This window comes from Myxocyprinus asiaticus, chromosome 49 (assembly GCF_019703515.2).
Source record: "Myxocyprinus asiaticus isolate MX2 ecotype Aquarium Trade chromosome 49, UBuf_Myxa_2, whole genome shotgun sequence".
Lineage (NCBI taxonomy): Eukaryota > Metazoa > Chordata > Actinopteri > Cypriniformes > Catostomidae > Myxocyprinus > Myxocyprinus asiaticus.
The window spans coordinates 3,497,616-3,619,511 of NC_059392.1; the positions used below are offsets into that span (position 1 = coordinate 3,497,616).

Below are 121,896 nucleotides of genomic sequence, written 5' to 3' on the forward strand. Positions count from 1 at the left end.
ATTGCTTTTTGGCATATACTTCGGAAAAAAGTATGCCATTCCTAATGAATCCTAGTGACCCTTTATGTCCATACAATGCAAGTGAATGTGTACCAAAATGTTTAAACTCCAAAAAGTACATAGAGACAGCATAAAAGTAATCCATATGACTCCAGTTGTGAAATCATTATCTTCAAAAGTGATATGATAGGTGTGGATGAGAAACAGATCAATATTTAATTCCTTCTTTACTATCAATCTCCACTTTTACTTTCACTTTCACAATCTTATTCTATTGTTTTTGGCGATTCGCATTCTTCATGTATACTGCCATCTACTGGGCAGGGAGGAGAATTTATAGTAAAAAAGTACATACATATTGTTCTGTTTTTTCACCCACACCTATCATATCGCTTCTTAAGACATGGATTAAACCACTGGAGTCATATGGATTACTTTTATGCTGCCTTTGTGTGCATTTTCCAGCTTCAAAGTTCTGGTCACTTTTCACTTGCATTGTATGGACCTACAGAGCTGAAATATTCTTCTAAAAATCTTCATTTATTTTCTGCAGAAGAAAGAAAGTCATACACATCTGGGATGGCATGATAGTCAATAAATGATAAGAGAATTACATTTTTGGGTGAACTATTCCTTTAAGGTAAAGACTACGAGTCAGTATCAAAGATTGTATAATTTACTGTGAAGAATTATGATTTAGATATGCAGGAATGATATGAGAGCATGGAGCCAGTAACTCTTTAAAATTTTCTTTGATGTAATACCTGATATTATAAACATTAGTAATGACATGAGAATTATTTCTTTCCATGAAACAGGATCGGAACAACATAGTTTATATATATATATATATATATATATATATATATATATATATATATATATATATATATTATTGAATCAAAAAAGTTCTCCAACACCTATATCACCCATGTGAAAAACTAACTGACCCCTTAAACTTAATAGCTGGTTGTGTCACCTTTAGCAGCAACAACTGCAAGCAAACACTTCTGATAACTGGAGATCAGTCTTTCACAACGCTGTGCTGGAATTTTGGTCCACTCTTCTTTGCAGAACTGCTTCAGTTCAGCCACATTGGAGGGTTTTTGAGCATGAACTGCCTGTTTAAGGTCCAGCCACAGCATCTCAATCAGGTTCAAGTCAGGACTTTGCCTAGGCCACTCCAAAACTTTAATTTAGCTTCTTTTGAGCATTCAGAGGTGGACTTACTCCTATGCTTTGGATCATTGTCTTGATGCATAATCCAGTTGGGCTTGAGCTTCAACTCACGGACTGATGACCGGACATTCTCCTTTAGGATTTTCTGGTAGTGAGCAGAATTCATGTTTCCCTCAATTATTGCAAGTTGCCCTGAAGCAGCAAAGCATCCCCACACCATCACACTACCACCACCATGCTTGACCGTAGGCATGATGTTCTTTTTGTGGAATTCTGTGTTTGATTTACGCCAGATGTAACGGGACCCCTGTCCTCAAAACAGTTCCTTTTTCAACTCATCAGTCCACAGAACATTCTCCCAAAGCTTTGAGGATCATCAAGGTGTGTTTTGGCAAATTTCAGACGAGCCTCAGTGTTCTTCAGGGTTAGCAGTCGTTTTCGCCTCACCACTCTTCCATGGATGGCATTTTTGGCCAGTGTCTTTCTGATAGTGGAGTCATGAACAGTGACCTTTTTTGATGCTGTTCATAACAGTTGTCAGTTGATGGCGCTATTTTGCTGCTGTTGTTTTTAACAACCATATCTGCATAATGTCAGTCTCAATAAAGCTCATTTGGTATCTTTGGAGTGTGAGGTTTAGGGAAGAGGGGGCGTGGCTATTCCAGAAATTCTAGAACACATAAAATCTTACAGCACCTTTAATGTTTTTACATTTTAAAGAATTTCAGACCGTTTTGTAGTCTGAAAACTTTAATTGTTATTGTTAAAACAGTCCCAACTCATGAGGAAGAGTTACTTTACGCCAATACACAAAAACGCAGTATTTGGAGCACGGAAAGCTATTACTGTATACTTATAAAAGTCTTAAAGTGTTTCAGAAGGCAAAAGTATAGACTTTGAAGAGTGGTGGAATGATTGAATTTCATATTTACTAGAAAATCTGACATTTAAAAAAAAATGTTATCAATTGTTTTGCTTTAGCTTTTTTTTTTTTTTTTTTTTTTTTGTATACATGCCACTTGGTTTGATAGTTAAGGGATAGTTCAACCCAAAAATGAAAGCTCATTTACTCAACCTAATGTTATTCCAAACCCATATAACTTCATATATTCTGTGGAAATGTTAGGTAGTATTTTAGCCTCAGTCACCTTTCACTTTTATTGCACGGCAAAGATACAAAGTCAGTAAACCAAACACTATTAACACCCTATTATAATACTGTATATTGTATATTTTTAGCACCGTCCAACCAAATCACATGCATCTACAGTTTCCATTCCATTCCAAAGAACAGTTTTAGCAGTTTCTGTAGGAACTCAACATTGTTTATTTCTCTCATTAAATTCCTGTAATTTGATTCTTACAGAAAGCTGATGAAGAAGACCACACAGTCTACTCAAGTGCCATCTTCAGATGACATGATCAGTGTTAACAATGCAGCCCAATTTAAAGAAAGTACGAATACATTTTATTGCTTTCATACATTTAAACTTTCTAAACATTGTCTGGGACTTGGAATGAACAATTCATTTTGTTACTGTAAGATGAGTCAAACTGATCAATGGAAATTTCCACAATCATGCACCACGTGAGTTATACCAGCAAACAAAATGTAAAAGACTCTTCTGGAGTTAGTTTGAGGATTCTTTTTATTGCTGCTACTGCCAAGACCTGAGAAATGTAAGGATGTTTTGTAAAATGTTGCCTTGATGTTTCTGTGCTATCTGTATTTGCACTACTTCAGTTGGATTTTTCTAGTATGCAAATAATGACATCCATGTCACTAATGAGTACATTATAATGCACTCTGTATTCCTTTCTTTTTTGCACTGGCTTATATAGCCAGTATTGTGCACATGATTTTAAACATATGTTTTGTTAAACTTTCTGAAGAGAAAAAATCCTGAGTGTTCCTTTAATATCATTTATTCATATTGAATAGTTAAGCCTGGGGAAAGAAATCACGTACAGCATTTTTCCCTCTTAATAAGCCACATCTGACACTGTTGTTATTTCCCCCATACACCAGCTAATAAGTGATTATAGATACATAGATCAATTGATCAAGTGATTTTGTTTAGTGCTTATTTTAATCCCACCATCAGCTTCTAACCAGCTTGTCTACAGTTAGTTGTCAGACAAGACATGTTACCACATGCTAAAGAAATCTCTCCACCCACATTTAGTAGAACTGCATGCTGTATGCACCTGACAATTTAATTTGGATCTAACTAAAACATTACCATCTTGTCTTGCCTACTCTTTTAATCATCTCATTCAGCAGAGCCATAAGGAGACAAATTGTAAGTACAGAGACCGAAACTGTTCGGTGTAGAGAAGAAATTGCACGTTCAGTTCCCTCTAGTGTGTAGAGACCTTCATTGCATTATATGCCTGTAGGTGTCACTTTAAATGTTTTAATGTTTCAGTTTAGTATAAGATGATGTTTCAACTAAATTCATATTAACAAAGTAACAAATTACAATCTCTATAATCAGACACAAAGTCTTAATTTGACTGATCCTTTCTTTCCCCAGTCTCTGTACATGTATCTACTTACCCGATGATCTTCTGTAATTTCACCTGATCATACAGTCCCTGATAGCACATGTACATCACCCAGACGCAGGCCTGGCTCCAGCTCTAAGATGTAAGGTGGGCCATAGGACCCGCCGGGTGGGCCGAACAGTTGGAGGGGTGGGTGCAGGTGTAGTTCTCAAGGTGGGCCAAGTTCATGATTGGGTGGGCCAGGCCCACCCAGGCCCCCCTGTGAAGCCGGGCCTGCCCAGACATCTATATGATGTGTGCGTTTACATCTGGAAGACATATTTTATACATTGTTTGCTCATCTACAAAACGTCTATAGCAGTGGTTCTCAACCTTTTTGACTCCAAGGCCCCCCATTGTCGGAGAAAATATTCGAAGGCCCCCCATGTAAGCTATTATATTATCAGATATTTATATTAAAAGATATTTCCTTAAAACTTGTGATTCCAGAAATGTCTAGAACTGTATATTCTTCATAAAAAGCAAGCTGTTGAAGGGAGTTATTACATTTTTAGCATTTTCAGTAAGTTTAATTATAATAATTATAATATTTTAAATAATATTAAGAGATCTTGAGGGCCCTCTGGAAGTGTGCTGAGGACCCCTAGTGGGTCCCGACCCCAAAGTTGAGAACCACTGGTTTATAGGGCGCATGTCAATAAGTATGTCTCGAATGTCAATAAGACATTCAGACAAGGGCGTAGATTCCAGGGTGGATGGGGAGGAGGTAACCCCCCTGATAATCAAAACAAGTTCCCCCGTCTGACGATACGAACACACAGGAGACTTAACATGTGCACACCCAAATCCCACTGAGCCTTTTTCCAGTTCTCATTAAAAATCCAGACAGAATAAACATCACAGACCAAATGTTTAACAATAGGTTATTCAATTGGAATTTGGAAATGAATGGAATCCAGTGGCTCAGGAAGTCATACCTTCCCGACTCCTGATGGTAATTTACAATGAAGACCTCAGGAAGACGCACTCAATAAGCAGAAATAATTTCTCTAAATTCTCAAAATCTTTGTTAGGATTCAGTCTACTGCTGCGGGAATGAGATCAATGTAGCAGTCACACTGAGACCTTTTAAATGATACTAAACATGTACAGTTAAATTCTTTGTTTACATATATGGGGTGCCGTTTGTAAAATAAATCATGCTACAAAAACGGATTCAGTTTTATCAGGTTTAACAACAATATCTGCTCAATTTGGCCAGATTTATGTAATTAAGCATTTCATATTTTTTCTCAATTTCTTTACCCACTTATTGCGCAACAAATAGTTAAAAATACATATCAAATCAAAATATTAAAAATTAAATCTAAATCTTTAAATGTAAATGTTAAAATGTTGTATGTGTATTGAGAAATGTGTGTGTGTGTGTGTGTGTGTAAAAAACAACAGCAGCATTTTGTAAACAAACTGGCATTTAAAGGGTTAAAATCCTGAAAATGAATGAATATTTGGTAGTTATGATCAGGACTGATGTTGGTTAAACAATGAAAGTGGAAAATAATATTAATATATAATATTTTTATGGCAGTTTTTTGACGCTGACATTTTTGTCCTCTAAGGACCTCTGAGGAACTTTTTTTTATTGACGCACAAGGGTTATTAGTAAGTGTTACTAAAACAGTAACAAATACATAATTACGTTTAAATGTAAATCCAACTAATTACTTATATAATTTATTTATCACAATCAGAATCAGAATGAGCTTTATTGCCAAGTATGCTTACACATACAAGGAATTTGTCTTGGTGACAGAAGTTTCCAGTGTACAACAATACAAAAACAGCAGCAAGACATAGATAATAATAATACAAAAATTAAATAAAAATAATTATACACATATGTACAGACACACATATACATACATACACACATACACATGGGTAGTGCAAATCTAATACAGTCTGTTATGTACAGATTTACTATGAATTAATGCCTTGTTCATGTTTAAAAACATTATCAAACTGCCTATAAATGAACTTATTGAATAATAATAAATCATTTGCTACAGTGAATATAAACAAATAACAAACTATTTGTATGTAGCTTATTAATGTAGGAACAATAGTTTATAAATGATCAATTGACCATAAACTAATGCTTTACAAATACTTTATACTGTGTAGTTATTATAGTGTTACCAACATTTCAAGTGTTATTTATTTTACAAAGTCAAAATTGCAATTCATTTTTCAAAGGCAGTTAATGACAGATTTCAGGATGTAAAAAAAAGTTGAAACACTTCTGTATTTCCATATCTCCCAGTGAATCCTGTCCTGCCCAGACTTGAGAACGAGCTGATCCATCTTTTAAAAATCTTTACAATAACATCATAAGAACTGCCTACAACGCTGAGTTAAGATAATATTATAATATGTTTTATCATATTTCAGAATCAATTATTTTTCTGAACTTTTCACAGAATCAGCTTCATAATAACACCAAAAGAACTCCCCACTGTACAAAGCCGAGCTTGTCTAGACTTGTAATTCTTGATTCAAGAACAGTATTTGAACTTGAAGAATAGCTGCAAGCAGCGTTTCTGTATCCTTGGTATTAAATCAGTTCAGTATCAGTTATTTCCTGTCTATTGCAATGACTCTGAGTTATTGCTTTAACGTGTCAGTAAATAAACATTTTCAATACGTGCAGTACAACTCTTTTTATTCTTAAAAAGTAATTTTCATACTATTTCCTCTAATCAAAGCAATGCTGTCTCAAAGTTTTCAACCAAACAAACCTGTTAACACAAAGTTGGATTTTTCCATTGAGCTACACACATTAGAAGCATCTGGTGCTCGTTTCAGTCCAACTATCACTTTCTCAGTAGCAGGTAAGTTATTTTCACATGTTTGGTTCCAAAGGCGGGAATACTGGAACGTTTCAGCCCTCATTCTCGTTCTCTACTGATGACATTTGCTATTCATGCTATATTATTTTTATGAAACTTGAATTATATTGGATTATAATATCAACCAAGCTTGGTTTCAAAACCCAAATCAGTCAACAACTAGCATAAATACACAAATACTCCAGAAATAAAGCTAAAATAGACCAAATATACATAATAATATGCAAAACATAGAAATGATAAGACAATAAGACATAAGCCTACATAAAATTGCTGAAGTCAAATGAAAACTAAAAAACATTATTACACTGTAAAAAATGTCTGTAATTTTAACGGTAAAAGACTGTAAAAATGCTACAGAAAAAAAACATTAATTGATTATCAAGTATTAACTGTAAAATATACAGTAAATGTTTTTAAAAGACAATACAGTAGTTTTTACAATACAATGTTGTACAAATTATTATTATTATTTTTTAGATGTAAAAAGTAGGATTTTCCTGTATAATTAATGGTAAAAATTTGCATTATTTTTAACAAGAGAGCACATGTACTTTTTACAGTAAATTATTGTTAAAATTACAGTAAAAACAGTAACCGGGCATTCCCAGAATTCCCTGCATGACCCATCAAATTTCATTACATTTTATGAGAATAGTTATGTTTCTTCTTATTTTTAATATCAGTTACGTACATTGGCATGTTCTGTGTTATATTTAATGTAGTTTAGTTAATATTTACTGCATGATTTTAATTTCACATGCGTCACACTGATGGTGTTTAGTGTTTGTGTGAGTGACGCTGAACGCCGTCTCTACATGTTTATTGATCATTGTTCCTGGAAGAGCCACTATTGGTGAACTTCACGTCATCATGTGCTCTTCTGTAATTACAACGGTGATTAACAATACATTATAAAGTGAAAAGCAGATTCTTACAGTTTCAGAAGGTTAATATCAAGTTTATGATGTTTTTTTACTGTAAATTTACAGTGCCAGCATGGTCATGTAAATTACAACAGTTTAAAACTGTAACATGTACAGGTTGTTCTGTAAAGTTTTGTAAAAACAACACAACAGTGTAGAATGTTGGTAACACTTTACAGTAAGGTTCCATTTGTTAGCATTAGGTTTCAATCATGATCAAACAATTAACAACATATTGGTTACAGCATCTATTTATCTTTGTTAATGTTAGTTAATAAAAATGCAATTGTTTATTATTAGTTCATCGTGTTAGTTCATAGTGCATTTACTAATGTTAACACACAACTTTTGATTTGAAAAGTGATTTAATGTATGTTGACATTAACATGAATGAACATAATATTAACTCGTGTTCATTAAATGGTCACTGAGAAATTTATGATGCCAAGCTGTAGTTAGATGTTGGACCTGTGTAAGTGCTGCAACCACAGTGTTTGCTTCTTTCTTCTTCTTTTTATTTCTGAAATAAGTGAGAGATGAGTTTAAAATGTTTTTGTGGGAATCAGCATTATGCCACAGATGCTGTCAACTGATCTTAACTTGTACTGAACCCGGAATATTCCTTAAACAAAGGCTGTCAAAATCATGTGTGGTTTGAACTGGTGGGTGGATACAGTATGTGTACACTCACACACATGCACATGCACATGCACATGCACACAGAAAGCAAAAGTACATATCTGACATTTTTTCCTCCTTCATTGTGATTTAATACTTAATAGGGTCAAGATAGATCATTTTGAGAGATTGGGCTTGAATAGATTTATCTGTGTATTCCCAATTATTTGGACCTAAACCGTTTATCTCAGACTCAGCATGCTCTTTAGGGAGATGGGTAAGTTGCTTCTTTTGCTTGGTCTATTCTTGGAGCTTTTAGATGGTAAGTTTTGTTTTATATATTACAGTATAGAAGAACAAAGACCCTATTACTCTATTTGCAAAATATGCCTTGTCCCACCAAACTGATCAAGTTTGCACCTTTTTTTCTGTTCCCTCTTATGCATCTATTGTCTTTTTGTTCTAACAGTCCTCTAATCGAATGATGTAGTTTTGATCTGTAAAACATTTTTTGGGTTTCAGATGTGTTTGATGATACAGTATCTGTGATGGAGGGAAACACTGTCACTCTAAACACTAGTGTTACTGAAGTACAGAGAGACTATTCGATCATGTGGATGTTTAATACCGGTAATACTGAAATTCAGATAGCTAGAGTCTCTTGGCAGACTGCAGATTATGAGAGTAATGAGAGATTCAGAGGCAGACTGCAGCTGGACAGACAGACTGGATCTCTCAGCATCAGCAACATCAGAACCACAGATGCTGGACTTTATATGTTAGAGATCAACAAAAACCCGCAGATCTCATATAAACGCTTCAATGTTATTGTCAGTGGTGAGTAAATTATCAATGGTCTGATTTAAATTTCATATTAGAATTCTCATATACTGTAAATTATTGTGATTATTGTTCAGAGATGGTCTCATCATATGTCTGCTGACTTGAAAAGTTCCACCTTGCTTTGGTTGTTTGTATTCGGTTGTCTTTATTTTCTATTTTTTGATCAAATTATTAAAATTGTACATTTTTGGCAGAGAAAAAAACTGAATCACAGCATGCAGCAAAAGCATCCACAAACGGTAAATGCATATACAAATATTATCATTTAAATTGTACTACTTTGATTTAAATGACGTTTTTTATTGGAGTTTCTTTCTTTCTTTGAATATTTATTTTCTGTTTTGTATTGCAGAAGGGAATAAATGTTCTGTAGCTGATACCAATATAATCCCTAATTAATTCCCTTTTTTTCTTCTCCTTTGCAGGTTCATCCCTCCTATCTCCAGTCCTTTCAGGCTGTATAGTAGCTCTAATTCTGGCCATATGTGCACTATGATGTGTTGTTTCCACAAAAGACACAAAGGTGCAGGCTGAAATATATTTCTTTATCATGACAGAAAAAAATATTTACATTACAGATAACACATACATATTAGAAGAAGAAATTTCTCAATCTGTATCATCATAACAGGCTAAAGAGCTAAACCCCTTGTCGAACCTGTACCATTAGATCATGTAAGCTGACGCTCATAAATAATAGTTTAACAAATATATTTTGTGATTTATTCCTTATATAAATGAGGTCACTCAGGAAATGCCAGTTGAAGAAAAAGGAAGTGGTTTTATTACCCCTTAGTTTTTATATGTGACATATTTACAAATCTCTTTACAGCTTTAATTAAATGTCTTTAGGAGATCTATGATGTTAAAGCAAGTGTCATTGTGGAATAATAGTTCAAGTTAAATACTGTATATCAACACTTCTCGACTACTACTAAAACATCTGAAAAAGTTTCAAAGACTTGACCATAATTTATAGCTACAACAACTGAAACACATTTTTCAAAGACAGAAAAGGTAATGAATATCTTACCATCTAAACAGATGACAAAAAAGATGTAACTCCACATGTTGGTGGAAATGTTCCAACTAGGGACCCTTATATTGTTATGGTGACTTGAGTCTTTTAGTGGCTTCAGTAGACTGAAGTGAAGTTCAGTCGATGTTTCCTGACCTCGATTACAAGAGCATTTCAGCCAGAGATGATCGGATGATTGCGAGCTATGTGGGCCAGAGAAGTTATATTTGAACAATACATTTCAGTTTGATTTAAACATGGGAAACTGCAAACTTGTGAACAAGTAAAACCAGTATGTTTGGTTTCCACACTTGGTGCTGATGGTCCTTTTTCAACTAGTCTGAATATTCCAGATTTTTATTAGTAGATGACAGTGCAGATTATTTTCTGTAAACTGTTAATTGTAAACTGGTACTTTTTACATAACTAAAATTGTAATCAGTAACACATTGTCTCGTGGATTATTTTTGGTTCCCTATCTGTCACTCACTTGACGATGTAGTGACACAAGGGGTCACTCTTGGGAGCCCCAAACACCTCTGCTTTTTTGAAAAAAGGCCAATGAGAATTGTATGCCACTCCCCTGGACATACGGGTATAAAAGGAGCTGGTGTGCAACCACTCATTCAGATTTTCTCTTCGGAGCCGAGCGGTTCTATTCATTGAAGCTGAATTCATCCGCGAAGTTCATTCAACTCATCTGCTGGATTCTACGGCGCATTTCAGCGGCTTCTCCCCCTCTGCACCAGTGGAGTGCAGAGAACGCCCCTGGGCGCTTCGGCAGAAACAACTAAAAGAGTATATTCTAAAAAGAGTATATTTTCTTTCTAAAAGAGCGGCACACACAGAACGTATTTTTAAAGATGCCTTTCCGTTTGTGTGTTATTCCTGGTTGTGGTCATTATCTCTCCACTTCTGACGGCCACGATCGCTGTCTTACGTGTCTGGGCGCTGCCCACGCGGAGACATCGTTCGTGGATGGGTCTTGTCCTCATTGCGAGAACATCACCATGGAAACGTTGCGGTCATGGCTTGCATTCGTAAGAAAGCAAGCCACCCCAGCGGCTCCCTACCTCGGTCCTTCTACCTACGGGTATGAGGCCGTGCCGGTTAGCACTGGGGGCAATTTGGGGACCTCAATGGGACCACCTCCACCAGGTATCCCCCCACGGACCTCCCATTCCCCAGCATGCTCACTTGCCCAGGTCGGGCGCCACCCACGGTCACACCCCACCTCCATTCCTTACTTCCTGGAAGTGCATGAGGAGCTGACAAGATCATGGGAGGCACCTTTTACTGCCCGGTCCCAGACTTTCAGCTCCCCCGCTCTCGCTACCCTCGATGGTGGAGCGGCCAGGGGGTATTCGGTGATCCCCCAGGTGGATAAAGCGCTCGCGGTGCACTTGTGTCCGCAGAGTACCGTCCAGGGCCTCTAGGTTTACGTCGTCCCTGACAGCTAAGGCCTACGGTGCCACTGGACAAGCCGCCTCTGCCCTGCATGCCATGGCTCTCCTGCAAGTACACCAAGCCAAGGTGCTAAAAGAACTGCACGAGGGTAGTTGATCCAGGGCAAGCACATGTTGGTCCTTCTTTCTCAGGGATGGGGCACCATCTGGCACCCGTGACCATACCTCTGGAATCTCCACGTCTGGCCCCTGGACGGGATGCAGAAGACCTAAGTGGCCTACCACCCGTGGTGGTAGACACAATCACTCAGGCTAGGGCTCCCTCTACGAGGTGCCTGTATGCCTAAGTGGTGTTCTTCCCGACGCGAAGACCCCCAGAGATGCGCAGTCAGATCAGTGCTTTCCTTCCTGCAGGAGAGGCTGGAGGGGCGGCTGTGTAGGTAGGTGCTCCACATGTGCTGGTTCCCCAAAGGCGACCCCATGTGATATCTTCCGCAAAATTGCTTCCCTGACGGCAAACTGCGTCTTCCTTGGGCAAGGGCCTCTCTGCCCCCAGTCGCCATGCTCTGTAGAAACTCCTCCCCCTTCGGGTAGGACCTACCATGGGACCTCTCCACATGACATACTTCCGACAAGACTCGGTAAGACCCATGTGATGTATTCCACTCAGAATACCCCCCCCCCCCTTTTTGGGTGGGGTGTGGTCTCCGCGGTGTCTTCCCCTTGGGAGGGACACCCCCCGACCCAGACACTTATGGCTCCCAGTCAGTTAACAAATTCCACTCTTTTTGGGGAGAAAAGAGAGGGAAAAGAGGCCTTGGTTGGGCTAGCCTGTCCCTATAGTTGGGCAGCCGACTTGATCATAATGGACTGTTCGACGCTCATAAGAGCGTTGGGGGAGGTTACGTGACAGCCTGGTGCGCTGGCTACGAGGTACACAGCAGTCTGCCCGTCACACACCGCCAGTTCACGTAACACAGTTCAGCTAGTTGTGGCGTTTTGTATAGTGACCCCTAGTGTCACTACATCAACACAATGTCAAGTGAGTGACAGATAGGAAATGTCCTGGTTACTTTCGTAACCTCCGTTCCCTGATGGAGGGAATGAGATGTTGTGTCCCTCTTGCCACAACGCTGAACTACCTGCTGAAATGGCCTCCTCAGCACAAAACCTGAATGAGTGGTTGCATACCAGCTCCTTTCATACCCGTATGTCCGGGGGAGTGGCATAAAAATTCCACTCGCCAATTCTCATTGGCCTTTTTTCAAAAAAGCAGAGGTGTTTGGGGCTCCCAAGAGTGACCCCTAATGTCACTACATCGACACAACGTCTCGTTCCCTCCATCAGGGAACGGAGGTTATGAAAATAACCAGGACGATTTCTTCTGACCTCATTCTTGTTTATTTGATGTCACATGCATTTGAATAGGATAAACTTCTACCATTTTGACAATCTTGTTTAAATGTAAAGTTAAAAAAGTCTTAAAGGGGTAATGAAGTGCTATTTTTTATAATTTTATTATCTTCTCTGAGATAAATCCCAAATAGTCCAGATGGGTTCCCTTTGGTGTTATGCTTGGAATAGTTAGCCACACAAGGTTTGCTCTCTTGACCTGCACGCCAGTAGGTGGGGCCAAGGGTTCGATGACGCTTGTTGTGAGATGTGTAATTACAAATGAGCAATGATTTGTGACGTCAAGAACAGACAGATTTTGTATTGACACTGACTACCACCCCTGCAGTCGCGAGTTCGAATCCAGGGCGTGCTGAGTGACTCCAGCCAGGTCTCCTAAGCAACCAAATTGTCCTGGTTGCTAGGGAGGGTAGAGTCACATGGGGTAACCTCCTTGTGGTCGCTATAATGTGGTTCTCGCTCTTGGTGGGGTGCGTGGTGAGTTGTGCGAAATTTGGAAAATTTGATTCTCCATTTCATGACCCCTTTAATGGATCAAATATGAGAACTGATATGATTTTATGTTTGTGTGATTAATATGTAATCATGTAATCCATAAAAAAGTAACTATGATTACAAGTATTTTAAAATGTAATTTAATCTAATCACAAGTACTTGATTTTTGTAATCTGATTACGTAATCCAGGTTACATGTAAAGCGTTACTACCCAGCACTGGTATCTGAACAGAACAAAAAAATATGAAATAAAGATGGAACTTTTTCTTTGACCTTAAATGTAATGTAAACAATATTTTGTGGTCTGAGTTGTGTGAGTGGTGTTTATGTGCATAAGAAACAGCACTGTGGTTTAATCTCTCTCAACTGCCTTCTGTGTATGTGTGACCACAGACACACTTTCCACTTAATGTTTTTTTTTTTTTTTTTTTTTTTTGACATATTTGAAGGGTGAATACAAATCCTTTACTTTGTATTCAAAGTTTTACCACTGTTTTTCAAAATGCTCACCATAAGCTTATTCTAAAAAGTCAAAGAAGCAAAGCTTGGGTTTGGGAGACTGAAATTTGAATGGTTTAGCTGAAGAAAGATGTTGTCATATGAAAATAACCTTATAAACAAGATGACATTTTTTAATGAATTTGTGATGTTTTCCTTATTAGCATATGAAGTGGTTAAAAAAACAAAGTTTAAAAGTGGCAATATAAACACACACAAAAAGTGTTAGTCCATTCGGACCAAACGCATTCTTGCACTAAAAAATGTCTAGACGCAGGTGTCTCGAGACGTGTTTTTTTAAAGTTAATGGTCTTTTTAACTTAAAATGGCGTCTAAAATAACTTTTGCATAGAAAACAACTGAAACAAAATGCAGACAGACGCTAAAACGGGTTTGGTGTGAACGGCCCCAAAAGGCGCGCCCACGCTCATACATGCATGGACAGGTGCAGGAGGGAGCGTTCCATTACAACCAGGACTTGTGTCAAAAGTATAAGGGCTTTTTTGTCATTCACTGTTCCTCAGAATCGACTCATTCTCAATTTTACTTCCGTGTAGACCATTACAAATAGTAGAACCAAATGGAGTAATTGTTTCTGAACTCTTAAAGAATGGATCTCTCATTTCTTTTATTCTGTTTGTTATGGCTCTGCGGTAAATTATACATTTCTGTGCATTATTTGTTCTGTTAATTTCATTCTTAAAATGTTTTCGTTCTGCCAAATTCATTAACCTTTACTCTTTGTAATTCTTCTTTGCCTCCATCAAATGCCGCTTTGTTTAAATAGCCCTAAAATCACACGCATCAAACATCATTTAATGTTTGTTAATAAGAGTTTGTCTCTGTAAACAATTCCTGTGTTCCAGGTGTGTTGGGTGCTGCTACAAAAGAAATGGTCACAGTGATGGAGGGAGAGACTGTTACTCTAACCACTGGTGTTACTCAAATACAGAGAGATGAGCACATAATATGGTGGTTTGAAAACCAAAACACTCTACTGGCTGAAATACATTTTGCTGTTGATGTTAATCATGTTAATAATCATGATGAGCAATTTCGAGACAGATTGTGGTTGTATTACAAGTCTGGATCTCTCATAATCAAGAATATCAGAATCAAAAACTCTGGAGTTTATCTGTTACAGGACGTCAGTTCCTCTTCCGACAGCAAAGTAGAGCAAAGGAGATTTAATGTCACTGTCTATGGTGAGTATTCTAGTATGTCTTACACTTTCTAATTTGAAGATGAGTTTTTAATTATTTTATTAATGTTTATTCATTTCCATTTTTAATATTCTTTAGATGTTCTAAGGCAAACTTCCAAACCAATGTCATGAAAAGTCGTTAGAATTACTAGTAGTACTTTTAGACCAATGAAACTTGCCCGTCTCAGGGGTGCTTCGAAGCCTTCCTTGGGTTCTTGAGACGGGTGGCATCTGCTTCCTGCATTTGGGCTTCACGGGGGTGAGCTGCAGCGGAGCCGGTGTTGTTGCTGCAGGAGGACACCCTTGGGGGGTCACCGAATACCCCCTGGCCACTCCACCATCGAGGGTAGTGAGAGCGGGGGAGCTGAAAGACCAGGACCAGGCAGTAAAAGGTGCCTCCCACGATCTTGTCAGCTCCTCATGCACTTCTGGAAACAAAGGAACTGGAGCCCAGGAACCAATCGTCGAGCCGCAAGGGTTCAAGGGAGAGTGGAGGGTTCCACTCTAGACCGAAGCTCGCGGCAGCCCGGGAAAGCATGTCTGTCATTTCCGCTTCGGCCTGAGACTGGGTGACCATTCCTGAAGGAGGAAGCCCATCCGAAGCCTCTGCGTCCGACTGGATGAGCTCGCTCTCCGATGCTGCGCTCGATAACTCATCGTCTTCCCGGGCTCCGAACAAGAGGTCGAACTCGCCCTGAGACAAGCCGGCAGTCTCGTCTGAGCGCCCGACCGGGGCAAGCGAGTGTACTGGGGAATGGGAGGTCCATGGGGGGATAACCAGCGGAGGTGGTCCCATTGATGTCCCCAAATCGCCCCCAGTGCCAACCGATGCAGCCTCAAACCCATAGGTAGAAGGACCGGTACGGGGAGCCGCTGGGGTGGCTTGGACCACCTGGGGGTGGAGTCTCCACTCTCCCCTGAGCATAACCTTTCATGACAGCATGTCCACTGCGGTGTTGAGGTCGCCCGGGATTTTAGTGGCTCGTAGCGACTTGAGGCGCTGCTGACTCCAGAGGAGGAGACAGTGGGTGAGTTGTGATATGCAACGGGAGCGTAGACTTCTTGACAGTTGATGTACGCTACCGTCGCTGTGTTGTCAACAGCCGGAACCTCCGCAGGGCGAGCAGTACTGCCAACAACTCTAAGCAGTTGATGTGCCAACGTAGCCACGGGCCAGTCCAGGAGCCGGCGGCTGTGTGCCCATTGCACACTTTCTTACGAAAGCCAGCTGCGACCACAACGTTGCCATGGTCATGTTCTCACAATGAGGACATGACCCATCCACGAACGATGTCTCCACGTGGGCAGCGCCCAGACACGTAAGACAGCGATCGTGGCCGCCAGAAGTGGAGAGATAACGACCGCAACCAGGAATAACACACAAACGGTAAGGCATCTTTAAAAAGACGTTCCATGTGTGCCGCACTTTTTGTGAATGAAAATATACTCTTTTAGAATATACTCTCTTTTTTTGCTCTGCCGAAGCACCCAGGGGCGTTCTCTGCACTCCACAGGTGCAGAGGGGGAGAAGCTGCTGAAATGTGCCGTGAATCCAACAGTTTGTTTCAGTTTTGAGGTGCGTCTTTGGAGGGAATTGAATTCAGTTCACTGAATACAACCGCTCGGCTCCGAAGAGAAAATCTGAATGAGTGGTTGCATACCAGCTTCTTTTATACCCGTATGTCCGGTGGAGTGGCATGCAAATTCCACTTGCCAATTCCAATTGGCCTTTTTTAAAAAAAGCAGAGGTGTTAGGGGCTCCCAAGAGTGACCCCTAGTGTCACTACATTGACACAACGTTGAATGAGTGACAGATAGGGAATGTAAATTTAGGGACCCAACACTGAAGTTGTTTACCGTTCAGAATAGCTTAATCTATGAGCTAGTAAACAGTTATGCTTAGGAATGTACTGGAGTATGATTTAGACTTCAAAATATATTATTTATTCAACTTTTTGTTTTAATTTAACATGTTAAAACTCTAATGTAATATCTTGTCTAAACTAAGCAATTTTTTTGTAAAGTTTATTTTGTTTAAAGTTTAAAAAACTATTTTTGTATGTAGTTTTAACACTTTCCCTACATTCCTTGAAGGAATGCTAGATTATAGAGATGCAAATATTCCACTTGGTGGCAGCAAAATCCAAATTAAGTGGTGTCTATCTTGATTTCTATATATATATATTTTAAGGGGTATATTTTGATTGTATGGTTGAATGTTTTATATACTATACTAACTATTATACAAGGTACTTTTTTATCATTTTTATTTTGTAGTTTTATAAAGGTGTCACTCTGAAGAAATAACAATATCCACAAGGTGGCAGTAATGTTTTAAAATATTATAACTTTTAAGAGTAGAAGATTCTTACAGCCTTCAGCATCAAAACCATATGATTCTCTGTAAGAATGTCATATGAGCCCATTATAGTTATCTAAATAACTTTAATACAAAAGAAAAATTAATTGTTTTCATGACAGGGGCAGAGCCAGGAGTTTTTCACAGGAGGGCTGGGCAGGGGCCAGCGTTCAGTCTGTGGTGGCACAGAAATTTTCGGGCAGCATTTTCGGATTGTCGGATCATCGGTATGTAGAAAGCGGAGGCGTGAGGATACAAAAATGGAGGGGAGTGGATACAGTGACACGGTTGTACAGAGACGGTTCCACCTCTAAAAAAACCTATTGTGTAAAAAATTGTGCCCAACACAAAAAATGGCAATTGCGAATAGGGTGGCCAATGGGGTGGCTATGCTTCGGTCCATGGTGGCCCCACCCCTGGCCACCCCTAGCTCCGCCACTGTTTTGTGAACTCAACTGAAACTAAGTTACATGAATGGCAGACTCCGAAATGGCGAACCCAAGAGGACATGGGAAATATAACAGCAGAATATTAAGCAGAATACCGTTTTTCATTTAATGAATTTGAATAGACAAAGGCTGTCAGTCCCTAACATTTTGCATCCACTTTGAGTTCAGTTGAAGAAACAACATTATCCTTTGGAGATATGATAACTAAATAAAGACAGAATTTTCCTTTTTGAGTGAAGACATAATTATTTTATCATAGGAATTTTTTTTTTTTTTTTTTTTGAATTAATAAATTGACCAAAAGAAATACAAAACAAAGTTTCACAACTAATGTGAAATATTTATGATATATTTTCTCAATTCACCCAGCATGTTAGTCCAGTGCTTTTCAACCTGTGGGGCAGATTACAGTTTATTATAGTGGTGGGGGTTGTCATTCATCCCAGTGGCTCTGGTCTTTTGAATTCGCATGGCAAAAAGGTTTGTTTAGTCACGATGTCTGCACATCATTTTATTACTATTTATGCACATCTTTACGCCAGTATATGGCAACAAATGCATCTGAATTGATTCGTTCAAAACCACAGTCATTCACATTCGAAACAATGGAAATGAACGACAGTGATTCGTTCATTTAGAAAGTTTGTTCAAAAACTATTCACGAACGAACCCCTGGTGCTTTGGTGCGATAGGAGAAATGTGCCTCTGGCAGTTCCTTGCAGGGCACTCAGCCTTACAGGCTCCATATAGGGTGAGGGTGGGGTTAGGACATCTGTTGCCTTCTAGGAACAAACTGAGACCCCTTTGTACAATGGGCGTATTTTGGGTAAGTTGCACATGAATGACCCCTCAAGTCGTAATTACGACTGGGAAACCTGGAGATAATTTTGATACCCCAGTTTCCGAGATGGGAGGAGTTCTAAACTTTCAACACGGCGGAGGAGAGTACAGTTTCTACTTTGCATGACAGGTCTTGTTAGTTTTTCTAAATACAGACTAATATGTATTATAGTGTCAAAATAAAAGCTCCTCGAGAAATACGTATGAATGAACCTGGTGTCGTCCAAGTTTCCTGTTCTTTCCGACAACTTGAACGCTACGTACTCGCAATTACCACTTCAGAAGTGGAAAGTAGGATAATTCCGATAGCACATGAAGGCAGCATGATGCTAACGAACCATGTCCAGTGTGTTGTATGTTCTGAGGTGTTTGGAAATGACAGTTTAAAACATGTGAAACTAATAAGGCACTTATAAACCAACACTCGACGTTCAAACATAAGCAATTGTTGGTGCCAGGTGGGCTGGTTTGAGTATTTCTGTAACTGCTGATCTCCTGGGATTTTCACACACAACAGTCTCTAAAATTTACTCCGAATGGTGCCAAAAACAAAATACATCCAGTGAGCGGCAGTTCTGCAGATGGAAATGCTGAGAGAGGTCAACGGAGAATGGCCAGACAGGTTCGAGCTGACAGAAGGGCTATGGTAACTCAGATAACCGCTCTGTTCAATTGTAGTGAGCAGAATAGCATCTCAGAATGCACAACATGTCGAACCTTGAAGCGGATGGGATACAAAAGCAGATGACCACGTCGGGCACTTTATTAGGACCATAGTGTTTCCTATTATAGTGCACAGTTAATGCATATATATATATATATATATATATATAGTATATGTATATTAGATGTGTATATGAAGTAATAAAAATAAACAACACATCCTTGCTATGTGACAGTGGGTATCGTTGTGCTATTGACAGCCTGTTGTGTGTCTGTTCTGAGCTTGAGGTTTTATGTACGTCACAGGCTCGAGTGATGTTTACTGTAATTCAATATATGGCAGCTGGCTCTTTTCCATGAAAAACCCCCATCTTCCCTTCCCTTGTATTTAGAACATAAACACTGCATGCATGAAAGACTGAGGGAGGGGAGTTTCTGATATTTAAAAACTAATCCTGGTACTTGTAGTATATTTGATTTTTGTAGAAAATTTGTATTTTGTATTGTACAGTATTGTTCCCTGAGTTGCAGCAGTACAGTATGTCTGAATGTGATGTTTAAGTGAATGCACCATTTCTTTGAAGAGAGATCTGAAGTAATACAGTCAATATTTGTAGAGGAAAGGACACACACTGTAGACTGCTCTTCATTGTCAGAGGAAGGTGAGTCTTTTTTAAGAGCACATGGTCTGCTAAAGACCTCTGACACAGGATGCGGTTTGGTAAGTTAAACAGTGACAGACCAAGAATCAGATGTGAAACTGCTATTGATGAGTTTGATGAGTAAATACAGAGATGCAGATTCACCTGTACCTCTAACATTTTCTTCATTTTTCATTTCACAACATGAGCTGACATGAATAGCCTGTTATAAAATGAGGAACTCATTTGAAAGGAAACAAAGAGGTCTTAAAATGAAGAACTAGCACATAATTTAAAAGCAAAAAAACCCAACACTAAACCCCTCCTCCAAAACATATCAAACTATGTTGCTTGCTTTTAGTAAACATTGGAAAGGCTGAAAATTATTCAAAAATCTACCTCCAAACCACCCATACCAAACAGAACTCTACAAATGTATGTACTTATGAAGATGTTAATCAGTCCACACTTAATAAAGCAGCTAAGAATTCCAAGCGAAGACTTAAAAGTTAACAGAATAAACAGTCATGTCCTTCCTTGAACTGCCGTTATCAACAAACATCCATTGGGTTTAATGGATGTTCTGGATACAGTCTCCCTGGGGAAGCTGATAATTAGAAACTGCTCAAACAGGAAATGTGTCTGTGTCACAGGCAGGGTCTGTTGTCCGCAATATGGATGATACTTAAAGTGGTAGTTCACCCAAAAAGAAATATCCTGTCATTTACTGAATGTCAAGTTTTTCTGAACCCATTTGACTCTCTTCGGCAAAACACAAAAGGAGCTGTTAGGTGAACTATCCCTTTAATAAAGGATGCAAAATTATCTGATCATGTGATGTGATGCTGTTATCACACAGTATGCAAACAAAAGACTGTTGGAACAGATGGGAGATAAAGTTGTACATCCGGGATCTGTACTTGTCAACCATGACTCAGCGAACCAGAGAAGCAAAATGGGAGGGAAAACCCATTCTCTTTGCTGTACTTTCAGACAAACATGTTTAGTCAGTTTGAATCATAAAGGTGAGCAGAAAACAAATGATAGGAACAAGGTATATTTGTGAAAGTCAAAAGATCAAATCATGAAGTCACATGGAACCACTGGATTTAAGGATTGGATGGATGTTCACGCCCATCTGAAAAATAACAAGTCAAATACATAACAGTGACAACGCTCTATACATTGCACACACATTGTATTACTCAGCATAAATTTAATTGCACTGTTGGAAAGAATGTCATCTCTCTGATCAACAGGAAATGGTGGCCTACCAGAACCCAAAGTGTCAAAAAGCCTCTATAAACTGTGAAATGAGGGTTTGTGAAATTAAGCACATTCTTAAATCAGGATATAGCACTTGTTAGCTAATTGTATTTTAACAACAACAACAACAACAACAACAACAACAACAACAACAACAACAAAAAACCTTTTTAGATAACAAACACAGTAGCTATGTCCCAAATGGCATACTATGCACTTACACTATGCACTCAGCCATGTAGTTTATACATTTTAAAAATGTAATACCATCCAAAATGGAACACAAAAATGTTTTACTATGCGGAAGCATTCGTTGTTTTCAGCTGACAGAAGTGAAGTTTCAAACGCACGCGATGTGTTGCCGCTAGCTTTAGCACATTAGCCAAACCTGGTTCAACATTTTTATCTCAAAAAATGTATATATTCACACAGCGTGGAGTGATAATAAAGCATTCAACCAGTGGCAGTTCTGGCTTACTTGGTGCCCTAGGCGAGATCTGACGTGGCACCCCCCCTTAACGCCCCTTATATATATAAATAAATGGCACATTCTATTAACAATGACATTATACAGTATATACAGTACATAACTTAAATTATGTACTACACAATTAAATTATGGTCAATAAATAAAGTAAATGGCAGAATTCTTACAAATTGCTGCTACTCTGTGCTATTACACCTAATCCCTAATTTAAAATGTAACCATCCCCTCCTAGTTTTCACTGATGCAAAATCATCAATGACTTTGTCATATCTGCCCAACAATCACATGGTTGATACTAATTATTGCAAGACAACTAAGAAGATCCTGTGTCATGGTGTAGCCTACCTATAGGCCTACTGTTTAACACGGTTATCTTATGTTTGTTCAAAATGTAAGAATACATTACGAACATCCATAATCCTAATCATATAGAGCCTTTAAGGCTGAGTAGCCTGTCGAGGCACATTTCTCCCATCGCGATCTTGCAAGCTGTGAGGGGGTAGGGTGGCACAGTTTGGGGCACCTTTCTCCCATCCTGATCTTGCGAGCCAGGGGCGGGACGGCACAATTCGGCGCACCTTTCTCCCGTCACGATTTTGCAAGCTCTGTGTGGGGGCGGCCTGGCAGGTACCCTGTCGTGCCGACCCAGAGACCATTACCACCCTAGGCGCTTGCCTATATCGCCTATGCCAGGATCCGCTACTGCATTCAACTCATATTTGTAAGGTGCGGTCTTCACAGAAGTTTCAGTAGTTGCCACATTCACCATTTTAACATGTTTTGTGATGCCAGCGTAGCAGCAATGCAACCCCACCCTTTTCGCTACATAGCACAAGCCGTAACCATTGAGTGCATGAAGTGTCCAACATTCCACAATCCATTTTTTGGTCGAAGACGTACATTTTCAGTGTAAACATACTACTCACACTACAAAATGGCGTAGAATAGTGCAGAAGCATGTGATTTGGGACGCACCTAGTGTAATATATATTTTGACTCCATACCCTAATTATAACACAAAATATTCCTGTGATTTATAACCATTTATTACACGGGTCTCTGGAAAACTTGAATCTGAGTGGTCAGTGGCGCCATCAGGCAGTCTGATATTTCTGAGTTACAACTGCACTTCCATAAGACATACAGTATCAGACCGGTCATCGGGGTATTGAGAGTTGGGTTGCACTTTTGAATTTGTAAAATATGGGACACTCTATCTAGAATTGTGTACTGGGGGGGGGAGGGGGGAGTGGTGCTGGCTGATGTTTTCAGATGGGGACTTTTCAGATGAAAAGTTCAAAATTTTCAATGAATATCAAGGTTAAATTCACAGTCTTGAATGATTTTGCCATGATGCCATCTGACCAGCTTAAATACAGGATGTGATTGATTCAATATGGGATGCATCATTTCATCTTTAAATACGGGATGATCCTGTATTTCACGGGATGGGTGGCAACCCTAATTGCGAGTCGTCATTTCTGTTTCTTGTAACACTCTGCGATCTCTTCAAGTAAGCTGCTAAATGAATTTAAATTCATATCAATGTTTCATGTCCATTTATATATTTATTTGGCAAGGAGTCTTGTAATAAGCAGGATAATGAGCAGTCAGATGGTCATTTTCGCAAAATAAACACCACCAAAACATTTACGCAAACAAGAGTTCCAAATAAACTGTTCGCCGATTTGTTTCTCACATAATAACAAAATATTACAAATCAATATTTAATGTCCAATACTTAATAATTTGTCAAGAAGTCTTGTAATAAGCAGGATAATGAGCAGTCAGATGGTCATTTTCGCAAAATAAACACCAAGAGAACTCCAACGCAAACTGGAGTATGATTTCAGCTGCTCAGCAATCTCTTCTCACATAATAACATAATTTCAATGCACATCAATATTTCATGTCCACTATTTATTTATTTTATTAGTTGCCATGTAGTAAGCAGGATAGTGTACAGTCAGCTGGTTGTTATCGCAAAATAAATCCCTTCAGGGTGATACAAGACCTGGTCACCCTGTCTGGGTTTAATTTGCGATAACAACTGGCTGATTGTACATTATCTCTCATGTATTACAGACTATGTTGGGACAACAACATATTTACAGTACACACCTCTGGTGTCATTAAACTGCATTTTAACTGCCTAAACGGCTTTAAATGACATCAGGAGTTAGCACTGAAACAATGATTGTGTTTACATGCACACCAATACGCTGATATCTACCAAAAATCTAAATATTTAAAAATCAGACCACACAAGAAAACTGCATTACATGAGACTTGAAATCATCCGATTATTCTCAACTTTTGATGTCAAAACGTAACATTCATGCGCACAACACTTGCAAACATTGGATAAGCCAGTAAGAGCTCCGGTAAAGGAGTTTACATGCAACACGAAATTGGGGAAATGGGCAAAACTTTGTGTGTCGATTGGTTTATGCTTAAACCATTCATGACATTACCCCAATAAAAGAACACAGTTTTAGCCGTTTACATGACCACATGTCATGGCATTCATAACCGCCATTCTTACCAGCTTATCCAATGTCTGCAAGTGTTGTGCGCATGATCGTTTACGTTTTGACATCAAAAGCACATAATAATCTGATGATTTCAAGTCTCATGTAAACACCGTTGTCGTATTTTTTGAATAAACAGATTTTTGGTTGTTTTTGCCATATTGGTGTGAATGTAAACATGCTCAGTCACTCAAAAAAATTAATATTTTTGCTACTTGTTCAATTTACTTAATTAAAGCATCACAATTCTAAAACATTTTGTCACACAGTTTCATTGCATTCTATCCATTTAAATTTGTAAAATGGAAGTTTACTGAATCCATTTGAGTTGGGACTTTTTGTGGTGTTAATTTAGCGTTGATGTAACTAGGAAGGGGATTTCAGTTTCCCAGCATGCTCTGCAGGGGACTCGATAGAAAGAGTACATGTTAAAATGAAGTGATATTTTACGCGTTTGTGCAAGATGAATATAAAGGGGATAGTTGTTAGTGTTTAATATTTTAATATGTTAAGATTTAGAAACTTTTCTGTTATGTGAGTTTGGGGGTTACCATTACGGTGAAGAGTGGAGCTTGAGCTCAGCAAGTTGACAGCTTACTATATAGAATAATTCCTGTGTTAACAATAACCTATCTACTTCATAACGTGATGATGTGTTTCAAACCAACATGTATTTAGCAAGTAAACATTCACTTTCAATAAATAGAACTTGAAGAAAAGTAATTTTCTAAGTTTGATAGATCTACACACATCAACTAGGTTCTTTCTACACAGTGTGTTTGAGTTCAGATTATACAGTAATTTTCTGAAAACTAATTTCAACCATGTCTAACCATTGTAAACAACTGAATCAAGTTCATCCAAAGAGCTATTTTGTTAGTGTTGACTCTCCTGTTCAAACATTAAAACACCTGTTTGTAGAGAAGGTTAACCATTATATTTCAGGCAGGTGTGTTACCAATGGCTATCAGTTGAAATACTGGCTGGGTCTGAAACCAAAGGATATATACAGCCTCAGAAGGCAGACTTTTTTAATGCTATAGACATAGCCATGCTTATTAGAGTTACAGCTAAATCAGATCAGAATGTTCTCTGAAGAACAGCTTGTGGACTTTGATGTGCATGCTACTTTGAGGGAATTAAGCAATTTGCAAATGATATTGAAGATCTGGTGAATCACTTTAAGAAAATAACTTTGCATTTTTAAAATACTATCTACAAATTGCTTTCAATATATTGGTGACTATAGATGATAAAACTATAACTTAATACAAGCTGTGCACATTATGTTATGCAATTAGTTATGCAATAAGGACAACAGCATGCCATGTGCATTTGGTTTTGTGCATTGTTCTGTTTGATCTACAAGCAAGGGTGTAGATTTGGCTTGAACCCCCCGGAATCTACGCCCCTGTCTACAAGATGCAAAAGGTTTGCATCTCGACAGGAAGTGGAGGTCACTCAAAACCCGATGTGACAGACAATCTTGTGGCAGGTGCTTCAGCAAAAGTGACCTAATTTAAGTTCATGGCCATGCTGATCATTTTTGTACTGAACGCTTCTCATCCGAATTTGACTGCACGAATGGGAACTTTCTGCCCCAAAACACATTACGCTTTTCAAAACCGTGAAAACTTGTGCATTTTTCTTCTCTGTTTGCATTGCAAAGTGATCATCATAGTGATCTCTGATGGTTGAGTCAGATCATTGCCCTCAAACTGCTTTGGTTTTTCTAGCAGAAAGGAAAAGAAGAGGAAGGGGCTTTGGGTTCAGAGAAGAGAAGAAAACCACAGTGATTAGACTGTAAAATGGTTAAATCATTTCAAGTCACATTGTGATGATTGCACTGCACATTAGAACTACAGATGATATCATGTACATTGGTGGAATAAATTAAGTAATAAATTAAACGAGCTGTTCACAGAATAGTCTTATAGCAAGTGCTATCACACAAAAGCAGTGCCAGTTTCATCACCTCAATAGATGCAATGTCATTATATGTCATATTATTGTTATTTAGGTCAGGGCAGAATGATGTTCTGTACCAAAGTGTGGTTTACAAGTAGGTGAATTTATTGTGCAGAATGTAGGTGGATGAGGCACTTCTCATTTTGCTCACATGAGTCCCACAGCCTCACCTTCATACCAATATATTACACTTTAAGCTTCAAATGGACTTTAAAATAAAGTCAAAAATACTTATTTTAAATAAAGCATTGACTTTTGTCTGTACACCACATTTGTAAAGACCATTATTCACAATGCGAAGTTGATATGCAGTTTCTAAAACAGAGGATTTGGCATACCGCAGAATACAAGATTTAAAATAAACTTCTATAAGGAAAACTCACAGACTTGAGTAAAGTTTTAGATTACATTTATTTGATGAATATAAAACAGGAATGTAATGTCTCTCTTTGGCGTAAGCCCTGTCTGGTGGTCCGAAGAAGTTGTACTCGGAACCATCAGATCCTGCCGGAGAAAGGAGGCAGGGGCAAGGAGCCTACCCCTGTGCAGGGCGGGACTTAACTGGTGGTGGTGGGGTGGTGGAGGTTGCCATGTTAGCACACTGAAACAGCGATGTGATAGATTGTGAGCAGACTTATAAAGCGATGGCTTACATGTGATTGGCTAGGAGTTACCTAGCTAATGGTGCGATGATATACAGCTGTGAGTCTTCCCTCTAGAACTACGCTGCGCTTACATTTTACAATGAAGCATTACAACACTCAAGTTTAAAAGGAGCAACAAGAATAGGTTTATGTCTACACAAAGAGTAAACATCAAAAAATGATTGCAAGACATAGTGTGAACTTTAAGTGTAGAACTGTTTGAATATAAGAAAAAAAAACTCAAACAAGGATAGGAAGATGTGGTGAGACACTGTGTGTCATAACTCAAATTTGTTGTTATGCAGATATGAATGGAGTGGTGGTGGCGTAGTAGGTTAAAGCACATAACTGATAATCAGAAGGTTGCTGGTTCAATCCCCACAGCAACCACCATTGTGTCCTTGAGCAAGGCACTTAACTCCAGGTTGCTCCAGGGGGATTGTCCCTGTAATAAGTGCACTGTAAGTTGCTTTGGATAAAAGTGTCTGCCAATTGCATAAATGTAATGTAAATATTAACAAGGAGAAAGCTAGTATATGTTTATTATCAGTACTGACATACAGTATTTAGGGGGGCCTGGGTAGCTCAGCGAGTATTGACGCTGGCTACCACCCCTGGAGTCGTGAGTTCGAATCCAGGGTGTGCTGAGTAACTCCAGCTGGGTCTCCTAAGCAAACAAATTGTCCCTGTTGCTAGGGAGGGTAGAGTCAAATGGGGTAACCTCTGCGTGGTCGCGATTAGTGGTTCTCACTCTCAGTGGGACACGCGGTAAGTTGTGCGTGGATCGCGGAGAGTAGCATGAGCCTCCACATGCTGTGAGTCTCCGTGGTGTCATGCACAACGAGCCACGTGATAAGATTGACGGTCTCAGAAACGGAGGCAACTGAGACTTGTCCTCCGCCACCCGGATTGAGGTGAGTAACCGCGCCACCACGAGGACCTACTAAGTAATGGGAATTGGGCATTCCAAATTGGGTCGAAAATCGGATAAAATAAAAATAAATAAATAATAATTTTTTGCATTGGAGCAATTCCACGAAAATGTCAACCATACCATGGGAAAATGGCAATTTCAATCTTATTTCAATTCATCATGCAGCCTTGATGGGTATTATAACGTAATATATCTCAGAGGCCGAAGTCTGCAGATTTCAAAGCGTTTTGGATTGTTTTCCCTCATGATGTAAGTGCTGCTTTTACAACAGCCACATCCCTAACGGCGGTTTTTCCCCATTTATGTGAAAATGACAATTAATATGTTCTTAGCAGAGCCAATCCTTCTAAATTCTGTGGTTATTATTATTTCTGGATTGTGCATTTCAATTCACAGAGTTTTTACAAAGTGTGCGGTCTCCCAACAACTCTATTTTTGGCATATCCATAATGCAAGCTCATTTCCCAATCTAAACTGAAAACTTGTCCAGACTGAAAATGTTCTGATGTCTGGACTCAATCAGTAGGGGTCTATGATAATACATAAAAATGTGTTTGATATACTGGTAATGAGTACTTTATATATATGAAGTAAAATTTCACATTTGCACTGAAAATGTCACATTCTTAACGCTGGAATTGCCCATTTGTTACCAGTAAATGACACTGGGATATGTGTCTCAGAAAGCAGGAGCTATACAGTACCATTAAAGGGCGGCCGTCTTTCGTTTAGATCTGCTGTGTACTGCAAACACTGTCAGCTTCATCGGAAATAGTTGTTAAGAAATACCGATTTAATTAATTAATTTGGACTATTTCTTGGCGTCGATGTTTATCGTTTGGATTCGAGATGTATTTGATCCGGATTCAAATGTAGTATCGCACTTTTGTTGGTCGGATACACCCATATAGTCTGACTCTTCTCACTATGTGGAGTTTAATTATTTTAGCGTCAGAATGTTGAGGAATACTATCAGCAAAACAACTTTCTTATCTCTCTTTCTGTTGGTCATTAAGGGTAGGTGATATGTTTTATTGTGTACCTTCTGTTTCCTAAAACATTAAGATATTCATTCTTGCTTACTGTAAGAAATATATTACATACTTGAGCAATGTAGAGCATTTGTATGGGATTGTAATTGGGAATCTGTTTAGATATTGACAGTGTATTATCGATTATTAACACTTCTTTAATGTTGAACAACCACATATATTAGTTTCTTGGTCAATTATAAACAAGAGCTCAAGGAGTTCAAAGGAACACTTTTATCCAAAATAACATAATTAACACTAAACAGAACTAATTATAATGATACTACTTAATTATAAATAACAATTATTAACATTTCCATTAAACACCATAATGGACTGCAATAATGTAATGGCTATTCACCTTTAGTGTAATGCGCAGCAGCAGATATTAACATACATTCATGTAGGCCTATTGGTTTTATATATATATATATATATAAGTTGTTTCTGCCTGTATTATCAATAAACCAGTCATGAATTACTCTGTTCTTAAATGTTGTTTCAGGTGTGTTTGGTGTTGATAGAGATGGAGTGAAGTCAGTGTCAGTGATGGAGGGAGATTCTGTCACTCTACACACTGATCTTACTGAAATATTGGGAAATGATCAGATACTGTGGATGTTTGGACCTCAAGAGACTCGAATAGCTGAAATCTATAAGCAGAACATTGATATATATGAGACTAATGAGATAACTAGAGACAGACTGCAGCTGGAGAGACAGACTGGATCTCTCACCATCAGAAACATCAGAATCACACACTCTGGACTTTATAAACTTCAGATACTCAGCAAAACAACCTCATACAAGAGATTCAACGTTACTGTCTATAGTGAGTTTAATATCTCTGTCACACACAGTTTGTTTTTGCTGGTTCACTCTCGACAAATTTCAAAAATTATTCTTGACTGATACAGATTTTTTTTTCTTTGGAGCAAGAAAACATTGTTGTAAGATTGCAATACACTCTCATGACGAAATCGGTCGGGATTCGTACGACTTTTCTAAATTTGGCTAATTCGTATAATATCGTGCGACTGCACTTGTTTGAATTCCTACGACTTTCACCACAGCCAATGATGTCGCTGGACATTGTTTCCATCTAATACATGACAATAATTTCTTCTGTCACACACAACAGCTTCCTGTCATGTTTACACACTCTACCGATTGGTTAAGTTTAGATAAGGGGTTTGGGTAAGGGCATAATATTAATAAGTATGTCCTTAACGCATTGTGCGCGGAACTCGCACTTCCACATTAGACATCCGGGCATTTGCACGTGATGAAGTCGTACAAGTTTATGCGAACATTGTGCAAGATCATTCGAAATAGCCAACTCGTAAATTATTTACGAATTTTCATGAGATCAGGTTGCAAGATACTGTATAAAATGTGTGATGTGTTGTGTAAGTACATTTGCGATGTTAAATACAACTGTATGTTTTAAATTAAATAATAACAAAACACAAATGTAAATAGAGGAGTGAAGATCATGACCATCGACATCAACCTTTGAACCTGTTTGTATCATCACACATACTTGTGCAGAATATTTAAAAGAGAAAACACAGCTGTCCTTTAGTCCACTAGTGATCTGGAAATCAATTGGTATTATCAGTTATATGACCAATAAGTTTAAAGGGTTAAAATATTTTTTTTTCATGTTTATATACTATTTTGAACAAAGAATTTTGTACTGTGAATTCACAAGCAATATTAAAATATTATATGCCATAAAACTCTTATATGTATGTGATTTATTATCTTGTGTTTTCCAGCTCGTCTGCCCATTCCCGTCATCATCAGAGACTCTTCTCAAAGTTCTTCAAGCTGTAAATGTGTGTTGGTGTGTTCAGTGGTGAATGTGACACAGGTGACTCTCTCCTGGTACAAAGGAAACAGTTTATTCTCCTCCATCAGTGAGTCTGATCTCAACAGCAGTCTCTCTCTACCTCTGGAGGTGGAATATCAGGATAACAACATCTACAGCTGTGTGCTCAACAATCACATCAGAAACCAGACGAAACATCTCAACATTACTGAAGTCTGTCAGACGTGTTCAGGTATTGCATCAGCAGTATTATAATTCCCTGAGCTTCTCTGTTTTATCAAATATAAAAAGCAATAAACTGTACAATGTTTATTATGAGCTCCTCAGTTCTGACAAAATGTGTGGTTACTGCATTTAGCTTTTGCAGGGCACTACTGTAGAGCAGAGTGACAACGTGGGCATGCTGTATATTCAGTGTTTAATATGTTGGGTTTTTCAAGAGTGTATAATATTTAAAAGCACTCAGGGAGACTTTCAAATTCATTAAAAATTTTCTTTACATTGGAAGATAATATAAAGTATAATTATTATTATTTTTTTTTTAATATGTTTTATGTTTTTCTAACCTGGCAGTTCAAAAGTCATAGGTATTCAGTATTATTTCTATTCTTCTTGGTCTATTGTCAGGCCAATGGTAATTGCAGTTGTTATTATTATTATTATTATTATTATTATTTTTTTCAATTTAGATTTGCACAGACTCCTTTCAGCAATTATACCCGCAGCGGTTCTGACTGTACTCGCATGTGTGATGTACTTCCTCTACAGGAAGTGCAAAAAATCTGAGCAAAAAGGCAAGTCTCACCTTCAGCTTATATATCAAACATAAATGTACTTATGTTTTTACAATTGATATTAATGACTTAGAAGGAAAAGTGTTTACTTTTGTTCCCTATCTGTTACTCACTCGACGTTGTGTCGATGTAGTGACACAAGGGGTCACTCTTGGGAGCCCCAAACACCTCTGCTTTTTTGAAAAAAGGCCAATGAGAATTGGAGAGTGGAATTTGCATGCCACTCCCCCGGACATACGGGTATAAAAGGAGCTGGTATGCAACCACTCATTCAGATTTTCTTTTCGGAGCCGAGCGGTTCTATTCATTGAGCTGAATTCATCTGCCGAGTTCATTCATCTCTCTCTGCTGGATCTTACGGCACATTTCAGCGGCTTCTCCCCCTCTGCATCTGTGGTTTGCAGAGGACGCCCCTGGGTGCTTCGGTAGAACATTTAAAAAAGTATATTCTAAAAGAGTATATTTTCTTTCTGAAAGAGCGGCACACACGGAACGTCTTTTTAAAGACGCGTCTTTTTAAAGATGCCTTTCTGTTTGTGTGTTATTCTTGGTTGCGGTCGTTATCTCTCTGCTTCCGATGGCCACAATCGCTGTCTTATGTGTCTGGGCACTGCCCATGTGGAGACATCGTTCGTGGATGAGTCATGTCCTCATTGCGAGAACATGACCATGGCAACGTTGTGGTCACAGCTTGTAATCCCCCCACGGACCTCCCATTCCCCAGCATGCTCGCTTGCCCTGATCGGGCTCATCTCAGCCGACGGCTCGTCTCAGCGCGAGTTCGACTTCACGTTCAGAGCTCCGGAAGACAATGAGTTATCGAACGCAGCATACATTCTGGGGGAGCGGGCTCACCCAGTCTGACGCAGAGGCTTCGGCTCGGCTTCCTCCTTCGGGAACGGTCGCCTAGCCTCACGCCGACGGAGAAATGACTGGCATGCTTTCCCGGGCGGCCACGAGCGTCGGGCTAGAGTGGAATCCTCCACTCTCCCCTGAACCCTCGCTCCCCTGAACCCTCGCGGCACCTGGCATGGGCACTCGAGTTTCCCGTCCAGGGCCTGTAGGTTTACATTGTCCCTGACGGCTAGAGCCTACAGTGCCACTGAACAAGCCGCCTCCACCCTGCACGCCATGGCTCTCCTGCAAGTACACCAAGCCAAGGCGCTAAAAGAACTGCACGAGGGTAGTTCTGACCCGGGATTGATGCAGGAACTGCGCTCGGCGACCGACCTCGCTCTCCGGGTGACGAAGGTCACGGCACGGTCTCTCGGGCAGGCGATGTCCACCCTGGTGGTCCAGGAGCGCCACCTTTGGCTCAACTTGGTCAAGATGGGATAAGCAGACAAGACACGGTTCCTTGACGCCCCCATTTCCCAGGTTGGCCTGTTTGGCGACGACATCGAGGACTTTGCCCAGCAGTTCTCGGTGGTGAAGAAGCAGATTGAGGTTTTACAACATATCCTGCCCCGGCGCGGCTTAAGACCCCACAGGAGAATCTTTTGTCACCACATGTCCAGGAGGCTGCGGCACCAAAAAGCCTGACAAAAGAATGGTTCCCTTGTCTCCTGGGTCACATATCCGGTGCGCACGGCCGTCGTCACATCCACCGTCCCATTTTGGCAGGTATGGTGCTCCAGCGGCGGACCCCCTGCCCCTGTGCGCCCAGCTGTGGCACAAACACGCCCACACAGGATTGGTTCCAGTGGACTACGGGGATCTTGAAAACACACCTGAAACAATGACCAAGCTTATGGTGGGCAGCAGGAGCCAGGTAAGTGCTTCGATGTCCCTGGACTCAGCACGGCCACAGGGCTCCAGTCCCCTTGACATGGCACCTTGAGCTCCGCCCCGCCCCACCACGAGGCCCCACCTGCTGGTACGTCCGATGTGATCATTCCCTTGGTCCCCCTCGCCCGGAGTTTGGGCGCATGGCTCGCGCTTTCCAACCCGTCGCGATGGCTGACCCGGATCGTCTGACTCGGCTACGCGATTCAGTTCGCCAGGTGCCCGCCCAGGTTCAGCGGCGTCCGCTTCACCTCAATGAAGGGCAAGAATGCCGCTATCTTGTGTGCGAAGATCGCTACCCTTCTGCGCAAGGGTGCGATAGAACCTGTCCCTCCAGCCGAGATGAAGAAAGGTACTACAGCCCTTATTTCATCGTACCAAAGAAACAGGGCTTTGCACAGACTCCCGTTCAAGATGCTGATGCAAAAACACATTCTAGCGAGCGTCAGACATCTAGATTGGTTCGCAGCGGTAGACCTGAAGGACGCGTACTTCCACATCTTGGTCCTACCTCGACACAGACCCTTCCTGCAGTTTGCCTTCGAGGGCCAGGTGTACCAGTACAAGGTCCTCCCCTTTGGCCTGTCCTTGTCCCCTCGCGTCTTCACGAAGGTCACGGAGGCAGCCCTTGTCCCGCTAAGGGAAGTGGGCATCCGCATTCTCAACTATCTCGACAACTGGCTGATTTTAGCTCACTCTCGAGATTTGCTATGTGCACACAGGGACCTCGTGCTCCAGCACCTCAGCCGACTGGGGCTTCGGGTCAACTGGGAAAAGAGCAAGCTTTCCCCAGTTCAGAGCATCTCTTTTCTTAGTCTAGAGTTGGACTCAGTCTCGATGACAGCGCGCCTCACGAACAAGCGCGCACAGTCGGTGCTGAACTGTCTGAAGGCGTTCAGACAGAGAACAGTGGTTTCACTGAAACACTTTCAGAGGCTCTTGGGGTATATGGCACCCTCAGCGGCAGCCACACCGCTTGGGTTGATGCATATGAGACCGCTTCAGCACTGGCTTCGGACTCGAGTCCCGAGATGGGCATGGCACCGTGGGACACATTGCGTGACCATCATGCCGGTCTGTCGCTGCCTCTTCAGCCCTTGGACCGACCTGGCATTTCTACAGGCAGGGGTTCCCTTAGAACAGGTCTCCAGGTGCATCGTGGTTACAAAAGACACATCCAAGATGGGCTGGGGCACCGTATGCAATGGGCACACAGCCGCCGGCTCTTGGACTGGCCCGTGGCTGCATTGGCACATCAACTGCCTAGAGTTTTGGCAGTACTGCTCGCCTTGCGGAGGTTTCGGCCATTGATCCAGGGCAAGCACGTGTTGGTCCGGATGGACAACACAGCGACGTAGCTTACATCAACCACCAAGGCAGTCTACACTCCCATTGCATGTCACAACTCGCCCGCTGTCTCCTCCTCTGGAGTCAGCAGCGCCTCAAGTCGCTACGAGCCACTCACATCCCGGGCGACCTCAACACCGCAGCGGACGCACTGTCACGTCAGGTTACCCTCAGGGGAGAGTGGAGACTCCACCCTCAGGTGGTCCGGCTGATTTGGAGTCGATTCGGTCGAGCACAGGTAGACCTGTTTGCTTCCCGGGAATCCTCCCACTGCCCACTTTGGTACACCCTGACCGAGGCACCTCTCGGTATTGACGCGTTGGCACGCAGCTGGCCCCCTGGAATACGCAAGTATGTGTTTCCCCTAGTGAGCCTACTTGCACAGACCCTGTGCAAGGTCAGGGAGGACGGGGAGCAAGTCATCCTAATAGCACCCTACTGGCCCACCCAGACATGATTCTCGGATCTCACGCTCCTCACGACAGCCCCTCCTGGCAAATTCCCCTGAGGATGGACCTTCTTTCTCAGGGACAGGGCACCATCTTGCACCCGTGACCAGACCTCTGGAACCTCCACACCTGGCCCTTGGACGGGATGGGGAGGACTTAAGTGGCCTACCGCCCATGGTGGTAGACATGATCACTCAGGCTAGGGCTCCCTCTACGAGGTGCCTGTATGCCTTGAAGTGCCGTCTGTTCGCTAAGTGGTGTTCTTCCTGACACGAAGACCCCAAGAGATATGCAGTCGGATCGGTGCTTTCCTTCCTGCAGGAGAGGTTGGAGGGGCGGCTGTTCCGCTCCACCTTGAAGGTGTATGTAGCCACTATTTCGGCTCATCACAATGCGGTAGATGGTAAGTACTTGGGGAAGCATGACTTGATCATCAGGTTCCTGAGAGGTGCTAGGAGGTTGAACCCCTTTAGACCGCGCCTCGTTCCCCCCGTGGGACCTCTCTGTAGTCCTTCAGGGTCTACGGGGAGCTCCCTGTGAGCCCTTGGAGTCAGCTGAGCTTAAGGTACTCTCTTTGAAGACTGCCCTCCTGACTGCGCTCACTTCCATCAAGAGGGTAGGGGACCTGAAAGCGTTCTCTGTCAGTGAATCATGCCTGGAGTTTGGTCCGGGTTACTCTCACTTGATCCTGAGACCCTGACCGGGCTATGTGCCCAAGGTTCCCACGACCCCTTTTAGGGATCAGGTGGTGAACCTGCAAGCGCTGCCCCAGGAGAAGGCAGACCCAGCCTTCACGTTGCTGTGTCCGGTGCGAGCTTTACGCATCTATTTGGATCGCACGCAGAGCTTTAGAAGCTCTGAGCAGCTCTTTGTCTGTTTTGGGGGACAGCGGAAAGGAAGCGCTGTCTCCAAACAGAGGATTGCCCACTGGGTCATTGATGCCATTGCTATGGCATATCAAGCTCAGGACGTGCCAACCCCTGCGGGGTTACGAGCCCACTCTACCAGGAGTGTGGCGGCCTCCTGGGCCCTGGCCAGTGGCGCCTCTTTGGCAGACACCTACAGAGCAGCGGGCTGGGCAACACACAACACCTTTGTGAGGTTCTACAATCTCCGTGTTGAGCCAAGTAGTGGCAGGCATGAGCAGGTAAGTTCCGGGACAACTGGCCAGGTGTACCGCTTGCGCATAGCACCTTTCCCCTCCCTTGAGTGGAAGACGTCCGCTCTTGACTCCCAGTAGTGTTCACAGACTGTGATCCCTGGATGACTTTCCTCCTTAGCCTTGTGGCAGTTGAGTTTGCAGAGAAACTCGCTGCCGGCTCAGTAAGTGCACTAATGAGGCCCTGTACTGAGGTAGGTGCTCCGCATGTGATATTTTCCACAAAATAGTTTCCCTGTTGGTAAACTGCGTCTTTCTTGGGCAGGGGCCCCTCTGCCCCAATTGCCATGCTTTATAGAAACTCCTCCCCCTTTGGGTAGGACCTACCATGGGACCTCTCCACATGACATACTTCCGACAAGGCTCGGTAAAGACCATGTGACGTATTTCCACTCAAAATACCCCCCCCCCCCCTTTCTCTGGGCGGGGTGTCTTTCCCTTGGGAGTGACACCCCCTGACACAGACACTTATGGCTCCCAGTCAGTTAACAAATTCCACTCTTTTTGGGGAGAAAAGAGAGGGAAAAGAGGCCTCGGCTGGGCTAGCCTGTCCCTATAGTTGGGCAGTCGACTTGTTCCTGATGGACCGTTCAACGCTCATAAGAGTGTTGGGGGAGGTTACGTGACGGCCTGGTGCGCTGGCTACGAGGCACACAGCAGTCTGCCCGTCACACACTGCCAGTTCACGCAACACAGTTCAGCTAGTTGTGGCGTTTTGTTTGGGGACCCCTAGTGTCACTACATCGACACAACGTCGAGTGAGTGACAGATAGGGAATGTCCTGGTTACTTTCATAACCTCCGTTGCCTGATGGAGGGAACGAGACGTTGTGTCCCTCTTGCCACAATGCTGAACTACCCGCTGAAATGGCCGGGACCTGGTCTTGGTTCCTCAACCTGAATGAGTGGTTGCATACGAGCTCCTTTTATACCCATATGTCTGGGGGACATTGGCCTTTTTTCAAAAAAGCAGAGGTGTTTGGGGCTCCCAAGAGTGACCCCTAGTGTCACTACATCGACACAACTTCTCGTTCCCTCCATCAGGGAACGGAGGTTATGAAAGTAACCAGGACATTTTCCCTTATCCTGAACCTAACTCTTTAGGAAATGGTTTTGAACCAGGTGTGCATGCAGTGGAAACAGGTCAGACAGAAGAGCAAGAATTGCATTATGCTGATACAACATTTTGTAGACAAAATATACAAAAAAAGGTAAGATTATCATGATGCTATCAACATGTCCATCCTAACATCCTAAATTCAGAACTAAACCATTAAAATGTGTTCACCTATTTAAACACATTCCATGCAAGTGCATGTAGAATAAAGATCTACAGTGATCTTCACTAAATAACAACAGGGCATTAATAGAAGCTGTATCTGTATATTTTTTTAAAATGTTGATCTGTGGCGCTAGATAAAACTCTATATGCTATTAACCTTGCTTTACTGGTGAGCGTTTCCCAAAACCATCATTTGCCAACTATGGTCGCAAGTTCCATCGTTACCAACATAGTGCAACGATTTGGTGTTTCCCGAAATCATAGTTCCAACAACACAACTTTGCAAGGCTGTTTGTGAATGTTTGTTGGAACTACAATTCTCCACTTGTGGATAGAAGCATAGTTCCATGTTAGTTTGCTGTGTGGACATCATTTCACTTTGCCAAGGCAAAGAAAACTTCTTTGTAGAAACGTCACGTTAATGCGAATGCGGCCATTTAAGGAATTAAAAGCATTTTAACACACATGGTTTTGAAGAGTGCACATGTGCGTATGTGCTCAAGTCTGATGTAGAGGAAACCCCACTATTACAGTGAAATTTATCTGTTACATTTACATATTGCACACAGCTTTCGTGTCTTCTGCAGCTTTCGTGCATTAAACAGCTTTCTGTTGTACGTGTAAAGGAGCTATTGTGATTTATTACCTGCAGAAGTTATTACTCCACCCCCTCCGTAATGTCATTAATGATGGCTCTATACTGTTGAACCAACGTGGTTTGAACGATGGATGTGTGACATAGTTACTAGGGTTTTCGGAAACAGTTGTGACTAGCTAGTTAATTTCTCCAATGATGCATTGTACTATGGTGGTTAAGCAGTGAGTTACATTAGTTGTATGTGAAACACACCATTGTTCTGTCATTTTATACCTAAATAACTTTTTCCGATGTAATAAAAATGGTTTATTTTTTAATCTGAGTGGTAGAAGACTTAGTGACTTTTCCTCCACTTGCCATCTGAACACAAAAGAATTTGGATTTGATTCAAAAAGTCTAAGTGGTTTTGAAAAAAAAGAAAGAAAAAAAGCGACACCTTTATTGTTTGCGGTCAAAATTGACCGACCATCGAAGATGAATAGGCAAGACTAAAAAATAGAGCAATTATTTTTTATTTGTCAATATACCTGTATAAATCAGCCACAATGCAGAACCAGCGTATACATAAATGAAGGGGTGAGACTATAAAACATGTAGAAAGCAAAACATTCACACACACCAACCCCAGTTTGCATATGCAAATGAATGAAGTCAAGAAATCTATATGTAAAAAATATCTAAATACATAAAATCCCAAAAGAAGTGCATTTTTGTTGTTTTTACTGCAGGGAAGAAGAAATGACCAAAGTTCAGCCATGCAACTCTACAGTATGTGGCACAAGCTGATAGGTTCTTTGACTTGTATCTGTTAGCCAATTGGCTCACTTACATGTGACATGTTAAACCAATCGGCTCGCATGGCGTAAGCTGATTGGTTCTCTGACTTGTTATCGGTTAGCCAATCATCTTGCGTCTCTCTCTCCTTGTCTTTTATTTAAATGGCTCAATTTTGCAGTTAAGCAGGTTTCTCTGCATCATGCTGCAAACGTTTTTCCTCTTAAACCCACCTCCACCCCAGCTGCACTTTTCTAGATCTGATACACAGGGATTGTTTATGTCTATTTGTGACATATGTGACTTTCTGGGAGTTGTCATGATTGAAAAGTTATCATTTCATAAAAAAAATGTTACACCTGTACTGTTTCCGGTCAGAAATGACCGCAAACAGTAAAGTACGCAGGCGGCCCTTCTTTATCAGAATAGGGGGGTTCAGAACATTTTTTTATTTATTGAGATGTTTAAAGAGCCTACTATTATAGATCTTGGTTAAAGATAGTTGAGAATCAGTTTTTTATTTGAGGTGGCATTCAGGGATATTTTCACCACCTGCTCTTATTTGATAAAGAGGTTTGTTATACATTTATAGAGATAGTTCACTGGAAAATTAATATGTTAAGAGATGTTCAGCAGCTGAAAGTTCAGTGAAATCCTCTTAATTTCTCATCTTCTTTATGTGTTGCCTTACAGAGCACTAATGGGACAGAGGAAACGATATACTCCAGCGTCATCACATGAGACATCGAACAAACAAACAGCAGTGTCTTATTTCAGTAGAGTGCTTTTGTACACTTGCAAGTACAAGATGGGGCAAAATAATTCTGAAAGCCATCAATATAGCTGGATGTTTTTAGTTTTGCTTTTATATTTAGGTTTTCTGCCACAGGAATAAAGGAGAGGAAGTTTTAATAGCTTTTGCATATTTAAATATCTCTCTGGCAAACAAAGACACATTTGCATGCAGATTCAGCTTAAGTCATAGTGAGCACAAAAACAAGCTGCAGCTCACAAACTGACATTGTACTGTAATATAGACACAAAGTATCATTTTGTGACTATAAAATGTCAACAGGTGATATGCGGCACTGAGCACATTAAATGGTCTCTCTTTTCATTTCCCTGTTTTCAATTGTTGCAAGCTGTTATGGATTCAAATGTTCCTTTTACCATGATACATTTTACTATTCCATTTTTTTTTCATCTAGCTTTGTTGTTTATGCCTTTTTGAAAAACAATAGTCTAACATTGGATGTACTTGCATTAGGCTGCTTGAATGCCTTCCAGTTTTCTTGTTCTTGCTGAGTTTTACTGTACTCTTCAAAAAAGAATATAACAAGAATAAATGGTTGTTAAGCAACATAAGTTGATATTACAATAAGCTACAAGACCCCACCCCCACCCCTGCTATCTTTTCAGGTAGTCATTACTTGTCTCACCTGTGTATGAAAGCACGACAAGTCATTACACATGACATATCATTTTACAAACACATTCTTTGTGCTGCATCTGTGGGAATTTGACGCCTCTGTCTGTATACCATTTGCAGTATTTTTTAAGCCAATGTGATACCTTTTTGTTCTTTAACCTTTTCTTTAATAAACCAAAAAGTATGCTTTATCTTCAAAAAGTTTTTCATTTTATAAGAAAGGTCTTGGTGGAACCACAGATGTTTATCTTATATTATACTGCGTTCCTGCTGTATTTATATGTGTTTCCAGCATAAGGGTGTGGCTTATGCCATGTCTGTGGATTCTAGTGTTTCTGATGTGCTTTTGAGTTTGATGCTGGATCCTAAATGACAGCATTAATGGTAATTCAGTAAGTGCATATGAAAATGTTAATGTGGCCACCCACCTTGATGTGTTGTCAACTTTTACTGATCTGTCTGGAAATCTCTGGAAATGTAAATCTGAACTTTATAGACTGCACTTGTTCACATTACATGTCAAATATTAAGTACAGTGTAACAACTGTTTTAAAATGACACTTTTTGGGATACTTTTAGATTGCTTAGAGGGTTTTATTTAAATTGTGAACTGTCCATGAAACCAAAGTGGGAATTATTGAACAATTATGAGTTACTGCCACCTTGTGTCCACATGAGAGAACAAATATCAGTGACGTTCTGACAGAATACTAGCTTACTGCACAGTAAACATTGTGTGCTGCCAACTGTTTTTTTTTTTTTTTTATAGTGAGACAATATTCCACTATAAATATTTAAGGCAGTAGTACACTAAATTGTTTCATACATTGTTGTCACATGACCTCAACATGTTGTATGTTTAATGAACAGAATGATGGCCAGTTCTTATCTCGGAAATAAATTCAGAATTCATACCGTTAACAGTGCAATTATATACTGTATCAGTAGTAACAGTAGTATATTAGTATGCTATTCTGAACCTAGCCAGTGTCTTCATCTCCTGTTAAACTCTTTTGGATCTTATGTAGTACACAAGTACACTGACAGCAGTCATGCCCACCAGAGCATAAATCAATGAAGGGGTCACACTCTCAGAATGAATGTAGACAGAATCTGCGGAGGGGGTAAAAATCAGCATATGAGACTACATCCACAGTAATTCTGTGATTCAAACGTTTTCCAAAAGCTGCACATCCACACTGAAATTTTTAAAACGCTTAAATCCCTATAATGCGCATGTACAGTCTGAAAAGCAATTGTCCTCATGTTCCGTTGCCAGAGAGCAATTCCAAGTAAGCTTACCATCGCCTTTGAAGGAATGCAATATGAAGGTTGTACAAAGTAACATTTATCTTTAACAATGCTATCGAAGTGAATAGCATGCACAACAACGCCGCTACAACATAGGCCGCCATCTTGATGGTTTTGGGTTGAAGGCGTAATTGTTTTTGAATATCTCCCAGTCTACACTACAACTCAAAAATTGCATTTTCAAAGTAACTTTGGTAGAGCGTTTTCGAAAAGCTCCATTTCGCTGGAAGAAAACGCTGTCTCAGTGTGGACAGAAGCCCAAAATATAGAGAAAAAGATTCATTTTCAAATTTACCCGGATTAATATGGACTACGCCTGAGCAGTCTGTCTGTTTGTTGGAACAATGGAAGACAGGGGGAGTATTTGGGAAAGCTGATTGAAAACAATCATTAGTTTTGCAGTTCTGTTTGGTGACAATAGTGGTGCAGAAAGTACACACTTCAGCTTCACAACTTCTGTTCTGATCCTCTGAATACATTTCAAAGATTCGAAAGCTTAGAGATTTGATTCGATTGTGATGTTTGATGAAACAGCTCCTCAGTAAAGAAACATTAACATTAATGCTTGCATACCTGAGCAAAGTTGAGTAATGTTGAGATGTTTCGTCTGGTTTCTGATGGGATTGTTGAGCACACAGCTGTAGATGTTGTTCTCCTGATATTCCACCTCCAGAGGTAGAGAGAGACTGCTGTTGAGATCAGACACACTGATGGAGGAGAATATACTGTTTCCTTTGTACCAGGAGAGAGTCACCTGTGTCACATTCACCACTGAACACACCAACACACATTTACAGCTTGAAGAACTTTGAGAAGAGTCTCTGATGATGACGGGAATGGGCAGACGAGCTGGAAAACACAAGATAATAAATCACATACATACAAGAGTTTTATGGCATATAATATTTTAATATTGCTTGTGAATTCACAGTACAAAATTCTTTGTTCAAAATAGTATATAAACATGAAAAAAAAAATATTTTAACCCTTTAAACTTATTGGTCATATAACTGATAATACCAATTGATTTCCAGATCACTAGTGGACTAAAGGACAGCTGTGTTTTCTCTTTTAAATATTCTGCACAAGTATGTGTGATGATACAAACAGGTTCAAAGGTTGATTTCGATGGTCATGATCTTCACTCCTCTATTTACATTTGTGTTTTGTTATTATTTAATTTAAAACATACAGTTGTGAGTATTTAACATCGCAAATGTACTTACACAACACATCACACATTTTATACAGTATCTTGCAACAATCTTACAACAATGTTTTCTTGCTCCAAAGAAAGGGAAATAAAAAAGCATTTTTTATCAGTCAAGAATAATTTTTGAAATTTGTCGAGAGTGAACCAGCAAAAACAAACTGTGTGTGACAGAGATATTAAACTCACTATAGACAGTAACGTTGAATCTCTTGTATGAGGTTGTTTTGCTGAGTATCTGAAGTTTATAAAGTCCAGAGTGTGTGATTCTGATGTTTCTGATGGTGAGAGATCCAGTCTGTCTCTCCAGCTGCAGTCTGTCTCTAGTTATCTCATTAGTCTCATATATATCAATGTTCTGCTTATAGATTTCAGCTATTCGAGTCTCTTGAGGTCCAAACATCCACAGTATCTGATCATTTCCCAATATTTCAGTAAGATCAGTGTGTAGAGTGACAGAATCTCCCTCCATCACTGACACTGACTTCACTCCATCTCTATCAGCATCAAACACACCTGAAACAATATTAATAATAATGTAAACATATTAGTTTGAACCTACACCGACAACTCATGCAAATCATGCAAACCTTAACATTTATGTTTCGTATAATTTATGTAATGGGCACAAAGTGCTATGACAGGATGTGGTTTCTTTCAGTGTCTGTTTTTGTTGATTTTTGGCTAATTAACTTTTATAATGTTTTAGGTCATATACAGCGATTTAAAGTTAAATTGTTGTCACAAATCCTTCAAGTAGTCAAAGTGATATTAGATCATTTAAGCAAGTGACTATTAACGCTCACTGACAATGGAAACCTCTGAAAAGGTTGGATAATTTCAACATTTGGCAATAACTCAAATAAAATAAAACATTTATCAAAGGAATAATAAATGGTGCTAAATATCTTACCTTTCACACACATAAGAAACCAGATGAAATGGCACTTGTGTGAGAGCATTTTAAAAGAATGACTTGTGTTATTGTGTCAGTCCACAAACACAACATGAGGCGAAGACTTAGCCAATGGCTGCTGTTCTCAGCTTGGTGATGCTGCTTTCAAACATCGTGGGTGGTGTTGACAGACATCTGTTTAAGAGCATTTCATCTGCTAAACATCTTAAAAATATCTGATTTACAAACATTCTAAATCATAAACATTTCAAAGACATCTGACAAATGTTTTATTGACATCCAAGCGGAAACGTCTTATAGATGTAAACACACACAATGTACCCCAGATAGCACACTACCTATTCGAGATGTCTGTTTTAGATCTTTTAATCCAGAAAGCATCACAAACTAAATAAGTTTGAAGTTTATTTTTATTTTCTGCTTAGCAATACTATGATTGAATTAATGCAGAAAATACATAACTCATAATAATATATATATATAAAGGCCACATCTTCTATATAAAAGATCAATTACCGCCACCACTTTGTCTATGTAAATGAGGAACTGTCAAATCAAATAAAAGTTAAGTATGGAGTGCCACAGGGATCAGTTTTAAGGCCTCTGCTTTTCTCCTTGTATATGGTTCCCCTTTGGGAGATATTGTCAGAATAAATTTCCACTGTTATGCCAGCGATACCCAACTTTATATTTCATCATTGAGTGTATTAATGAAATCAAAGATTGGATGGCCGAAATTTCCTTCTACTCAATTCCGACAAAAAAGAGGTCCTAATTATTGGACCAAAAACTTCTAAAATGCCAGAGTGCTGACTAGAACTAAGAAATATGATCATATTAGCCCCATTTTATCATCGTTACATTGGCTACCTGTTAAATTTTGTATTAATTTAAAAATTCTGTTAACTACGTACAAAGCTTTTAATGGTCTAGCTGCGCAGTACTTAAGTGACCTTCTGCCATGCTATATTCCATCACGTTCATTACGATCGCAAAATTCTGGCCTGTTAATAGTTCCTAGAACATCAAAATCCACAAAAGGAGGTACATCCTTTTCATATTTGGCTCCTAAACTATGGAATAGTCTCCTTAACACTGTTCGGGACACAGACACACTCACTTAGTTTAAGTCTAGACTAAAGACTTATCTATTCATCCAAGCATACATTAAATTTTTCCTTCAACTTACAATTAGGCTGCTTTATTTAGGTCTGCCTGAAACCTGAAACATTGATCATGATCTATAATTCTGCAATAAATTGAATGGCATCTATGATAGTATTATTGTATTTGTATCCCTGTCTCAACCTCGGGACTCCTATCCTGAGGTCACCAGAACCGGCTGGATCCAGCTCCATTCCTGCTTCGTGTTGGACTCCACTGCTACGTGTCTCTGAGTGATGACAACTGATTCGACTCATTCATTCATTTGCTGGTTGCTTTTCTTCATATATTTGCCAATGGCTTTTCTTTTTTGTTTTACTTTGGCTTTTCTTTTTCATTTTACTTTGGCTTTTCTTTATCCATTTGACAATCGAGTTTAATAATGCCATTGGACAGTTGACACGTGGGAGCAACCAATGAACTTTCGACTCAGTTTTAAGACACACCCCCTCTCCCATGCGTGGCCCTCCCCGAATGTGCACAGTGGTACGTGTTCAGGAAGGGAGCCGGTAACCGTGATGCCATCAATAGAACTGATCAGTGCCACTGACTGTAAGCATGCAGACCAATTCAGTACCTCGAGCTCCACAGGCGTGAGGTACCGAACAGCTGGAGAAAGACACCGGACCTCCGGGCTGCAGCGGCTCCTAGATCCTACCTGAAGCAAACACTTCTCTGTGCAGCCAGACCTTACCTCATCCGCGCCTATCAAGTGCAGGGGCGGTTCTAGAGGGGGGCCAGTGACAGAAGCCAGGGTACCTCACACCGGTGGAGTGCAAGCATGGTGGCCATGTGCTTTCAGTCAGTGGCACTGATCAGTTACCGGCTCCCTACCACTGTGCACATTTGGAGAATGCTGCCCTCTGCATTTAACAGCAGCAACAAGTGACCATTAACTTCTGATACGCCTTGCATCTGTTTCTTTCCTAGACCTGAAGGACACGTACTTTCATGTACCGATTGTGCCGCGTCACAGATGGTTTTTGAGATTTGTGTTCGAGGGAACTGCGTATCAATTCAAAGTCCTTCCATTTGAATTGTCTCTGGCTCCCCGTACGTTCAAGAAAGGTATCGATGCGGCACTTGCCCCATTGAAGATGAACGGCGTGCTCATATTGAATTACCCCGACAATTGGTTTGTGCTAGCCCAATCAGAGACTCTGAGCGAACAGAGAGACTTATTGCTTTGCCATCTGAACAACCTGGGCCTGAATGTTAACTGGGCAAAAAGCACACTTTCCCCCAGCCAACAAATTTCCTTCTTAGTGGTTCAGCTCAACTCCGTGTGCATACCTCATGGGTGAGCGTGTTCAAGCCATTCATTGGTGTCTGACTCAGTTCAAACTGCAGAAGACATATCCACTGAAGTCTCTTCAGAAAATACTGGGTTTTATGGCAGCAGCATCTGCCATCATACCGTTAGGTCTGTTACACATGAAACCTCTCCAGTTTTGGTTCAGACAGTATGCACCACAACACGCTTGGTGCCATGGGCGCATGCGCGTTCGAGTAACTCACCGCTGTCTGGCTGCTTTAGCACTTTGGACAGCTCCAGCTTTCTATCAACAAGTGGTCATGCTGGGTCAAGTATTCAGACAAAAGTGGTGACCACGGATGCATCCAACATGGGATGCATCCAACATGGCCAGCTGGCTTTTGGCACCTCGACAGGTGCAAGGCGCTCGTGGCATATCAACAGCCTAGAACTGCTGGCTGTATTTCTAGCCCTCAAGATGTTCCTTTCCGACATTGTGAATCACCACATCCTGGTTCGTTCAGACAACACGATGGTGATAGCATACATAAATCGCCAGGGCGGAGTCCAGTCGCCACAATTGATGAGCATGACAAAACCTCCTCCAATGGAGCGGGCGTCATCTCCTCTCTCTACGCACAACATATGCTCCAGGCCAACTGAAACATGGAGCGGACCTGTTGTTACGCCAGGGAGCATTACCAGAAGAGTGGATTTACATTTTTCAGAGGGTTCTGAGGATTTGGGAAATATTCGGCAAAGCGGAAATTGACCTATTCGCCTCCACAGAGAATGCCCACTGCCCTCTTTGGAACGCCATGTCCCAAGGCCCGCTGGGAATAACTGCAATCAGCTAAATCAGAGAAGACGAGGAAACGGTTCTGTTAGTTGCGCGAAATGGCCCAACTGGCTCTGGTTCCCGGAGATGATAGAATTGTTGAACGGCCACCCGTTGGAAGTCCCACTGATGATGGACCTCCTTTCACAAGCCCAAGGCACGATTTGGCATCCCTAGCCAAAGCTGTGGAACCTACACGTGTGGCCCCTGAATAGAGAACATTAACCAAGCTGGAACTGACCCAATCAGTATAAAACCCATTTTACAGGCCAGAGCGCCATCCACGAGACGTCTCTATGCACTAAAATGCCGGGTGAAAGCAAACTGGTGATCTTTGCGCAACAAAGACCCAGTCAGTTGCTCCATAGCTGAAATATTTAAATTTCTTCAAGAGCGATTAGACGCTGGTCTTACCACGTCAACGCTTAAGGTCTATGTAGCGACTATCTCTGCATTCCATGCCCCAGAGGTGGGCTCCTCTATCCACAGTTTTCCTGAGCAACCACTGGGCGGCACCATGATGATTCTACTTGCCTGTTTTGTATTTCTGGTCTCAAGACTCCAAGTAAAAACTGCCAAAATGAGCGATCAAGAGAAAAACAACAACCATTTAAGTGTTACTTGGTGTAAAATGAATTTCAGGCTCAACTTGTGCCATTGTTGGCTGTCATAACAACATAACAATAATTAATTACATCAACGTAACTTATCTCTGAGTATCGCTTCATGTCATCTACACACTCAGGTGAGGTACAGTCAAAAAAGAAAATGGTTCCGGCATGTTTTTTAACCATTTTTTCAAATGTAATACCTTAAACATTACATTACCCGCTAAGAATATATGCCGAAGCGAGTGAAAACACTGGAGACCGGAAATTGAAAACAGTTGAATCGTGGAACACTTCCATGTTTAGGAAAAAAGTGAATAGGCAGACACGATCTGATCATAAAATTCCTTAGGGGAGCGAGGTGGTTGAACCCCCCTCGCTCCACTACGGTGCTGACTTGTGACCTAAATTTAGTGCTGAAAGCACTTACAAGCTCCCTGTTCGAACCATTGGAGTCTGTTGAGTTGCACATCCTTTCATCACAGACCCTAATTTATAGGGGTGGGTGACTTGCAAGCACTGTCAACTGACAGCTCATGTCTGGAGTTCGGACCAGACCTTTCAAAAGCCACGATTAAACCTAGAAAAGGCTACGTGTCTTTATGCTGTGCGTATCTTAACATATATTAACACCAGATGTGCATGACTTTCTTTCTTCTGCAGAACACAAATTAAGATTTGTATAAAAATATCTCAACTTTGTTGGACCATACAATGTAAGTGAATGGGTGCCAAAATTTTGATGCTCCAAAACTAAATAATAAATGTTTTATTTTTCATATTTCAAAGAGATAATGCAACAAATCAGGAAAAATCTAAAACAGGATTCATTAATTTCACACTGAAATTTAATAAGATGTAACTGGCTGTCAAACATATTGAGCTACACATAACACATATTTTCTCAGGCACTTATTGAGTCTAAATAGATGCACAATTTACATTATTTCAGTAGTACACCCACATGACAATAGTCCTATCATACTGTTCATGTGTTACTTGGTATAGTTTACTTCCATGTTGCTTCTACCTCAAATAGCAATGTCAAATGTAAATCAAGTCAATCACTGAAACATCAGCGCCACCTTGAGTAAGAAATAGCAAGTATAATATGTATGTGTACACGCCATAATTCACCATTGTTGTAAATTAATTGTTGCACAGAAAATCAACGTGATATAGTGTTCTTTTGTATGAATATAGTAATCATTTATCTTGTAATAAACAAAGATATAGATATACTGTGTTAGTATACTTATATAGATGTGAAATAATCAAACAAATATAATTTGGAATATAAATATAAATTGAAAGTGCTATATATATATATATTTTATTTTTTTGTTTTTTGTTTTTTTGTTTTTTAAACCAACACTCTTACATACACAGGGTCTCCAATTATCTTATACACTTTTGGTACTTAATTAATTCTATTAAAAAAAAAAAAAAAATGGTTGTTGCAATTTTGCCTTTTTTAAAAAAATATTGTGTGTGTGTGTGTGTGTGTGTGTGCGTGTTTGTGTTACACAATTTATAAGAGAGAGAATGAGGAATTCTAAAGAGAGGCATAACTCCAAAAAACTAATAAGGGTCCCAGGTCACTAAAGACCTGAGGTATATATAAGGGTTAATGTACCTCATTTTGTGCACAGTGGCTTTGTAAAAATGGAACATAACTGTTCCAGCAAAGTTTAAAGCACAGCATTCTCTAAAATGTCATTATAAGTAGCATTAAGATTTGTCCTTACAGAAATATCTGGAATAGTCAAAGCCGTAGTCCACTAACCAGTACTTTTAGCTTTTACTGTAAATTTATAGTTAGAACATCATAGCTGTCATTCTCATATGTGAGCACAAGGTGGCAGTAATTCACAATTATTCAATATTTGAGTTCCAGCCACTCAAATACTTTCATTTTATGGACAATTCACAGTCTTAATAAAACCCTCAAAGCAATTATTCAAAATATACAAAAGAAGTCATTTTTAAACAATTGTTACACTGTAATTCATCATGTAATTTAAACAAGTGCAGTCTGTTAAATTCTAATCAGAGAGATTTTCCACATCAGTAAAAGTTGACAACACATCAACAATCACTTCAGGTGGCAACATTAACAGCTGAATATGTGCTTCCTTAAAGCTGAAGTATGGAACTTTTTCATTGTTAAAATACTTCCTCCTATCCCATCATAAAAGGTGCTGTAAGTGATTTTAGCCGTTCTAGAATTTCGACAAGCTGAGCCCCCTCTTTCCAAAACACCACACTCCAAAGATACCAAATTAGCTTTATTGAGACCATCATGATCAGAAATGGTTATTTAAAACAACACCAGCAAAATAGCGCCCTCAACTGATAACTATTATGAGCAACATGACACAAAAATGGCAGTATGCCTCAATATTTCGCTGCAACTACAAAACTATAAGAATGCAAAAAATTATTGACAGGCAGAAAGCATCATTGTCCGGGGCCCACAGATACTTTTTTGTTTGCTGTTTACAGAGACTAGAGCTTTCACAGTGACCGGTGAGATATCTCAGTACACTTATTTCATTAATATCTTTCAGGGGTTATTACAATTTGTTGTATAACTTTCCATGAAAAAATCACTTACAGCACCTTTAATATGCAAAAACAACTATAAGTAAGCCATTCATAGGTTAATTTTCTCGAAAACTGTAAGCACTGTCTTTCTGTAGCACTATGAAAGTTGCTCTGTTTGTTTTGAGAGACCCGCTTAGACCTGCCCCAACAACGTTACTCAACCAATGGCCTGAGTTGGGGGCAGGACTATCACTTTGTTTGAGCAACATCTCCGTTTACGTATGTAACCTTGGTTCCCAGAGATGAAGGGAATGAGACATTGCTATGAGGAAAGGTACTTTCCTCCAGGACCTGGTTGAAACCCTTGTACAATAACACCAATCTTCTGATTGGCAATAGTGTTTGAGCCTTGGCCCTTCAGGCACGAACTTGGCCTATATAGGCAGGCATGACAATGGCGGTGAATGGAAAAACACCCCAAAAAGTGCTGTTGATCCATGCCAAGTCCCAGAAAGGTGGATACCTTGTAATTGAAATTCTGGGCGAGACTGCAGAAACGTTCAGTATACTGCTCGATTGTATCATCACCTTGTTTAAGAGACCATCCATAGTGAATGTGAGATGTTCTGTCACAAACTGTAGGAACGAGGAAGAGGATCTAAGTGCAGGCTATTTATTAACAAAACCAAACCATCCATACAGAATAACAACTCACCATGAACACAGGGGAACATGGGGATTAAATACACAGAGAACTAATGAAGAAATGAGGGACACCTGAAACTAATGAACACAAGGACCAATGAACACAGACCATGACAAAGAACTAAAAAAAAAACCATAAACAAACGAAAGACATGAAATGAACAATAACATACAGGGCGACTTCTGGTGGTCGACCAGGTAATCATAACAGTCATTGTGATTTGTATGTTAAATGATCAGGTCCACACGAGTTGCAGACTCTCCTGAGTGTGTGTGTGAGAGAAACCATTGGACTGTGGAAAATATCAAAATAACAGTCATCGATGTTTCTTAATCTTATGACTTGATCATATACTTTGCACATGTTCGTGCCTTCACGGGCAGGTCGGCCCTAGGCAGCCACCTGTTTCGCCTATAGGACGGGCTGGCCCTGGTGTTATGAATAACATCATCCTATGTGCATTTCCAGTTTAATTGTATCTGAATCTATGGTGTTAGATATATAACTGACATGTGCAAATAACTGACTTGTCTGAATAAATAAGCAAAGACCCATAAGTGTTTTTGTAATTATGAAGCACATTATCGGAGCTTATTATTTAGGCAAAAACACGTGATCTGTGATGTCCGAAGGTTCATTAGTTTAAAAACCATGTGACTTTTTTCAAGTCAGCCGGAGGCTTACAAGGTGCGCTTCATTTTTTGACCACCAGACTGCAGTAACTTGAAGCATGTACTGTTGCTACGAATGAACCCATTGTCAATACATTTGTATTGAAAGCCTCCTTGCTTTCAGGAAGTTTTATTTTCCCATCACTTCTGAATACTGCGCATGTACTAAATGTTCGTTTTTTAAATTTTTTAAATTTTAATTATATTGTTTAGAAATATATATATATATATATATATATATATATATATATATATATATATATATATATATATATATATATATTTTAATATTTTAAGAAAAAGATGTCTGTGGTGTTACAAAATTGGTAATCGTCCCTTTAAGAAAAGAGGAAATTCTATTTGGACTAGTTCCTGTGTGTTTAGGTCATTGTATGGGTGTGTCTCAATCAGCTCCCTAGTTCAGTAGTCAGAGCATTGATCAGTAAGTCAGACATTTTTAGGGCTGTCTCATTTGCAAAATTGTTCCATTGCGCTGAAACGTTCGCTCTCTAAAAAATCCCACAATGCACCATAAAAACCAGGGAGCATTGATGCTCACTATGTTCCCTTACCGGAAATGTTGTCAAGTCTTCTGAAGTCTCTCAAGCCTTAGAAGACGAGCACAAGTGTGAATATAGTATGATGTCAAAGTCTTATTTTAGCTTTAAAAGAGATGTTGTTTGTAATGTCTGTCATCCATAATTACAACGAAAGGGAAACAATCTTTTCTTAAAAGAAGGTGTAAAATACACTCCTTTATATTTGTATAAATTTATTTGTCATTTATCTGTTATAATAACACTGTATGTTTCAATATCTTCAAGGAAAATTAACGATAGTGTCATTTATACAGCGATGGTGATGATTAATAACGGCTGCGCTTGAATGTGCGATCTCGTTAACGTGTCACAGGTGATTGACTCATAAGTGTCCCAGTGTTCAGTGGAACAGTACCCTTTGCCAGTGCCCGAATTCGCGTTCACGATATACTGATTCACGACATAGGGAACTAGGGAGCTGATTGAGACACATCGTAGGTAATGGTTGATCTGAGGGGTGCTTGTTGAGTTCATTCTTTCTTATCACATTTCATATATTTTACAAAATTTCTAGATTTTAAATGTAAATTTTGATAAAACATAATCATATTTATACTTCCAAAATGTCCCCTGACCTTGAAACTATCATGATGGCAACCTACATTTTAGAAAAGTTCAGATTTTTGCAGTAACTGCACAAACAATATCTGGTCTAATATCTTATTATTTGATGTTTTCAAATCTTAAAGTGATTTTAATCGTATAGAACAAACACTATAAAGTTACAACAGTTCATTTGATGAATCAACATTAGATGATTAGTTAAAAAAAGTAAAGCGTGTATTCTCCTATTACAGCTTAATATGCAGAGACAACTATAAGACATTTACTTAATTTTCAGAAAATGTTAACTCTGGGATACTTTCAAAACATTTCTCTGGGGTGCGTTTCCCATACAACAGCGTAACTCACTGCTTAACTACCATAGTACAATTAATCGTTGGAGAAATTAATTAGCTAGTCACTGTTTCCCGAAACCTTAGTAACTGTTCCCTTCCGCCAGCACTCCCTGCCACAGAGGCCGTTCCCCTGCTGACAGCGCTCCCTGCCACGGAGTCCCTTCCTGCTCTGGGCCCACCTGGCCCTCTTCCCTTTGCAGTGCTTCCCAACCTACTCCCCGCTCTGGAGCTGCCCGACCCACTTCCCGCTCTGATGCCACCTGACATAATGACCACCTTGTCCGCTGCTGACTGCCAAGAGGTGCCCATCCTGTCCACTGCTGACTGCCTGGAGGCACCTGCCCTCTCTGCTCCTGACCACCATTAGGCACCTGCCCTGTCTGCTGCTGACCGCTAGGAGGCCTTACACTCCTCAGCGGCTGCAGCCATTCCTGACCTCTCCCCAGCGGCCACCACCAACTTGTCCTGTTCCCAGTGGCCACCGCCAAGTCAATCCCTTCCCCTACAGTCGCCAAGTCAGTCCCTTACCATTTGGCCACCGTCGAACCTGTCCTCATCCCTGACCTGGGGCTGCCTAACCTTATTCTTGCACCGAGACTACCTGACCTCATCCCTGCCCCTAAAACCTGTACCCTGTCCCCTTCCTGGATCCACCTCCCCAGCTGACCAACCCCGCCCCCTTCCTGGAGTCACCTCCCTGGCTGCTGGACCCAGCCCCTTTCCGTGATTAGCCTCCCGACCACCCGCCCCCTTTCTGGTGTCACTTTCCTGGCCGCAAGACCCTACCCCTACCTTGGAGCCACCTCCTTTGTTTCCTCCACCCTCCCCCCCTTAGTTGGTACTACCTGGACCCCTTGGCTTTTTTCTGGTGTTCCGGTTGCACTCTGGTCTGTCTCCTGCCCTGTCGGCTCCCCTTTGTCTGTCCCACCAACTCAACACTGGTCTGTGCCTCCTGCCCCGCCCTGGTCTGTGTTGCCTGTTTCCTTTTTTATTTATTTTAGTAATTTTATTATTATTATTATTATTATTACTTTTTGCCCTTATTTCTGGTTCTTAATTGGTTTTACATTTTATTTTTATGTATTTTGTATTTTATTGACTGAGTACTGTGCTGCACTTACTGATTGCACTGTATCATTTTATTTCAGTATTCTTTTTTTCTTTCATTTGTATTCATTTCAACATCTGGAGGAAACATCTGAACAAAAAAGGTGGGGAGTTTAAGACTATGAGAGTGTTCACTTCAAGATCACAAAGTGATAGATGTTAGGACCTCAGGAAGGTGGTTATTAAAAGTCATAGGGGTGGCCGTTTCAAAATCATGGGGTGATCGACCTTCGGATCCCTGGGGCTGCTATTCAGTGTTTCTATTCAGATAAGGGTAGCCAAAACTCAGTGCCAAAATCTTTATTTTAATCTCTTATTCTTACTGATTGCACTGTACAGTGTAATTTTATTGCATTTAAATACCTGTTGGAAGCTTCTGAACAAGAAAGGTGGGGGGTTATTAAAGACTACGAAGGGAGTCGCTTCAAGATTACGGGGTGATAGACGTTAGGACATCAGTGAGGTGGTTATTAAAGCTCATGGGGGTGTCCGTTTCAATGTCAAGGGGTGACTGACTTTCGGATCCCTGGGGCATCTGTTCAACGTTTCACTGAAGAAGCACCCTGAACTCAGTTTTAGATTCTTATTTCAATTTTCTTGTTATCTTTTACTTTATCCTTTCCCCGTAAAGCACTTTTAATTACTACTGTGTATGAAATGTGCTATATAAATAAACTTGCCTTGCCTGCTCCACTCTGGTCTGTGTTGTCTGCCCTGGCCTAGTTTCCCTCCCTCCCCTACTTCCTGTTCTGTTCTGTCCTGGTCTGGTCTGTGTTCATTCCTGTTTTGTTGGTCTTGTCTTGTGTTAGATGTTCCCCTTTGTGATGCCAGGTGGCTTCCCTTTGGTGTGGTGTGGTGGGGGGGGGGGGGAGAGATCAGTCAGGATTCTGCCACTTAAACTTATTGTTAATAGTTTTTTGTGGTTAGATCCTGATGCACTGTTTTGTCTTTCATGTTGTGTGTGAGCACATGGCTTTTGTTTTTTGTTTTATTACCATGTGCTCCTGTGTCAGTACAGTCTTACGTGATAACCTGCCCCCTTGTTTGCCTAGTTATCATTTCATCAGTTACACCTGCCTTCCCTCATTTCCCTCCTAGTTTGCTTCCCTTTTTAATCTCCCAGTGTCTCGTGCCAGTTCATTGTGGTTTTTCCCACCTATCCAGGTGTCCTATCGGTTGCATTTGTGGGTTCCTGTTTATGAGCTTCACTTCAGTTCTCCTGCTTGTTTGGCTCTGAACCATGCAGTTTGTAAGGCTCCCCTCCCAGCCCAGCAAGTCTGTTTGAGTCCCTGTCCTGGGTCTGTGTTTTTGCCCTTCGGGGATCCTTTCTGTTTTTTTATTTAATTGATTTATTTATTTTGATATAGTTTGCGGAAAATACTTTTTTTTGTTTGTTTCCTCAAACAACATGAGGTGAAGACTCATGCCAGTGGCCGCTGTCCTCAATGCTCTTTTTAAACCTTACAATGGAGCCAAACACACCAAACATGTTTTTGCGTCCATCTATGCTGTATTTAAATTGTTTTCCTATGTAAACATATGCTAGACACTGTTTAAGGTAAAAAAAGAATGTCAAATTTTAAAATCACGTCTTTGACACCTGCGTTCTGTTGTGCGTTGCACTGTGTCTAGCTTTTTTTAATAAAGAGTTCAGTCTGAACCCTGATAGCACACGTACACCTCTGAGATGTCTGTTTTAGATCTTTTCATCTGGAAAGCATCACAATCTGTTTAACATCTGCTGAACATTTTAAAAAGATCAGATTTACAAACATTCAAAATCATAAACATCTCAAAGGTATCTTAAACAGAGATTGAATTTGCTGCTCAGGTAGACCTTTGTGCAGCGGTGGTTGATGCTCCGAAGCGGAATGAATGACTGGAATAACAGGTCAGCTGTCAGATGCCAAATGGAGAACTAGGGAATAGCAATTGGAGATTGAAGAAAATGTATGCATTGTAGAAGCAGTACCCGATAGCACTGGTACATTGTCCGGGCGTTTATTTGATGCATGTTTATATCTATTATACGTATTTCAATAAGTATGTCTCGGAAGTCATAAGACATTCAGCTGATGTCCCTGAGATGTCCGTGATTTAGAATGTTTACAAATCTGATCTTTAATATGTTTAGCAGATGCCAATTAGACTGATGTTTCCATATGAAAATGTCTTTAACAGAAATTTCGGAGAAGCATGTAGCCTACACCATCTTGAGTGGCGGTTACCAGCGCATGGAAATTATCTGTCACAGGAGCTGTTGGCTGGAGGAATCTGTAATGCCTGGGCAGGGAGTTCACCACCCAACTCCTCCCTACCACAGGGAAGGGAGAAGACTCAGTAATGCCCATGCCTGTCTGACCCGGGCAAGAATGGACTCACTCTGCTCTGCTAAAATTATTTACACTGCATTTAAATAAGAGCTCACTCTCCAATATGCACGGGCTGGATCATCAAGCACAGCATTCGACGGGACAGCGTATACTATATTCGGATGAAAATGATTGATGCTGAGAAGCCGGCTTATGGCGAAATGTTTGAAGGTAACCTGATGCAGCCCGATTGTCAATCACTAAAGTGGGTAGTGATTCATTTGGCATAAGTGGCATAATCTGAGACGGTTAATCAGAAAAGCACATTGCAGTTATGGTGCATAGTCACACGGCCCGAAAGACAGGCCACAGAAGCGACACCTGGACAGCACGTTTGCACTGCTTAAGAGATGTAGAATCAGAGATTGAGTCAATAGCAGGAGCACTGTGGTTGCGGTGTTGCCAGGCTTTAATGCACTGCCTGAGGACAGGATTTGCAGTGAGGTACCGGAGTAGTACATATGCATTGCAGGAGAAGGGGATTAGCAATTGCAAAGTTGGTCACATTATGGCTGCGGTGAAGCATAGACGAAAGCGCTTCAGTGGACGCATGTTAAAATACTGTGGCGACAATAGATTAGTATTTGAACCATTAATGAATGAGGCAGAAGATACCCGAAGCGTGGTTGAACATAGATCATGTCAGTCAGCAGCTAATATTGCTACTAGCAGGGGTTCAAGGTTGGGCATGCATCTGCATTCTGCTGAGATCACAGCCGAGCCCAGCACTCTGATAGCTGGTGTCTCCATTATCAGAGACATTGGCATGATGGCTACCACTACTTGCTGCTTCCTGGAGCAACGGTGTTTGCGGATAATACAACATTTACAGATAATGTAATGTGTAAATTATGCATTTGCAGAAACTCCTAGCATTAAGAGGCACTGGCAAATAGGGTATTTAATCAATAGTTGAGACAGAATAGTAAAAGGTGGGCTCCTGCAGGAGCAGAGTTAAAAGCACTGCTGTAGCGATGAAGCTTTTGAACTGGAATGGTAAATGAGAGATTGGTAAAAGGAGCTTTGGTGGGGGCTAGGAGTGAAACCACTGCTATGTTTACACTGTTGTGGAATCCCCTGTGGATGCACCTCTATAAAGATGTTTCAAACATAGGAAATTTTACGGAAGGGTGTATAGCAATCGGATTTGTTAAGTTATGATAATGTTGATTAATGACACATTACTTTAAGTTTGTGTACCATGTTTAGGAGTTGCAAGACACCTGAAGACATGTGTAAAACAAAGTAGCTGTGTTCAAACATTGAGGGAGAAAGAACGAAACGTAGCATCTGCAGACACCTTTGGGGGAAGGCAATAGGCACTTATGATTTCTATAATTATTACTGCTTGTTATTGGTAGAGAAGCAGTGCTAAATTCAATGACCTGCGAGCCATCAAGGGTGAAGAAAGTCTAGTAAGTAGTTCATGGGCACCGTACTGATTTGCAGATCACAGCAAATTAACTTCGTTTTTCTTATTTAGGCTTAAATAACAGCCATAGTGAGCATGCGGGCCATAGAGGGAATAACATTTAAATAGTTGTGTAATAGAAGTGCATGAGCAGCCATAAAGCGGGTGAATAAAGGAAGCTTATTTATATTTATATTTTATCTGCCCCTGCTATCAATTGTAAGCAGGGGCAGAGGATGCAGAGACAAACGTAATTTATTTGCTGGATTAAATTTCTGGATAATTTGTGAAGCGATCAGGAAACATATTTACATATGTGCATACATGCCACGTCGTTTAAAGTGGTAATTTGTCATTGAATTAGATGGCAGTTGAAACTAAAGTACTTGGATGACTGTCTGTGGTCTGATATTATTTAGCTTATATGTATGTGTGGCAGGGCGGAGGGCAGGGCTGGGCCATGATTCTGCACACCCAGCCCCTAATCAGGCTGATCAAGCCCGAGAGGGATAAAGGTGACTGTAGATGGCAGTTCGACAGAGAAAGAGTTATGGGCAGCTGCCCGGCATGTGTTTGTCTTTTTGTTTAAGTTAATCATTAAATTAGTATCTATGTTGTTAAGCCGGTTCTCACCACCTCCTTTCCCTTTTACCTTGTTACACTGGTGCTGAAACCCGGGAAGGAGGAGGGATTCACCGTAGTAGAGTACTCGCCACTACCATCCACCCCAATGGAGCAGCCGCAGCCATCCTCTGGGGGACGGAGGAGACCGGCCGCCTGAGAGCAGAGGAATGGCCGCCGACTGCGAGGGGAGGAGGGGCTCCTAGCCAAAAGCCTGGAGTGGTCAGGGCCACTGCCAGGGGCAGAGGAGACCCCTACCAGCCGCTAAAGCGTGGCGGGGTCAGAGGACCGCCGACCACGAGTTGGGAGGGGCTCCTGGACGACCGCCTGGAGCGGGAGAACCGCTGCCAGGGGCGGGTGAGACCCCTTCCATCCACCGAAAATGCGGCGGGGCGTTCCGTGCACCAGGGGCCAGAGGACTGCCTCTGATCTGCCCGGAGAGGCGTGGAACCGGCGAGTAAATTATTTATTTTTTTCTCTCTCTCTCCCGCTGCCACTCCGTGTTGACCTTTCCCACTCTTTTTAAATATTAGTATTCTGTTTTAGTTTGGTATCATCACCGTTACGGTGTATAAGTACTGCATTTTTTTTTTTTTTATTATTGTTTCCCTCCCCTTGTCCCCTCCCAGATCCAGGTAGGCGGGGATGACCTGCCAGCAAAAAATATAAATAAACTCCAGAGGCATCCAAATCGTTGTATTCGTTAGTGATCATCTCAGCAATTCAGGCATGCAATGTCTCAAACACAACCACAAATTCGTCATTATTCCTCCTCATTCCAAATGTAAATTCAAGCCAGCTGACCTGTAACCAAGGATGTTTGGGTTAAGGAACAATAGTTTTGAAGGAAAACAGACAAAAATACACCTTGAAATCTTCACCAACATGCAGTTGAAGCTACGTTCAACTCTACGCAAAGTTGTGGTATTTATAAGAAAGGGGCAGGGTTTAAGCAGACTAAATGATTGGAGAAGTCCTGCATACATTACCAGAGAGAAGTGTTCGTTTCACCAGAAGATCAAGTTATGAAATTCTGATTAAAGATTACGAAAAAACAAAATTTGTAAAAAAATAAATAAAACATATGCATGGATGAATCATTTACAATAAGATCAATAATATGCATTTAGAAAATTGATAGGGTGAATTTTCATTTCATGCCGACTTTAAGATGAGAGGACCTGTATACAGCCATATTGAGCTGTACTACATGTATACAGTGAAGCAGTGGCTGCTTGTGGAGTCAGCTTCAACGCCGAGGTCTGCTTCTTTGAGGAAAGATTAGAAAGAAAGAAAGAAAGAAAGAAAGAAAGAAAGAAAGAAAGACATTGCAGAGACAATAGTTAAAGTGGCAGATGCTGTTGCAGCGAAAATGAGAAAATAGTGAGCTTCTGTGGCAGCTTTGTTGAATACGTGAGCTTTTCTGATGAGGACAAATGCTTTGCGCATAGTAGGTTATCTGTCGCATGGATCTGACATAGGTAAGTGGGCGGGGCCAAATCCCAGAAGAACTGTTGCCGGATAGAGGTACTGTAGCGGCGGTTTAAATATGCTTACTCCAGTGTTGATTGGTTGGATTAAATGAACATGCTCCTCCCAAACTTTTGTTAAGAACTCCATTTAGTTTAAATGATTAATACATTTTCACATAGTATAGTTATATGTTCTGTAAGAAAATATATTTTATTGAAAATTTGCTCCCAAAATATTTTAAACCACAGTCACATCAGAGAGTGTCAAATCATCATCAGACTTATATTTATCACTAAGCTAAACAACAGTGGGTGACGGTTTAAGCATTGTGGGCAGAAGAATATTCTTGAGGGGTTGATATGTGTTTGAGAGCCTGAACAACATTTCCAGCACTGTGGTTAGATGTTTCTCGTCTGCCTTCTGACCACAAACTATGCAATCAGACATTAATCAAACATTTGTTAGAGATATCATAGTCTGTTGTTTGACTTAAATATGATCCACCTTGGTCTTACGATGATGTTCGCACATAAAGTAAAGCTCAATTGACACAAAATGTATACAAAATAGTTGCCTTTGTTCTGACACTGAGTTACTTTTTCACACCTTTGGTAGCCACGACTTCCGTCTAATCTCTGAGGCGGAAGCGTATCATAAGTGTTATAGTGTGTTGTATGTGTTATTGTTTGAGCTTCGTTTGCAGTTGCAACCACAGTGTAAAGTGCTTTAAACTCCTGTGAGAATCAGAAATTTCACCCTGCAGCTCTTGCCTGGTTGCCCACTAAAGCTAAGCAGGGATGAGATTGGTCAGAATCTGGATGGGAGACATCCTGGGGAAAACTATGGTTAATGCTGGAAGAGGTATTAGGGAAGCCAGGAGGAGGTGCTCACCCTTTGGTCTGTGTGGGTCCTAATGCCCCAGTAAAGTGATGGGGACTCTATACTTTAAAAAAGTACCATCTGTCAGAGCTGTGATACACTGGGCTTCACAGACCCTCAGGACATAAAAGAGCTCTTCGCTAACGGGGACCCAGGTTCGACTCCGACCTTGGTCATATCTCAATCCTGCTCCCCTACTTTCCCATCTACACTCTACTTTTCAGAGGAATAAAGGCAAAAGGACCAAAGATAAAAAAGCAATGTCTTTCGATAAGATGTTAAACGGAGGTCCTGATTCTCTATGGTTATTAAAAATACCAGGGCACTTCTCAAAAAGAGTAGGGGTGAGACCCAAGTGTTCATGGCTTCCTAATTATCCCTATATATGAAATGGCTAGATCACTGTCCTCTACCCTCCACCAATAGCTGGTGTCTGGTGCACTATGGCTACCGTCGCATCATCCAGGTGGATGCTGCACACTGGTGGTTGTTGAGGAAATTCCCCCAAAAATATGTAAAGCGTTTTGAATGCTTAGAAAAGCGCTATATAAATGTTAGGAAGACATTTCCATAGTTTAGGAGCCAAATAGGAAAAGGATCTACCTCCTTTTGTGGATTTTGGAACTCTAGGTATTATTAACAGGCCAGAATTTTGCAATCGTAGTAAATGTGATGGAATATTGCATGATAGGAGGTCACTTAAATACTGTGCAGCTAGACCATCCAAAGTTTTTTAAGTAATTATCAGAATTTTTAAATGAATAAAAAATGTAACAGGTAGCCAATGTAGCGACGATAAAATTGATAGACTGATAAGACTGATATGATCATATATCTTGGTTCTAGTCAGCACTCTGGCTGCTGCATTTTGAACCAACTGAAGCTTCTTTATGGAACCTGTGGGACATCCTCCCAGTAGTTCATTACAATAATCTAGTCTTGAGGTCATGACGCATGAATTCGTTTTTCAGAGAGCATGTGTCATAACTTAGCAATATTTCTGAGGTGGAAGAATGCTGTTCTACAAACTTTTGAAATGTGACTTTCAAAGGACAGATTGCTATCAAATATAACAAGTTCTTCTCTGTAGAAGACGACATAACAGTACATCCATCAAGAGTCAAATTATATTTTAGCGGCTTATTTTTGGTCCAATATTTTGTACCTCTGATTTGTCAGAATTGAGTAGAAGGACATTTCTAGCCATTCAATCTTTGATATCATTGATACACTTTGCTAACTTGCAGAATTGTGAAATTTCGTTGGGTTTCATCAGCATAACAGTGAAAACTAATTCCATGGTTCCTGATAATGTCTCCCAATGGAAGCATATATAAGGAGAAAAGCAGAGGCCCTAACACTGATCCCTGTGGCACTCCATACTTAACTTTAGTTAGTTTAGTCTGACAATTCTCGTTTACACGGACAAAGTGGTAGCAGTCATAAAATAGGACCTAAACCAAGCTAATGCCTCTCCACAAATGCCAACATAATTCTCATGCCTATCCAAGAGAATGTCGTGAATTATTGTGTGTTCCTGGGGCAGTTGTTGTTGCCATCCTGTACCTGTCTTGCAGGTGTTGTTACACGTGGTCTGCCACTGCAAGGATGATCAGCTGTCCTTCCTGTTTCCCTGTAGCGCTGTCTTAGGCATCTAACAGTACGGACATTGCAATTTATTGCCCTGGCCACATCTGCAGTCCTCATGCCTCCATGCAGCATGCCTAAGGCACGTTCACGCAGATGAGCAGGGACCCTGGGCATCTTTCTTTTGGTGTTTTTCAGAGTCAGTAGGAATGTCTCTTTAGTGTCTTAAGTTTTTATAACTGTGACCTTAATTGCCTCCCATCTGTAAGCTGTTAGTGTCTTAATGACCGTTCCACAGGTGCATGTTCTTTAATTGTTTATGGTTAATTGAACAAGCAGGAAAACATTGTTTAAACCCTTTACAATAAAGATCTGTAACGTTATTTGGATTTTTACAAAATTAGCTTTAAAATACAGTGTCCTGAAAAAGGGACGTTTCTTTTTTAGCTGAGATTACATTTAACTTGATAGCATGTTAAAAATACACCATTTGTGGTTAGAGATTCTGAAAACCATTGAATCGTAGGCCGGTGCAACCACAGTGAGACATTCCAAAAACACCTGATGCATGTGTACAGACGGAAAGCAAGAATGCATCTTCCTCTGACAGACTGATGAACTCATTTGCAAAATAGATTGCTGTGGATGGTAGGTCAGTGATTACTGTGAAGAGACATCGCTTTAAAGTGACACATGAGCCCCGTACACACATGCAGTGACTTTATCGCTTCATGTCGCTTGTCTTTGTACTGTAAAGTCGCCAGTAGGCATTCCTACTGCTGTCGCTCTAATGTTATTGGTGGACTCCACATCTGGCCATGTCTTTTGAAAATATGATCACAGATGAGGCATTTTGCTGGTAAAATTAAGATTTAATTTTATGCATAATGCATCATAACATTAATAAGACGAACAAACAATCGATATACGAATCAAACTCACTCAGAATGCCCACAATTTTTTTCACAATTTTCCATGCATTATTTAATTGGTTACAGTCGAATCATATAGAACAGTGAAATCGCTCACAGAAACGTCTCTTCTTTTCTTGCACTCGACTCTTTTGCTGACACCCTTTTTCCTACTATTGGATGTCGCTCCCGAAAATTGCTCTTAATTTGCATAAAGTCAAACTTTTCTTAACTTTGTCGTGTCGCTCGCCACGCCCACATCTAGTCGCCAGAGGTTGCTGTAGCTCGTGTCGCTGGAAGTCGTCAACTCTCATTGAAAATGAATGAGATGCGATCACTTTGTCACTGGAAGTCGCTGCATGTATGTACAGGGCTTGAGTGAGCAGAACATTCCATTTTACAAATACATCTTGCTTCAATTCCTCCGTCCTTGTTTCCTTTCCTTGCATCCTTTCATCGTTTCCTAAGAGGGATGAGCTAGGAAACAAGAAAATGAAGCAAGGAATGGAAATGGGAACGCACAGTTTCAGAAAAGAAAAGCACCCTGTTTGTTATCCGCGATATGGATGATACATAAAGGTGCACTCAGTAATTTAGCTATATGCATCTCTTTACATTTATTTTTGTGCCAATACAGATGTTAGCCAGCAGGTGGCGGCAAAAGACCATTTTTGTGTGTAATATGTGCAGTGAGTCAGCATCAGTCAGTGTTTTCATTCATCAGCACTACATGAACGCTCGTACACTACTAAAGCTAGGAAATAGCTTTAAACAGCTTTAAACTAACAACTTCAGCATCAAGGCTCATCACAGCTGAGAGACAACTGACTGATTAATTACACAAACTAAAGGTGCTTACCTCTTACAGGAGTTTCCACACTGGAGAGAACATACTGTTCAAAATGACAGAGATTGCGGTTCCTATAGTGAATGACTCTTGTGCACCGGCTACCGCGAAATAGGGATGAATACCCCTGCTTGGACAGCTATTTTTCAACAGAGAAAATAGGATGCATTTGTCCAAAATGACATTATCTTCAGAAAGCTGACTAACACACTACAGCATCTCTGCTGGGAATTGGCAACAGGTGATGGGACATGCTCCATCTCTCTCTCTCTCTCTCTCTCTCTCTCTCTCTCTCTCTCTCTCTCTCACACACACACACACACACACACACATCCTTGTTTCTCCAATAACATGTTAGTAACAGCCCAAGCTGTGATAATAGTAGTTCTAAAGTGATGTTTTTGAGAGGCGTGGATGCATCATTTGTTTTGAACCACAAACCGCAGATTCTGATCTGTCGCGTAAGAAAGTAGTTCCATGCACAAATGCCTTTTTTATGACCATACTCAGTTTTTCCTTATTTATTTAAATTTGCTTGTTCATTAAACTGTTGTATACAAGGGTGTAGATTTGTCTTGAATATTGGGGGGTTGCTGCGTGAAGAATTTATATGTTTCCATTGATCATGGTATAAATATTGGGGGGGGGGGGGGGTATACTTAATGATTAATGATATATATATAAGCAATATAGTAATTAGAGTATAATTGCATCTTAACTGCCCAAATGGTATTTTTGGACCAAGCAACTGGAGTGAACTAGGTTATTAAACCCCATTTCAAGGTTTCTTTTGTCTACCCTGTTCAAACAAAGGAACACCTGTTTGTGGTTGAGTATGTTAATCATTATATTTGAGCAGGTGCTTTGGGGCACCATGGCTACCAATCCAACACTGGCTATGTCTGAAACCAAATTAATGTCCCTTGATGCCTTCCTACCTCTGCGTTCAGGTCAATACGCTCTGGTGGACTTTGATGTGCATGCAACTTTGAAGGCATTGAACAGTTTATTTACAAATAATATAAAAGATCTGGTGAATCACTTTCTTTAAATAAATGTGCATTTTTATAATACTATCTACAAATTACTTGCAATTTATTGGTCACTATAAATTATGAAACCATAACATAAAACTATAACTAATTCATGTAAAAATGACAACAGCATGCCATGTGCATTTGGTTTTGTGCATTTTTCTGTTTGATCTGCAAGATGCAAATGGTTTGCATCTTGACAGGAAGTGTAGGTCACTCCAAACCTGACATGGCAGACAGTCTTGTGGCAGATGCTTCAGCCAAAGTGACCTAATTTAAGTTCATGGTCATGCTGATCATTTTTGCATGTTATGCTTCTTATTGCTATTAATATTCATCCCACTGATGGGAACTTTTAGACCTGAAACACATTACACATGTCAAAACTGTGAGAACTTGTGCATTTTTCTTCTCTGTTTGCATTGCAAAGTGATCATCATTGTGATCTCTGCTGGTTGAGTCAGATCATTGGCCTCAAACTGTTTCGGTTTTTCTAGCAGAAAGGAAAAGAAGAGGAAAGGGCTTTTCCAGATTGCACATGTACATCGATCATTTTTATCTGGAAAGCATCACAATCTAATTAACATCTGATGTTAAAGTGACACTTTCATAGGTGATGTGAAAGTGGAGATTTATTGTAAAAAAATAAAAAATACAACAAAAAAAAAATAAGAAAAAAAGGACTTAAATATTGATCTGTTTCTCACCCCAATTTATCATATCGCTTTTGAAGACGTGGATTAAATCACTGGAGTCATATGGATTACTTTCATGCTGCTTTTTGGACCTTTAGGGCCCGTATTCACAAAAAATCTTAGAGGTCCGACCGGATGTGATGCATTCATTCAAAACTATCAGCGCAAATTGGGAAATATCAAAGTCTTTCTATCAAGTCAGTCCACTGTCGGCAATCTTTGGGATGCTCTCGGGAGACTATTTCTAGTCATGCCAGTGCAGCTCTGATCTACTTGAATGGAGAAAGACCAACATCTCAAAAATGGTTGGTCAAGATTATGATCAAAGAACATATGTCAAATCAGCAGTAAAATCAGACAATACTGGAATCATAAATTGTGATTCTTTAATTCATATTACGCTAAAAAACGACATTTTCCCGGCTTGTATAGCTAATGTGCATGAGCGTTCTAGACTTGATTATCAGGTGATGTCTGTATCTAAAAGGTGATTGGCTCTTTTAACCAACAATCATCCATGCGATTATCTAATCAGCCATTCATGTGGCAGCAGTGCAGTGCATAAAATCATGCAGATTCGGGTCAGGAGCTTCAGTTAATGTTCACATCAACCATCAGAATGGGGAAAAATGTGATCTCAGTGATTTTGGATTGTTGGTGCCAGATGGGCTGGTTTGAGTATTTCTGTAACTGCTGATCTCCTGGGATTTTCACACACAACAGTCTCTAGAATTTACTCAGAATGGTGCCAAAAACAAAAAAACATCCAGTGAGCGGCAGTTCTGTTGACGGAAACACCTTGTTGATGAGAGAGGTCAACAGAGAATGGCCAGACTGGTTTGAACTGACAAAGTCTACGATAACTCAGATAACCACTCTGTACAATTGTGGTGAGAAGAATATCATCTTCTGAGATGCGGGTTAGCGCTGTTTTGGTGGCTCGAGTGGACCTACACAATATTAGGCAGGTGGTTTTAATGTTGTGGCTGATCGTGTGTATTTAAATAGAAGTGACACATAGTCTCTGGAAATATCAACAGATTTCATCCTAAACTTTATTCTAAATGCCTGCTACTTCTGTATTTTGGACCATTATGAACGTAGATGTCTGAAATTATTCTTTACGTAGCAAATATATCACAAAAAGCTTTTTTTAATTACAGTAAATGTGGTATCAAATGTGTACATGTGTCATTTATTTCTGCACATGCAAAACCTATATATTTAAAATCACATTTGTGAATTTCTGCTTCCTATTTGCTGAATTATGGTTGTTGTTGCTGTTAATTATCATAATAATAACTATAAAACAATATTAAAATAAATATTCATATGATTAATAATGAATATTAATCATGCATTTCATTGAATTCATCCATCTGCACAACAAAATCATACATAGTAGCCTAATATCATAGTATCATAGTTTCTCCCTTCATGAATAAAATCAATTGTACAGTTCATCACGACTGCCACTATGGGGAGAAATACAGATCCGTGAATGTCGGGACAGTGAAAAGGCGGCTTCGACTCTTCTGGAGTTTAATTGTTTTTGCGTCCAAATGATGAGGAATAATATCAACAGAACAACCTTCTTCAGTCTCTTCATGCTGGTCATTAATGGTAAGTGATGGGTTTTATTGTGGGACCTTTTGTCGCAAGATCATTGAAGTAACCTGTTCTCCGTTTAATAACCCTATTCGTGCTTTAAAGCGTATTCAAATTGTAATTATGTAAGGCTTAAAATGGTAAGTGTGTGTGCTGTTAACAGATGTATACGTGAAAGATCAACTGCTCGCTTATTACTGGAGCTTTAAAGCATTTATAAAATGTAGATTACATTTGGGAATTTGTTTTTGTTTGATACGTGTAATATGTAAAAATATTATTTTAATACTGGACAGATATTAAGTAATAAATACTAGATAAAACCTAACAGGGTCCAACAAGGACAAGTTTAATTGTAACAGCGTAACTCAACATACAGTACACAATAAGAGGAACAAATTTAACGGAACAAACTTAATGATAAACAACAGTTATAAACATTTCAATAATCCACCCACCCCTTGCACAGACCTAATTATCTTCGGTTGCAACATGCAATGGCTATCCCTAAATGATATATTGTACAGAAACCTTTTTATTAGCTAGACTGATTTTTTGTTTTTGTGTAAACACCAATAAGGATTAAATTACGCAGAGGTAATAATTAATCCAGGGTTTGTTGATCCCAGCTTTATTTTAATTCGAGTTGTGTTGCACCACTTAATTTTAAATACGGTTTTAACAAATTAGAGATGACATTTTTAATCCTTGTGCGACCTTCGGGACATTTTTGTCTTTTTCATTTTTGTTTTTTCAATCGTTTTGGTTGTGTTAATGCCAACGGCATAAATTTTTGCCAATGGTGTGTATTTGGGGGAATTTTGATATTTCAACCTCAGTTCATATAATACATCTATAATACACTGTGTACACAAAACAGTTACACTCAGGACCTTCAGGACAAAAATGTTCCCAATGAAACCCATTAAAACTGCAATATTTGATCCCAGTGCCATTAAAGCATAAAATCATGACTTCTATGATATTATGCTTTCATTCCGGAGCCCTGGCTTCAAAATGTACATTTTTAATATTTTCCACCAGATGGTGCCATTTTTCTCATGTTTAGCCTATGGAGCAAATACATGCTTTTTCCCTATTCTCTGTTTGCTGTATTATAAAGCAGTGTATTATAAACACAGTGGGTGTTTATATTATTGTGTATTATAAACACAGTGGGTGTGTGTTGGTATGGATGTCAGAGTGTGTTTTGTATATGTGTATTGAGAAATTTGTTTGTGTGTGTGTGTGTGTGTGTGTGTAAAAAACAACAGTGGCATTATGTAAACAAACTTTCATTTAAAGGGTTAAAATCCTGAAAATGAATATTTGGTAGTTATGATCAGGACTGATGTTGGTAAAAAAAATATATAAGTCTGTGAAAGTGGAAAATAATATTAATATATAATATTTTTATGGCAGTTTGTTGACATGGATATTTTTTGTCCTCTAAGGTCCTGAGTGTGATTTTTATTTTTTATTTTTTTAATCTGACACTGCACAAAAAATAAAAATGCATCAAAATCAGTGTTGCTGTTAACCATTGACATTTCTCAGACTGTGATAATCCAAAACAATATTTCTACTTAGCATTTAGTATATGGAAAATAATTCATTTTTTTGGGGGGGGGGGGGGGGGGGGTTCTTAAAAACAACAGTGACATTATATAAACAAACTGGCATTTAAAGAGTTAAAATCCTGAAAATTAATGAATATTTGGTAGTTATGATCAGGACTGATGTTGGTTAAAAAAATTAATTAATTGAAAGTGGAACATAATATTAATATATAATATTATTATTGCAGTTTTTTGATGCGGACATTTTTGTCCTCTAAGGACCTCTGAGTAACTTTTTTTTATTGACGCACAAGGGTTAACCTGTGATTAAAACCTGCGATCAGGGTACGATTTGTTGAAAAATCAGAGGGGGGAACGTGTCAATGTGAATGTCATCATTGACATTTTAATGTAGAAATTCAGATGATGGTGTAATTCATTTCAAAATTAGTCTCAGATTCTTAAACTGTAGACCAAACCCACAGAAAATAATTATTTTAACTGAATTTAATAAAAATAATTAGGCCTAACTGTATTGACAGTTAACTGTTTTATTAACTGTAAATTATGTTAAACAGTTAACAGGAGGGATTAGGATTACCTGTCAAATATTTTGCTGCAGGACTAACATTAGCTAACATATAACAAATTTGATCATCAGCCAGGGGCTTAATTAGAGGGAGGGCAGGGTGGGCAGCCGCCCTAGGGCCCGGGGTGAGAGGGGGCCCACAGAGGTCGACCAAAAGAACCATAAAAACGACTGCGGGCCAACGGGCAATGAAAAATTACCAAGGACCCCAAAGAGGGGGCCCGACAGGTTCTTTGTACTGGGGCCTGTAAGATCCAAGTTACGCCACTGTCATCAGCCATCTGTTAGTCCTTTTTCTAGACTTGCGCGTTCCCGTGTGGCTGCGCCGGTATAAAGATATCAGCATTTTTTACAGATAAAATAATTTATTATTTTAATATTTCAACCTCAGTTCCTATAATAAATCTATAATACACTGTGTACACAAAACAGTTACACTCAGGACCTTCAGGACAAAAATGTTTCCATTGAAACCCATTAAAACTGCAATATTTGATCCCAGTGCCATTAAAGGATAAAATCATAAATTCTGTGATATTGTGCTTTCATTCTGAAGCCCTGGTTTCCACCAGATGGCACCATTTTTATCATGTTTAGCCTATGGAGCAAATACATGCTTTTTCCCTATTCTCTGTTTGCTGTATTATAGAGCACTGCAGGCCAATTGAATAAATGATGCAGCTAAAATTGTGTGGGTGTGTTGGTATGGATGTCAGAGTGTGTTTTGTATGTGTGAATTGAGAAATTTGTGTGTGTGTTTGTGTGTGAGTGTGTGTGTGTACAGGTTTTGCTATACTTGTGAGGACCAAGTATTGAGAAACAACTGTGAGGACATTTCTGGTTGTGAGGACCTTTTGGGAGGTCCTCACAAGGGAAATGGCATATTAAATGATGTGTTTTTGAAAATGTAAAAATGCAAAAAGGTTTCTGTGAGGGTTAGGTTTAGGGGTAGGGTTAGGGGATAGAATCTATAGTTCAGTAGTTCGTATGTTAATGTAATCTTATGTTGAAGCAGTAAATGTATTTGGCTTGCTGTCCGTATACTGGAGGGGTGGGTTGTCAGGAGAGTTGTCACAGGAAGCAGGTAAGCAGCAGCTTATATACTCCTGCTCGTGGGCTGTGATTTGTCAGATTAAAATTAACATGCTCCTCCCAAACCTCTGTTAATTAACTCCATTTCAGTAGTTCGTATGTTAATATAATCTTATGTTGAAGCAGTAAACATATTTGGCTTGCTGTCCATATACTGGAGGGCTCGGAGCTCAAGACTCGACTCGAGTCCTGATTACCCCCAAAAAAGGCGTTAAGATGAAAGAACAGTACCATAACTATGGCAGGAAGTATTTAGGATAGCAAGTCAGCAACTATTCTTGGCCAAAAAATTGGCTTGGCGGATGCTTCTGAATTGTATTCCCCCCAAAAATGTGTACAGAGGGAGTGCTTTAAGCATTTGTTTGAAGATGCGTTCTTGTTCAGTTACTGGTCGAGAGGGCTATGCTGCGATTCAAACAAGAGACCACCACTCGTCGTAGAAGTGGGTGGGCTCACAGTATGTGAACAGGGAAGGTGAAAATGAGAGTTGGCTCATGCTGCATTCGAAAGGGAGGGCTCACACTGCGATTCAAACGGGAGACTGTTCTAAGAGAGAGAGGTTTAGCTCACAGCATTTGAACGGGTAAGCCCAGCAAGCAGTTGAACGGGGAAGGTGAGAATGAGAGTTGGCTCACACTGTGTTCGAAAGGGAGGGCTCACACTGCGATTCGAATGGGAGACTGCTCTATAGAGAGAGAGAGTGCTCACAGCATTCGAGCGGGTAAGCACAGCAAGCAGTCGAACGGGGAGAATGAGAACGAGAGTTGGTTTGCACTGTGTTCGAAAGGGAGGGCTCACACTGCAATTCGAACGGGAGACTGCTCCATAGAGAGAGAGCGCTCGTGGCATTCGAACGGGTAAGCCCAGCAAGCAATCGAACAGGGAGAAGGCTCACGCTGTGTTCAAAAGGGAGGGCTCACTCTGTGATTCAAACGGGAGACTGCTCTATAGAGAGAGAGCGCTCACAGCATTCGAACGGGTAAGCCCAGCAAGCAGTCGAACGGGAAGAATGAGAACGAGAGTTGGCTCATGTTGTGTTCGAAAGGGAGGGCTCACACTGCGATTTGAATGGGAGACTGCTCCATAGAGAGAGCGCGCTCACGGCAATCAAACGGGGAAAATGAGAACGAGAGGAATGGGGCTTGTTTGAGGGGGTAGCCTCACTCAATAGACTACCCATAGATAGGGAAATATGGTGCTTTGAGAAGAGGAGGTGGTGACCGCTATCTCCTGTAATGCTAGCTGCAGCTGCTGAGAAGCGAATAAAAAAAAAGGCTTCGGCGGAAGCATGGTAAAAAAGCTGCTGCGGCAGTACAGTAAAGTGGGCCTTCTGTGGGAGCGGAGTTTAAAGCACTGCGGCGGCTGTAGATTGAGTATTTGGGGGCATAGTGAAGGAGCTCCTGTGGGAGCGCTGCTGTGTTTCCATTGCTGTAGATGCACTTCTATGAAAGTATGGAACTTAGACATTGAAAGCGCCTGTGGAGAAAATATTAACAACTGTGTACACACAATTGGTATGGGTGGGGCACTGTTGCTGTGGTATCGAGTAGGGCACAAAAGACTTCATTAGATTTATTAACACCTTTAATGGAAGAAAAGGTTAGTTTGTACTTACCTGTAGTGGAGCAAATGGTTAGTTAGGAATACGTAAATGTATTACCTTTTGTATATGTCTATAAGGGAAGTGAAAGTTTAGTTATGGAAAACGTGTCAATTACGTTCATATGCAGCTTTGAGGAAAGCAGCAATTTAGTTAAGAATACAACTATATTAAATTTGTCATGGTGGGGCACTTTTGCTGTGGTATCGAGTAGGGCACAAAAGACTTCATTAGAATCATCAACATCTGTAAGGGAAGCAAAGGTTAGTTTCTACTTACCTGTAGGGGGAGCAAATATTAGTTAGAAATATGCACATTTATATACGTCTGTAAGTGAAGCAGAAGGTTAGTTATGGAAAACATGTCAATTACATTTATATGGAGCTTTGAGGGAAGAGAAAGGTTAGTTAAGAATACAACTTTATTACGTTTGTCATGGCAGGGCGCTGCGGCAGTATCAAAATGCGAAAACGGGTGCTGCAGCACATTATCTGGTGGGGCACTGTGGCTGCAGTATCAAATATGGCACACATAGTTTATCACATTTAGGCACACCTTATTGTGTGTCGGGCTCATTTAGACCATGAGCAAAGGAAATGCCAATGCCACGGTTAACGGGAAAAGCTAAAAGGCTCTTAAGATTACTGCACCACCACTACACTCGAACAGGAGAGCTCATACTGCGTTTCGGACGGGAGAGCCAGCATTGCGGTCGAACGGGAGGGCCCACACTGTGATTCAAACAGGAGAGCCCACACTGCAATTTGATGGGAAAGCCTGCATAGCGTTCGAACGGGAGGGCCCACACTGCATTCGAATGGTGGGTGGTGCAGAGTAAAGAACCTTGCTGAATAGCGGTTTGATGGATATACATTTATGAGCTGTTTCCCTCGAGTCTTAAGAGGAAACATAAGAGGAGACAGGAAACATGAGCATGGTCGAAGGACACCGCAGTTGCGGCACCTGTACAGCACATTTGTGCTGCTTTGTGGTGTCGTGGTGGTTTGTTGCATGACCCAAAAGACGCTGCAGTTGTGGCACGTGGACAGCACATTTGTGCTGCTTAGAGATGTTTTGAGCCGAAGGCAGAAGCACCACAGTTGTGCTTTCTTAACTAAAATGGTTGCCATCTTTGGCTCCTCGGTAGGTAATGGTGAAGTCTTGGAAAGACATCTAGATAGAGAAAGTGAGAGGTAAACCTGCGTACAATCCAGTGACAGGAATTTAAATGGACTTTCGCAGAGACCTGCTGGAAGTAATATTGGCGAGACTCTGCGGAAGGCACAATTTCAGACATTGCTGTAGAAGAGACAAAATAATCATAATTAGGTGAAACTTTAGAAAAAATGTGCTAGGGAATACAGTACCTCTTCATAAACAATGTGAAAAAATTGCATAAAATGATCTGAGAAATAAGAGCTTTGGCTCTGTACTGCATACAGATATGCATGGACTTGCAATCATCATTGAAGGATTCACGTTAGGCCATTCACTCTTTAGGAGTATAAATGTCACCTGTAGTACAATATACTTCTTGCATAGGAAATGCATCGCATAGGTGTGAATTATCTAGGAATGCATTGAGTTGCAGCTCTGCACTGCATACAGAAATGCAGGAGATATGTGCTGGGAAATACAGTACATCTAAATAAACAATGTGATAAACAGCATAAAATGATCTGAGAAATAAGATCTTTGGCTCTGTACTGCATGCATATATGCAGGAGAAATGGAATTGCAGTCATTATTGAAAGATACAGTTGTGGTCATTCGCTCCTTAGGAGTATGACTGCCCCCTGCTGTACAATATACGTCAATATATGTCAATAATGCTGAGAGGAAGCGAGACATGTTGCAGAATGATTATGAATGAGTTGGAACACGGCAAATTCGGCTCGTGTCTGTTCGGACAGAGGCCGTGTATAACTGCAGTGTGCTATGGAATGGTCAGAGCCAGTGCCGCACGGCAGCGAGCTTGCGTTAAAATGTCTGCGATGGTTTGAAAAGAATTTGTCATTAGATTATCGGTCGATTGAAGGGAGTTCTGTGTTGCATGATGCCCCTGTGTTCAGAATGAAATAAATCATGCTCCGAAGGGCACTTTGGAGGGAGAAACAATTGTGATATTCATGTTAGAAGATGACGAACAATCGCTGAATAAAGCATGCCCCTAAACAAGCTGTGGCGTGGTAATGAGGCTGAAGATTAACTGAGAATTAAATGAGAGTTTAAAGTATTGGAGCAAAATGATTAATGTTAATATGAAGGGAATCTGTTCTTGGATGTTGTTTCAGGTGTGTTTGTTGCTGATAGAGATGGAGTAAAATCAGTGTCAGTGATGGAGGGAGATTCTGTCACTCTACACACTGATCTTACTGAAATACAGAGAGATGATCAGATACTGTGGCAGTTTGGACCTCAAGAGACTCGTATACTCACTATCTTTAATCAGATGATCTCTACATATAATAGTCATGAGAGATTTGGAGACAGACTACAGCTGGACAGACAGACTGGATCTCTCGCCATCAGAAACATCAGAATCATTGATTCTGGACACTTTAAACTAACTATCCTCAGCGACACGGGGAACTCAGAGAAGAGATTCGAAGTTACTGTCTATGGTGAGTAAATCATCACTCTGTTATAGTTTGTTTTTGCTTTTAAGTTGTTTTCCTCTTGTCAGATTGATGTAAGAAAATACTGACTGCTATAAAAATAGAGCATTGTTACACTGCTGAGCATTGTGCGCCAAAGGGGATAAATGATGCCTTCACATCAGGGCACTTCGAGGGGAGAACAATAATGGTAGCCATTGTCATGTTTATGTGTTTTGTTCTTGTTTTCATGTCTTTTATTTTCAAGTTTAGTTCCTGTTCCTGTCGTCATGTGATTTCTTGTTCCCTCATGTGATCTTGTCATGTGTTTCCCCTGTTCATGTGTCTTGTTTTCATTGGTTCATTGTTTGATTACTTTGTTATTAGTCTTGTCTTTTCATTGGTTAAAGTTCATTTAGTCTTGTTATCTTGTTTATAGTTTAGTCTTGTGATTGATTGTCTTGTTTACCTGTTACCCATGTCCTTGTATTTAAGCCCTCATGTTTACCATTGTCGAGTGTCAAGTATTGTTGATGTAACGTAGTCCATAGTCAAGTCAAGTCAAGTCAAGTCTATAGTCATGTCAAGTTAAGTGTTTCATGTTTATGGTTGTTTTGTTCACATTTATAGTTAGGGTTACTGGTTTTCACGTTTGGAAATACACTGCACTTGGGTTCATCGCACTACTTCATCGTCACTTCGTCTGCCTGTTGCCAGCATCGTTACAGAATACCTGACCGCCCATAATGAACCTAGCAGTTCGGCTTCTTCGCCTACATCAGGGGAGTCGTCCCCTGGAGGTTTATGTAGAGGAATTCTGCGCTCTGGCCTCCAGGGTGGATTTTAATGAGGTGGCCCTCAAGGACTATTTCCGTTTTGGGCTGAATGAGCCAATCTCATCTTTGATGCCTGGCGGTCGCAGTTCCCTCAATCTGGTCTGGTATATCGATGTTGCCCTGCAGATTACTGGTTCTATGTTCACTGTGGGGGAGGCGGATGCCGAGCCGGAATCCCACGTCATGGTCGCCGAGCCAGCGTCCCACGTCATGGTCCATCAGCTAGCGTCCCACGTCATGGTCGACGAGCCAACATCCCACGTCATGTTCGACAAGCCAATGCCCACGACTTCCACGGCCAACGAGCCAACGCCCACGCCTGCCACGGCCAACGAGCTGGAAGCCTCGTCCATCCCAGAGCCGGCGTTGCCAGCCTCGTCCGTCCCAGAGCCTGCGTTGCCAGCCTCTTCCGTCCCAGAGCCTGCGTTGCCAACTTCGGCCTCCCGGAGGAGGAGAAAGGCTTCCGTTTCCAAGTCTCAGCCAATGTTCATGACCACAGAGGTCGTTTCCAAGTCTCTGTCTATGCCTACGACCACAGAAGTCATATCCAAGTCTCTGTCTACGCCCACGACCCCAGAAGTCATTCCTGAGATTCAGTCCATGCCCACAACCACAGAGGTTGCTCCCAAGACTCTGCTCATGTTCATGACCACTGAGGTCTTTTCCCAGTCATCCAGGACTCTTAGTCTCGAGCCTACCATGGTTCTGCCTTCTATGGCTTCGTACCTTGAGCCTCCCATGGCTCCGCCTTCCACAGCTTTGCTCCACGTCATGGCCGCCAAGCCCGAGTTCCACGTCATGGCCGCCACGCCCGAGTTCCACGTCATGGCCATGTCACAGCCACACCAGAGTCAGCTCCAGGCCATGTCACAGCCCCGCCAGAGTCGGCTCCAGGCCATGTCACAGCCCCGCCTGAGTCGGCTCCAGGCCATGTCACAGCCCCGCCTGAGTCGGCTCCAGGCCATGTCACAGCCCCGCCTGAGTCGGCTCCAGGCCATGTCACCTCCACGCCTGAGTCTGCTCCATGCCATGTCACAACCACGCCTCAGCCTTCTCCATGCCATGTCACAGCCGAACCTCAGTCTCAGCCTGTTCCATGCCATGTCACAGCCGCACCTCAGCCTGTTCCATGCCATGTCACAGCCGCGCCTCAGCCTGCTCCATGCCATGTCACAACCACGCCTCAGCCTTCTCCATGCCATGTCACAGCCAAACCTCAATCTGCTCCATGCCATGTCAAAGCCAAGCCCCAGACTGCTCCATGCCATGTCACAAGCAAGCCTCTGCTCCACGGTCCAGGCTCTGCTCCACCGGTGACCTCTATCCCTACGGCTCCGCCTTGGTCCTCATCCCATTGGCTCTGCCCCTCGAGCATCTCAGGGCCCCACTTTCCATTGGCTTTGCCCTGTTCCCATGCCCCACGCCCTGTCACGCCAGGCCACACCCCACGCCCTCTCTCGACAGGCCACGTCTCAAGGACCCCACCTCCACCACCCACCCCCACAGCTCCCTGATTAACTTTGTTATTATGTTTTGGGGCGTCAGGAGCCACCCCAAGATGGGGGGATATGTCATGTTTATGTGTTTTGTTCTTGTTTTCATGTCTTATATTCAAGTTTAGTTCCTGTTCTTGTCATGTCATGTGATTTCTTGTTCCCTCATGTGATCTTGTCATGTGTTTCCCCTGTTCATGTGTCTTTTCATTGGTTCATTGTTTGATTACTTTGTTATTAGTCTTGTCTTTTCATTGGTTAAAGTTCATTTAGTCTTGTTATCTTGTTTATAGTTTAGTCTTGTAATTGGTTGTCTTGTTTACCTGTTACCCATGTCCTTGTATTTAAGCCCTCATATTTACCATTGTCGAGTGTCAGGTATTGTTAATGTAATGTAGTCCATAATCAAGTCAAATCAAGTCATGTTATGTTCAAGTCTATAGTCATGTCAAGTTTAAGTGTTTCATGTTTATGTTTTGTTTTGTTCACATTTATAGTTAGGGTTACTGGTTTTCACGTTTGGAAATAAACTGCACTTGGGTTCATCGCACTACTTCATCGTCTCTTCATCTGCCTGTTGCCAGCATCGTTACAGCCATACTTTTGGGGTTGTTTCAGCCACAATTTCAAACAAAAATGACTTGAAAATGACCATTATCTTTTTTACAAAACAGCCCTTTAATTTATTGAAGTCTTTGGTGTTCCTGAAAATTTTGTTATTCATAAGTGATCCGCTAATAAATTAGTTACATCAGTTATATGACAGAACACTTTAAATAGGGTTTGAAATAAATTACATATTTATTTTCTGTGTACTGTATGTATGATTTTATGTCAGCAAGCATCCTTTATACAGCATGATGCCAATTTACACACCTGTTCATGTAAGCAGACTGTTAATAAAACTGTTCCAGCATAATGTGTTTTATTTCAAATTGTCCATAGAGAATACATACAGTGTATATGACAATTTATATTTACATGTTTTCCAGCTCCTCTGCTCACTCCTGTAATGACCAGAGACTGTCCACAAAAACATTCAGCACCACAAAGATCATCAAGCCCAAAATGTGTCTTGCAATGTTCAGTAATGAATGTGACACACTGTGGCAATGTGACTCTCTCTTGGTACAAAGGAAACAGTTTATTCTCCTCCATCAGTGTGTCTGATCTCAACAGCAGTCTCTCTCTACCTCTGGAGGTGGAATATCAGGAGAACAACACCTACAGCTGTGTGATCAGCAATCACATCAGCAACCAGACAAAACATCTCAACATTACTGAAGTCTGTCAGACATGTCCAGGTAAGAGCTGTGAGAAATGTTTATTCTGAGTTGCTCTTTTATAAAATATCGTTAATAGATTAAATCTCACAATATGCTGAGTGGGTTCTTTATTTTACAAGGTAGTGTTTAAATGTACTTTCAAGAAGCTTTCAATGGTTATCAGTTTTTTATACTCTGTTGCGTTCAGTATATGCAGGCCCATCCCTAGACATTTTGCTGCCCTAGGCAGTATATTGTTTTGCTGCCCCACTTTCAGAACTTCCACTGTATCACTTAACACAGATACAAGATACTGGAGATGGGGGGGGGGGGGTAAAATCTTGTCAGGAAGAGCACCATCTGGCCCATGTGGCACCAACAAGTATTGAGAGAGACATGAAACTAACACAACTTTGTAGAAAATCAGTTGCTTGGACAATGGTCAAAAATACATTTACCTGTATTACACAAAAATGTTTGACTGCAAAAAACCATGGTTGACCAAAAAGAATCAAGTATTCTAGAGAATGTTTGTGTAATAAACAGTAGTTAATTTTTTGAGGGTCTATAATAATTAAAAGGGTCATGACATACTCATACTTTGTTTTAATAATTGTATTATTTTCCCTGAGGTCCACTTATACATTTATTTAATTTGCACCAGAACAGTTTAATTTAGTACGAGTTTGTAAAAGTATGGCTACGTCAAATTTCAAGATGGCTGCCAAAGTTGTAGGTGGAAATCTGTGCTTGGATCTATTGAAAAGTTTACGAGCAGATGAATCAGAGGATATATGATTTATGCCAGTTGGCCACAATTCAAAAGTTATCAGATGTTAAAAATTACATTTTTGAACTTGTGGTGGTGCTATAACGTTTTTCCTAAAGACCCAAAATTTTGCAAGGGGGCTATTTATGCCCACCCCTATCAGTGTGCCACATGTCCTCATTTTCCTATGTACGGTTCTATGGGCTGCCATAGACTCCCAGCCAGAAGAATAAGATCTTGGCCACTAAGTATTTGATAATTTTCCACCCTGTCTCTGCCCTCTGTCTGAAATGCTCGGTTTTGGCTGAATATGTCAAACATGTCCACTCAAGCACAGCAGCACCATAAACTATATGTTATGAGACTGGGAAGGACAAGACGAGAGAGTGTGGATCCAATTGCAGAACTATTTATTAAGGAACTCAAAAGATGAAGAGGGAACAAAGATGAAACTAAAACACTGGAGCAAAAGAGAAATCAAACATAACAGCAGTTTGCTGGCTAACAAACAAGAACCAACTATTGGAAACATGAGGGCTATATATACACACATGGGTAATGACAAAACATAGAACACCTGGGAACAAATATGAGGAACAGGTGAGTGTGATCAACAAGGTGCATCATGGGAAGTGTAGTCTAGCAGTCCAAACATAAAGGGAAGGTGATGGGACAAGCACAAGGGAGTTCGTAACAGTACCCCCCCTCAAAGGGGCGACTCCTGGTGCCCAAAGATGGATGGGAAAGAAGGCAGGGACAAGCAGTCCAGGAAGGATCCGGATGATGATTAAGAGGCCAGGGAGGAAACTGCGGATGATCAGGAGGCCTGGAAGGTGACGACAGGGCCGGGACAGGGTCAGGAGGCCTGGGAGGTGGCCACAGGGCAAGGACTGGTTCAGGAGGCCTGGGAGGTGACCACAGGGTTGGGACAGGAGGCCTGGGAGACAGCCACAGGGCAGGGACTGGGTCAGGAGGCCTGGGAGGCGGCCACAGGGCAGGGACTGGGTCAGGAGGCCTGGGAGGTGGCCACAGGGCAAGGACTGGGTCAGGAGGCCTGGGAGGCGGCCACAGGGCAGGGACAGGAGGCCTGGGAGACGGCCACATGGCAGGGACTGGGTCAGGAGGCCTGGGAGGCGGCCACAGGGCAGGGACTGGGTCAGGAGGCCTGGGAGGCGGCCACAGGGCAGGGACTGGGTCAGGAGGCCTGGGAGGCGGCCACAGGGCAGGGACTGCAAGAGGAGCAGGGAATTGATTTTCAGGAGGAGGATACGGAGGCGTGTGGAGCTGCTGGAGGATCAAGGATTAGAGACTCAGGTGGAGCTGCCGGAAGTGGAGCAGGCAGAGCCGCAGAAGGAGTAGGGAATTGAGTTCCAGGAGGAGGATCTGGAGGTGGGGTGGGTGGAGCCACTGGAGGAGCAGGGAATGGAACTTTAGGAGGAGGATCTGGGGGCAGAGCGGATAGAGCCACAGGGAGAGCAGGAGTTTGAATCTTGAATAGAGTGGGAGGAGTCCCTGGAGGAGTCTCTGGGAGAGCGGACGGAACCGCTGGAGGAGGAGTCTCGGAGGGAGCGGATGGAGCCACTGGAGGAGGAGTCTTGGGGGGAGCGGACGGAGCCATGGAAGACTCTGAGGGCGGAGCCGTAGAAGACTCTGAGGGCGGAGTCACCAATGGTCAGGGACGGAGCAACTGGAAAACGGCCTCCATGGCCGGGAGTGCTGGCGGTGCCTGGAAAACGGCCTCTGTGGTCATGGGTACTGGCAGTGATGGGGGAATGACCTCCATGGTCGTGAGCACTGGCAGTGACTGGGAAACGACCTCCATGGTTGTGAGCACGGGCAGTGATAGGGGAACAGCCTCCGTGGCCATGGATACTGGCAGTGACTGGGGAGTAGGAGCCGTGCTTCTCCTCTTCTGCTTCTGGATGGCTGTGAGCACAGCTGTGGGAGACTCGGAAGGCGGAGCTGTGGGAGGCTTGAAGGGCGGAGTCATGGGAGGCTCGAAGGGCAGAGCCAGGATCACCAGGGCTGGAGTAGGCATGAAAGTTGGCTCTGGGACAGACGAGGCTTGCAGAACTAGCTCGTTGGCCATGGCAGGTGTGGGCATTGGCTTGTTGGCCATGGCAGGCGTGGCCGTTGGATCGTTTGCCGTGGCAGGCGTTGGCTCATTGGCCGTGGCAGGCGTTAGCTCATTGGCCGTGGCAGGCCTGGAGGGAGAGGCCGTGGAAAGCCTGGAGGAAGGAGCCGTGGAAGGCTTGGAAGGAGCCGTGGAAGCCACTGCAAGAGGGATGGCCACTGGGGTAGAATGCAGAAGACCAGCCATTACGATGTTAGTAATGAAGTCACCAAGGGGCAGGTCGTCGCAGTCCAAATGGACCATCTCCTTCACCGAATCATTCAGTCCTTGCCAAAACATGGTCCTGAGGATTCTCACATCCCAGCTCACCTGAAAGGCCAAGTTCCAGAACCTTACACAGTAAGCTTCCACTGAAGACGACCCTTGGATGAATTGCCCGAGTTGCTCTTCTGGATCCATCCTTTGGTCGTTTCTTCTGTTATGAGGAAGGAACTCAAAAGATGAAGAAGAGAGAACAAAGATGAATCTAAAACACTGGAGCAAAAGGGAAATCAAACATAAAAGCAGTTTGTTGGCTATCTAGGTAAGTAGCATCATACACTATCATGCTAACAAACAAACAAGAACCGACCAAGACTACGGGAAACATGAGGGCTATATATACACGCATGGGTAATGACAAAACATAGAACACCTGGGAACAAAGATGGGGAACAGATGAGTGTGATCAACAAGGTGCATCAGGGGAAGTGTAGTCTAGCAGCCCAAACATAAAGGGAAGGTGATGGGACAAACACAAGGGGGTTTGTGACACTATGAATATCAATCCGTCATGACAGATGAAACATTCATGAATGAAACTGGCTACTTAACGTTTTGCAGTCAGGTCCAATAGGGTTTTACCTGTCACATCTTTTAAAAACAGTTCCTTTACAAAGCTTAAATCATATTGTGACTCACAAGCAATCCACGCTGATATGAGCCAAAAACACATATAATCCACACTGAAATGTTCTGAACACACATAATTAAATTTACTGTGAAACATGCCGCACACACATAATCCTGCCATGACATGATCAAGAACTGTTAAACTTCAGCTGCTCTTTCTAATGTTGGGGTGCTTCAACAGAGGCCAAAGGAGAGACGCCGGTCTTCACAATGTGACATCTGACAACTTCTGTCTGTTTACATATAGGGCGATATGCTGTTCTTACAGCCGCAATATCTCACATCTTCCTGTTTACACATAGGACGGGACACTTTTCTCTTGCAGCAGATGGCAGCAGTGGAATGGAGCAGAGCAAGACGTGTTTTTAGAAGTTGAACTTGATGATCAACACTCTTAAAATGCATCAAAATGGTCAAAGACGTCCATCTAGTGCATGTTTACATAGACAAACAATTAAAAATAGCAAAAATGGGCACAAGAACATGTCCAGGATGCGTTAATACTCAAAACAGCAAGATGTAGCACAGCTAAATGAAACTGAATCAGGTGTTGACACAGCCTCTTTTTAAAGCAGCGTGACATGCATGACAATGTTCAAAGACCTCTGTCTAGTGCATGTTTTAGTCCAGATGGGCACAAGATGATGTCCTGTATATGTCCCCTTTGGTCTGCAGGAATAGTGGGCCTATCTGTCCTGCTCTCTGTGGGCGGGCCAAGGGAGCGATGATGTAAAAGGAGGCATTGATCTCTTACTGTGTAGGCAGTTATGCATTAATGAAGGCCCCCTAGTGACGTAGGGAATGAACAAGCTGTTTTTGCAGCTTGGTGTCAATAAATACTCTTTTTGGACTAGGTGGTAAGTTTTGAGTTCTGAAACTTACATTATGTTTTTATAGTACAATAAACTCTTATGTCAAAAGATCAAGAAATGTTTTATTCCTCATTACATGACCCCTTTAAAAACATTGTTTTAGTAAATCCATTACAAGAGAAATGTGTACAATAAAGGTTTACTTTAAAGTGTCACTTGGTTGTGAGATATTTTTTTCTGCCTTGCAGTTGAATTAAGTTTAATTGTTATTCCATAAATATTTATTTTCTTCATTATTTGGAGTTGAAGTTGATGTTAACAGTTATGTTCATTCTTTCCATTTCAGATTCCTCTCCTATCCATCATAAAATGGTTTTTGCTGCATGTATTCCTGCAGTACTTTTAGCTGTACTTGTATGTGTGATGTACATCCTCAACAGGAAACACAGAAGATCAGGGCAAAAAGGCTAGTTTTGTGTCTTATATTAATAAGTCTTTTTTTCCTGATTGATATTAACAATTGATTCTGGAAAATGTTGTCTTTTGTTTTACCCTGGCTGTAGATAGTTTTGATGCTTCTCTGCATGTAGTTGAAACAGTTGAGATGGAGATGGAAGATGTGCTTTACACCGAAACAACATTTTGTAAAAAAGGTCCAAAAAAGGTACGATTTTATCAACATGCCTATTCTCACATCATTTAAAAAGGCAAACCTTGGAAGCTTGTTTTAAAGCAGCTTTAGACATCACTATTTCAGCGAATTCCATGATTCTGCGTGTAAAACAAAGAGACACTTTGATGTTTACTGAAAACAGTGACATGGCACTTTTAAAACCAGTTGACATCATGATCTCTAGAGAGACAACAGTTTTCACTGTTCTAAGACTATGGAATCTGGAATATCCCTAAAATACTATCTTGTGGTTTCCTCAGATTTCAATGCCAGTCATGCCATGTTCTACATCACAAAATGGCAACGTGATTACTCATGAATAATCAAAAAGTAACACAACACGATTTCTTGACCATATTTTGGCCTTTCAACCCCCTGGCTTTCCATTCAGCCCCCATAAAAATCTGTGATAATGTTGTGTCCATGTTTACTGGCAGTCACACAGGACACAGTCAAAATTGGCTATACGGAGTGCAACAGAATGGAAACAAACAGAGGGGTCTCATTTTTAAAAATGAATCTGCTTTTAACTTGACACACCGAATTGAATATGCAGTGCTCTTGGGCAAGACACTGAAAACACATAGTGTACATAGACCACCTAGACTAGAGCATCAACACCATCCTTTTGGTTTCTTACCTTCTCAATGTATTGTCTTACAGAAGCCTAGTGGGATAGAAGAGACGATATACGCAAGCGTCGTCACATGATAAACAGCAGGATCTGATTTCACCACCATAGTTTTGTAAACAGGCGTTTGTCTGTTTTTGCACTAGATTCAGCCCTGCTCACTTCGAAGAAATCCTACATGACAGAGAGGTTTAACTGGATTATATTTATCTTTATTTTTTGATAATCAGTATTCTTATTTTGACCCCTTAGGATGGTAACCTTTGTTTTAAAGGAGCTCTGAATGCAAGCTCTGAAGGAATATGTTTGGCAATGCAATTAGCTTTTTTTTTAAGTTGATAAACTGAATATTATTTAAAGGAATAGTTCCCTACAAATGAAAATTCTGTAATCATTTACTCACCCTCATGTTGTCCCAAACATGTATGGCTTTCTTTCTTCTGTGGAACACCAAAGGAGATATTTTGAAGAATGGTGATGCTGCTCATTTTTTCTTTTTGTTTTCATATAATGAAAATGAATAGTGCCTGAGCCTAAACATTCTACTTTACATCTCTTTTTGTGTTCCACGTAAGAAAGTAAGTCCTATGGGTTTGGAATAACATGAAGATGAGTTAATTATTTTATTTATTTTTTTGGGTGAGCTTTCACTTTAACAGTGCCTTAGATTTTCATTGGACTGCTCGTGCAAGCACCACACACTCACACTTTATTTTTACCATGATCAATGGAAACATGGGTAAATGCATTACGCTGCATTCAAGCCAAATCTATGCCTTTGTGTGCAAGAACCAGCCAGTCTAGGAGGACTTTTTCCAACAGAAAAAATTTGACTGAATTTTTTTTTTGCATATACATTTGCATGCAAAGCGAGTCACAGTGAGCACAAAAAAAAAAAGCTATAACTCACTGAAGTATTATATAGGAACCACAAAATGTTTGTGTGCTGGAGACATTCATAGCCAAACGCAAAAATATTTTTCATTTCATTGCTTGTCCTGTAGAATGCTTAAATTAAAATAATTTTTTGCTTTCTTGAAAAACAAAATTTACTGTACAATGTTCATTTTCATTGTATGTGGACTGCAACAGATTTGCTTTGTTGTATTTTTCACTGTTGAAGAACTAGAGTCTAATGCTTCCTTTTGAAAGCATCAGTTTCAGGTCAGAAAAGTTCTGCCCTTCTCCTACTGTCCCATTCTGTTGCACAGTCCACGTACGGTATTTTGTGGACTATGCAATGATTGTTCTTACGACAAAAGCCACAAGAGCCCATTAAACCCCCAAGTCTTACACACGCTATTATACTATATGTTACATTCAGAGTCACACTATGCTGCATCTGCTGAAATGTTAAAGTTTTTTTTTTTACTATTTGTCATTCTTTTATTTAACTATGTTTCATATTCATGTTTGTCATCATCATTTCATTGTTATATTGCAACAAGTTTGCTGCATGTGGAGAAAATGTGAATTTTTATATGCATGGTCCATTACCCCTTATCACATTTCTTTGTAGCATTGCAGCTGAATTCCTGCAACTTGTATTTGTAGGATAAATGGTGTGGCTATGCAGAGTCTGTGGAATAATGTTTCCGATATGCACTGAGTTAGGTGCTGAATCTCAAATTACAGCATTAATGAGGAAGCCCATATGAAAATGTTGTAGAGCCACTGTAAGCGATGTACGGAGCCCCGTTAGGCCCATGGGAAAGAAACAAAAGTCCCTTGCAATACATTTTAGTTAGCTCACAATACATTTACCATGGTTTTACTACAGTAACCATATTTTAACCATGATAGCCATAGTGAAACCATAGTGATAATAGAGGAAAATGAAAACTATGGTAATAAAAATCATAAATTCAAAATATCACAGTTGCTATGCAAATACCATAGTTTAACTATGGTTTTTGTACTATGAACAAACATTAACAATGAAAACAAAATGTTAACAAAGATTAATAAATACCGTAAAACATATTTTGATCATTGTTAGTTAATGATACCTAATGCATTTACTAATGCTAACAAATGTAACCTTACAATAAAGTGCACTGTAGTAACCATAGTTTTTGGCAGAAAACATGTTTTTTTCTATAGTAGCTAATATTGTAGTAACCATGTTTTTTAGGCTAACGGTTTTTTATTATTATTATTATTTTTTTTAATTTTTTTTTTTTTTTGATGGAAACCATGGTTTAACTATAGTAATATTGTAGTAACTATGAAAAGTATGTTTTTTTTGACAGAAAACATGGTTTAATAACAGTGTACTGTATCCATATAGTAACCATGGTTTTACTATAGATTACCATGGTTAATCTTGTGGTTACTATAGTTTTACTATATCGTTTTTGTTCTCCTGTATTCTGATTGGTCAATCGCGCCAATCAGTGGTCTAATATTCCTATATAATGACCACACATCCAAAGTGATATCAGTCATCGGTTATGGTGAGTTATCTTTCCTACTTCTACTATCACTCTCGCGATCTCTGCAAGTAAGATAAAATAATTTCAACTCAAATCAGTATGTCATGTCTCATGTCCATTTATTTATCTTATTAAAATTATAAGTAGTCTTGGATGGTCCTGTTTGTAAAATAAATGTCAACAGAACTCCCGACGCAAAACGGAGGTGGAATTTGGCTAATTCTATCTGAGCAACTACTGGGCGGCGCCATGATGATTCTAACTGCCTGTTTTCTGTTTCTGGTCTCGAGATGCAATGTAAAACTAACCGAAATGAGCGATCCAGATGGAGAACAACAACCATTTAAGTGTTGTTTTGAGTAAAAATGAATTTCACGCTCAACTTTTGCAGATTTTGGCTGTCATAACAACTTAAAGTAGTTAATGATATCAGCGTAACTAACCTCGGACCATCGCTTCATGTCATCTACATACTGAGGTAGTCAAAAAAAAAAAACGTCATATCGACTCTGTGAAATATCAGCACTATCGAGCCATGTTTTTTGACAATTTCTACAAATGTAATACTTTACCCACTAAGTATATATGCCAGTGCAGGTGAAAACACTGGAGACCGGAAATTGAAAACAGGCGAATCGTGGAACACTTCCACGTTCTGGAAAAGGTGGATAGAGTTTGTAAGTTCTTTCTTACATAATAAAGTAGCCAATTGCAACACAAATCAATATTTCAATTGTCATTATGTCCATTTATTTATTTATTTGGTAGGTAGTCGTGTAGTAATGGGATAATGTACAGTCAGATGGTCATTATTGCAAAATAAACCCCTGTAGAATGATCAGAGGCGTGGATTCCAGGGGGGATGGGGGAGAGGTAAGCCCTCTATTATGGGTTGTAATCAAAACAAGCAATTACAACCCATATATATTTATACCATTATCAATGGAAACATATAAATGCTTCACGCTGCAACCCCCCCAATGTTCAAGCCAAATCTACACCCTTACGGGTGATGCATGATCCCGATCACCCTTTGCAGGTTTACTTTAGTTTGCAAAAACGGCCGGCTTACTTAAAGGTGCTGTAAGCGATTTTAACAGTTCTAGAACTTCACATAGCAAAAAAGGTAGCAAAATAGCATTATCAAACTTGGCTTGTATTAACGAACATCAAAAATGACCGTGGCCCGCAGCCAATTTTTTCCACCTACCATTTACAGAAATTAGCGCTGTGATATTTCATTGCACCTGCTTATTATTTCATTTTTTAAAAATCACAACACCCAACGGCTCTCATACTCAATTCTGATTGGTTTTGCGAGTCATCTTTCCTACTCCTAAAAAAATAAATACATTGAAACCACTCTACAAGTAAGATAATAAAAAAATATAAATTCAAATCAATGTTTGATGATCATGTATTTATTTATTTGGTATGTTAAAGCAGGATGAGTATTCCATTCCACGTTGGCATCCTGACCACCCCTTCGGGGTTGATTTTGTGAACGATGACACCAGCTGACTGTACAATATCCCCGATACAGCCCACAAAACGAAAGTGTGACCTATTAAACACAAGTGCCCATTGTGCCCCACAAAGGGGCCTCAGTTTGTTCCTGGGAAGCATCTTAATCCCAACCAAATGATTACCCTGCAAGGAACAATCAGAGGCACCTTTCTTCCATCGCCAACACAAGTACTGGCCCATTGTACAAAGGAGCCTCGGTTTGTCCCTGGCAGACAGCCCTAACCCCACCCCCACACTAATCCTAACCATATCAAGCTTGTAAGGCTGAGCACCCTGCCACAACCTGAGGGCACCTTTCTCCCATTGTGAAGTTGCTGCTTCCTAGTGTGCACATAAGAGAATTACATCTTGCAATGAAATGCCTTTTTAAAAGTGGTCCCAGTCCATAAAGGTCTTAGAATAGACTTTATTAATCACAAAATACTGTACATTCTTTTTATACTATATAACCAAGTCATCCAGATTTTCAATAAGGGTAATGCTGTCAAGCTGAAACACCTATATAATACAAATTGTTTACAAACATTTCATATTTACATCGAAATAAAAAACACAGTGACCACTTTTCTCTCCATTCCATATAAGTGCCCTTATTCTTAATACATATCTCATGGCTTGATCTTCAGTCCTAAGGAATCTTAAAAATGTAAATCTGTGAAACGTATAGCAGATTAAACTCTTCCCTCCAGAGAAGATAATTTGGATTGGCAGTTGAGGTTGTCTGCATCAGTCTTAGAGGTTATTTGACAGCAGTTCTGTTCATATTCCTGCAAGATTTTCACCACTTCTGTGTGTCCGAACTGCATGGCGTCATCCCGAGGTATGTTTCCCCACCTAAATTAAGACATAGGAAGTTACGTATGATCAAACGAATGAAGCTTAAGGCAAAGGTTGGGAAAAAACAAGCCTCATACCGGTCTTTTACAAAAGGGTTGACACTGCAGACCCGTGTCAGAAATACCACAACATCCATGTGACCTGAAACAAACAAGATACACATAAGAAAGATGGAATTTATAACCAAACAAACCATATTTGACAGTAAAAAAATGCTTTAAGTTTACAAAAGACTCTTCTACCCTCTGCAGCAGCTACATGGAGAGGTGTACGAGAGTCGTAGTCCTTCAGCTCCATATTCATGGATGAGAGAGCAAACCTGAGAAGAAAACGAGAGGTAAGGCAAATGAAAGTCAAGCAAATATCGGTAGTACTCAAAAAGAATCTGAAGCCAGAGAAAAGACATTGTAAATTGCATAAAATGACCTCCTCAGGGCAGAGACATCACCACTGTGGGCTGCAAACATCAGATTCACCACAGACTTGTTCTAAAACACCAAAGAAGCAGATTGGGTTTGAGAGAAAGGCAAAGTTTACATTATTTCTGGAACAAGTACAAGTCTAGACAACAGCCTTAAGTTTATACTTGGATTAAAAGCCTTTTGGTGCACATGTGTATGCAATAAAAACAACTAAAATCATGCCATAACACTGCTAAATAAATCATATTTTCTGGTTTGCTGTTACCCTGTCATCCCCAGACTGTCTACGAGGGTCCTGCTTCTTTACAAAGTGCCGTAGATTGTCATAATTGTGGAAGTTGAACAAAGAAACCAGTTCCTAATTACAGAAGGGTTACAAATAAAAAATAAAAAAATATTCTGGTGTGGAATTAAAAATGTAGGGTAATAATTAAAATAGGAGTAGATTTACCTGGCAAAAGCTGATTCCGCGGACGCTGTTTCCGACTTTGTCCAGAGGGGGCGACCAACACATGACACCCATCACATTTGGCACCACCAGCAGCACGGCACCGGACACACCTGACTTAGCAGGTAACCCCACCTGAAACATTCAGATATATAGAGATACATAAAGACAAAAATGATACTAAAGTGCTAGTTTAAAAGTTAATAATTTTCAAAGTTACATCTGGCCCAGTTGAAAATTTTAATTTAAATTAAATATGTTAATAATAATAATAATAATAATAATAATAATAATAATAACTAAGGTTGTGGATTTAAATGTTAATTTAGTGTGATTAATGATAAAAAAAAAAAAAATTAATTAATGCAATTAATGATGCCCCCATACCGTACGTATATTCTGCAATAAAGAATTTTTCTATATTTTTGCGAGTCTCAGTCAGCAGGGGGCAGTAAGCGCATCTCCAGCAGTACAGACAAACAAACTGACACATGTTTGAAGCCAGCTGGGTGGAGCTGAATGCAGGGGTCTGGAGATTCAAGTTTCAAACTACATTTAACTTGACAGCATGCTAAAAATGTGCCGTTTATGGTTAGAGACGCTGAAAATCAGTAAAACGCGATGCAACCACAGTGAGGCGCTCCAAAAGCGACAGCAACTGACAGCCATAATAAAATCATTAAATTGCCTAATATCAGACCTACTGTAGGTTCCTTTACTCACATGGAAAGCAAACTGTCCCGAGTAGTCATACATCCCGCAGGAGTGCATCATACTGAGCGTGTTCCGTACGGCCTCTGCGCTCAAAACCGTCATTCCTGTGATTGGACAGATGCCTCCGTTAGCCAGTGTAGCGGCCATCACACTGCCAGACTCGCAGGTGACTTCTATGGAGCACAGCTATGGGATTATGAGAATTATTTAATATTTAAATATCATGAAATCACAATCAGTTTATGTCTGTTAGCGCTAAGGCTAATCTATACATCAAATGAAGTGTCAAATGAACCAACCTGGAAGTAAAAGTCCAGTGCATCTATCATTTCAGCTCCAGCAGGAAAACACTGCAAAGAGGAACTTCACAATCACTCAGGTGAGCTCAGGTGCATTATTTTCTTAAAAATATTTAGTAAATTTGGGTTCCATATGGGTTAGATACACACATAGTGATACAATGTATCTTGAAAAACTCTTGAAAGCACTGTAAATTGCTTTGATTTGGTTCATCTGTTAAATGAATAAATGTAATAAAATGTAGATACAAAGTAGTGAGAATATACCAAAAAAAAACACAGTAATATATTTTGATAAAATATTGTGTATATCTTGATCAAATATTAAAAGATGGCCAAAAATATATCACTACAAATGTATAACTATTATATATATTTAAAAATACATATTATAGATTCTATATTAGCAGTATTCCTCCTGATATATATATATATATAATTATTAATTATTTTTGTATTTTTTAAAATACATCAAAAGTCATGTCAGAAAACAGAATTTTGCTCTATGGGATCGAAAACATTTTTAAAGGATAGCAAAAAAATCGTCATGGTTACTGGTGTAACCTCCGTTCCCTGATGGAGGGAACGAGACGTTGTGTCGATGTAGTGACACTAGGGGTCACTCTTGGGAGCCCGAGACACCTCTGGTCTTTGATAAAAGGCCAATGAAAATTGGCGAGTGGTATTTGCATGCCACTCCCCCGGACATACGGGTATAAAAGGAGCTGGTATGCAACCACTCATTCAGGTTTTATGCTGAGGAGCCGATATAAGTTCCAGCCATTTCAGCGGGTAGTTCAGCGTTGTGGCAGTAGGGACACAACGTCTCGTTCCCTCCATCAGGGAACGGAGGTTACACCAGTAACCATGACGTTCCCTATCTGTCACTCACTCGACGTTGTGTCGATGTAGTGACACTCAGGGTCCCTATATGAAACGCCACAAGGCTGAACTGTGTTACGTGAACTGGTGGTGTGTGGTGGGCAGACTTGCTGTGTGCCTCATAGCCAGCACACCAGGTCGACAAGTAACCTCCCCCAACATAGTTATGAATGTCGAACGGCCCTTTTTGGGGACAAGTCGACTACCCAAAGATAGAGACAGGCTTAACCCAGTCGTGGCCTCTTTTCCCCTTCTCTTTTTCCACTCCCTAAAAAAGAAGGGGGATTATCCAACTGGGCCGCCAGGTCTAGTCGGGGGGTGTCCCTCCCAAGGGGAAGACACTGCGGAGACCACACCTCGCCCAAAGAGGGGGGGGATATTTAAGTGGAAGAATACGTCACATGGTCTTTCCAACCATGTGGAGAGCCTTCAAGGTAGATCCTGCCCAATGGGGGAGGAGTTACTACAAACATGGAGACTGGGGCAGAGGGGCTTTGCCCAAGGAAGACGCAGTTTGCCAGCAGGGAAACGAACTAGTGGAAGAAATATATCGCATGGGGTTAGCCTTACAGGGAACCGCCACATGCGGAGCACCTACCCCAGAACAGGGCTCTTAGTTAGCGCGTGTACTGGGCCGGCAATGAGTCTCTCCGAAAACTCGACTGCCACAGAGCTCGGAGGAAGTCAACCAGGGAACAAAGTTTGCGAACACTACTGGGAATGAATGGTGCACATCTTCAGCTCCAAGGGAGGTGGAAGGCACTATGTGCAAGCGATACACCCGGCCAGCTATCCCGGGCTTATCCGCTTGTGTTGCGTGCCACTACCTGGGACGAAACCGGTTCCACCCGGAGGTTGTAGAACCTTGCAAAGGTGTTGGGTGTTGCCCAGCCTGCTGCTCTGCAAATATCTGTTAGAGAGGCACCTCTGGCCAGGGTCCTGGAAGCCGCTACACCTCGGGTAGAATGGGCTCGTAGCCCTACCGGGGGCGGCATGTTTTGGGCGAGATATGCCATAGTTATGGCATCAACGAGCCAGTGGGCAATCCTCTGCTTGGAGACAGCGCTTCCTTTCCGCTGTGCACCAAAGCAGACAAAGAGCTGCTCAGAGACTCTAAAGCTCTGCATGCGATCCAAATAGATGCGTAAAGCGCGCACCTCCTCCTGGGGCAGCGCTTGCAGGTTCACCACCTGGTCCCTAAAAGGGGTGGTGGGAACCTTGGTCACATAGCCCGGTCGGCGTCTCAGGATCACGTGAGAGTAACCTGGACCGAACTCCAGGCACGTTTCGCTGACAGAGAACGCTTGCAGGTCACCTACCCTCTTGATGGAAGTGAGCGCAGTCAGGAGGGCAGTCTTCAAGGAGAGTGCCTTAAGCTCGGCTGACTGCAAATGCTCAAAGGGGGCTCTCTGTAGACCCTGAAGAACTACGGAGAGATCCCATGAGGGAACGAGGCACGGTCTGGAGGGATTCAGCCTCCTGGTGCCTCTTAGGAACCTGATGATCAGGTCATGCTTCCCTAAGGACTTACCGTCAACTGCGTCGTGGTGTGCTGCTATGGTGGCAACGTACACCTTCAAGGTGGAGGGGGACAGCCTCCCTTCCAACCTCTCCTGCAGGAAGGAAAACACTGATCCGACTGCACATCTCTGGGGGTCTTCACGTCAGGAAGAACACCACTTAGCGAACAGACACCACTTAAAGGCATACAGGTGCCTCGTAGAGGGGGCCCTAGCCTGAGTGATTGTGTCTACCACCGCGGGTGGTAGACCGCTTAGGTCTTCCACGTCCCGTCCAGGGACCAGACATGGAGATTCCAGAGGTCTGGGCGCGGGTGCCAGAGGGTGCCTCAGGGGAATTCACCAGGGGGAAGCTGTCACAAGGAGCATGAGGTCCGAGAACCATGTCTAGGTGGTCCAGTAGGGTGCTACCAGGACGACCTGCTCCTCGTCCTCCCTGACCTTGCACAGGGTCTGTGCAAGCAGGCTCACTGGGGGAAACGCATATTTGTATAGGCCAGGGGGCCAGCTGTGTGCCAGCACGTCTATGCCGAGGGGAGCCTCAGTGAGGGCGTACCAGAGCGGGCAGTGGGAGGATTCTTGAGAGGCGAACAGGTCCACCTGTGCCCGTCCAAATCAATTCCAAATCAGCTGGACCACCTGAGGGTGGAGTCTCCACTCTCCCCTGAGGGAAACCTGCCGTGACAGCGCGTTCGCTGTAGTGTTGAGGTTGGCCGGGATGTGAGTGGCTCGCAGCGACTTGAAGTGCTGCTGACTCCGGAGGAGGAGACAGCGGGCGAGTTGTGACATACAGCGAGAGCGCAGACCGCCTTCGCGGTTGACATATGCTACCGCTGCCATGCTGTCCGTCCAAACTAACACGTGCTTGCCCTGGATCAATGGCCAGAACCTCTGCAGGGTGAGCAGAATTGCCAATAACTCGAGGCAGTTGATGTGCCAATGCAGTCGCGAGCCCGTCCAGAGGCCGGCGGCTGCGTGCCTGTTGCAAACAGCACCCCAGCCCGTTTTGGAGGCATCTGTCGTGACCACGACATGCCTGGAGACCAGTTCTAGAGGAACACCTGCTCGTAGATACGAGAGGTCGGTCCAATGGCTGAAAAGACGGTGACAGACCGACGTAATTGCCACGCGGTGTGTCCCGTGGTGCCATGCCCGTCTCGGGACTCGAGTCTGGACCCAGTGCTGAAGTGGCCTCATATGCATCAACCCGAGCAGGGTGGCCACCGCTGAGGATGCCATATGCCCCAGGAGCCTGTGAAACAGTTTCAGTGGAACCGCTGTTCCCTGTTTGAACACCTTCAAACATGCCAGCACTGACTGGGCACGCTCATTCGTAAGGCATGCCATCAAGGAGACTGAGTCCAACTCCAAACCAAGAAAAGAGATGCTCTGAACCGGGAGGAGCTTGCTCTTTTCCCAGTTGACCCGAAGCCCTAGCCAGCTGAGGTGTGAGAGCACCAGGTCCCTGTGTGCACACAACACATCTCGAGAGTGAGCTAGGATTAGCCAGTCATCGAGATAGTTGAGAATGCGAATGCCCACCTCCCTTAACGGGGCAAGGGCAGCCTCTGCGATCTTCGTAAAGACGCGAGGAGACAGGGCCAGGCCAAAAGGGAGGACTTTGTACTGATACGCCTGACCCTTGAACGCAAACCGCAGGAAGGGTCTGTGTCGAGGAAGGATCGTGAAAGTACGCATCCTTCAGGTCTACCGCCGTGAACCAATCTTGATGCCGGACGCTCGCCAGAATGCATCTTTGCGTCAGCATCTTGAACAGGAGTCTGTGTAAAGCCCGGTTCAGTACTCGCAGGTCCAAGATTGGCCACAACCCACCGCCTTTTTTCGGTACGATGAAGTAGGGGCTGTAATACCCTTTCTTTATCTCGGCTGGAGGGACAGGTTCTCCATAGGAAGCACGCAGGGTGGCGGCATTTTCGCCCTTGACCAGGGTGAAATGAATACCGCTGAACCTGGGCGGGCTCCTGGTGAACTGAATCGCGTAGCCGAGTTTGATGGTCCAGATCAGCCACCGCGACGGATTGGAAAGCGCAAGCCATGCGTCCAAATTCCACGCGAGGGGGACCAAGGGGACAATGTCGTCAGATGTACCAGCAGGTGGGGCCTCGCAGCGGGGCGGAGCGCGTGGTGTCACAGCACGTCATGGCCATGCAGAGTCTAGGGACATCGAAGCACTTACCTGGTTCCTTGTGACCACCCCCGGAACAGCCTGGGATGGGGGAGGAAGAGGCCTGTCCTCGTAACACATGGAGGCTGCCACATCGGGGGCGGCTGTGTGCCACAGCTGTGTGCTCAGGGGCGGAAAGGGCACCGCTGGAGTGCCAATCCTGCAAGAAAAAGCCCGGGCTGCGGCGGAGCTGGTGCAGTCACCGCAGGGGAATGCCCTTGGTGACGAGCAGACGGGGTGCGGGATCTTGAGCCGTGCCGGGGCAGGATGTGCCGGATTGCCTCCGTCTGCTGCTTCACCGTCGAGAACTGCTGGGCAAAGTCCTCGACAGTGTCACTGAATAGGCCCGCCTGGGAAATGGGGGCAGCAAGGAACCGTGTCTTGTTGGCCTCGCCCATCTCAACCAGGTTGAGCCAAAGGTGGCGCTCCTGGACCACTAGTGTGGCCATCGTCCACCCGAGAGACCGCGCTGTGACCTTCGTCGCCCGGAGGGTGAGGTCAGTCACCAAGCGCAGTTCCTGCATCAAATCTGGGGCGGAACTACCCTCGTGCAGTTCTTTCAGCGCCTTGGCTTGGTGGACCTGCAGAAGAGCCATGGCTTGCAGGGCAGAGGCGGTTTGTCCAGCAGCACTGTAGGCTTTAGCCATCAGGGACGACGTGAGCCTACAGGGCTTGGACGGGAGCTTAGGGCATCCATGGCAGGTGGTGGCGCTCTGCGGGCATAAGTGCACTGCGAGCGCCTTATCCACCGGGGGAATCGCCGTATAGCCCTTGGCCGCCCCGCCATCGAGGGTAGTGAGAGCGGGGGAACTGCAGAGTCGGGGCCGGGCAGTGAAAGGTGCCTCCCATGACTTCGTCAGCTCCTCATGCACTTCCAGGAAGAATGGTGCTGGAGCATGGTGCGGCTGCTTTGAGCGGCGCCGCAAGCCCAGAAACCAATCATCAAGCCGCGAGGGTTCAGGGGAGAGCAGAGGGTTCTACTCTAACCCGACGCTCGCGGCCACCTGGGAAAGCATGTCCGTCATTTTGGCATCGGCCTGTGACTGGGCAATCGTCCCCGAAGGGGGAAGCCCCAAAAGCTGAGGCTTCTGCGTCCGACTGGACAAGCCCGCTCTCCGATGCTGCGCTCGAGAGCTCATCATCTCCGCGAGCTCCGAACAAGAAGCCAGACTCACCGTGAGATGAGCTGGTGAACTCATCCGGAACCCCGATTGGGGCAGACGAGCATGCTGGGGAATGGGAGGTCCGCGGGGGGATACCCGGCGGAGACGATCCCATTGGGGTCCCCAAATTGCCCCCAGTGCTAGCCGCGCTGGCCTCATACCCGTAGGTAGAAGGACCGAGGCGGGGAGCCGCTGGGGTGGCTTGCTTTCTTACGAAAGCAAGCCGCGACCGCAACGTTGCCATGGTCATGTTCTCACAGTGAGAACATGAACCACTCACAAACGCTGCTTCCGTGTGGGTTAAGCCCAGACACGAAAGACAGCGATCATGACCATCCGAAGTTGAGAGATAACAACCACAACCAGGAATAACACACAATCGGAAAGGCATCTTTAAAAAGACGCGTCTTTAAAAAGACGTTCCGTGTGTGCGCTCTTTTAGAGAAATATATACTCTTTTAGAGGGGAAAAAAGCTCTTTCAGAAAATATACTCTCTAGTTTTTCTGCCGAAGCGCCCAGGGGCGTTCTCTGCAGTGCACCAGTACAGAGGAGGGAGAAGCCGCTGAAATGTGCCGTCAGATCCAGCAGAGATGAATGAACAGTGATATTCAGCTCAATGAGCATGACCATTCGGCTCCGAAGAGAAAATCTGAATGAGTGGTTGCATACCAGCTCCTTTTATACCGGTATGTCCAGGGGAGTGGCATGCAAATACCACTCGCCAATTTTCATTGGCCTTTTATCAAAGACCAGAGGTGTCTCGGGCTCCCAAGTGTGACCCCTAGCGTTGCTACATCGACACAACATCGAGTGAGTGACAGATAGGGAAATATAGATTTTTTTTTCTAAGTGATGTTTCACTTAAGAACAAACCTTTTTTTCTTTTAGGTAGTATCCTATGGCAAAGTTTCTGTCTCCTGTTTCCTTCTCCGACTGGAACCTGTTAAACAATGATCATACGAAAATGAATGCCAATGAAACTGAGTGCAAAACTAGTGTAAGTTGTCAAAACGCAAGACTCACGTTGCGTTACTGAAACCCACATACTCGCTGCCTGTCATTTTCTTCACAAATTCCATCACCTTGGAAAAAGACCAACAAAATTATGTTTCTTTGAAGAAAAGAAGGCATTACCAAACAGTCAAAGTGTTTGAGATCACACCTGGTCCTGTCTAGATGATAGTCAAAACCAAAATGCATTGGATCGTTTTTGGTAGTTTAGCATTGTTTCAGTGACACCAACAAGAAGTTCGGTAATTGCAAAGTTCGGGTGAATACACACTACAGAAAACTCTGATGTTTGACGGTTTGGAATGGATAATATACATTTTAAGGGTGTGTACCACAGAGGAATGAGGAGAGAAATTTAGCGGAAATACACAAGTAGGTATAGCTGCAGGCCAGAGACCTGCAAATGGGGGTGTAATCTCCAAAAGAGGGTGGGGTTACTCCAGAAGTGGGTGTGGTTACTCCAATAGGGGGTAGCACTAATTTCAAAAGGGGCCGTCACTTCCACTCATGGTTGAGGTTAGGGAAAGGGTTTGGTTAGGGGCTCCTTGTATCTTTAATGGCAGTTGGAGCTCCTGCCTCTTTTTGGAGCACTGCCTGCAGCTACATCCTTCTCGGAATAAAGCGAAATTGAAATTCAAAACTGGACCCGCCCATCTGAAACTCTCATTTTTGGTTGGACGAATCACTTTCGCAAACCCTTCATTTTTCCTCTGCGGCCCTTTGCAGCAACATCCATCATTAAAATCAGTGGGTTCACAGCATTGTTTGACATACCGTAAGCACAGACTACGGTATACTTCGTTTTTCCACATGCTGTTACATCTTATGCACAATTGAGCACTCTAGCCTTTCAAAGTACACTCTATTGACCACGAGCCCATGTAGACGTGCTCTATGCACGCTTACACCTCACGACTGCTTGTGATACTTTTTTAGCACAGTCAACAGCAGGAGCATATGGCAATGACGTACAAAGATGCGGACTGTCTAGAAAATCTGGGTTGCACCCAGATAGTCCGCACGTACTGTGCTGATGACGAAATTTGTGTGCACAGAAAACCGAAGTATACTTTGGCCTTTAGTCTTTACAATGACAACATTCAACAGCTTATAACTTACATAGTCAAACTTCTCTGCCTTTTTGGCACCAGGCTGTATAAAATGAGAGAACACAATCTTACTGTAATACTTCAAAGTATACTAATGTATGACATTGATTAGGTGACTTTTATGTGTTCAAGCATGTACTGTAGAACTCTAGGAACTTTGCGAGCACAGACCGAAATAGACTGAGAGATTCTGATTGGACTAGTTCAGCTATCTGGTTCTAACAACAGCTCAAACACACCTACTACAAATGATGCTTTGAACTGGCTGGTATCACTCCAAACCACTTATACTCCAGCTCATTGCTTAAGAGCCAAGGTCAGGCTAAACCAAATGGCACATGCAGCAGAGGCATTCGGTTTGTCCACATACTTCAGAGCTGGAATTCTGGGCCAAAGTTTTTTAAGCTGACCTGAATTCTTGGCCCAATCCACACATCAGTACATGTGCGCATACCACTGTTTGTTTTGGACTTGAGCAAGGAGTTTGAGCTGATCTTTATCATTTTAACAAACAAATATACACTGGCGGCCAAAAGTTTGGAATAATGTACAGAGTTTGCTCTTATGGAAATAAATTGGTACTTTTATTCACCAAAGTGGCATTCAACTGATCACAATGTATAGTCAGGACATTAATAACATGAAAAATTACTATTACAATTTTGTTGTACAAAAATGTTCAGAACTTCTTAAACTACTACAAAGAGTTCTCATCAAAAAATTCTCCACGTGCAGCAATGACAGCTTTGCAGATCCTTGGCATTCTAGCTGTCAGTTTGTCCAGATACTCAGGTGACATTTCACTCCACACTTCCTATAGCACTTGCCATAGATGTGACTGTCTTGTCGGGCACTTCTCACGCACCTTACAGTCTAGATGATCCCACAAAAGCTCAATGGGGTTAAGATCTATAACACTCTTTTCCAATTATCTGTTGTCCAATGTCTGTGTTTCTTTGCCCACTCTAACCTTTTCTTTTTGATTTTCTGTTTCAAAAGTGGCTTTTTCTTTGCAATTCTTCCCATAAGGCCTGCACCCCTGAGTCTTCTCTTTACTGTTGTACATGAAACTGGTGTTGAGCGGGTAGAATTCAATGAAGCTGTCAGCTGAGGACATGTGAGGCGTCTATTTCTTAAACTAGAGACTCTGATGTACTTATCCTCTTGTTTAGTTGTACATTTGGCCTTCCACATCTTTTTCTGTCCTTGTTAGAGCCAGTTGTCCTTTGTCTTTGAAGACTGTAGTGTACACCTTTGTATGAAATCTTCAGTTTTTTGGCAATTTCAAGCATTGTATAGCCTTCATTCCTCAAAACAATGATTGACTGAAGAGTTTCTAGAGAAAGCTGTTTCTTTTTTTGCCATTTTTGACCTAATATTGACCTTACGACATGCCAGTCTATTGCATACTGTGGCAACTCAAAAACAAACACAAAGACAATGTTAAGCTTCATTTAACGAACCAAATAGCTTTCAGCTGTGTTTGATGTAATGGCAAGTGATTTATAGTACCACATTAGCAATTTAGCATGATTACTCAAGGATATGGTGTTGGAGTGATGGCTGCTGGAAATGGGGCCTGACTAGATTTGATCAAAAATTACTTTTTTCAGATAGTGATGGTGCTGGGGGCCTGGGTAGCTCAGTGGTAAAAGATGCTGGCTACCACCCCTGGAGTTCGCTAGCTCGCTAGTTAGAATCCCAGGGCATGCTGAGTGACTCCAGCCAGGTCTCCTAAGCAACCAAATTGGCCCGGTTGCTAGGGAGGGTAGAGTCACATGGGGTAACCTCCTCGTGGTCGCTATAATGTGGTTCGTTCTCGGTGGGGCGCGTGGTGAGTTGAGCGTGGATGCCACAGTGGATGGCGTGAAGCCTCCACACGCACTATGTCTCCGTGGCAACGCACTCAACAAGCCACGTGATAAGATGCACGGGTTGATGGTCTCAGACGCGGAGGCAACTGGGATTCATCCTCCGCCACCCGGACTGAGGCGAATCACTACGCAACCACAAGGACTTAAAAGCGCACTGGGAATTGGGCATTCCAAATTGGGTGAAAATGGGGTAAAATAAAAAAATAAAAAATAAAAATAGGGATGGTGCTGTTGTTTACATCAGTAATGTCCTGACTATATTTTGTGATCAGTTGAATGCCACTTTGGTGAATTAAAGTACCAATTTCCTTCTGAAACAGCAAAATCTGTACATTATTCCAAACTTTTGGCCGCCAGTGTACACAATCCTACAATGTTCTTGCCCTTATATAATGCAAATGCTTCATAAATACATATATATTTATATATAAATTGAGTTAGAGTGGCAGTTTTAGTGTCTCTATGAATCTTGTCAACTGATCAACTGAAGTGTCACTAAATCAGTGGTGACATACAATGGTTTCAACCAGTGGTTGTTTGTTTACCTTAATAAGTGAACTGATGACAATCGCTCCAGCGTTGACCATGGGGTTGTGAGGTTTATCTGAGGATAGAAAAACAGCATCAACTTGCATAGAAAAATGTAAAAAACTTCTGATTATTATGTGTTTGTGCATGAGCGTCTATCAGTCGGTTTCTCACACAAAATTATTGTATGGCTTTGAAAGTCTTGGACTAATTTAATGGTACTTTTATGGTACTTCTTGGGGCTTAACAGCCCCACAAGTAAAGTCAAATGGGTTTTGGAATCACATGAGGGTTAATGATGACCAGATTTCCATTTCTGGGTGAACTATTCCACTTTAAGTACATCTGCTCAATATTTTCTCACCCACCGTCCTCGCCCAGAGAAAGTTTGTTGAATGTGAATCCGCTCGGCTCCTTTCCCACATAACGGTGCACCTGTTCCGTACCGTGTTCGTGCACAGCGATGGCATATTCCAGCGGCTTCACACACGACTGCAAGCAAAACGGCACCTTTGTGTCTCCAACTGAGTGCCTTAAACAAGTCAGTATAAGAAATAGTAGCAATATTACATTCCATAACTTCAAATTAGAAAACAATGCATTCATTTTGTTTTCCAAAATGTGTACATCGCATAAAATCAATTTACCTTTGACCATCCACTGTGCAGAGAGAGACGGCCCAAAGATCAGGACTAAACTTGGTAAGATGGGGAATGTATTTTGCAACCTAATAAAAAAGACAAAAACAGATTCTAGAGACTACACCCTTACAAATAAGTGAGGATCCACTGGAGGATTTAATGACATACCTGCCCGTTGTTTTGCTGCTTTGATCTTAGGTAAATTTGGTCGATGATTCTCACAAATGCTTCAAATTCAGGAATGATAAACTTCCTCCTGAAAGCGAGACTTAGTAGAACAATGTTGCCACCCACACACCTGTCATGACATCAATCAAGATTGTCCAATGAGAACACTTATATCCTACTCAACTAGTCAAACATAACCTAGATAAATATATAAGTAGGTATAGCTGCAGGCCGGTTATCTCCAAAAGAGGGTGGGGTTATTCCAAAAGGGGTTGCGCAAACTCCAAAAGCGGGTATCACTTCCACACACGGTTAGGGTTAGGGAAAGAGTTAGGGGCTCCCTATATCTTTGCTGGTGGTTTGGATCTCCAGCCCTTTTTTGTTGCTCTGCCTACAGCTATATCCATCTCGGAAAAAACCCAGTTTACAAGTTCATTGGTTCAGTCCTGCAGAGGTAAACGGCTATGTCGAGGCAAATCTAGGGGGCTAATGCCCCCTAGCCCCCCTTAGACCCACCCATGTATATAGTGCTACTACTACTAGATGGAAAGGAACAAGACAAGTACTGAACGTAAAATATTTTATTGCACTCCTTTGTTTTTGTCAGCTGGTGGAGCATGTAAATGGATGAAGAATATAAGAAAAAAGATGGTAAAATTACAGAAGTAGATCTTTAATGATGAAATGCTAAAATATTGTTCCATTATAAACAGTTGTTGGCATGGCTTAACGGTCCTTCAGTGAAGGTTGCATATTACAGTTCTATGACATCGCAGTGAGGAAAATGTTAACCATGAAACAATGTCAGCATTAGATCTGTTAATTAATAAATATTAAATGAATGTGTGCTGAAGGACAAAAGCAGCTCTGATCTGTTTTGCTGGCCATGGCAGCAATCTAAACCAATGGATACAAACTTATCAGTTATATATGAGAAACTCACTTTTGGAACAGCTCGCGATCCATCATGACTTCACCGGCCGATTCCCGGAGGGCTTGACGAATCTTCTCCATGCAGTCGTGCAGTCTAGGGTCAGAGGTCAGAAGCCCAGTGCTTCTCAAAGCCTGTAAGATAGAAAGTCAGTATACTGTTTGTTTTGCGTTTTCGCAGTCAACATTCTGCCCATTTATTGGCTGGCCTTGCATTTATTATGCCTCTATGCACAGTCCATAAATTTAATCAAACATTAATACACACTCACTGAGCACTTTATTAGGAACACCTGTACATAACAGCCAATCATGTGGCAGTGCAATGCATAAAATCATGCAGATATGGGTCAGGAGCTTCAATTAATATTTACATCAACTATCAGAATGGGGAAAAAATGTGATCTCAGTGATTTGGAGCGTGGCATGATTGTTGGTGCTAGACGGGCTGGTTTGAGTATTTCTGTAACTGCTGATCTCCTGGGATTTTCACACAAAACAGTCTCTAGAGTGTATAGAGAATGGTGCGAAAAACAAAAAAACATCCAGTGAGCGGCAGTTCTGCAGACGGAAACGCCTTGTTGATGAGAGAGGTCAACGGAGAATGGCCGGACTGGTTTGAACTGACAAAGTCTACGGTAACTCAGATAACCACTCTGTACAATTGTGGTGAGCAGAATGCCATCTCAGAATGCACAACACTTCAAACCTTGAGGCCAATGGGCTACAAGAGCAGAAGGTCACGTCGGGCAATTCATAAGGAACATAGTGTTCCTATTAAAGTGCTCAGTGAGTGTATATAAATGTCAACCAATCAATGACCTTAAGTATGCAATAATGAAACATAAATGCCTCCTGGCAAACTATCTAAGAATTTGACTAATAACAAGTTATTTCTGATTGCCATTTATACTATACAGGGGTTGTTCATTGACCTAACTTATAAATGATTACACCAACAGTAGAGTACCACCAAGTCTGGAGCAGCGTGGGTATGTTTTTCATGTGCTAATGCAATACGTGTGACGAATATCAAGCAATCTAAAGTACAAGGACACTTGCCCCAGTCCACACATGACCAAATCAGATTTCAGAGGACACATGTGGGGTTAAAAGTGGTTTGAGCCCTTAGACTGTGACTGCAATAAATGTGTCGCCTCTCAGCTGTTGCCTCTACATAGTGATACTGTTCAGTTTGTAGACTGTAAAAATGAGAGCTGTTCTGTATCTAGTCCAGATTTGTTTTGGATTAAGTACTAAAACCAAGAGTCAGAACAACAAGATATATATACAGGATGAGTAGGCTATTTAACATGTTCAGTCTTCCTATTATTAAATGTATTTCCAAGTCAGAAGAATCTAAAACTTTATTTGTAAATACTGTATGTCAATGAAAAACTCACAGAAATGAAATGAGATACAGGAACTTTCTCTGCTCCTTCAGTTATTGTGTAGAAAAGCATGTCCTCCAGTCCAGAGAACAGATCTCTGTTTTTCATATTTCTGCTTTAATACAATAATGTTGTCGGCATACACATAGTAACATAAAAACACATGCTTCCTCAAGATATTTGCTTGTGGAGTGGAACATTAAAACACTGTACACCAAACTAATGCAAAGAAATTTTATGGATTATATCTTCAAATCACAGCTTGTTTTATTGTTCATTATTTTTTAAATGACTTACGGATCTGTGGCTGTAGGTGCGATAAACTCGCAACTCGCAACGTGAATCCGTGATGATACACTGAACGACGTCCTCGAGACTCTGTCTTTCGGATAAACTGCGCTACTCTTTACGAAGTCTTTTGTGAGTAATTCGACAAGTCCAACATTAGACAGACGTAGGGTCCTGCTAAAGAACATTTCCAGTGTCTTGGAGAAATAGACTTAAGGTTTGGAGAGGAAAAACGGGAATGAAACAAATCCGTGTCGCAGATTACGGTCCACAGAGTCGTGTGAACAGGTGCGCTTGGAATCTGATGAGCGCCTGAGACACTTTGCCAACAGTGATGTTGAAATTTCAAGTTCAGTGTGTCACTGGGTATTTAAACTTTCACTGTCACAACTGTCATGTCATGGGTTTGAGACAACACTTTGTGTGAGGTTTAAGTGTAATATTTATAAGAGACTAAATAGATTCATTAAGTAGTATTAACAGGGTTCAAAATTAAGAGGCACCAAACGTGCTATTTTGTATTAATGGAGTGCTATTTTAAGGAAGTGTAATGTAATGATATGTGTGGTGTTAAATCGCGATGTCGCAGTACAACATTCCCTGCATCGTAAAACCCTAATGGTGTCATTACTGGAAAAATCAAGTTGTCTAAATGTCAAGTGTTGGGTTCATAACTCAAATATCTATGTTCCTTGAACTTATTTTTCTTAAAAATCCATAGACTTAAGATTTTAAGTGTAAATAACTCAAACTATTAAGTACATAATTGAGGTCATGGGGCATATACATAATTTTTTTCATGTTTTCTTGGTCAAAGGGAACATATTGTGGGCATTTAAATAGTTGTTATTAAGACTTCATAGAGGTTTTAGCTCTTTTGTAGTATTATTTGTGTTGCTTTGCTGCAAATAGTTGTTTGGTGAGGTAATCTGTGTGACCTTTGGTCAAGTTGGACCTTGTCAACACTTTATCAGTTCTCCTTGTGCATGTGCAACTGGACTACAGGTGTCTATGCATTTCTGTGGATAAATAAGGTTATTTAATAATTATACTAAATATGTATGCTGTGTTATTGTAAGGCCTACATTTGAGTTCATTCAATTCAAATTATTAAGTTGAAACAAACACATTTAAATAGCAAATATGAGTTGTCTACTTGCATCTAGTTACTTTAACTTAAAAAGTTAAAATTGTTCTATATGATCACCAAGTTAAGTAAATTTAATTACAACATTTTTGGAGACGCCATTACTCAATTCAGCTGAGTGAATGAGTTTACTCAATTAGTTGAGTAAAATCAATTTATTAGGGTTTTCAGTGTAGCACGAGCAAATGGAATCAAAGAGATTCAAACGATCAACTAAAGAAACGTTCTGTGACTTATGCAACATTTACCTAAATTTTTTGGGGGGGAATGTCTCCCCAATTTGGAATGCCCAATTCCCAATGTGCTCTAAGTCCTTGCGGTGGTGTAGTGACTCACCTCAATCCGGGTAGTGGAGGACAAATCTCAGTTGCCTCCGCGTCTGAGACCGTCAATCTGCGCATCTTATCACGTGGCTTGTTGAGCGCGTTACTGTGGAGACATAGCGTGTGTGGAGGTTTCATGCTATTCTCCACAGCATACACGCACAACTCACCACGCGCCCCACCGAGAGCGAGAACCACATTATAGCGACCACGAGGAGGTTAACCCAACGTGACTCTACCCCCACTAGCAACCGGGCCAGCTGGTAGCTTAGGAAGCCTGACTGGAGTCTCTCAGCATGCTCTGGATTCGAACTCGCGACTCCAGGGGTGGTAGTCAGCGTCTTTGCTTGCTGAGCTACCCAGGCCCCCCCTCAACATTACCTAATTAAATTTGGTGATACCAAAATGAAAATGTGATTAACAAAATAATGATATCTCAACATTTTTTGTGAGAGGTGCCATTGCACTGATGCTGGTAAATTTTCAAAAGCCAGTAGCAGATGAGCCAGAAAGTACATTTTTGTTAATTGAATAATGTTTATGTGAACTCCGTTTGCCAATAAATATTTCCATTAAAATATCCATAAGGTGGCAAGTCGAGCAATGTAAGTCAGGTTCAGAAAAATACATTACCTTAAGATAAAGTTAATTAATCTAGCAATATACAGTACATAACAAACAGGCACAAATTGGTGACAGAATAAGTGACACATTTTTGGTTCGTTCAGACCTAAAGCAATCTCTAAGGGTTTTAAAATGCACTTGTAAGGCATGTGAATATGATAGAAATGATCTGCAGAACAAGAAAAACAAATGCAGTGTGTAAACCTACATATGCGTTTCATTCAAAATTATTAGTTGTGTTCATTTTAACATTTTAAAAATATCTTTCCTTAGTCTTTAAAACACTACAATTTGCAAACATGTTAAAGTCTTTGCAATCTCTTGAAAACACTTCAACACTTACAAACCTAATTCAACAAATCCAAAACTTGTGGGCCATATGCTCCTGAAACAGAACATCATCCAGTTTCATAAGAAGAAAACAAAATCCAAAAGTAAAAAACAGAATACAAATCTGTTAATGGTATCAAGTCTAAAATTACTTTATCAATAGTCTAAATCTATACGCCTTTGGCCGGCTTTGGCATCACCAGCTTTAGTGCAATGTCAACAAAGCAAGCGGGCATATAAGACAAGGGGATCCATAAGAGCTTGGCATCCCAGCCTGCACTATAGCGTGTTCTTGGGTGGACTGCCAGCAGGGCATGTTCCATGCAGTTGGTCACTTTGCTGAGGTCAGAGTCGCATATGGCATGCATGATCAGTCTCTGGATGTTGATGTCTGGAAAGACAAAGTGTATTTGAGGAGAAAAATTAGTACTGGATACTTTGCTGTTTTGCCAAAATGGAAGACATTTATTTACGATAAAGTGGAAAGAATATTGAGAATTGCTTTGGAAAAAGTAATCTTTGAAACCATTGACATGTGTAATAATGTTCAGGGTATTTAATGCAAATGTAGAAATGTCTTTAGGCGTAAAAAAAAACATACATTTATCCAAATATTTATCTCCATAACTCTCCTTCACTTCAGGAGTCAGTTGGTTCCAGAGGCGGTGCAGTTCTCTTTCAATGGGTTCCAGACTGGTCACCTGCGTCTTGAAAAATCCTGGTTCGATTATACACACATTGACCCCAAAATATTGGATATCCCTCCTAAAATTACAAAAAGAGTTCAAAATTACAATGTTTCTTTCAAAGACTGCAGGAAATGAGTCATTTTATAAAGAACCATTTGCAGATGCTTCTATCTACACAAGCTCAATTTAATGCATTGTTGCATTCCAAAATAGTTTTATAACACAGTGGTTTTTAATTTAGGTTTATAATCCAGTCTTATATCGTGACTGAGGAAGTTGACCTAAAGTTGCAGCTATATATTAAAAAAAATTGTATGTATGATACAGTACCTGAGACAGTCAGAGAAACTCTCCACCCCAAACTTTGAGATGCAGTAGCCTCCACCGTTAGCTGCTACTCTGCCCAGCACGGAGGCCACGTTAACCACTCGACCACGGGCCTTTTTGACAAGAGGCAGGAAGTTCATGGTGGTCTCGATCACACCGATCATATTGACTTTTAGGGTGCTTTGGAAGTCCTCGATTTTCATCCACTCAGAGGGACCCATGGGAAGAGAACGTCCAGCATTGTTCACCAGACCCCAGAGTCCTGGAAAGTTTGGAAAATATGAAAGTCAACATGCGGAACCCCTTGATAATTTCATTTCACTGTCCGACTGGGGGGTTGGGGGTCCCCTTTGGTAATTTCAGAAGTTTCTGGGGGGCCATGGGTGGGTGGGCAATGCCCCCCAGCTCCCCCTTAGATCCAGCCATTCTCTGAATTGACTTTTCTTTCTGGAAGTAGTAAAATTTGTTGTGTATGCCATTTTATGACGACTTTAACAGGGGTCACACTTGTTTTGAAAAATGTTCTATTCAGTTTCTTTCTAATAATTGTTTTAACATGCTTTTTCAAAGGGACCCATGGGAAGAGAATGACCGGCATTATTCACAAGACCCCAAAGTCCTGGAAAGTTTGGAAGATGTCAAAGTTAACATGTGGAACCCTTGGTCATTACTTTTTGCCATCCGACCAGGGGTAGGGGGGTCCCACTTGGTCGCTTCAGGAGTTTCTGTAGGGGGAACAAGAATATTTGGGGGCAATGTCCCCCAGCTCCCTCTTAGATCGACAATGCTTTGAATTGACTTTTCTTAATGGAAGTAGTAAAAGTAGTTGCATATGCCATTTTATGATGACTTTAACAGGGGTCACACTTGTTTTACAGATTTTGCTATTCAGTTTCTTTCTAATAATTGTTTTAACATGCTTTGGAAGTCCTTAATTTACATTCATTCAGAGAGACCCATGGGAAGAGAACATCCGGTATTTTTCGCAAGACCCCAAAGTCCTGGAAAGTTTGAAAGGTATCAAAGTCAATATGCGGAACCCTTGGTCATTTAGTTTCGCCATCCGACTGGGGATAGGGGAAGTCACCCATGGTCGTTTCAGAAATATCTGGGGGGCACAAGTAAAATCTAGGGGGCAATGCCCCCTCAACCCTCCCTTAGATCCGGCCTTGCTCTGAATCAACTTTTCTTTATGGAACTAGTCAAATTAATTTAATGACGACCTTAACAGGGGTCATTCTTGTTTTAAAAATGTCGCTATTAAGTTTCTTTCTAATAATTATTTTAACATCCGGTTTATAGGATGGTGTGATGAGGAGGAGCACCAGGCGTCCATCCTCACAGCCCAGCCACACCCTCCTCCTCGTCACAGAAGGAGACAACCATTTTGTCATCACAGGAAAAGACAATTTTGATACCTTTATCTCCAACTTCTTTTTTGGTCCATTCCACAGCTTTCTGAATGCTGGCAGTGCTGGACACATCCAGTATGCAGGTCTTCAGGAACGGTCCTGTCACCCTTTTCAGATCATCCGCCCCCTTTTCTGTGAGACACCCGGCTAGGACGCGGAAACCGCGTTTGTCGAGACGTTTGCAAAGTAGGTGTCCGAAACCAGAGTCACAACCAGTCACAAAGACGTGTTTCTCCGTGACCTTGTTGACCTCCAGATTGTCCCGGTAGAACCAAATCAGAGCCCACAGCAGCACAAATGCTCCCAAGCCGTATGTCAATGTGGAATCGTTACTATGAGCACAAGAACAGAATACATACATGATTGTAACATATTTTTGATTATTTTCTTAGTTTATTTGCTTGCTCTAACTCACTGTACTTTGTTAGTTTTGCTGTTATATTCACATGTTCTTACCTTAAGTACTCATACATCGTTTCCCCCTCCATGACTGAGTTTCCAAAGATGTTTCGTAAACAGTTGATTTTTGGTAGAATGCCAGGCAGATATATATATAAAAAAAGGGCAGGTTTAATTAGCACAGAAATTTTAAAGAGCACTAGGGTGAAATTCTTTTAATCACTACAGGGCAAGCAATATTTCAACTGATCAACTCTCTCGAGAGCGCATTTGTTTCTAACAAAGGCTAGGGTTTAGGATAGGGTTATGTTCAATCTGAAGTCTTTCAGTTTCAGAGAGCGAAGTTTACTTTCTAGCCACAAGCAATATAATGAATGCAGACAATTTTTTTAAAGATCAGTTTCATTGATCAGTTTGACGAAATAACAAGTAATAGACCTACATGTTAAATTAAAGCAACTTGGACTTAAACATTGTTGACCCATGTGCACGGCTTGTCAATGGTCTTAGATTATGTAGTCACAGGACACTAACATGCGTAAGACCACCGCTTTTCTAAGCACATGAAAAATCTTGAGCTCAGGCTCTTATGAAACAAAGAGGGACACGTAGAGGTTTAGAGAATGAGTTACGAAAATTTTTAAATCCAGTTCAAGAGAGGCACTTTAAGCTTCTCACTGCTTCAAAACCTATTAGCTCCAGGGACTGATTAGTAAAGAAAAAGGGAGAGGATTCATCTAAACAACCAAGAGGACAAAACCTACCAAAGAGACATTAAGCCCCAAATCACATTATGCTTTGAGAAATGTATGCTATTAATCATCAAACAAACAGTGCTATTCAAATTTCATGTTAAATTATTTTATAAGAACTGATAATATTATTTGTAAATGTGCATTCCATTATTAAATGCAAACATTTAAAGGCAAACACACATACACTGGTGGCCAAAAGTTTGGAATAATGTACAGATTTTGCTGTTTCGGAAGGAAATTGGTACTTTAATTCACCAAAGTGGCATTCAACTGATCACAATGTATAGTCAGGACATTACTGATGTAAAAAACAGCACCATCACTATTTGAAAAAAGTCATTTTTGATCAGATCTAGACAGCAGCCATCACTCCAACACCTTATCCTTGAGTAATCATGATAAATTGCTAATTTGGTACTAGAAAATCACTTGCCATTATATCAAACACAGTTGAAAGCTATTTGGTTCGTTAAATGAAGCTTAATATTGTCTTTGTGTTTGTTTTTGAGTTGCCACAGTATGCAATAGACTGGCATGTCTTAAGATCAATATTACGTCAGAAACAGCTTTCTGTAGAAACTCATCAGTCAATCATTGTTTTGAGGAATGAAGGCTATACAATGCTTGAAATTGCCACAAAAATTAAGATTTCATTTAAAGGTGTACACTACAGTCTTCAAAGACAAAGGACAACTGGCTCTAACAAGGACAGAAAGAGATGTGGAAGGCCAGATGTACAACTAAACAAGAGGATAAGTACATCAGAGTCTCTAGTTTGAGAAATAGACGCCTCACATGTCCTCAGCTGACAGCTTCATTGAATTCTACCCGCTCAACACCAGTTTCATGTACAACAGTAAAGAGAAGACTCAGGGGTGCAGGCTTTATGGGAAGAATTGCAAAGAAAAAGCCACTTTTGAAACAGAAAAACAAAAAGAAAAGGTTAGAGTGGGCAAAGAAACACAGACATTGGACAACAGATAATTGGAAAAGAGTGTTATGGATCTTAACCCCATTGAGCTTTTGTGGGATCAGCTAGACTGTAAGATGCGTGAGAAGTGCCCGACAAGACAGTCACATCTATGACAAGTGCTACAGGAAGTGTGGGGTGAAATGTCACCTGAGTATCTGGACAAACTGACAGCTGGAATAACAAGGATCTGCAAAGCTGTCATTGCTGCACGTGGAGGATTTTTTGATGAGAACTCTTTGAAATAGTTTAAGAAGTTCTGAACATTTTTTTCAAATTGTAATAGTAATTTTTCATGTTATTAATGTCCTGACTATACATTGTGATCAGTTGAATGCCACTTTGGTGAATAAAAGTACCAATTTCTTTCCATAAGAGCAAAATCTGTATATTATTCCAAACTTTTGGCCACCAGTGTTTATTGTACAAGGATTGCTCAAATGTGACATTTGTGACATAAAATAGCTAAAGATTCTCAGTTTTTCACTAAAACTACTAAACCAATCAATCACACCAAGTCTAAAATCAGAAAAAGTGTTTTCTAGACTGATGTAAAAAACAACTGCATTTTTCCAAGTAAAAATATTGAATGTAATAATTAAATTTATCAACAATGTCACTTATAAGGTCTTTAAAACTGCATCTATAGAAGAATTCGAAAATTTTGTTAAAGATGAAATTTTGTTTAGAGAAATTATAGCATGTCACCCCACAGGACGGTGCTGAAACTTCTTAAAATAATACATTTATATTTGACTAAAACTTATGACGTCATATTAATACTCACTGTTTTTCATGTGACCATGATTACTAATTCAAAGAGAATGACTATCATTTGTTTGTTTAGTTTTTTGTGGTAAAATATGTCATTCTGTCCATGTTAATAAAAATCTGTCATTTCATTTCATTTTCCTTGTTTCAAATTGAATATTTCATTTTTGATTGTTCAGAAGCTCTACAATCAATTAAAGCAAATAATTATCGGTCCTACCTTTTCCCTTCTTGGAATTGGAGCTGCAGGTTCTGAGTGTATTTGGTGAGTGATCTGGAGTGGAACTGCCTCTGAGATTTATCCCTAAAGCTGATCCTCTAAAACAGGACCACAATTTCTAATCTCCAATCTCAGTGTATTGCAGTTTGTGCAATTTTTTAATGGTTGTGTATGTGCAATCCCTAAATAGTTGGCAGGGATGTCCCATGCAAAGGCGGGGCACATGGCGAGGTCTTATGAGGGACCCCTTATCGCCCGGGGTGCAAGGGGTTGTAGGTACCAATGGATCGCATTCCATTGGTATCGATTGTCTTCGTGGGGCGGGGGTCCACCCGAGGCGGTTATTAAGGACGGCTATGGAACAGTTAAAGGAATATTCCGGGTTCAATACAAGTTAAGCTCAATCAACAGCATTTGTGGCATAATGTTGATAACCACAAAAATAATATCCACTCAAGCCTACTTTTCTTTCAAAAAAAGCAAAACTCGAGGTTACAGTGAGACACTTACAATGAAAGTGAACAAGGCCCATTCTTGGAGGGTTTAAAGGCAGAAATGTGAAGCTTATATTCTTATAAATGCACCTACATTAATTCTTCCGTTACATTGTGTATTATTTGAGCTTTTTCTTCACATCGCCATTTTTAGCGGGATTGCATGGTTTACAGTGTTGCATCCTCATGGCAAGAACTTGTAAAATTGGATATAACTTTACACAGAAAAGGTTAGTAAGCGATTTTATCACTAAAATAAAAAAATAAAACATGTTAACAAATCACAGAATCATGTTAACATGCATATTGTTTACGTCTTACGTGGCTATACTGTCAGCAAATATCCTTTGGCACAGCTTTGGCCCAAATAAACAGCTGAATGACGGCCCAAATCTGGTACTGATATTTTTTGCCAGAACTGAGCCAAAACAGTGCCATAATTCAACCAGTAGGGAGCCAAATTAGTAAAGCTTGTGTGGCACATACATGGGCCTAATATGTAATTCTTGTTTGGCTGAGTTCTGTTAAGGCCTGACGGCCCTTATGTGGCCCATATGTGGCTGATAGACTAAATTCCAGTATTCTCCCAGAATTTAACCAGAAGAACACCAAGCCTACTCAATACTTTAATTTACTGCAACAATACAGAAGTGTGTTGATGTTGGTAGAAACATTGGAAGTGGTTAGAATTGTCTAATGCATGATGTGAGCATACTTGCAATCATTTTTATTTTTCATTTAAGGTAAATGTTAAACATAGCACATGAAAAGTGTATTGAAGTTGGTAGTCATATTACAAATCTCACCCATGGGCAATATCTTTTTCACTCACAACATTGTTAAGGAGAAAATAGTATTAGAATAGAATTCGTCACATATCAGACACTTATTATAACCTGAAAAACACTTCACACATCATCTACACCTACCACTTTTGGTCCTAAGCTGAAAAAAATATATATATATTAGAAAATTTTCTTTTTCTGAATATATCAGTAATAGCATTTTAAAATGCCAAAACTTCACTTGAAGCTACTTAAGGGTGTGTCAGGATGCGGCAGTTGTGAGGAGAGAAAATAGTGGGAACAGTCCAGAATTTTGGTTTCCCTCCACCACCAATAGGAATTGAAAGAAGATGCTACAACAACGAGACCAACCAATGGCATTGTTGAACAGGCTGAGGTGTGGAATCCCACACCTGCCTACATGTGTTTTTCCAAGTATAAACCAAACTTTTTCCATGGCTTGCCATAGCCAAGCCACACATGGTTCTCAGCTATGTGTTGTCATCTGGGTCATATACCTCAATGCCACTTGTGACCCAAGAGAAAATTCCCTCCAATTCTACAGCTTTGGCAAAACATATATGGTGAAAGTTTGACCCACGTGTGTTTAGCCATGCCAGATCTAGGCCAGATGTGACAGCTAACTTCCACATTTGGCCCAAAGGTTCTTGTAATCTGGGGTGTCTTTGAACGTTTACGGATTGGCCCCATTCACTTCCATTGTAAGTGCCTTTCTGATTTTGTTTATTTTTAAATAAACAAGGGACTAGTCGAAATAATTTTTTGTGGTTATCAATATTATGCCACAAATGCTGTCAATTGAGCTGAACTTGTATTTTGTCTGGAATATTCCTTTAAGAGAAACACTCTAGTTATTTATATTTTTAGGCTGCTGAAAGTTCTATTTGGGTAGTTGACATGAAATTTCAAAGAGAGTCAGCAGTGACCTGGCATGCTATAATTCATTTAAAAATTATATATATATATATATACAGTTGCAATCAAAATTATTCAACCCCCCTGACCAGCAATACATTCTGGTGATGTGAATTAAAACACATCAACTAAAACCTCAGTAAACAGTCAAAGTAAGTTTTTAATACACATTTGAGTGATTTTGAGAACAAACAGTTCAGTTTACCCAAATTTTAAAATAAAAAATAACTAATTCTCTCCACAAATGTCATGTCAAAAATATTCAACCCCCAAAGTCAATCATCTGTGGAACATCCTTTTTCCTTAATAACATCAAATAAATGTTTCAGGTAAGTGCTCTCAGGTTTCGGACACTTTACACATTTCTCATGAGCGAAACCTTCCAGCTCATTGACATTCTTTGGTTTCTGTGCTGCCACTGCTTCCTTGAAATCCCAACAAAGGTTTGCAATGGGATTTTAATGATGGACTGAAAGGGCCATTTAAGGACATTCCACAACCTCTCCCTGAACCAGATTTTGGACAACCTGGATGTGTCCTTGGTGTTATTGTCTTGATGGAAAGTCCAGTGATCACGAGCTTCAATTTACACACTGAAGGCATCACATTTTTCATGCCAAAATGGCCTGATACCTGAAAGAATTCATGGTGTCAGTCACATAGTCAGGATAGCCGTTTCCTGCAGCCGCAAAACACCCCCATAACAGGACTGACCCACCTCCATGCTTCACTGTGGGGATGGTGTCGTTCTTGTCATCACCTTGTCATCTTACTCCAGACGTACTGCTGACCCATGGGTGTAAAACTCATTTCAGTGTCTTACGTCCATAAAACCTTCCTCCAGGACTCCACAGGTCTTTCCTACTTCTTTCCTAATTACTTCTTGAATATTCAAGTCAACATTTCCCTTGGTGAAGTTTTGCTTTCTTCCACACCCCAAGAAGGTTGCTGTTGTACCATATTTATAAAATGTATGAATGGTGCTGCCAACTTTGTCTATTGGAAATCGAAGTGCCTTGGAAATGTACTTTTAGCCATGACCTTTCTTGTGTAATGAAATAATCTCCTCTATTAGCTTTTGAGTCAACTTATTTTTAATTGCATTTTTTGCATAGAAATACATTTTTGCTTACGACACTAAACTTTTAAAACTTAAATAAGTGCCATTGCAGATTGATGACTTATTTTGTTGTAAAACAATTACTTGTGTAGCCTTACATATTTAAGAAACAGCTACATGCAATAAGGGTTGAATAATTATGACATGGCTGTATTTAAAAAAAATCCTACTATTTACAAATATTAGGTTACATATTCACACTATGACTTTGAATGTGTCACTCAACTGATATAAATGTAAAGTTTAAAAATTCTGGGTCATCAGAAAAGCTTACCTTTTAAGTCCTTACTGTCTTGGGTTTGAATAATTTCGATTGCAACTGTATATATATATATATATATATATATATATATATATATATATATATATATATATATAAAATACATGAATGTTTTATGACAAAAAAACATTTGTGGTTTTGAAAATTCATGTCACATCATCGCAAGACAATTTAAATGAAGTGCAAAAAAAAAAGCTAAAATGAGATTCAAAAAATTATAAAAACTTGGTGATTAATTTCATGATCTTTAACATCCTTTGTCACATAAATCTGAATATATATTCTTAATTTTAGAACAAAAGTTTGATATTTGATATATAATTGTAATTAATTTTACACCATTCAAAGTTTTTTTTACAGTATTTATGCTTCTATTGTTATAACGTTTATTAAAAACTGTTAAAACTTTTATAAAACTTTACCTCAGCTTTAAATTTTTTATTTATTTATTTATATTTTTTATTTTATTTGTTGACGATATATATATATATATATATATATATATATATATATATATATATATATATATAATTATTCCTGGCTGATGTCTTGAGATGTTGCTTCAATATATCCACATAATTTTCCTTCCTCATGATGCCATCTATTTTGTGAAGTGCACCAGTCCCTCCTGCAGCAAAGCACCCCCACAACATGATGCTGCCTCCCCCATGCTTCACGGTTGGGATGGTGTTCTTCGGCTTGCAAGCCTCACCCTTTTTCCTCCAGACATAACGATGGTCATTGTGGCGAAACAGTTCAATTTTTGTTTCGTTAGACCAGAGGACATTTCTCCAAAAATTAAGATCTTTGTCCCCATGTGCACTTGCAAACTGTATTCTGGCTTTTTTATGGTGGTTTTGGAGCAGTGGCTTCTTCCTTGCTGAGCAGCCTCTCAGGTTATATTGATATAGGACTCGTTTTACTGTGGATATAGATACTTGTTATACCTGTTTCCTCCAGCATCTTCACAAGGTCCTTTGCTGTGGTTCTGGGATTGATTTGCACTTTTCGCCCCAAACGACGTTCATCTCTAGGATCCTGAGCGGTATGATGGCTGTGTGGTCCCATGGTGTTTATACTTGCATACTATTGTTTGTACAGATGAACGCGGTACCTTCAGGCTTTTGGAAATTGCTCCCAAGAATGAACCAGACTTGTGGAGGTCCACAATTTTTTGGCTGATTTCTTTTGATTTTCCCATGATGTCAAGCAAAGAGGCACTCAGTTTGAAGGTAGGTGAAACTTCTGACTTCAACTGTATATATATATATATATATATATATATATATATATATAAAATTATTATTATTATTATATAAGTCTCCCTCTGTGGTTGTGGCTCTTGAGTTTCAAGATGACACGATTTGAAAACCAAGCTAAATTAAAATCACCATTATATGTGTGAATTATTTGAACACTTGATAATATAAGTAAAAGGACAGTATTTTTCACACATCTTTTACCATTTACATCTGGTCTTTACAATGTAGCCAATCAGAATCCGGCATCCCATTTCACTTACACACATCACGCTCTGCTCTATCCTTTCATGACCCCTTAAACATACATGTTTTTCCTTGTGTAAATGAAAGTAATCCTATAAGATTTCAAAAGAATGAAGAATGTATGGATTATACAGCATCTCAGTGTGTGTGAACTTTAGGATTTAACATTAAGTAAAAAATAAATAGCACGGTTATAAAAGTGACCAAAAAAGACATTGTATCAAAAAAATCTATTTTAGTACACTGTTACGTCTATGAAAGCTAGAAGGGAATAAAGCAAGTTTGTAATCCTGGAGGGAACAATACATTCATTAGTGAGAATAAATGGAAAGGCTAATGCCAAAAAATCCTAATGGTCCTAAAAATAGACTTCATTTATTTGTTCATTTATTTCTTTTTCCAATTGATTTTGGTGTGAAGTATTACCAAGATATATTTTTGACATTCAGACCTGAAATGCAATCAAATGCACCAATGCAGCATTTATAACATAACTTTTTTTATTCTATAACCAAAATCATATGATAGAAAAACAGATATTTTCAGAAATAAGCATTTGCTGATATAAATCAGATGGAAATGTCTCCAATAAAAGTGTCCTTCTGTCCATATAGGACCATTCGCTTCAAGTGAAGTCCATTTGCTCAGGAGGTCGAGGGCTGAACCGGGCCTTTGTGCAAATACTCCACAGCTGTCGCGATTGTCCTCATGTCCATCTCGATACTTCGTGCCCAGTTTTCCACATCTCCAATTTCCTGAAAATTCAGATCAGTTTTCATTGTCATAAAAAACAGTTCGTAGTGTTCAAGAATTTGGCTTTGCCTCCAACAAAAGAGTTTAGACTTATAATGCCTCTAGTTTACAAATCAAGCGTTCCATAGTGATGTTTGACGACAAATAACCTGGCTTAAAACCTGGCCTACCTTTAAGGCCTGGTTGAAGTTCTCCACCATGCCGATCCACTGGGCTGTCTGCTTGGAAAACTGACTGGCCTGCACCTGCAAAGTCTTTACTTCATGGTCCAGCTTCCGTTGATTGACGTAGGCCTGTGCCACCCTAAAAGACAGGACAAATCAATACAAACAATAAAGCAAAACAAACAGCAAAATAACCATGCATTAAACATGTTTAAATTTTCCCATCCCGCTTATATAAATTTGACTGTTGCGCGAACAGTGCTCTGTTGCATCCGAATGTTGTGCTCTAAGCTGCTTTTGCAGAGTTTCATCACAAAGACTTGGATTATGACCACTATGATCACATGAATGGACTGCATACATAATGCCTTACAATCCTGGGAGTTTTATCAACTTTTAAATCATTACAGAGACTCACCCGACATTGAGATGGTCCACTAAAGCCTCGGTTAAACATGTTGCAGCTGCTATGGCCTCTCGCCTCCGCCGCTCTGCACCCAATGAAACCATTTTATTACATTTAATGACATTATCATCTTATAAATGGAAGACCAACCCGCATCTCAGAATAGCATTCTGAGATTATATTCTTCTCAACACAAATGTACAGAGCGGTTATCAGAGTTACCGTAAACTTTGTCAGTTCAAATCAGTCTGGCCATTCTCTGTTGACCTCTCTCATCAACAAGACATTTCCGTCCACAGAACTGCCGCTCACTGGATGTTTTTTGTTTTTGGCACCATTCGGAGTAAATTCTAGAGACTGTTGTGCGTGAAAATCCCAGGAGATCAGCAGTTACAGAAATACTCAAACCAGCCCATCTGGCACCAACAATCATCCATGTGATTATCCAATCAGCCAGTCGTGTGGCAGCAGTGCATAAAATCATGCAGATACGGGTCAGGAGCTTCAGTTAATGTTCACATCAACAATCAGAATGGGGAAAAATGTGATCTCAGTGATTTTGGATTGTTGGTGCCAGATGGGCTGGTTTGAGTATTTCTGTAACTGCTGATCTCCTGGGATTTTCACACACAACAGTCTCTAGAATTTACTCCGAATGGTGCCAAAAAACAAAAAACATCCAGAGAGCGGCAGTTCTGTGGATGGAAATGCCTTGTTGATATATATATACAGATATATATATATATATATATATATATATATATATATATATATATGGTAACATTTATTATAATATCACAAAATCGAGTGTTTTATTAATTGTATTAATTATTATTAATATATGTATTAAGTTTGTTATAATTTATAACATGTACTTTTTACTACATTTATGTCTGTATTTTGTATTTATAATTAAAATGTATTCTTTATGAATATATTCATTATTTACTACGTATTAATAATAATACATTTATTGATATAATTATTATGAATAATTATTGTATTTATTGTTTAAAATGTGTCTTAAATTCGTTTTTTTCCCCTCCATAATGTACACAAAAGCATTTTCAGTGACTATATGAAGGCAGAAAACAGGATTAAATGAAAATAAAGTGCAGAATATATCATTAACATCAGTGCAAAACTTAATTTCTTTCTAAAGATGTTCATTTAAATTGCACAGGCCTGTGATCTACAGTAGCACATACCTTGTAACTCCTTCCTTTCGTTTTGTTTAGATTGGTGCTCCTTTAATAAACGGGACAGCATTTTGGCTAAGTGCAATAAAATATAAATGCTGATTTCGCCCTTAAAGACAAAATTTCTAAATGTTTTGCCTTAACAGGAATCACATGACAAACGAGTCTGAACACATACGGAGACCGAGCAGGGACAAATATGTGATAGCGTTTCAAAATATATATTTCAAAATAAAAGTCTCTTGGCTTTGAATTAAATGAAAATGAACAGGAAATCAAAGGGGCCTTACCACATAACTGAGCTTACAACAAACATTGAAGGCCCTTAAACAAGTGGTAAACCATCTTAGGGGCCATTCACCCCAAATGTGTCCTTGCACTTGCAAAGCTAGATGCAGCGCCACGAATAGAGCACAACGCAGGTGTCCCTAGACGCAATTTTAAAAGTTATTTTTAACCTAACACACCGTCTTAAAATGTGACACTCCTGTGCAAGACGCTGACAAAAACTGAGATGCTGTGCAGTGTTTAAAGATGTCGGTCTAGCTTTTATCTATGTCTGTCATGTTAACACAGAAAAATAATTGAAAAACAGCTCAGACGGTCACAAAACCCCTTAAGATGACAACATTCTTAAGATATTGTGAAATTAGGTCTAATACTTTAGGGGAAAAAATTATCTTTTGTTTTGAATAATGTGATGCTTTTGTTTAAAAAAACGTATTCATAAAGCAGATTTTTAATTCATGTTTTTAAAGTGGAGATTTCCCAGTTTCCTGATGCCTTCAAAATGAAGCCCTCAAGCCATTAACTTGTATTATCTGTTATACTAAGAAGATTTTGAATAATATAACCTATATAACCTTTTAATTTTATTTATTTATTGTGTTTTTATGATTTAAAGCTGAAGTATGTCATTTCTAGTATGTAACTTGCACCATCGAATGGAATTGCAAATATGAACAACGCTTTCAAAACAGCTTTCTGAATACGCCCCTCATCTACTGTTGGTCAAACAAACAGATAGACCCGCCCCAAACTCACACTATTGGTTGAGTAACGTTGTTTGGGTGGGACTAAACGAGTCTCTCAAAGAGACACAGTGTTTACAGTTTTGAAAAAATGTACCTATGAGTGGCTTACTTTTAGTTATCTCTGCATAATAAGATGGGATAGAAGAAAATATTTTAACAATGCAAAAATGTCATATGCTATAGATTTAATGTTTACATTGTTTGCATGTTTTTACAATTTGATTACATTAGAGATTAGTTGTAACACCAGTTTTTTGGGGGGTTTTTTATCCCCTTTTCTCCCAATTTGGAATGCCCAATTCACACTACTTAGTAGGTCCTCGCGGTGGCGCGGTTACTCACCTCAATCTGAGTTGCCTCCACTTCTGAGACCGTCAATCCGCGCATCT

At 40.9% G+C, this 121,896-nt stretch overlaps 5 protein-coding genes and 1 long non-coding RNA gene across 10 annotated transcripts; 1 reads left to right on the forward strand and 5 right to left on the reverse strand.

Moving 5' to 3' along the window:
- Positions 1–7,868: 7,868 nt before the first annotated feature.
- LOC127437965 (uncharacterized) lies at positions 7,869–10,604 on the reverse strand. The gene is made up of 2 exons (XR_007896639.1): positions 10,017–10,604; positions 7,869–8,042 (listed from the first exon to the last, which is right to left on the reverse strand). It is a non-coding gene; the product is annotated as an uncharacterized LOC127437965 (long non-coding RNA).
- Positions 10,605–41,284: 30,680 nt separating this feature from the next.
- LOC127437959 (SLAM family member 5-like) lies at positions 41,285–43,788 on the reverse strand. Its single transcript, XM_051693141.1, has 4 exons — positions 43,716–43,788; positions 42,992–43,318; positions 42,166–42,441; positions 41,285–41,394 (listed from the first exon to the last, which is right to left on the reverse strand). The coding sequence occupies exons 1-4, from the start codon at positions 43,762–43,764 to the stop codon at positions 41,285–41,287; spliced, it is 762 nt and encodes a 253-aa protein (XP_051549101.1). The 5' UTR covers positions 43,765–43,788.
- A 23,644-nt stretch (positions 43,789–67,432) lies between these two features.
- On the forward strand, positions 67,433–88,690 carry LOC127437958 (natural killer cell receptor 2B4-like). Its single transcript, XM_051693140.1, has 6 exons — positions 67,433–67,565; positions 74,685–75,014; positions 78,309–78,620; positions 83,534–83,653; positions 83,751–83,851; positions 84,524–88,690. The coding sequence occupies exons 1-6, from the start codon at positions 67,505–67,507 to the stop codon at positions 84,569–84,571; spliced, it is 972 nt and encodes a 323-aa protein (XP_051549100.1). The 5' UTR covers positions 67,433–67,504; the 3' UTR covers positions 84,572–88,690.
- A 151-nt stretch (positions 88,691–88,841) lies between these two features.
- On the reverse strand, positions 88,842–105,688 carry LOC127437952 (glutaminase kidney isoform, mitochondrial-like). Of its 5 annotated transcripts, none has more exons than XM_051693129.1 (18): positions 104,874–105,688; positions 104,589–104,673; positions 103,199–103,320; positions 102,256–102,385; positions 102,094–102,173; positions 101,815–101,978; positions 101,464–101,522; positions 99,055–99,087; positions 97,948–98,006; positions 97,798–97,864; positions 91,174–91,224; positions 90,884–91,060; positions 90,164–90,295; positions 89,978–90,070; positions 89,717–89,778; positions 89,533–89,609; positions 89,368–89,431; positions 88,842–89,287 (listed from the first exon to the last, which is right to left on the reverse strand). In XM_051693129.1, exons 1-18 carry the CDS (start codon positions 105,050–105,052, stop codon positions 89,125–89,127), a joined length of 1,797 nt encoding a protein of 598 aa, XP_051549089.1. In that variant the 5' UTR covers positions 105,053–105,688; the 3' UTR covers positions 88,842–89,124. The 5 variants fall into 5 exon arrangements, with proteins under 5 accessions (XP_051549089.1, XP_051549088.1, XP_051549087.1 ...); XM_051693128.1 differs by having other exon boundaries at positions 104,589–104,688; XM_051693127.1 differs by having other exon boundaries at positions 104,589–104,691.
- Positions 105,689–106,882: 1,194 nt separating this feature from the next.
- rdh5 (retinol dehydrogenase 5 (11-cis/9-cis)) lies at positions 106,883–112,862 on the reverse strand. Its single transcript, XM_051693139.1, has 6 exons — positions 112,832–112,862; positions 110,173–110,206; positions 109,723–110,048; positions 108,308–108,566; positions 107,890–108,053; positions 106,883–107,679 (listed from the first exon to the last, which is right to left on the reverse strand). Exons 2-6 carry the CDS (start codon positions 110,202–110,204, stop codon positions 107,459–107,461), a joined length of 1,002 nt encoding a protein of 333 aa, XP_051549099.1. The 5' UTR covers positions 110,205–110,206; positions 112,832–112,862; the 3' UTR covers positions 106,883–107,458.
- Positions 112,863–118,316: 5,454 nt separating this feature from the next.
- On the reverse strand, positions 118,317–120,651 carry LOC127437964 (biogenesis of lysosome-related organelles complex 1 subunit 1-like). The gene is made up of 4 exons (XM_051693145.1): positions 120,483–120,651; positions 119,287–119,359; positions 118,875–119,007; positions 118,317–118,706 (listed from the first exon to the last, which is right to left on the reverse strand). Exons 1-4 carry the CDS (start codon positions 120,541–120,543, stop codon positions 118,596–118,598), a joined length of 378 nt encoding a protein of 125 aa, XP_051549105.1. The 5' UTR covers positions 120,544–120,651; the 3' UTR covers positions 118,317–118,595.
- Between the last annotated feature and the right edge of the window lie 1,245 nt (positions 120,652–121,896).

Coding starts and splice junctions, on each gene's coding strand:
- LOC127437959 (XM_051693141.1), bottom strand. CDS start 43,764: ATGCTCTCACACAAGTGCCATTTCATCTGGTTTCTTATGTGTGTGAAA. Junction 42,442..42,991: donor ATTCAACGTTACTGTCTATA/GTGAGTTTAATA, acceptor TGTGTTTTCCAG/CTCGTCTGCCCATTCCCGTC. Junction 41,395..42,165: donor CATTACTCAACTTTGCTCAG/GTATGCAAGCAT, acceptor CCCCCTCCGCAG/ATTCTGTCTACATTCATTCT.
- LOC127437958 (XM_051693140.1), top strand. CDS start 67,505: ATGATGAGGAATAATATCAACAGAACAACCTTCTTCAGTCTCTTCATG. Junction 67,566..74,684: donor CTTCATGCTGGTCATTAATG/GTAAGTGATGGG, acceptor ATGTTGTTTCAG/GTGTGTTTGTTGCTGATAGA. Junction 75,015..78,308: donor ATTCGAAGTTACTGTCTATG/GTGAGTAAATCA, acceptor CATGTTTTCCAG/CTCCTCTGCTCACTCCTGTA.
- LOC127437952 (XM_051693127.1), bottom strand. CDS start 105,052: ATGTTCTTTAGCAGGACCCTACGTCTGTCTAATGTTGGACTTGTCGAA. Junction 99,088..101,463: donor TCATCAGTTCACTTATTAAG/GTAAACAAACAA, acceptor CATTTTATACAG/CCTGGTGCCAAAAAGGCAGA. Junction 89,610..89,716: donor GATGTCTCTGCCCTGAGGAG/GTCATTTTATGC, acceptor TTTTCTTCTCAG/GTTTGCTCTCTCATCCATGA.
- rdh5 (XM_051693139.1), bottom strand. CDS start 110,204: ATGGAGGGGGAAACGATGTATGAGTACTTAAG. Junction 108,054..108,307: donor AGTTTCTCTGACTGTCTCAG/GTACTGTATCAT, acceptor TTGTAATTTTAG/GAGGGATATCCAATATTTTG. Junction 107,680..107,889: donor AGATAAATATTTGGATAAAT/GTATGTTTTTTT, acceptor TTGTCTTTCCAG/ACATCAACATCCAGAGACTG.
- LOC127437964 (XM_051693145.1), bottom strand. CDS start 120,543: ATGCTGTCCCGTTTATTAAAGGAGCACCAATCTAAACAAAACGAAAGG. Junction 119,008..119,286: donor GTGGACCATCTCAATGTCGG/GTGAGTCTCTGT, acceptor CCTGTCTTTTAG/GGTGGCACAGGCCTACGTCA. Junction 118,707..118,874: donor ACTTCAACCAGGCCTTAAAG/GTAGGCCAGGTT, acceptor CTGAATTTTCAG/GAAATTGGAGATGTGGAAAA.